Source organism: Strix uralensis, chromosome 1, assembly GCF_047716275.1.
Source record: "Strix uralensis isolate ZFMK-TIS-50842 chromosome 1, bStrUra1, whole genome shotgun sequence".
NCBI classification, from domain to species: Eukaryota; Metazoa; Chordata; class Aves; order Strigiformes; family Strigidae; genus Strix; species Strix uralensis.
Genome location: NC_133972.1, coordinates 39312410 through 39434305, shown reverse-complemented (window position 1 = coordinate 39434305; position 121896 = coordinate 39312410). Strand labels below are relative to the sequence as shown.

Genomic DNA, 121896 nt, shown 5'->3' with positions numbered 1-121896 from the left:
TACATTGTCATCCTTTCTTTGCATTTGAGAGATGAATTTGCTGTTACTCAGTTGAAATGAGACATATCTGCCAATCCATCATTACTAAAAATCACAAATTGTATTTTATATAATAACTGTTGCAATCATGTTTGGCATCCCAATTCATTAAAAAAAAAAAAAAAATCCACGCACTGTTTTCCTTCCAGATAGGAGAAATTGTAATACAGTGAAATCCAGTGTCCCAATTAAGACCCAGTTTGTGTAATTGCAGTAATCAAAGCGGTGCTAAGTAAGCAAACTGCAGTTGTGGTTAGATAGGTCATTATTCACATTCACTTCTTCCGTTGTCACTCTCTGAATTGTTACACAGCTGTGAAGCTTCACCTCAGGGAGAGCTGCATAGCAGTGATAGGCAAAAATAGGGATAATAGGTGCTTATGGTTTGCATAAAGCTGCATATATGTTTCAGCATGATTCTTTGGATGCCAATTTAAATACCTGGATGATAATATAATCCTTTGCTGTCAAAATTTCTGAGAAACCTATATCTGCCTTGGTCTTCAGAGCTTTGTCAGACTCACCAAAGATGACTCCAAAAGCACTGTTCCGTGAAAAAGCCTTTTTTTATACTGTTATGATTTTCTGATATTCTGAGGCAGTGGAAGGTGTTTGTACATATCTTGCAAACATGTTAGGAGACTATAGTCTCCTGCTAGAATTAAAATAAATCTCTGTATTGAACTGTCAAATGCTATATTCACAAAGTCATTCAAAAAGCCATTGTACAACGGAGTCAGTCACAAAGTTATGGCTTCATCCTCATTTAATCCATAATGTGTGCAGGTATGGGATGGATTTTAGCCATCAATGCATTACAGCACAGGAACAATTTCAGTGCAATTTTCAGTTTTGTTTTCCTTTCTTTCTGATCAAAATGTGTTTCTCTAAGCCTCTATTCTCTAAATTTAATGGAGAACCCACTCTACCAAGTAAATACTGGGATTTTGATAGGTATTCAACCCAGGCCAAGAAAGGGTTTTAGGGGTTTGTGGTTTTGTTGTGTAATGAAATGTCAACAGTATATTTCAATAAATGTATTCATACAAAGTCTGCTTTTAATTTCATGAGATCCTAACTCCAGCTTCATCATGCTTATCTTCGTGCCATTGCTGAATCTTTAATTCTTCTTTTGTTAGTCTCTTAAGAGTCCATATAACTTTTAACAGGAATCTGGCTGAGCCAAAAAGGAAATCATCTCAATAATGCTGCATGCCAGTGCTTTGTGTACATCTCATTATCGCAATATGCTAAGTCAGTCAGAGGCTAAGCATGATATTGAAAACACAAGAGGAAGTCCTTATGAAAGTAAAACTGCTCTTCGTAGTAGAAGACTGGTAGTTCAAAACCATCCAGATGTCTCAGGGTTGATCAGAAATGTAACAGCACTAAATACTCGGTTACTTGCAGGACTGCTCTTTATCTCAGTGTCATATCCATCTATTGTAAATATTCTGTCAAGGGTTCTGCATAAGGCTGGGGAGAAAGTTGGGTTACTTTCATCGGTGATAAAGCAAACAATGCAGTCTTACTGTCAAAAGGAGTAAATGTGCCTGTGCTTTCCTCGTCCTTATTTTTTTTAAACCACTAACAATGTCATTCATTAAAAGGACTGTTTATTCAAAAGACCTTCTGAAAACAGCATAGGAAATAGGAAGCCTTGCATTTATACTGGTAATCCCTCAGCTCCTAACAACAGTCATCTGCTAGGGAGAGAGAAGTGTTGTAACATCTGGCTCAGTGTGATGAGTTTTCATCTTCTGTTGGGAGGACTGATGTCATGTAAGGAACAGAGGAGCAGGCTAACTATTGTAAATGAGAGAGGCAGCAGCAGTGGTTATTCTCTGAGCTGGGCTCATGGATCCCTTGAATGGCTGCCTGCAGCCCCCATGTGTTGATTCTGGCCCATTAACCATCCTGTTAATCTTCAAAAAGCTTTAAAGTACGAGTGTTTTGGAGAGTGAATATAGGTGAGAATTTGCAGGTGTCATTCACACAACACAGCCATCTTCCAGCTCTTTTCAACAGACAGCTCTCCTAGTCTATTAAAGCACAGAAGGAAATTCTTTCCACCACCTTTTATCCTGTCTGATATTTCTGAGAGCATCAGGATTTTTAACATTTTGCAAGATGGCAGTGCAAATGTAAAGGAACAGAAAGTCAGTTTACTGTTTTGGAAAATTTATACACTTCATTCAACCCACATCATTTAACTTTCAGTTTTTGAGTGTCACCACAATATATACTGCTGCATGAGTCATCTCAATCCTGTATCAACCAACATTTCAATTCTCTAAATTATTCTGTTCTATTCTTTTGGGAAAGAACAGCATACAAGAACAGGGCAATTTTAGGCAATTCAAAGGTTATACCATGCTTGACACCTGACTTCACTTTAGTAACACCTGCCTGAAGAATAATTAGCAGGCCACTTTTAAAGAAAGAACTTCCATACACCACAGATGGCATTCTTCATACCAGACAGGCAACGATGTATGTTGGAAGTAAGCCAAACTGTCTGCAAAAACTGTGAGAAATTCAAGACAGACATCTGAGTGGAAGGAAAGTTTTACCTTCCTCAACACCCCTACCCCCCTGCAACCATTCTGGAACATCTGTTCAAACCTACCTCTCTATATAATGCGCTTTATTTTTCTTATCTACTAATGCCACAAATTACAGAGGAAGAAAAGCAGCATAGCAAGTTTCTTTTATATTGGTTATGAAACCTACAATTTAATAACATAATGTGATGATTTGCCAGCCATAGAAATCCTGTATTACAAGACTCTTGTTAGAACCAAGAACAAAATTTTCTTAACTGGCTAGTAATATGGGGTCTTCAACTCACATTTCCATAAAGTGGTCCTAATTTTCACTGTGTACTCAAAACTTCATTGAAATCAGGATACCATGTGTCATAACAGAAGCACAAAGTCAACAGTCAGTTGGAAATTATTGGCTAATGTCTTAATCCTGGACTGTTCATTGATTTGTATGAACTTTTGTATGTACTTTGGGCTAAATCCAAATCCCTGTGAAATCAATCGCAATCTTTCCATTGCCATCCATAGGCTTTAGAATGAGGTCCTTCACTTCCTTAGAAGAGTCTTTCCTTCTTTCTTGCAAAAGTATTCTATATGAAAGGAGTCCTGAGAACTCTTCATAATATTGTCATCAGAATCAAATGCCTTATGCAAATATTCTAAAATTAGAAAAGTAACAGCTGTGTTGTACTTAGTATCTCTTACGAACTAAAAAATTGTGCATTTTATTTCCACAGTTCCAGTGAATAAGCATATACATGAGAATTATAGAAATACATATACAAAATTATTTACAATGTGTTGTAATTCCAAACTAGGGCTTTTTTTCTCTACTGGTACTCTCTTAAATGCATTTCTGTGGTGATTGCATAAAATTTTTCTAAGGGCACTTTTCAAGATAAATTTTTAATTTGGGAAAATGCCCATTTCAGTATTTTCTCAGCTGTGCATGTGACTTTCTTGGCAAATAATGTGGTAAGCATTCAGAATAGACATACTTCTAAAAGCCCTGCAGCCCATATGCAAACTTAAGTAACATATACAGTGTATATATATTCATGGTGACACGTAACAATGAGAATCTGTCCCTAAATACTAAACCACTTTTATATATATTCGCCATGTTCATTGCTTCATATGGTTTTGGAGCACACTTTTATAACACAAAACCCATGATATTATCACATGGTTGTAAGACAAGAAAGTTCCTACAAAATTCAATTATTGTGCTGTTTACTTAAAGAATGAGTGAATCTGAAACTTGTTGGCTGCTAATGTAAAATAAAATTTTACAGAGTTTCTCTTAATGGATGCTAAATTTTCAAAGTTTACAAATAAAATCCAAACATTAGCAGAACTTATGGCCAAATTTTTTCTCTCTCTAGAGAGAGAGGATTCTCTCTGTGGACTAGTGATGTTATTTTGTTAGACATCAGAACTGAATATTTAAATTCAAGTATATAATCTTAATAGATATAATGGGTAAAAAATTGGTACACAAAATATGAAACCATTTATGGAAAGAACAGGGATGTGGTGATATGCTTTATTCCAGCCAGTTAGTCCTGTGAACAGAACTAATGCCATTTTAATTATTATTTAATGTCCTGGATCACATTCTTATACCTTATCTCAACTATATCACTTCTGCTTTGAAGCACCACATATTTACTCTTTTTTTTGAGTCAGGGGAAGGAGTCGGGGTCACGAGGGTTGGAAGAGGTTGTCATATAAAACATTCAAGGGCTAAATAAGATAAAAAAAGAACAGAATCAAGTCCTCACAGCACATTTAGTAGGGCACTGAACCTAATCCCAAAAGGCTTACTGGCCCTATGGTACAAGGTGGCCAGTACAAAGTACTTCAGTCCCTCGTCATTTAACCATTAAAAAGGCTATTTCAAAACTTACCTTTCTTTAAAAAATCTTTGAAGTCTGTCTATAGAAAAGCACTGCAAAAAAGGGAACTATGATTATCTCCTACTACAACTACTATTTAACAAGCTTTTAATTTGCAACACTTTTTGAGGTCTTCTCTGCTTGTTGACACTAACCAAGTCTACTGCCCAGGTGATTGTTTTCAACTGAATGAAAGTAAAGTTTCACCAAATTTCTGCAGATAGGAGTCATGACAGTTCAGATGCCAGAAAAAGGACAATGGCCAACAGATCTGCATGCGTGACTTGGACAGAAGTAATAAGTGGCTGAGAAACTTCTAATACATTTGCAGTTTGTACAGATGACTTGTCATAAGCTCTTATTATGCCATATGGAGGCCCTGACTAACAGCCAGCAGCCTTAAATTACATTGAAATTGATTCCTACCTGCAGCTTTCAGCTGTAAATGATGTCAAAAGAGTATGGGCTTAAAATGAAAATTAATAGAAATATATAAAAGCAAATGAGCTCTGGTATGTCCTTATTAATCTGAGGTAATAATGTGCATCATCACTGAAGACCTATGCCAATTATTGCCAGCTATCAGCTACATTGCCTTTTTTAAATTAGTATGGACATCACATTGTGTACAGAATTCTCCCTTTCAATCCACACACATTACCTAAAAATATTAAATTACAGTACATAATTGGTTAAACATTACTCTTTAAAATGTCTTGAATCTTGTAGCCGATCTTAAATACTGCATGTACTCTATTAAATACAAGCTCACCCAAGAGACATAAACTGACTGAAGCCAGGAAATTCTAAATGAAGGCTCAAGCTGACATTTTGTCCCTAACTTATATAACTATGTTTCCTCATAGCTACTAAGAGTTCATGTCCTAATGGTGTTTCTTTCTTTATTTGTACAAGTAATATTATTGCAACAGTCAGAGCCTTCATTTAAGAAAGCAGGATACATAAACTACCTTGAAACTTGGCCTGTGGTGGAAAGACATAGGTATAGAGTCTCTCCTTCTTGTGCTCTTTTTTTTGACTATTTTTGGATCTGATGAAAAGAAAGTCAAAAAAAGATAAGCATTTAATTAAATTCCCAAACTACTTCCAATTTATGGTTTAATAAATTGAGCCAGCTTGCAATGGCGTTATTTTAACCACACCTCTTGAACTACTATTGTCAAGATAAATCTGAAAACAATGAAGTCATAGTAAACAAAAACACAAAATAAAAACTTAACAGTCATAAGGGAAAAGAAAGAAACCCTGCAAATAATATATAGCCTTGTACCCCAGAGACAGCAGAAAAAAGAATTATCATCTGTCATGTTGAAAATTGTTAAACATCAGTTGAAAAACTGTTAAACATCACTGCCTTTTTACAGTCAATTATATTTTCTCTGTATGTTTCCTAAGAGTACATATTTCTCTGTGTGGCTCAGCAATACGCTAACAATAGAACGTCGAAGAGAGGTAGACTCTGGACAGATATGATATTAAAATTACTTTAACCCAAAAAATACATCATTAGTCCTCAGAAGCAGGATTCACTGGCAAGAAGTCATGAAAAGTGATTAGCCACTATTTAATAACAGGAACTAATAAAGATAAATAAACCAAACTAGGTTTCATCATTTCACTCCGCCACCAAGTGCCTGCACAACTTTGGGCAAATCACAATCTTAAAGCTTGATTTTGTCCATCTGTTAAATGGTATAGTCTTAACTATACCATATAGCTAGATTGGTAGGAGAACCCTGTGTTAAGTCTGCAGACAGATATAAGCCAATGAAGATAAAACTTCAAGTTACAGTTCAAAAGCCTTTATCCATAGCTCTTTTCAGCCACAAAATCATGCTAAAGCTTTGATACAAAATCATAATATGTTACAGCAGGTGATTGATCCCGGGGGCTTCCATAAAACAGTTTTTGAGTAACTGGGGTATTCAGAACAAGATGAGACAGCGTCTGCATTAATGAGACCTGCTAACCCACAAAGTGGAGTTAAAGCACAGGGTGTTCGTTGCTTCTAGGTGTGGCTTGAATATGAGCTAGCTGAAATCTGAAAGAAGCATGTCTGTATTTCTGTGGGGCTGTGCTTGTAAATAATTCCTTCAAGACCGTGGTAGGAAGCTCAACGTGCTTAGACTTCATAGCTTCAAGTTCTACCAGTGTGGAACCTCTGCACCATACTGCACTTACCAATGGTGTACCCACAAAAGAGTTGTTTAAAACCACCAGAGGTCTTTAAGTAATCTAAGAGGTTATTACATACAGTTAACACCTTACAGCCAAATTCAAAGTCTGAGCTGCTTTTAAAGCATGGGAGACGATCAGTTTTGTTAGTCTTCTTTTTTTTTGCTGTAATATAAAGTTACATAATTTGGTCTTTGTTTGAAGATTCATTCAATTATCTAAACAAAAATTCTCCTCTTCAACCTGTGCTTTAAGTCTCAACTGATTCAGTTAAATCTAGAAAAATGGAAAAATACTGTCTTTCTCAATAGGAAAAAATTCTTCCCGGTAATGAGATTATTATGGCTCACAGATTGCCATCATCACATATATTGGCGGCTCCCCTACTGCAAGTATCCCAGTCAAATCACAGTGCCGCTAACAGAATAAAGCACTTTTCAAAATGCCTTGGGCTAGGAACACATTGCTGGTGCATTTCAGGTAATGTAAATAAAGCACTTCCATTCGTTTTGTAAAATGTCAGCTCAAACTTGGCCGATCCCTTTTCAGATTCAGTCTTAAACTTCTTGTGGAAGACAACAACAAACAATTCTGAGAAGCTGAAAATGCATTTTTGACAGAGTATTTGAAACACAATAATCTCTCCCCTCTTTACTAGCAAAAGAAGTCACATATTTGACTAAATCTCTGTTGTTAAAAAGTGTTATTTGAAAAGTCAAGGTTTTTCACCTTTTCATCCTAATTTTTCATTTTGAAATTCAACTATATTTTGTTTAAGAGAGAGAAAAAAACAGCCAAGAATAAAAAGCTTTAGTCTGAATCACTGGGGTTTTTTTCCTGTTTTGATAATCACCACCAACACCCAAAAAAACTTTCCCATCCAGCCATGAAATAAAAAATATCAAGTATTCACAAGTAGTTGGCTTACTTCTCTACCCTACTCCCATTCTCAGCAATTTTGTATGACAAAGGCATTTGAGAAAGAACTGAGAGCAAACGCAAAACCCCTTAACTGCTGGAATCAATAAAATGTTCTGAAGTCTTTAAAGAAATTCATTACCCATTCCTTGGATATTTTAAACTAAAATGATCATGACAACAATTAATGTGCAAGAAAGATCAAACCTACAGTGGAAAGGATTTGGAAAACAGACACAGAGTTCTTGATCGCATTTAACTTTTATGATGCCCTAGTGCTGCACATAGCAGAGCTTCAGTGAATGCTCACAAGCATTTACTTGGATATGCACATTTCTTGCTCACTCTTTCTTTCACTCAACTCCTATCACACTACCCAGTCCAATTCATCTCCGGAATTTTTGAGATATTTTGTTTTTTTCTCCTGAACAGCTTTATTGAACAAAGGCATGATAATATAAGTATGCATCTCTTCCTGATATTTATTCCCTTTCATCCATTTCAACAAGGTCCAACAAAATAACCCTTTATATTTGCTCTAAATCTGGAAAAATGGTTGAACAGACTCTTGTTGTTTTTGGCTGAAAACATCATTAGCTGCTAGATGCCTTTTTCCTGCTAAAGGAAAGAGTTTCCCAAATGGATCAAGGTAGAAGGTTTATCCAAGATTAAAAGCCTAAATTTGAAACATAGCTTTCTGTTGTCTACAGACAGACAAAGTTCCGAAAGATCTGAAAAATGCAGAGCTGCTTAGGACTTTTACAAAAAACACTTTAAGTATCCTATGAAATCACTGCAGAGAGACCAGAATTATTTAAAAAGGATTATTTATTAAACATATTTCTTTACAAAGTACAATCAATGGTTTGCATTAAATTTTGGGTTTTGGTATTTGCCTGTATGTACACAAAAGCTTAATACAGAAAATATGTCTTGATTTTACACATGGGACACAATACTGAGTTACCTTCATATTTTGATTTCTACCAACATAAGCAGTCGATAACAACTTTCAGCTTATCTGCTGGGGCTTTTTTAAACTGAAGATGAAGCAACAGCATTTCTGCAGAGTGTCAGTATTTATCAATGTACTCAATTATGACAAAGTAGAAATGAATAATCCTTTGGGAAGTTTCCACTGAGCATGAGTGGAACATGACATTTTTTGGCAGGTTACTGGACTATCCTTATGATCCTAAAAATCATTTTTTGCAGTTATAAGATAAGAAGAATTGAGGAGCTAGGTAAGTTTAATAATACCCTATTAGCAGCAGTTGATAGTAAATGCAACATAAGGTTTGTTTTGTCTGTCATACAAGGACGTGTCCTAGCAGACACTACTGTATTGTTCTCTATTTGAACAAAAGTATCTGCATGTATTGTATGTCTTTGGAAAAACAAAACAAAAATAAAGAGACAAAAAGCCATTTATTGTCATGAGTGACTATTGCCATCAGCTAATATGAATGCATTGCTAAAATTAGTGAAGACAGGAAAATGCTGTAAGGTAAATATATACAGAGTTAAAATACATTTCTTATCCACTAGATAGTGATTTTGTGGCACTGTGGTTTTCAGAATATAACGTCTGTTGAGAGCAATGTAATTTTCAGTGCAAGCTAAAGCAAAAATACCTGCCCGCTGTCATAAACATGACAAACAAATCTGGAATGTTCAAAGTAAGTTCGTCTTCCACTTCTCCACTCTTGAGGCACCTTTAAGACATGGCACTTACTGTAAACCATCTAAAAATCAAGAAAAGCAGACACGATAAGCCTGAATTTTCCATAACAACTTTAAAAATCACTGCCAGAGTCACTTGCATACGTAAACGATGCCTGTGTAAGGCTTGCCAGCAAAGCATCTTTCCTGAGAACGGAGCTGGGACACTCTCTGTGTATCATAAGTGTGCGTGCTCAGAGCTGTGATCGCTGTCGTGGCTGTCGTCGTTCGCTAGTGAGTCCCCTGTGTGCTGGAGACCAGCTGCGCCGATGCCAGAGAGCTCGGAGGGGAGCAGCGTGCCCTTTTTCACATTCACCAGTTCCTTCTCCCGGGCCGCTGCCCCTTGCTGGCCCCCTTTTACCCGCTTCCACTTCATTCGTCTGTTCTGGAACCAAACTTTTACCTTCATGGAAGAAAGACAAAACAAGAAAATAAAGATGGTGTCATTGAAGGTAGTAATGATCTTTCTAGCTGTAGCACAGCACTTGGGTTTTTTTTTCTTTATTTTTTTAATGTGCCTTTCTGTCTGTATGGTAAAAAGCTTAGCAAGCTTTTCCTGAAGAGCAGTCAATCCAGTCTGGACGTGAACCCTGGGCGTATGAGGATAACAACTGCAAAGGAGGGAAAGGGGTTACTGCAAGAAGGCAACTGGGCTATGTGCAGCAGACAGCTCCACAGGAAGATCTGAGAGCCCTTTAGAAAAGATTAAAAAGTTCACCTACTCTTGAAAAACGTATTAATATCATTTCACAGGCAGAGAAGCAGAGTCAACATGGTTCCCATCAAGGGACTGCTTGGAAGAACCTACATTTCATGTAATAGCTCCGTCTGGTGGCAGGGACTGCCACCCCTCGTGCTTATAATGCTTTTAATTATCCTTCAAAGAAGGGTAGTTACTTTGGAAAGGATCTTGCACTGAAAAGTTTGCATTGCTTTCTGCCTGTTTGTTTCTGTAAAGTGGTGGTGAGTTTCAGATGGAACACTTCAAAAGCTCTTTTTTTGTTGTTTTTACTTGCTGAAGTATCTGAAAGAATATTTCTTACCATCAAAACTTATAACTTCCTTGTCTATTTCACTAATGTATTTAAATGATTCTAGTTGACTGAGCCTTGATTTTAGTACATTTAGCCATAGACCCCGGTCAAATTTTTCAAAGAAATACCCCCAAAACCAGAGGGCAAGGCATTTATAAATCTGAGTCAAAATCAGCAAATAATTTCAGATGAGAATGGAAAAGAAATTTGTAGCATGAAAGATTAAAAATGTATCTGTATTTAAGTCACATTAAAACCCAAGATTTTACTCCAGCTGAAACTCATTTTCCCTCCTCCCCTTCTCTGTATAGAAGTATATGGGGGGAAGTAAACCTAAATTATTTGCACAGTTCTAAAGTACCAGCACTGCAAACCACAAGGATTTTTTTTTCAATAGCCAAAAGAAAAGAAAAAAAAAAAAAAGATGTGCATAGCATCTATGAAATATATTAGACCAGATTAAAGGCTGATTTCAGATCAACTTAAAATATTGTCACTGAAAACAGTATAAATAGAAGATTGTAGGGTTTGATCCATTTAGAGTTAATGTTTCTAAAAAATCTTGTGCGTGTGTGTCTGTACAGCTCTTCACATGAAGGTTCTACAGAAAAATAAACAAATGTCTGCAACTTTTGACTTGGAAAGAAAGCAAGAAAGCTTGCAATGCTGGTGTATCCTCTGCTGTGTTCAGCAGAATATGTTTCAGAGCTTTAAAAGAAACAGCAAGGAACAGGCACAGCAGGACATATTGTACAACATGAGTAATAGAGCCACAAAAATGCTGTTTTGCTGAATCTGTCTTACACATCCAGGAAACATCGCAGTGTTTAACCTTTACTATCACTTTGAATTTTACATTAAAATTTTACTACAATTGAACTGATAGTTAACGTCACTATCTGTATGCATGTAAGTGGGAAGGAACAGAGGTATACTTATTTTTTTATACTCTATATTCCTATAAAAGCCAATGTGAGCTGTTAAAGCCAATCACTTGGGAACAGAGCAAAATGATTCCAGGTTAGTTAAAAGCCTCAAAGCACAACACATCCTTTCCTTTAGTCAACTCATCAGAGCCAAAGAATCTGGCTTGTAAAGTGAAATGGGTGTAAAGGGGAAGGTATTTATTACTGGCTGCTGTGATGTTGGGAATTATCATACTCGGGTCATGTATCAGAGGTGCCCATGGAAACAGTGTCTTCAAAAGGGTACAGCATTAGTACAGTATTGGCAGCTTTCTGGGGGAAGTTAAGATATCATTTTGTTTATTTTTGGGTTTTAGGACAATTAAGTTTCTCCTGCAAAAGACACTACTCTACTGGTGCCAGACAGTGCAGTAGATGCAACTGCAGTTGTAATCTAAACATCAAAAATAATACACTTTGGATTCAGCCCAGTATCACATCACTCTTCAGAAATAAGGGCTGAGAGAATTTTATTCAGTAAGAAGAAATGACAGGGTTGAATTGATGTTTAAAAGATCTAAGCAATTCTCCGGATATTTTTATGTCCTTGAACATTCACAGAATAAGTCACAGCATTGAAAGCCTAAAAAAAAAAAAAAATAATGTATACAAAAAGTGTGTTCAAGAAAAATTACAATGATGCATTTGAAGCAGAAATTTCAATGCACAGACTGTATTCAGCCTACTATTGGAACAGGAGAGATCCACCTTCCAGATGCATCCATTTCATTTTTGGATACTTGAGAAACTGAAGCTAATACTTCTACAGTCATTGTCAGAAACTGTTCTGGCTGGGGCAGATGTGAGCAGGATGATTACTGCCTGGCTCCTGATGCAGGTGCTCATTTCTGTTCTCTCACAGACAGAGCTAAACTCCCACATCTGCTGGCCTGACAATTTTTGACTATTTTCTACTGCAATTTAATAAATTATTCTTTGTTGTTTTCCATTTTTTCTTACAATATTTTGTTGCTGCTGCTTTTTATAACTCAGGTCACGTCACAAAATGAGCCAAAACAAGTCTCTCTCCTTGAGCATTAAACTCAAGAGAACTGATCAGCATCAACTTCCAGGTATTGAGTAGCCAAGGACAGGCTGGGGAATACCTCTTTGTTCGGATCACCTACCCTCAGATTAGCTCATCCAACCATGCCCTGAAATGCCTCCACCAGGGATGAGTGTAGGTCAGCGTCCTACACTCACATATTATTGATAGAAATCAGTTAAAGAATGATGATTTCCCTTTTCAAGAACAAGTGCAAGAAACATTTATAAATTCCTCAGCGGATCCAGCATGCAATGCTATGTCTGCACATGACCCACTGTCTGGGAAACACATCATTTAAGAAAAGTAGGGCTGAAAGGACTCCGGCTGCCTTTGCAGCTCTTGAGTGTAGGAGAAAGAGAGTAACCCTGACACTTCCACAGGAGAATATATACTACTGACTGGCATATAGCCTGTCAGGCTTCCCATAAAGAGAAAATGGTAACAATTTGAAAAAGACAAATAAAAGGAAAAGAAAAGCTTTAGGCTTTTTTATTAATGACTTCAAATAATCTGCATCTGATTTACTTAGAGAATATCAAATAAATTTTTTTATTTGGTATGTCAAAGATTATTTTCAAAAGCTAGAAATCAATTATAGTGAAGTTTATCACTGAAAATATTGTGAGCTTATTTTGATGTCATTTGCTCTGTTAATGTACGGCAGGACTCTTATATGAGGGAATACAGTAGGTATTTTTTATATATATTGCTTTATGTCCTCCATAATAAAGTACTGAAATCCACTTTTGACCTGATCCAAAGTGCACTAATCTCAATGTGAGTTTTTCCAAAGAGTTCAATGGACTCTAGATGAAGACTTTAATGCTCATGTGCTAATAATATGAGACAGGTCCTTCACTTGTTATTTCCTCTAGAGATCAAATTCAGATATTGGAATTCTGGACTTCCTTTGAAGCTGAAGACTCAATTATGGAGAGTATAGTTGTTACTGATATGTGATCCATCTATATTTTAGTAATGGGAAGGAAGTGAAGCAACCTTTGTGTGAAGTACTTCAGTGTCAATTTATATAGATTCTTGGAAAACTGTGCTTTTAAAATGCACAACTCATTTGAAACTTACAAGTGTTGCACAAAACATGCATCAGAACAAAACACCCCGAGAAACAAATAGGAAAGCGGAGAAAGAAAGAGGAGAGAGAGAATGAACTAAAGAGAGAAAGAGCAAGAGTTAGAGAAAGAAGAGAATGACTGAAAGAAAAATTAAAAAAAAAAAAAAATAGAAAATAAAGGAGAGAGAAAAAGCCCTTATTGAAATGAACTTGAAAAACTCTCGAACTCTTCCAGTGAAAGAACTAGCTTGTGCCATTTACAACATTTGCAACAATATCCTCTTAAAGTAGTTTAAAGATCTACTATGACAAACCTGATATCATATGTTTTATGAACCTTTTTATGCTGTTTTTCAAATCTAAGTTAGCTCCAGTAGGAGCTGAGAGTGCTCACCACCTCCCAGAATCAGGTCCTGATTGTCTATTATTTATTAAAATGCACTCCCTCTTCTCCACCCTCTGACTAGCACAACTTAACTGTATAGAGCGAGCATGTGTATGTACGGAAAACAAAGGAAGTGGAAGGAAATGAACTACATTAAAGATGAGGGTTGCATTAACAGCTGTTTCTAAATCAGCACTTATGAGCCAGTCTATTGAGCACATCTGCTTACTGGCACGAAAGCACAGTTTCTTTTCCCTTAGTCAACAAGTTGTTTAGCATCTGCATCTCCACATCTGATGATTAGACTGTTACTTAAGATACAAGTAAATGATTTCACATTGTGCATCTCCTGATGTACAAGATAAATGTTTTTGCTGTGACCAATTTATTTTAAGGTCTACTGTGTAGGAATCACAGAAGGAGATTCAAAACAAGGAGGTCGACATTGTTAGTGTCTACATATTCTAAAGTAATCATTATATACTTATGATATATAGGTCCTTAGAAGGCTCAAGGGCCACATTATGTGCTGTCTTGCATGTATATCTTTAATACAACTTCATGATGTGGACATCAACACATCATTTTGGTTCCAAATGAGCATAGCACCTAAACTTCTAATTTAATACTCCTTCATCAGAGCACTTCAGTCACATTAAGAATAACTGACTTCTGCCATGCTCTGTAGAATGCAGATGCTTCCTTTTGACATGGTATTTTAGCATTCTGTACTTACAGAGAGGAGTTAAACAGATACCTTATATGATTAATGAGTATTTCTTAATAAAGACATTCTTGTCTGAAAAATGAAAGCATGACTAAATTCAAACTATCTTAGTTACACTCTCTGCTGCCTGTCTTCTTTTAAGAAAAAAGACATTTCTCTTTAAAAAAAGGTCTTTTCTGAAATGAAAGATTCTTTCCTAAAATTAGGTTTTCTGTTCCAGGTTTTAGTGGCATGAGTCCCAAACAAGATTAAAATTTGAAGCCTGATATCTCACAAACCTTAGAAATTAGAAACAAAAGCACTGTGCCAGTTGAAACTGTTATTTTGCTGTAAGGGATGCATATTTCTAAGTATGAGTCTTTGAAGTCAGTATCCCAAATTCCATGCTTTATTATACCTAAATGATGTGTCAGGAAGACCAAATCACCAAGCCTTTTAAGCATTCTGTCCCTGGTCAGCCATTGTCTATTTTCTTTTATTTTTTAACCTGTCAATTTACTTTCCTCTAATGCAGACAAACATATGGATAACAAAAAATAAACCTGTCTTCTCAAAAATAAAAAAATGAAAAGTTTACTTCTCAACTTTCTTTGGCTCTGAAAACATTCCTGTTATTTTTTAGATAGTACACTTATGCTGCCAAGTTTTAAAGAAAGTCAAAATCCTGAACTTTACAGAAATCGCTGGTGTTATATGGCTGAAACTTACCTTTTTTTTATATATATATAGTATTTTTATGATATTTTATTCAACAAATTTATAAAAGCAAATAGGAATGTAAAACCAAAAAAGTTTCTTTTCCTATTCTAGGAAATAAATATAAGGGTTGGAAGAATCAAATCTGTTAGTTTAAAAATATTTACAGAAATGGTAGTCAGAGTTATCAGTCCACTTCAGTAACTAAAGATAACATGAGATTTTAAATAGTTCAGCTGGATTTCAGTCATGCTGGATACACAGGAGAGTAAGTTAAGGTAGTTTTATTGAATTGAACTTAATTTTCTTCCTTATATTACTTAAAGGAATTTCAACTCCAAAAAAACTCTCTTAAAAATCTTAAATGTATTTTGAGCTTAAAATCAGTTTAAATAAATCTGAGTATTAAATGTCTTCTTAGTTATTATAAAATAGTACCAAAATACATCAATTGGAGAAAATTAACTTTTCTTTGGAAATTGATGAGTGGTACCAGAACCTGCTGATTAAAATTACTTGAGTCACCTCCTCACTGATTTAGAGCAATCTGCTCTGTGTTATGTTAGAGGACTTTGCACTGAATGTGCACAAGTACTTTGCAACAGCTGTTGAGAAAAAGGGGAGGTTTTGGCAGGTGCACAAAGGACAGCTGGAGCTTTTGGCACCCAGGAAGGTGTAGGAGTGAGTTCTGGTTTTTTGTTACATAGAAGTCAGTTGAGGTTTGGGTACTGCTTAGGTGATACATTCTCCTTTCTACCTCCCACGTTTCAACGGGGGATGGAATACACATTATATTTCAGAGGAGAGCAGTGATAGGAGTATTTCAGTTCAGTTTCAGAAGTCTTTGAGAGCACTCAGTTTACCTCCCTCTGCTCCATCCAAAGAACTGCCACCTTCTCCACCAGTGATCTTCAAAATTAATTTCATGATTAAACAGCTAACCCTTCCTATTCAAAACCTCTCTTAATTAGGTTTCAGGGTTAACATACCTTAAGCAAAATAGGACACACTGTTTCAGCTTCTTCCCTCCTGCTGTCTTGTTGTACATAGTCTAAGGGAGTATTTTTTTATAGAATGAGTCTCTCTTTTTTGTCCAGAGGCAAAGAAAGACAATCTGTGGAGCTGTTACTAGAACTCCCTCTATCTTATTCTCCTATAATGTGTCTTTTTAGAGACTACCTTCATCCAATTTCCTTGTATATATATAAAAATCCACAAAAGAAACACATGGTGAAAAACTAATTTGTGGGGAAGATCACCTTTAGCTAAAGGTTGCTTCTTCTTTGCATAGGCATTTACCTGCATGAATTACATGTAGAGCATTTTATTTCACGAGAGAAAAATTCTAACATGCATCATTCTCCACCCATTTTGCACAGGTCAGCTCAGTGTGAAAGTTAAAAGTCGGTGGGTAACCAAGATTGGCTTTTGGCTGAATATGTTGATGCTTTTTTCTGCTACTGCTTGAGTACAAAGAAAGGCAAATGCCAAGAATCGGGACTTGGCAGAAAGAAACCTCTGACTACCAGCCCATGACAATCCTCCAAGGCTCTATGGCTGTGGAAGCCGTCTCTCTGCCCAAGTAAGAAGCACCCTCATTTATATTCACTTAAACTAGTTCCACAATTCATGACTTCTTTCTGCCTTCCAAAATAAACCAGTCCTGAGTCTTCTGATGATAAATTAGCCTCAAAATCAACATCCAGTTTTAAAACTAGTAAGCCTCAAGAAGCTGCAGCTGTTTTCAGAAGGGCATGCCTTGAGGAGAAGAAACTAGTGAAATCAGAAAGAGATTCTACATTTTTCAATGCCCTGCATAAAAAAATATCTCCTTTGTTCTGTATGTTCATTTGTACCTCTCCAGTACCATTTCTTCCTCACTGATCTCTCTGTTTTTTAAAGTGACCGTAAATGACAAACTTAAAAAGCGTTCATCTCCTTAAATAGGTGACAGAAGAAGTCACACCTTTCTCAATTTGTGTCTAAGAAAGGGTAGGGGTAGGGGTAGGGGACAGCAGAGCCTTACTCACTTCGTAAAAGCAGCCATATGAGCTGCTAATATTTCTGTCTATATCACATATGCTGCTTGGCACAGACAGAGGTTTCTCCTCACCCAGAACCTCACGGGGTTTCTCTGCAGGTGTAGGGTCCATTCACAACTAACAGCTTGAGGCACTGGGATCTTTGCACATGGAATTGCTTGTTCAAAGTCAATCAATACTGCAAAAGTAAATATGCTGTTTGAAGTTTTGCCATGTACTTTTTAAAAAAGAATTATTGTACAAATCAAAATTATGCACAAGTTATAATTAAGTTTGCCAGGAGCACGCTTTCCTAAGAAAGAACAGAGTTAGCACAGCAACTCTTACTGTTGGTATTTATATTGCTCAAGACAAATATAAAAGTATTAGTGAGTTTTATTTTATTTTATTTTATTAACAGTGTTACTTTAAATAAAGCAAACAATCCAAAGGATTTCAAGCCACACAGGCTCATTATTATAGTGTGTATAGAGAGTGCTTAACACATGGAAGCTTGGAATGACCAGCTGCCTTTCAGAGAAGAAATGACAGCACAGACAGACATGGTCAAGCTTTTCCTATCAATCCATGGTTTGATTTTGTTTGAAATTATACAGGGGAATAATTTCACCACCTAACCTTAGAAGCCTAGCTTCCTAAAGTGGGAAACTAGTCATGCTGTGTGATGCATGGAGTTACATTTATTCTTGCAGAGGTGGTTCAGAACAAACACCTAACTGAGGAACATTGAACTCCCTGGATTCTCACCAGGGTGACTAAGTGGAGCTACTCTTACCTTACCAGTCAAGTCTAAAAAATGCAGTGATTAGCTTCCCCCGAGCTCTGCGATGCTGAAAAGGACTCTAATGAAGTCACTTGTGATGAAGGACTGAGGTAACTGGGTCTGGAGGATATTTTTCTAATGGAAAACTTGGTTTATTATTTGTATAGTCATAACAATACAGTGCTACAGTGTGGGTTATGATACTATACCAACATTGCCCAAATGCATTTAAATAATAATGCTGCTTGCTTCTCTTTCAGGTAGAAAAAGGCATTACGAAGCTTCTTCCTTCATCACTCATCCCGTGCTGGTACCACATACATGGAAGCCAAACACGGATGCAAAAGCACTCTTCGTTTTGACAAAATTTTATCCTTTGTCTATGCAAAACCAATGGCTTCAGGAATTTTATAAATGATTGGTAGCTTCTGGGCAGGTATTTGAAATAAACCTTCTCATTGCCATCAGCAGAATTTAATCTGACTAGGTGGGATTTTCCGTTTATGTTGGCAAACAGAAGCATTACATATTTGGACTGTTTATTCCGGTAACCTTAGCTAGCCTGCAGAACTGCAACATTACTCTTTTGATTAGCTCCATGCAAAAAGATCTTGCGAGGTGAAAAGATCTCCTACTCTTTCTATATTTGGCAGGACCAACTCCATAAAAATGTCCATTTTGCCACGCCTCTGATACCCCACTGCAGCTGCTTCCTCTCCTCATCCCACAGCGAGATATTAAAAAGTTTGCATATCTTCTCCAAGTTTATCTGGAAATACAAAAAAGCCAAGAATGCTCTTGTCAAGGTTACAAATATCTAGGGAGCTAAGATAGTTTTTAGTCTAACTGGCTCTTCAAAATATAGTAGAGGCCTGCCAGCTGAAAATTATTAACTGCTGTCTGAGCAGAGATTGTGAGTGCACTCTATAGGAGATGAAGAAGGAATTATATATACCTATACTGCTGGATTTCTTACAATACCATAATAGAGCCATCCTACCACCAGATGTGCTTATAATGCTCTCAAAGTGCACTCAATATCTAGGCAATTGAGGCACTTACTTCATTTCATCCTCCTGTCTTGTAACTCAGGTTTCCTTTTTAGGGAGTGATAGGATTAATTCCTTCTTCTCCATATGTTGTGAGGGGTTTTTTTCATTATTATTTGGGTGAAATGGCCTTCCATGAGTCATTTATGTTTGAACTGATCTTGTAAGTTGTTTCAAAATTCAAATGGAGCCTTACTTTGATGACTGTAGAAAACTTTAATACCCTTACATAGCTTTTTAAATATGGTCAGACATATGGCTTTTTCTACAGCTTGTTTAAATGCCAGAAAGGTAATTATGAAGTGTTAGTTGGTCAATGCCTCTTTTAAGCTGTGGCGTATGGTTGAAATTATCACTATAGTCAAGAGGAAGATAGAGCTTTCTTAAGATAATAGGCTCTGTGATTTATCTCCCATCTTGGGAAATAACTGAAAGTTGTAAATTCAGGATGACCCAACAATACTTTCCCCAGATTATTTTTTGTTCTTCTGCCCTCTGAATAATATGATGCTTGTCATTTTTAAAAAACTAGTAAAAAAAATTATGCTAAACAATTCATTCCATCAGGTGTTAGATCTGCTGTCAAACCTATTTTCTGAGCAAATACGTTAGTTCACCGACTGCTGGTTTTTGTCATTGTATGATCTGAAGCAAGTTTCAATTCTCTGTGTGCAAATTCAGTGTTTCATGAGAGATCAAGAGAGCTTCCAACACAAATAGGTCTACAGCCTTGATGAGATTGAAGTTATCACTTATGTGTTCACTTACTTCAGACAAAGGTACCAACTATGAGGTACCATTTTGTGCAATGCAGCCTTTTGGGGAAAAATAATAAAGGAAAACTGTTCCAGAAATAGCAGTTTTCTAAAAATGCTACCTTACTAGAAAATGTTGTGGTTTTTTTTAATTCCAAATATTAATTCCAAATTCAATATATTTTAATTCAGTCCTAATAATTTTAGAGAAGGGATTGTTTTGTTGCATCTGTTTAAGATAGCCATCAAATATGATCTTCTCTGTTGGGATAGCTAGTAAAAGAAAGTCATAACAGTAGTAAGTAAACAAGTAAGTGCTGTTATCCCACTCAAGAATAACCATTCATTCTGGTAATGATGGAAATACAGGTCCTGAATATTTCAGTCTCTTAACTGGAAAAAAAAGAAATATTAGTGTCACACCACGTTCACCCTGGAGTATTTTTTTTTAACTAACTGAAGGAATACTGATGTAAAACAAGTATGCAAGAAGAGTCAAGCCTTTTGGTTTACTGCATTCAGCTTCTGAAGACTGCCATATACCATGGAAACCCACACCCAGTTCCATGCCTATTTACACAATTTTTCCATCAAAACAATATATTTGATTTTAAAAAGAGACATTTCTAACTGACAACATTGGAAGTGACATCGTTGCTTGGCTTGGTATGATTCAGAAACAGAAAAATATTTCCAGAATTTCCTCTCAATTTTCTTTTTGTTTTTAATTAACAGTACAGTTTTTATGATATCAATTATTTTTCTCTCAGACAATTTTTTTTGTGGCAAGATACAGAACTGGACTCTATCAAGCTAAAAATCTCAATGCTTTCCTTTTCTAAGCAAGACTGGCTTGAAGGAGGAAGGCAGGAAGGAAGGCAGGGAAGCAGGAAGGAAGGAAGGAAGGGAGTTATCTCTAGCAGCTCAATTGTCACTCTGTGATAATCTGGGGAAGCAGAGAAGAATTAGTTTACATAATTAGATAGACTAATTATAATCTATAGAAATTATCACAATTATCAGCAGAATGCTTAGAACTGACATTATGTGACAGCTAGAAAACAGCAAGTGCTCCCATGACCTAAATGAATTCTCTACACTTGTGTAGCACAGGCTGCCTTTTCTCCTCCAGAGACAATATTCATCTGTCCCTTTTCAGTATCTTAAATGCTTTTAGTTTAACTATTTCATTTAGGATAGTGAACTGTCACTTCATTTAGTTGCACTACTCAACCTGATCTTTGAAGAAAAGGATAAAGAATTTGTCAGGGAGAATAGTTAAATTCCAGGACAAATTCACCATTATTAAATATGGGAATATGTTTTTTGAATTCAGCTGATGGATTCCCATCAAATTGGCCAGCAGATCTTTTTTTTTAATTTATTTATTGTTGCTCAGTTCCACACCAAGTCTACCTTTGTTACTTAGACAAGAATTTATTCCTCTTCCTCTTTGCAGTCAAAATCAAGTGTGGAAGTTAATCTAATTGTCTCAGCTTACTTTAGTCAGTGGAAATGAAAAAGACAAAATTTTATCAACTGTTTTATACAAAATGGTGTGCTTTACAATTATAATAAACATATTTAAGTAACTGAAAATTACCCCAGTGGAACCTGGCAACATGTTCAAGTCAAACAAGAAATCACTGGCTGCTTCTTCACAAACTGGAAGGGACAGCCATTCTCTAGAAGCCTTCAAAGAAAAAAACTGTTTCATTTGCTTGTATGAGTAAATGTGTGTTCATATGTATAGAAAAGGCTGGATTTTCACTGAGATGTCTGTTTATAGCAGGTGTTAATGAAGCTCAAGAAAATTGCAAAACTTCTCACATCTAGAGTACACAAATCATGGTGCTATTTTGATACTTTCCCTTGAATATATCATCTTACTGATTGTATCTAAAGCAATCCCTCAGTCTAATATTGATTCCTGAAGAAAGGATGGCTGTCTACCAGTGGGGAAAAAGCTTTCCATTTTAATGATAAAACCACAGGTAATATTTCATCAGATTTGGTGTTCTTGAGCCCAGTACTATAAATGTCTTTACTAAACCACATTTTTTAAATGTGTATGTTGATGAAATTATTATTTGAAATGTGTCTTGAGTACCTATTTTGTATGTTGGGATGAGATCCTGAAACACTTCAAGACATGCTTAACATGAATATTTCCATTAGAAACCAACATGACAACATGCATGATGAAACTTGAGCACATGCAGAAGTGCTTCCTGGACCAGGGTTTGGTGAGCAGGAAGCCAATAACAGTGATAAGAAATTCCATCGTCTCCTATAGTGCAGGGTAAGATAAACTGGCTAAAATGCCTGTATTCCTGTTTTGCTGGTGTTCCCATTCTTGCTGCCATCTGGAAACAGCATGTTCAGAAACTCTGGACAAATGGCAACTGCATATATTTAATAGACTAAAACAAGATGCTCGTATTCGTTGCATGCAAGCAAATCAACTGCTTGTGCACGCAGTATTTGGGACCTACCACTCCTTCAGTCACATCAGTGTGGACAGATTAGAAAAGATGTGCACCAGTTTAACAGATATATTACTCATGCTTTTATCTTCCATCTCAGCCTACTAGATTAAACTAATCTGTAGCTGGTACATATAAAAATATAAATTACTTGCATAGCAGAGTGATAATAAATGTATATCATTTTGCTATAAATATTAGGCAAGCATTTAAAGTCCATTATTTTGCATCAGTACCTGTCTTTCAGTGAGGTCAAGGTTTACTGCTATCTCATATCGCCTCAGCCTGGTCAAATAGTTATGATGAGCAAATTCTGCTTCTAGCTCTCTGATTTGCTCCTTGGTGAAAGCTGTCCTTTCCTTCCTGGGTTTACTGTTGACCTCTGATTTGTAGTTTCCTTCTTGAGAATCTGAAAAAAAAAAGATGAAAAAATGGAAGTAATGACAAGTGTATAGCTAAATAGGAAACAAGCCCAAAGATAACAACATGCTTAAGTTACATTCTTCAAACTTCCTTCTTTCGTAAACACACCCTTGCTTTCATACTTATGGATTCTTCACTGTAAATCAGGAAAGCAGCAATAATTCTGACAGACGTGAGCTGCTGCTTCCATTCATGCATGTCAAACTTTAGCTTAAAATCTTGCAGTGGTTTATTTCTTAACAGTTCTCTGTAGCATTTCTGCAAAGCTTCAACTCCTTCCCACTTCTGGCAACTCTCGGTGCATCCAGCCAGTACAGGATGTGTATCATTTGCTTAGTGTCTTGATGAGTAATACTTCAAGAATCTCTCTCTCCTATCATTTTACTAATACCTTAAGCCAAAGCTCTATTTTAAAGAATACACATTAAGCTTTAGTACAGTTAAAGTTTCAGGGAAAGGTTACAAAGAATAGAAAATTCAACACACATCAGAAAGAAATCAGTGAGCACGTCCCATGTGATAATGTGATCTCTTCCTACTCATGACATAGTGCAGGTAGGGAGGTTATGACACAGCTGGTATCAGTATTGGAAATTTGCTACCACTATAGCTCATTACTGAAAGAATATTTTGGCCACAATTGGAGGAGCTTTGCTGAAAGTGTCATTACCACCCTCCCGATTCCCTTTACTTTCAGAAACAGATATATTTGGTCCTTAGCCAAACTACTGAACTCAGTGACAGTCATTCCTTTCCTGTCAGTGAAGTCTGTTTAAATAAATGAAAAAGGATCAAACTGTAAAAAAAAATTTAAAAAAGAAAAAATAGAAAAGAGAGAGAGAGTGGAAAGGGGAAAGAAAAAAAGGACCAGACATTTATAAGTTTGGGTATGATACAACACCTATAAATCCAAAATTAGCAGGAGATCAGTAGGAGTATCATTAGTCAAATTCTGGCCTCGTGAACCATCTTAAAAATGTCACAGATAAATTCACACTTCAGCTGCTGATTTAAATAGAAACCTGCATCAACATCCAAATGAACAGGCCCGCAAGAAATCACTCTCTGGGACTCTGTGTCAGATGAATCATCGACATGCCTGAGACTGTCCAACTGGCCAGTGAGTCTGGTTTCAAAACTACAGTCAACTATCTACATTTTATAAAGGTATAAAAATGTTTTCACTTTTTGTCAGTTATTCTGTTGCTTGGAAGTGAACTTTTTTTTTAATAAGAACTGTTGATGCTTGACTCAGTGCTATAGTCATTAAAATGTTTCAAAGCTAATGGCTTCAAATCACCAAACCTCTTAACTTCTGCTGACATGACAAACAGAACTTTGCTTCAAACGTGCAGTGTACTGCTGGTTGTATGACTGAGGGTATCCACCAAAGTTGTTGAGTGGGTCAGGGAGCTGTTCAGCCACAGCTAGAGTAGGGATTTTCTAGGATAGGACTCCATTAGATGGCACACCCATTGTCTATAGTGTGGGGCCAAGGTCTATTATTCAAACTCAACATAGAAAACTTGACAGATCAAAGCCACTTTAAACCTAGAAGTTCACATTTCTTACTTCACACTGGTTGGCAAACTAGAGTCACTATAACTTCTCTCCACATTTTTTTGTCGCAGGAACATGCACGTTGCTTTTCTTCCTTGAAATTTCCTTGTCTGCCAAATACTATGTAGATGAGCTGAACTTAAATACTTAAACCCCTACATCAGCATTCCAATGAATCACTGAGGAGATCCTAAATCATTTTTCTTAGCATTTGGACTTACCATTCTTATACCGCTAGACATGTTTCATACATGTTTGAAAGCAGGTGGTTGTGCATACTCATCTGCAGTATGACACAGAAATGTATTTCATGCAAGTCATTGCTAAAGTCCTCTTAACTGTCTTGGTAGACCTGTGCCTGTGTGAGGCCATGATCCAAGAAGTCTTCCCATGTCAGTACTTGCTGTAAGAAAGATCCATGTCTCACTAGTTTCCAAACTAAAGGTCGTGACCTTTAATAAAAGTAATGCACCTACAGATGACACTGATACCATATTGAAAATTAAATACTAGAAATGAAGATATAAGCCTGGAAATGCAACAGAAAGTGGGGTCAAGGGTGTTTTAAAACCTTGGTAACTACTGCTATCGTGAATGGTCAAAGGGAAAAACTTCAGGAGTACTCATCCAAACATCTCTCAGGAGGATATTAATCTCTGTAAGTGACTGAGACTTATAACACAAGCAATTTTTCTGCAAGCAGATTGTTCCATGAGGTAAACAGAATTACTGTACAGCCAGTAAAACCATAAAGAGCCAAGTCATCATTTGGGTTAATACTCATGGTTCTGAGTTCCCAATTTACAAATGCAGTTAGCATCTAAATTCCAGGTTTCTGGGATAATGATGTAAGGAAAGGGAAATGTAACTGCATGAGTAGCATTTGTCCTTCATCTTTGCCAGCATAGAGGATTCAGCACTGCTAGCAATGTTAGCCCACACAAATCCTGTGTGAATATAAACATGCTTGGACAACTGGTTATTTAAACATTTCTGCCACTGCTGGATACTACCTTCGAGTGGTTGGATTGTAAGTGCCTGGCAGCCACAGTTTTGTCAGCAGTACAATTTCATCAGTAGGCTGGCAGAGTGGAAAAGATTCCAGTTTTTATTTATTTGTTGTGAATGTCGTTCAATACATTTGTAATAGTCAAGATAGTCTGAAAAAACCCACATGATATATTCAGATATTGCTAAAAGCAAAAGTTGGAGAGGTACACAGAAACCTGAGACAGGTACAGAGAAAGTTGACTCCCTCTCAGTACTGGAGTTCACACAACAAAACAACTGTAATCCTATGAAATCTGTTTCAGCAAAGATCTGGCTAGCAAGACAATGGTATTTTGCTTAATGAATTTGAAATGTTGAAAATATATCTAAAAAGAGACTTAGATGGATGCCAGTTAGGTGAACACCAGATATGAACTCTTGCTGTCATCTGACTCTCTCTGCTGCAGTGTTGCTGTGGTTCATGTACAGATTGCCTTTTATTTCCCATTGACATCATGCTACTTGGAATAGTAATTTTTTAAAATGTTATCTCTATAAGTTTTGGTTGGTTTAATTTCCAAAGTGGTAAATCTAGGTTTTCTGATATTGCTTCTTTTTAACAGTCTCTACATAGCCAGGAGCTCCCATCTCTTTCTGACCTTCAGGTCTCCCTTCATATCACCAGACTAGCTTCTCTTTGGTGGAAAATGGGTGGGAGACTTGGAAGAGATTTTTGGCAGAACTTATGTCAGCCTACATCTGTTTTGCAGCTGCTGAAGCTAAGACAAGAAAAAAATCCCAACAACCTTAGTTTTCTTCTACTGGCTACATCTTATGCCAAATGGTAGGTGTAGAGACAGAGAACAAAGCCTAGGGGGATCTAAGTTACACTCCTTGCCTCTCAAAAGGCACATGTAAAATATATACAGATGGTACAAACCACTTGATGAAAAATACAGCAATCTATATTGTCTGTATTCTGCCTTCTCCCAGACAAATTCTGGCACACTCTCAGAAGATGTAGCCTACATGCAGGTATTAGTACCTTATCAGTCTCTCTTTTGCAAACCTTTGTTCTTTGGATGTCAAGTAACGTAGGCAGTTAAACACTGCTTTGAGGGATGCAGGTCATACCTCTTTCTCAGAACTGTTTTTATCAGTTTTCAAAAATTTCAAACAGCATCTTTAATATCTCCTGGTAGACAAAAATGCTTGTTGGTAACTGATGTAGAAGATACCATTTGGAAAGACATTCAACGTTATAAATGACTGTTCTACAGATTATTTGGAGGCTTAGATTTTTTCCTGGGTTTAATAATAGCTCATTTCTTTTTACAAAAAAAAAAAAAAATCATTACTAATCGCACTATTCCCCACCCTCAAAAATTACTACTATTTTACTCTAAGGAAAGGATTGCTGTTAATCCCAACATTTGTATTGTCCTGCCAGAGCTCGTATTTCTTGCTCTCTACATCACTGAGAGATGAAGCATACCAAGCAAACCCAGAATCTAACTCCTATAAGTAGAATACGAAAAGTGGTCATTTTGATGCTTTTGCTTTTTGTGCATGCCTAGGAAAAAAAAGGACTGCTCACAGAATAGGGAGGAGGGACTGGTCAGAAGACATGTGACATGGAGATCTGCTGCTAACTGGGTAGGGTCAGAATCACAGGCAAAATGTGCAAGAAGCACCTGCTATTTTTTCTTGGATTAGTTCAATAGCTGATGCACTTTCATTTCTCAGACAGAAATGATCTTTCAGTTAATACCTACAATGTAAGATCCCTGACAAGAATTTTAAAAAATAAATCAGATATTGGTAGTGCTCAATTAGCAGTTTCAGATTGTCTTCAGATCCTGAGAGTGAGTAGTGACAATAATTACTAATAATTTGTGACTAAAAAGCCATCGGGATTTCACCCCAATTGTTGAATTGTTATTCAACATCCAGGTTTTCAACTCTGACTCACATCTTTCAACACTTATTCTTAGAAAGCCCCTACCATGAACAACCTATTTCTAAACTTATTTCACTATAAATTTATAGTGAAGTTGGATAAATTAGATGGTTTTAATTGCATATCTTCCTACAAGTGATGTTCAGGTGTTTCCAGAGAACATGGTTATTTACTTTGAAATGAAGCAAACTATACAAAGTAATCAATGAGAAAAGCTTGTTACTTTACTAGTTTAATGTTGTGTGAAAAAGCATTTCTTTCAATCTTAATTCTTATACATTTGTTTAAATCACTAACACGTAAACAAAAGCTTTAGAGCTTCTAAATAGGACACAACAATGATACGTGATGCAAAGCAAAATGTCTTTTTTTTCCCTTCAAGATATTAGCAGTATGAATTAGGGAAAAATACTTTAGTCTCAGGGCAATAATCTAGCAAAATATCATTAATCTGAAATACACATATGAAGAAAATAAGCAACTTTTTGCTATTATAGTTGCAAAGGGATATTACGAAGGAGAGAACAACTTTATTTTTTAATGGTCATAAGTACATACTGGTATACAGCTGAATTACTTAATATAACTGTTTCTGATACTTTATAGTTAATTATATTTTCTGACAAAATGAAGTAGTTCACTGAGACACAAGAAAGGAGCTGTCATAAAGGTCTCCATTTGGTTCCTACTGATTTGCCAGCAACTATATGTGAGAACAAGATCTACCCAGAGGTAGTCACTTTCAAACATTTTTGACATTCAATAGAGAATACTACGCAGTTTTTCCATGACATTTTTTTCTACTTTCATTTCAAGGTTGGTCAGAATTCATGTGTAAATTTACTCTGTGTCCAAAACATGGCCCATTGCTTCGCAGGATCCTAGTTTAAATCCTCACTCCCTGCTTCTGAGTATAATCTTTGTACCAAAAACTTTAGTTCAATTCAGGGCTATATAAAACCACATAGGTACGCTTACTTTGATGCGCCTGCTCTTTATTTGCACCAGTTGAGACTATGCAACCAAATGCTGCAGACTTAATTAATCTATTTTTGTTTCATAATTTTCCTTCTCTTTAAAGTAATTTAAATAATATTCTTAGAAGATTTTGTTCATTTAAAAGTATAGTTCCAAATCACTGAACATATTCAATCTGAGTGACTCTTTTGAGAATGTCATTAAAAGTATTTCTGGAACTGCAATTCAGTAAATGTAATTTAAGAGAACACTTTCTGAAAATTGGAACAAACAGCATCATCATTTCCATAGTTCGGAACTCTGCATGTGCAAATGGGCAAAGCTGCACAACAGCACAAGTACAACATCAGAATTACGTGAATCCTTCTCTTCATTCTAATGAAAGCAAACTTTTGTTTGCTTATTGAGTTAATGCTTTCTAACCCAGTCTCTGACAATTTAAAGCAGCCTTATATCCACTAAAAACCAGCCTTATATCCACTCAAAAAAACCCCCATGAACTGGCACAGCAAAACCTGCGGGTATTCTGAAACACATTATATACTGTCCTAAACCATTACCTAGTAGCTGTTGCTGCCAACTTTTTTTGTTATTAATGCCTCCTGAAAGTACAAGTAGAAATTATACAGCAGTGTTGGAAACACTGATTCATAACACTGATAGCTAATGCTCCAGATTTTTGAAGATACCTATGCTGGAAAAGATGTGTTTCTGCCAGGTCATCTGATCAATCTAACTATATAGCATGTACATGTCACTTCTTTTTCAAACTATGCAAATATGGAAGACAACATATGAATTCTCTCTTATGAATAATTACACTAGTTAGTAGATCTTCATGTGGAAGACTCTACTCTCAGTCCCAAATGTTGTATAATTACAGCTTATGTTAGTAAAGACTTGAAAGACACTTTAAGAAACATCGGAAAATTTGTCTAAAAAGTCAACACAGGATTTCCCTTAAAGAAACCTCACAGGCTGCATTTTAATAGAACTTTATCCAGTGGGATTTCCAATTCCCATTTGGAGTTCTGGAGGTACATCTCTTGCATGCACCACTGAAGAACACACACATGGTGATTGTTTGTGAAGAACATACACGTGGTGATTTTTTACCTATTTACCAAATTTTATAATTTGCTTTCATGTAGAAGAGTTGCATTAAATGAAGGTGAGAGCTGCCAGCACCGTCTCCCCAAATTAGCAGTCAGTCCTCCTGAGTAAGAGTTAACCTACAAAATTAAACCAAGAAATTTTCCAAGCAGAACCCTCTTAGAATAAAGACATGCAAGTGGAGAAAACAGTAGTTGAGATAGGAGCTTATATAATCTTCCTTTTCTTGAGTCTCACATCCTAGACATCTCCCACAGAGGCTCTTTCCTACCCAAAGGAAGCAGAATAGAAATGAAGAGTGACCAAACCCACCCCAAACACTGTGCGTACCTCAGTCATCATCACTGATCTCATGAAAGCCCTTCCCTGGACAGCAGCTGTATCAGAACTCCAAGGAGGCATTAAAATACTCCTTTTGCCCCTACTTTATTGCTTAAAAATACTTAGGAAAACAGATCTTTCCTGCAAAGATGGTACATGAAAGATCTAAAGCACTACAAACTGTAGGGAAGTGACTGCTTAAGAAAAGAAAAGAGCATATGACACACAGAACTTATTTAGATAATCACCTCTGAACAAGTCTTATCTCCCTTAAATGTTGTGTTGTAGTTTTCATTTCAGCTTTGTGAAGCAGCAAGACCCTTGTCCTGCTAAAAATACTAAAGCAGCCAACATAGGCAGTGTTCTGAGACTCAGATTTAATAAAAGGCCATATTTAATTTCTGTCTGAAAAAGAAAAAAACTAAAATAATTAATAATAAAGAATGCACTCTGGATGTTTCAATCCTTTTGGCCAGTGAACTTTTTGAGGAGGTGCTTTCTCACAAGTATATGTATATCTGCCTCTTTGTCATAGTTAAAATACAGTTCATGTTGCTTCACTTTATATGACATAAAATGCTAAATATTTAGCTTAAGACAAAATCAGAGCCAGCAAAACCAGAGATGAGGCTAAGGAATGGAAAAATATGTTGCAGTGACTTGCTGCTAAGAAATATGTAGAGAAGTTATACCAGTATGCAACCTGCATGTGATATCTATAATTTAAATATTGTGAAAATATTTATATTTTATTTTTTCTCTGTAAAGCCAGACCACCACTGTTAATATTAAGAATCCAAAGTACAGAGGGGATGGGAGCATATGTCGAGCAATGCATTTTACAAACCTTGTTTCTAAATTAACTTCTTTATATAAATGGCCATTAGTTTTACGTGTTTTCAAATATACATTCAAAGTCCTTTGCATTTAAAACATCACTACATTCCACTGCAAGACTAGTGATATCTGCTTCCCAAATGGCAGCCAGGTATTGCTAATAATTCTGTTGCTTAGAAAGTTCAGACCTTCTGGATATTATTCTTAGGATCCATGAGTAAAAAACTTTTAATGAGGTGTTACAAACTTGGTTACTCCACATAAAGATCTCAATTATTTAATTTTCAGATATGATTACAATAAATATTCATTGTGAATTTCCAAATATCCTTCTCACAGCTAATCATTGTGTTTTATCCACATGCAAACAGATTTCAGTTTTTTCACACATAGTCACTACAGTCACCTTATCCAAAGTTTGCTGAAAATAAAGTGTAATTTCCAGACTTCAGTGAGTGTATAGCCTTATGCTCTTCCTTCCTTAGACAACATGCTATATATAGACAGTGCTATTGCCCCCACTCTTCAAACACAAGACATTACATTAAAAAAAATTAAAACCAGAATTCATAGTAATTCTTGTAGATCTTGTAACACACCACATCATTGTGCCACAATATGTACCTTCACTAGAGCAAATGGCCTAGAAAGAGTGTGCCATTTGAGCCAGTTTCTAAGGATAGGCCAAGTTCTTCCCCAGATTACAGTGGGCAAGCTGGGACAAGGTCAAGAATTCCAATGGAATGGCTTCTCAGTCACAAGGGTGTCAGAGCCAATTTTGATACCATTATAAGTCCCAGATTACTTTGTGTATGATCATGAGAATTCTTGAGTTGATTAAAGAAAAGTATGTTATTAGGCTTCTACGTATATATTTTCCCAAAATATACATGCAGAACTTACACTCAAAATCTTGCTGACTTCTAGGTTTGCTTTTTAGAAAATTTTATTGCAATTGCATGAGCTCCTGTCTGAACAAAAAAATAAATAGTTTGCACGTAAGCCAAAGAATCCAGGTTTTTAGTTTTCCATACTTAGCAATAAAAGTTGAAACACTTACAGAAGTTTAATACAGTTGGAATTTCCTTAGGGCTCCATATTGCCTTACTCACCCATCTTTCCAAAGCAGGTCTTCAGGATACAGTTACACAAAGGAAAATAAAAATGGCTACCAACAATTCTACTTTAACTCTTTCTAAGAATTATTTTGCTGCTACATGAAACAGGAAGCCATTTCATAGTGCTATTTTTCAGTGTAATTCTTCCACATGCATTACGCTGGCTAATTTTTTTTTTTCCATTCATCATGGAACAGATTTCTTTGGAGCTCCTTAATGATGTAGTGACAATTTTATATATGTTGAACATGTGACAGACAAAAACAGTGTCTGGAGCAAATCTAACATCCAGTATTTCTGCTTAATCCTATGTTAGCACACCCTTTCTCATTTTTTTTTTTTTTTTTTGTCCAATCAGTCTGCCTCAAATGTTTTTACTCTTTCTAAAACCTGTCCTTTTGAAACACTCATAACTGGCCTCTGCAGTGTATGCAGTACCTTGCAGAACTGCAGGATCACAAATCACCTTCCATTTCACAGTCTTGATGAGTGTCAGGGTCCTCACAAGCAATTTCACATGATCATTCCCTGCCTTGGTGGCTGCCCCTGTTGGATGTGGCTCATCTAGTGTGGCATTACAGCTTTCAGCATGAGGCACAAATGTAATCCCTGTCTGGGTCTTTAAGAAATATCATAGATTTCTGTGCAAATGCATATGCCTGCATATGTTTTAGTGACATGTTTTGTAAATCTTATTATCCCTCAGAAAGCATTAAAATGAAGCCAACAGGCCCAGCTGTGCTCATAACATACCTTAGTAGATATCCAGACATTTTTTAAGAACAGAAACACACACACACACACACACACACTCTCCTACCAAACAGGGTTGCTGTTCTGAGTGTATTCTACTATTTCATTCACAGTTTACTTTACAACATTGTGCTGAAGTATAACACTAACTATAAAAATGGAAAAACAGTGGAAAGTACTTTCCCACATGCAATTAAATGGAATTACCTGTCTTTCAGGGGAAACCAAAATAAAAAAGGTTATAAAATAAAATTTTTCAGATGGTTAAACTATTTATACCATTGGATTTCAGACCAACCATGAAAGTTTCATTTTTCATTTAAAACTATTACTATCTGTTAATACTAGATAGAAAACCTCCTAATGACTACTTTAGAAGTCCTGACTATCAGCTATTTTTGACTTACAAGTTCTCCTACTTAGCGGCATGCCACATTTTCCTTTCTTTGTGTTTTCTCAAATGATTATCGTAAATGGCAGAATCCATTCAAAACACCCAAAGGATTTGTCATGTTTGAAGCTAACACAATTTCCTTTTTCAAACTATAGTACAATTGTTAAGGGATGGAAAAATGCTCACATAATTAAACAGAAAACCCAAAATAGTAAAGGAAATAAATCTGTGAAAGAAATAAAATCTAACTAAGAGTGCAGGTTTAAGTTTTCTGCTAAATGTATTTTACTACTAATTTTACAGTCTAGGAGAGCTTTTTGATAAATAATTTTTCTTAATTGCTAACAATCAAACTTGTTGTACAGTTAAAGTTTGTGACTCATAATGGAAAGCTTTGGCAGGGTGCAATAAAAAAAAAAACAACTTTGACTTTGATGTTAGCAAAAAGCCACAACATAATTGTTTGGAGTACTTCCTATTATTTTAAGATTAGAGTGCAAGAAAATATTTACTACATATCTAAGTGCAGATGTCACTTCAACTACGGGTTCAAGTATAGCTTTTGAGACAGCAAACTTTTATGCCATACTTGTATTGCCCTCTTTTATATGTATGATATAGAGAGACTATACTTAAAGTAACTAAGAGGTCTAAGACTCCTTTAAACATCTAAAATGGACTGCTACTTCCAAAGTAGTTGATATTCCTTACATAGTCTTAATTTTTAATTTGGAAAGATAAAGTACTAACAAGGGCCTGATTCTGAAAACATGTCAGTGTGCACATAAAGTTCGGGTCTCAAGTGAGCCCTTTGAGAACAGATATATTTAGAAAAAATGAACGAAAAGAACACCCCAAAACCCAAGAGTGTCCAATAATTAAACCACCAGTCCACAGTATGTTAGTCAAATCAAAAGGTCATTTTGTCCCCAGATTCATTTTCAACTCCTTTTCAGTAATGGAAAGTCTTTCTGTGATCACTATACTAATATAAAAGTAGAAACTTTTATTTTCCCAAATAAGAGAGGCCATTTGGCACGCAAATGTTAAATAATACGGCCTGACTCTTCCATCATTCACCTCACACAACTTGTTGCTTATAAGCTGGAGAATAAAGGCCTTCCTGATAAAGTAATGTGCTAGTGAAATAGTCTGGCAGTGCATGTCAAAGCATAGTAAATCCTATATATGTTTTACAATCCCAGACAGTATTTGTTTTACTCTTTTAAACAAAGCTCATTTTAAATACCTACCTCTACTGGGATAAGAAAATTAGGAAACTTTCTTTACAATTGAAAATACAAGTTGGGTAGGTATAACTTTTTTCTCCATTCTAAAAGTTGTAACACCAAAAACAAATACAGAAGTTACAAATTCTTCTGTAAAACAACCCACATCTGTCCCTACATTCTCTGTTGTGATCAGTTGTCACCTCCAGTAATGGTTGGCAGGCTGGAGGTAAAACATCATCCCCTCTTTTGACTCTAAAAGTGTTGAACTCCAGCTTTCTATGAAAAAAAAATTGCTGGTTTATTTCTTTGCTCTTCTTTCCATCCATATAATCTAGGGTTGGATGCTCTGCAGTAAGAGTAGATGCAATACTTGAGATCATCAGAGCACAGAAACAGGGGAAAAAAGGGCAATAAAATTATGAACACATCTACTGGAGGATGTAGGAGCGTATGCTACAAAGCAGAGACTTGAAGCAACAATGAACACTGCATTTGCCAGTGCTAATGGGGTGAGGAGGGGGAGGTAGAAAAAACCCCCTCTGAACCTCAGAAAATACCTCCTGAACTCTGGTGTCGCAGCTCGGAAAAAGAGTAGGTAGCAGCTCTGAAATGGCACAAATTCAAGAGGTATTTTAAGAAGTGGAATAAAGGTCTGCAGCTTTCCAACAACATGAGTTATAGCAGTTAGACACGAGCTCTGGGGCGTTACTCTTTTCAATATAAAATTTTATTCCATCTAATTTTAAACTACTCAGTCACTGAGTTTCCACCCAATTAAATAAGATGATTGGACATTATACTATTTTTATCCAGGGTCTCTTATTTTAAAATTGAACAGCTTTGAAAAACCTTAATGCCAATAAAGGAGCTTTTCCAATCTTTTTTACCCATTGATAACCACCCTGAATCTGGGCCTCTCACATCCCTGCTCAGGATCTGTAGGCAAAGGGGACACCTACGGACGAGGGACTTTTTGCTTAGCAAACTGTCCCTGCAATATACGGGATGATATTTTCTGTTAATACAAAACAAAACCTGAACCATCCCATCTCAATTATCTGTTGTAAGACAAAGTGTCAAGATGCAGATGTGATTTAATGTATTGAACAACTTCATTCCCTCTGTTACCTGCTCTTCTGCTGAGAGCTCCTTAGAAACACAGCACTTTTAGCATTCATCTGCTTTGCTGCCTTGTTATTTAAAAGGTCCAACTAGCATGGCTTGCATCTCCCTTCCTTTCTGTGGTCCCTAGTGGCTCCAGTCAGTAGACCAAATGTCACTAGGGCTTGGATTTATTGTAAATGCTGGACTGAGCATGCTCTGGTACAGCACAGCCCTATAAAAATGGTACTTGTTGAATAACTGCACTGGGTTGTTTTACATTATTGCAATGTTTTCCAGGGGATTTATAGGCCTCTGGGGCATTGAAAACATGGAGCAATAGCTTCTTTTGCAGATATAAAGATGGGTTTGAGTAAATAGTTAATTTATGCTGGTGTTAGAGCATTTGGCGGATGTTCCTAGTCATAAACAAGCTTTCTCCATCTTTCAAAACAAAAACTAAAACTGGATATTAAGACTCTCTATCATTCAAAACACCAGCTTGCTTCTTAAGCAAAATTGGACCCAGTTCATTTCACAAATCTGAGACAAAATTCAAAAGGAAAGGAGGTTAAAATGTTGGTCTGTTAGGGTTATGACTATGCTGAACTCATATAAAAGATAAAAGAGCATCACATGCTGATATATCTGATGTTTTTATGCAAGACTGCCTTGTTTCCATTAAATAGCGAAAAGACAGCTACTGTTTAACTGAAGAAACTGATGGAAAATCCTCATTACTATATAAACAGTGGTTTAGGCCTAAAAAGTGTTTAGTTTATGCATCTGTGCATTTAGTTGAATGCTAAGCTTTTTCTAAACACAATTTGGTGTCTTCCTACTCCCATATATTTTCACTTTCCTTTTGAAAGAAAGTCTGTGTCTTCTCATGCCTCAAAATGTAACCCCCCCAAAAATTAATTATTTTTATATCATGTGTTTTACCTAACCCAGCAGAGAATCCCAGTACATTGCTTCTAGAGTTGAGTTGTAGTTTTCCTCTAAAGTCTGTCTTTTCTTCCGTTATTTATTTTTTACCTTTTTTCCAAGGGAGACTTTGGTCTACCATCCCCATAAAAGACCTCATTGGTCACATCATCTACTTATTCTATTTTGGGATTTAGACTGCTTGCTTAATTGATGTTCTGTCATTCAGCTGCTTATCCAGACCTAAAGCTGAAGAAAAAAATCTCATAGTCATGCAACTGCAACAGAATGTTCTCTTTTTAATTCCCTTAGCTTTTAATTCACATCAACAAAAATGTATACATAAACCATTTTTCTCAGCGATGGCTTCTATTTGTGGTTCCACACATTTTACCTCTTTCAAGCTGATCTAGTCTCTATTAAAAATCTCTGTATCAACCCCTTTCTTCCTTCATTCATTTTCATGATGTCAGACCTTTGAGGCCTTGACATAATAGAAGCTGTCTTGCAGTAACTTCCGTGCAAGTTAATCTTCAGTTTTGTGGACAAAAGAACACATTGATAAGACAAGGCTGAGAACATCAAAAAATCACCTCCTTCTTGGATTGCAACAATGGTGACCAGATAAGAAGTTCAGGTTAACCATCCTCCTTCAACATATTAATGAGCGTTAATTCACCCATATATTAACACGCAAGTCAAACAGAATTGTGTAGATGGTGTCCTGTATGTAAATAGGACCTGCCCCCAGAAGCTACTGAATAGACCCGCACTTGCTTTTGTGTATCTTAATACATCAAAAATGCCTTTTAGCCAGTTAAGAACTAATTCTGATTTGATTTTATTCAATTTGCTTTAACTTGCACTGAGAGATAATAGCAGCCTATTTATTTCAGATAATTTGCTACTACTTGAAAATATTTATCATTAATTGTCAGAGAAGGGACACTATCAGGACATTAGTGCATGACCCTTCTAAGCCTTAAAGGGAAATAAATAAACAAATACATTTTTATAATACTACTTGGAAAAGACTACAGTTCAATCAAAGACTGAAGAATATCTGCCTCAGCTAGGAAGGTTAGTTCCCTAGCTAGGAGGACATTTGTTTGGTTCAAAAACTGTAGGAAAAGCCCAGAAGCTCTTTCTTTGAATGAAGACATGTATGCACAAACAGAATGAGACAGAGAAACTTCCAAATATATTATTCTTTAGTATTAGTGTAACAGTCTTGCTTAAAGGGCCTCCTTATCATACTGGACACTGCATGCTAACAATTGCAAGTCCACACTCCCAAGAACTGACAATGCATTTATCAGATGCTGCACCTCACTTCATGGTGGTAATAAACAAGTGAAAATGTTGATCACTGCATCCCAGCTATCATCATCATGGGTACTATACCAGAGCCAGTTTTAAGAAAAGACAGGGAAAACATCACAGTTGTGACATCCTTCAACTTAGTCTCCCAATTTGCCTAACTGAAAACAACAGTTCCTATCTTGAACAAGACTTTGATCCTTATTCAAGTGAGGTGTGGCAGTAACTGGCCAAATTTGCATAATTGCATATTGTTTTGCATATAAATAGTATCACATGAAATTCACATTTTAAATAACAGACCTGAGGGAAAAGGGCAAGGAGGAGTCAGATTGTGTATGATCTAGTCAAAGATGGGCAGATAGGGCATAGGATGAATTTCAGGTTACATCTCGCCGAGGTACAACTGCAGAAGCAACAGCAACACAGTCTGTTTCTCTGAGTGGTCTTAAGTGGTGCAATTCTAAAAGTCCTTACAGTATGCTTATGACCAAAAAAAAGAGTATGATTTATCTCAAAGGTTGCGGGAAATTAAAGAATCATAGGAAAAGGTCAAAATATGCAGTGTCCTCAGACTTCTGTTTAGCAAAAGGCTAAACAAAAGAAACATGTTGGGGTCTAAACCAAGAATGAAAGGACAAAAGCAACATGAAAATGCATATATAGTTCTCAGCAAACCTTTGTAGACTTTTGTGAGAAGGTGAGCGAACCTTTCGTGAGAGCTTTATCAACAGATACTCAGGTCCACTGAGCTACATAGACATTCAGATGCTTTAACATCTGAAAGAACCAGTCTTTGTGGGTATAAATCAGCTTATCTTCTACATGACAAATTGGTAATATGCAATGTGGGTATGATCTATTCCTCTTATAAATCAATAATTCAAACAGATGAAGAGATCCCTATACATAGAAATCTGACCTAAAACTCCAGAAATATATTTAGGAAGCAGGAATATAAGCCACAATCATCCAAAAATGGTTTCAAGGTGGAAGCAATTTCTGAAATTACAGAAGCATCATTGCAAATGCAAGATAACCATTTATCAGTAAGAGAGCTATGAAAATCAGACATTTATTTTTAGACAACTCATACATCAAGTTGCCCAGGGGTAAAATCATTTATCAGTATTTAGACTTTCATCTTCCTAAGCATATTTAGAAAACAGCCATTTTGAAACTCCCTTTGCACACAGGAGATGTTTAGGGGAATCAAAATAATTTTTAAAACTTTGTAAAAGAACACACATAGTGTATGAAAGTCATTAGCTCAAATCTAGTTCTGAAAACCTGTTTACAAATCACAGTCTCACGGAGCACTCACACAGGATATGAACAATAAGTTGTTTCACAACTCTCAGCAATGTGTGTGTGAAAAGAAAGAAGTTGTAGAAAGTGCTCAGAAAAGGACAGTGCCTTTTGTACCCCTTTTCCTAAGGAAAATGACCTTCAGTGACCCACAATGCTGTTCCAGATGAGTCATTTCTCTACACCTTCTACTGATGATCATCATCAAATTTATCCCATTTTTAACTGGCTATTACACACAGACTTTCCTCTCAGATCCAGAACCTTGTGAATCATTATGAATATAATGTCCTGGAATATCTATACCATTCCTTTCTCAAAGCATTCAATATTTCTACAAAAGTAGTTAAGAACCAGTCAGGCAATAATGTTGAGATGCCAAAATGATGTTCAGCTCCTCATTTACTCTAAATCAATATTAAGAAAAATGTAGGAGATGGTAACGTTATATCCGGTACCAATCATCACTTGGACAAGGCATAGCTGACTCTAGACAGGACCAAAGTACTTGTCTGAAATGTTTCCTTCTCTGAATACATTCCACCTCACCCCCCCTCCTCCTGATGTTAAGACGTGCAGGCAGATGCCCTTGTCACTGCCTAGCCTCTGTGTATTTGCTCGGATTGATTCTCACTGTGCTTAACTCTCACTCCAGATGATGAAGATTATGTCCCATCCTACCTGAAACAAAGCAGACACCAATGAGCAGAATTTGCTAACTGATGTAATGCATATGCAGGTATTAAGTCACACATCCTGAAAAAATTTTGAGTTGATACATAAACACACAAGTAGTCTGCTTAGCGTGAAGATTCACATGACATACCACTTTCCTTTCCTCCTCTGTGCACTGGCTCCCCCTTGAAGTAAAAAGTCCACCTCGATGTCTCTTTCTAGCTGCTTAAAGAGCCCCCAAAATACCTTGAGCAACCAGGCAGCTTTTTCTCTCCAAGATATGACTTTTCTAAGGCAACTGTGTTCCTCTGAAACAATTACAAAACTTAGGAGTGTGAGAGGCTCCCAAATGCAGAGTCGGGTCTTTTTTCCTACCAAGACAATCTCCATTCCCATAGAGAAGTGTGGCTCCAGAATTCATGGCTTACAGGAGCAGATACAAAGCTCTATTAACGCTCATTCAATAAGTCATGAACATACACACAACACAAACAAAAGCTGCATAGTACTCACAGGAGTTACTTCCTTTCTGCAATATTAATATATAGAATTTATGAACATGACATCTTTGGGTTCTCATAAAGTAGCTAAAAAACTGTTTTTTATTTCAATTCATCACACACTAAAAGTACTTGACCAGCATAAATAAAATCAGTGAACCAGCCTTGAAAAACTGTCTGTAGCTTTTGCTCTGAACAACCCCTGAAATTTTTTGATGCTTACCTGGAGCTTGCCCAATCATTTCAAACCTAGGTTTCTGTGACTGAAGTAAAAACTTTAAAAAGAAGTATCTTTCTGATTGTATTTATAGAGCCTGCATGACACTTTTTTTGGGGTCAATATTTTTGTTGAAAGACAAAGTAAACAGGAAACTCCTAAGCATTTAACTGTTACAAAACTAGCTATCAAACGAAAGACAGAAGTTTAAAAGTTTTGAGTTCCAGGATTATTTAAAATGGCTTGAAGATCCCATTTTAGCACTACCTCATCCTGTATTTTTGATCTGGAAGAAAACTTTCTTCACTGCATTTTTTACAACTTCAGAGATATTAAATGAATTAACAGGGAAAGTGATCCCTTATTTGCTCAGTAGAATATAAAAACATTCTTTACAGTTGTCATATAACTAAAATTCCTTGAAGTTCATGTAATGTAGAGCTAAGTGTTTAGTAGTCCTCAAAGTTTCCTTCTTCCTATGACAAGATGCTTTAGCAGTTACATAAACAAATTATCTAAGGACGTAATCCAAGAACCCTTATGCAGTTTTTATTCACACATCCTTTAAGGTATACCTTATTATTTAATCTTATGGGGTTTTCCCATTTCTTTTATAGATAACCTTGAAAGCAGCAAAACCAGGATTCCCATCTATGCAGAAGTCTACATGCTACCTGACTGATACAAAGATACAGGTGTGAAGATGTTTCTTCATGTGAACAATCATCAGCTTTTATTGTTAATGATGGGCCATAAGTCTCTGGGAAAACCAACAAACAAAGACAAAGATGACAACTGGAGGAGGAAATCTTCTACTTCATATTTCCTAAATTCCCACCAGCTAGATACAGAATATAGCATTTTCAGGAATTTCAACTTTTAAAATCTCTCCTGTTCTCTCCAATTCTTCCCACCATTTCATTCTTCATTTCCAATGACCCCAGATTATGTCTGTGATACATCAGGACTTAAACAGTTGTGTAGTTTCAACAAATGTGTCTTTTCAGGACTTGAAGCTACCAAAATCACATTTGAAAATTCATCTCTAAGCAGTTTTTCAGAGTGTAGATGGATTCATTTCAGGATATTTTGGCAAATGTAATTTGGAATATAATACCAGTTTTATAAACAAGTAGTGTATTTTGTAGGATTTGAGCTGTCATACATATGGCAGACAGATACATGCCTTTCTTTTCCTTACTTTCATTCTGTTATTGACAGAAACACCACTTACGTGGGATTAAATGTGAGTCAGGAAATAGATATCAATAACTGAAGCCTCAAGTTATTTCCAGAAGTTTTCCAAATTAGATCTGGCATCTGGCACCGCAGCAAGTGCCATACTCCTTTTGGTTTAGTTTTATACCATTTTACCATGGGTCTGTTTTTACATCTCCCTGTCACTAGTGCAATCCAGACTCCAGAGAATAAGAAAGAAGGGAAGAAGGGCAGCCCCATCCCACCTTCACATAAGGTCATGTGATGGGGTAAACTCTTGGCTCAGGGCAGGGTGTGGGGAAGCACATCCCTCTGGTTCTGCACAGCACTGTGTTTCTCTCCAGTTTCCTTCAACCCTTCAGTATCTTCCCACCAAGGAAGATAGAGACACTTCAGCACTGTGCTGGGAGCATGCACACACCCAGTCCATGCCAGGAAAAGGACAGATACAAGAATGTCCCCTTAAGTCACTACTGGCAAAAACATGTACATCCTTTTAAAAGTCCATATTAACTTATAAAACACAGTATATACACAAAGCATCAGAGGACGATCTGAATACAGGGGTTAGAATAAGCATTTGGACAGGATACAACTGAAGCCTGTGTTTATGTTTGCAGTAATTACAAGAATAGTTTCTACCTTATCATGAGTTCAAAATGTGAAGTATTAAATTTTCTACCAATAAAAAATAGAGTGGAATGTCAGCACAACTCTGAAAATAAGTCACTTAAAAGGATCTGCCTAAGAACAAATTAAATATTTTATTTATAGGACTAAAGGCAAAAACAAAAATACCGGCTGTGGATCCAAATCCAAGACAGAATTTTTACCGAAAGTGTAATAACACTGTTTTCCAACAAAGAAAAGATGTCATTAGAAATACTGATGTTAAAACTCTTAACAAGCATCAAATGATTTAGAAACAGGCATAAAAAATGGAACGGATAAAGAAATGAAAGGTGTTCCAACACTATTTATAAACTATGCTGTAAAACTGTCCCATTTAAAAATTCTAATTAGCTTTTGCTAGGCCAGGAGTCCACCCCTAATGAAGATTCATTAGATTTTCCTAAAAAAAGTAATCTTTCTTCTATTATTGATTGTTCCTGTCATGAGTTCAGCTTCCATTAGCAGTTTCTTGTAGTTTTCATATTCACAAACATTTGTACAAGTCAAAAGTCAGTTTTTATTAGGAAGAAAGCTTAAAGCTACTTTGTTGAAAATAACTGCAAATTTTTAACAGGAGCATTTTCCTTTAATTTTATGAAGAAGTAAACTATACTAGTTAACCTAAAAATGAGTTACAGAACCTAAACCCAAGATCTTTTTCCCTTCACAGCTATGCTCACCTGTCAGAACCTTAACTTCCACAACCTTTTTCAGCAATGGAAGTAGTTCGGCAGAGAACAACTAGAATGAATTAAGGACTTTACTGGCTTTTCAAGACTCATTTTTCACATTGAGAAGAGGTAAAAGATAAGACTTAAGCCACAGATTGTTGGGAAACAGAGATTGCAATGACATAAATCCCATCTCAAGAGTAAAGAAAAAGCAGATGCAAAGTTACACATGAAAACACTCCATGCTAAAGGCAATCAAGGCACAGAGAGGTAACCTGTAGAATGAAACACCAAGCACAGCAAGCAGAAGACCATCTAGTTCAAAAAGGGAGCCAGAGAAGCGTGGAGGTCAGAAATATGGTGCCAGGCAAACAACAGCTGACTCAATGGATGTCACAGACCTAGAAGAGCTTCCTGGACTCTTTCAAATTTCCTCTGTCCCTGTGAAACTGGCTTTCAAGTAGTTTCTAAGGGCCTGCAATTCATTTCTTGGCTAGGCAAGCTCACTTTCACTGAACACAGTGATCTGAGGTTTGTTTGAATTCCTGCTGTGTGGAAATCTACTGTACTTTCTAGCAGGTGTGAGAACACTGAGGCTCCTTCAGTTGCAGCTCATTTCCACTTACTAACTACTTTATCTCCGTGGATGAAGCAAAAGTGACTTTTGTGTTTCCTGGCAGTCTGCTGCTTCAAAGAACCTAATAGTGATTTGTTTATTTCAGAGGAAATGGAGACCAGTCAGTGATGACAGATTTATTGGTTAAATGGACATCACAAAAAAATTTTCATGCAGTACAGGCTGGCTCTAACCACACTGTGAGAACTCATAGTAAGGGGGTGATGTGCATTCCAGAAATCCAGTCCTATTTAATCCACTCCACTCTAATCTGTACATTTATATATCACCCTTCACACAATTTCCGAGAGCTCTGTACAGAAATGTAATAACAACTGTACTGAAAAATATCCAGGTATATTGATGGCCTACATTTAGTCTTGAAAATACAGCAAAAGCAGCCAGACTGTTGAATATCTCCTGGCAGTAAGTCAGTCAGTGACAGACAAGAAAAAACTGGGTGCCCAATCTCTTCCAATTAAATCTCAGGGTAGAAGAGAAGTTCTTAGTTCTGGAGAGATGATTCACAACATGGCAATAGCTCCTAGTGCTATGGAACAAGATGAAGGAGAATTCTACATGGGAGCAATAAAACATGAAAATTGATATGAAACTTTAGTGGGACCCAATAGAAATTGTACAATATGGCTGGTCAAACTCAGTCCAACAGGAGAAAAAGGCACAGGGTTTTAAGCATGTGGTAGGTTTGCAGTGCATGAAGGTTTACTCAGAGAACTGCATGGTCTCAATGTGAAAAATAAATAATTAAAACATTCTAGAGCAAGATAGTACCAAATTTATGTTGCTATAGTCTTCAAATGCTAACCGGATATGACATTTGCATCTGTCAAAGAAGGTACAACAGATTTATGGATAACATATAGAAACCTGTGTTGAAAGTCCCAGATAACCTGACAGCTGCCCATTTTCTATAAGGGTGAGGAGCATTGATCAAGGCAAACACTGAGATCCAGCCAGTCAGCAGGGCATTACATTTGATCTGGATTCAATTTCAGAAAAATGTCTGGCTGAGGTTGTGCATCAGCCAAATAAACACACCATTTGGAAAGAAGCTGGAATATTTGTTGAGGCAGAGAAATATATCTGTGTATCACCTCTATACATATGGTTGGCTAAAGCACATCTGCATCTGCCAATAATTGGCTCAAAAATCATCAAAATGATAAAAATGCCTCTATTTAAGATGATAAAATAAAAAGTGTTATTCTTTGGAGCCACATACCTGCTCAAAAATCAACTGATTGGTAATTCACCCAGCATTTAGGAATCGGAATTATCATTGCATTTTGATTCTACCTACTTTCCAGTCCATCTTGACATGCTGAGTGGTTTAGTGCTGTTTATACATAAGGAACTATAAGTCCATTTTGCCCATTTTTCAGACTGAAGATCTGAAGTATGAAATAACTACAGAACTGTGTAAAGATTATTGAAATTACTCTGAAGGAAATCAAACTAGTGGGTCTACACAGGGACTCCTGTGGGGAGTATAGTCAGGGTGATTTACCCCAAATAACGTACTTCCTTCTCAGCAGGGGCAGTTTGCCTGGCAAAATCATGATTGAGACGTATATGTGCTGACTTCCAGACCTGGAGACTACTTGGTTGTTTCTGGATGCTTGTTCTAGTAGGCAAATTCATATAAGAAGTCTATGGCAGAGTTGGAAACTCATCTTTTTTTCTCCTTGATTTTTTTCCAGTGTCTTATTTCAAAGCCACCCATCTTCTTTACTTTTGGGGTGCATGGTAGCATGGTAGCATGGTGGGTTATTTGTTAAAAATAAGTCTTCTAAGCCCACTGTTATTCTCCTCCTTTTAGTAATTATATCTAAATTTTAAGAACTCGTAATCCAAGAGTAGCACTTTTGAATCAAATACAACACCTTTTACAGCCCAAAGCACAATAGAAGTTGAAATAGTATTCTTACTGTGTTTGTATTTGTGTGTGAAAGTGTGTATACAGAATTTATGTAAAATAAAGAGCTAATTTTTACTATCCTTTTTTTTAACCATAAGAAGGCATACTAGATGCCTTGTTTGATCTTGATTTAATCCAATCTTGCAGTTACATATATTATGATAATCTGTATATTATGAACCTTAAAGTATAAGCACAACGATTTGCAAGCATTCTATACACCAGCCTCACTCCAGAAATTTTTAGGACTAGGAGCTTACTTTATAGCAGAAAGTGCACAGTTCTGGCAAAATATGTTGCATTTTAAAGGATTGGCAGCCTAAAGCAAACAAAAGCATATGACTGTACTGCATTTTTAAGAGACTCCACACACTGGTTGAACTTGAAAATGTATTACCAGAGCGCTAGATGCAGAGAAGTAGGTCCCCAGTATGAAAGCAACGTGAGGGACACATATTTTTAAAACTCAGGACATGCTGAAGGGGTTGCAGCTCTGCAATATTAACAATAGATCTCTTAACTATAAGCAAATGCTTGAAGGATATAGATGAGGGACAATTCTGGAATAAAATGTTTACAGTTAAAGTTCTACAGCCAGGAAAAGATAGGCTAAAGCCTGAAAGCTGCCTCAACACAAAAGGATCAGCTTTCAAGAAAACTGCACACCCGACTGTTACCATTTAGGCACCTAAATGAAGAACAATGGGGGCTGCTGGGTTCTGAGCTCTTTCAAGCATCTGGTCCAAATTCTTTTCTTCCATATGAATCAAAACAAATGTTTAGGCTACCAACTTTCCATTGCCCTTTCAGTTTAATGGCAGCTTTTCTAGCTTTTAAATTCCTTAGTATAATAAGATGAATAAAACACTAACTTAGCAAAATGCCCAGTTAGGGACTATTTGCAATATTTTCTTTTTTATTAGTAGCAGACATAAAGTTTGTATAAAGTAATTGTTAAAAAATATATCTTTCAAAACATATCTTTTGGAACAAGATTTTTTGGTTTAATACATTTTAAAAAATATGAATCCATCCTACTTGGCTATCAAAAAGTGGTCACAGGTTAACAGATTTGAAGACAGAACAGACTGAAAAACAGCATAAAACAAAACACAGTAGCGAAAATGGTCAGAAAATTACCAAGTAAATTATATAAGAAAACAAAAAGGAGATCACATCATGATGTGGAAGTAGAATTTAAACTGATGTGTGCTGTGCCACACCATGCTAAGGGAAGTTCTGAGGCTATATAATTCCTGCTGCTCAGGACAATTATGTCCATCCTACGATGACATGGAGGCTGATACACGACCTGCAGTGCTCTGCAAGAGCCCAGGATCTATCATTGTGCCTGGACCCTGATATGTCCTAAGACGGTTGAAAGCTGTGCTAAGTAGACATAAGACTTAGTCTTTAAATGTTAGAAGACAACTATCGAGACAAACAGGCAAATGTAACTACATGGTAGTGCCATGCCTCTGCAACTAAAACCAATGACATAGGAAATGCACAGCATTACCTGATACTAATCCTGGGAGAGTAAAAGTCCATTCCTAGTCCTCTTCCCACTATGGGAAAACCCGTTCTGCAAGGATGTGTGAATAGAAACATTTTAAGAAAGTCTCGGTTTAAGAACAGAGAAATTTTGCAGGCTTATCACAGTGAATACTGACACATTCAACACTTTCAAGCAGGTTTATGAATAAGTAGCCTCCACTGGGCAAAAGTAAAGAGCAACTGGATATCTCAGTTGAACAACACACACAGCAGCAAAAGAAACAGCAACTAGTGAAAAAAAGAACCATGGATGGAAATCTGTGGGTTTTTTCTGACTTGAATGAAAGAAAGCTGCTTCAAGAAGCACGTAAACAGAGTTGGCAGGAAACATCTTTACTAATTTACATGAGCTAATTTAATAAAATTTGGGGAATGGAAAGAACCACACAGTCCATTTTCAGCTTTTCCTATACCTAATGAGCATTCTTCTCATCAGTTTTTCTTTTCCAAACTATATTCAGGCTTAATGATTCTCACATAAATTATTTTCTATAAGTGATACTATGCTAAACAGCCCTTATGGCAAATTTATCTCTGATCTTGAGTTGTAGAAAGATTTTTTATTAAGAAAATAAAACGAAAAATTTGGAATTAGTGACTTGAAGATAACAAAACAAAATATTTGGAATGAATAACTTGAAGATAAGAACAAAGACTCATCCCCAAACTAACTAATCCTGTGCATAAGGATGCATGAGAATTGCCTTTTAGAAGGCAATCCAGTTTTAGAGCTGGATGATGAAGAGAAGGGATAAAATATTTAGAACTGTAGTAGAGCATGAGACAAGGTTCAGAAAAAGAAAGTTCAGAGTATTTTAAGATGAGTATCAGGCCAAAATTCCTGCAAGTGAGATTTATTACACCATGGAGTCTGTTTCCTGAGACTGCTAATGAAGGCAAGCTATTTTTTAAAGTCCAAATGAGCATTTAATAAATTAGTACCACACTCATGAACCATATACATAACCCGCTTTGTCATACAGAATTGAAAGAAATCAACCCACACTCAAGCCTTTTAGTCGTCACTACTTCACTGTATCTGCCACTCGTCTAATAAAAAAATATAAATACTGGTTGCTGTTGGGGGGGTGTGCCTTTTTCCCTGTAAATAGGATTTCTCTAGCTAAAATATGTTTGACTTTTTAGCAAGGTTTCCTTTCCTTTTTTTTTTTTTTTATTTTAACCTGTACTGTTTTTTATGTCCTTCCAATCATTCCTAGGTCTACATAGCTAGACAGCAATGTAATTAATTATGTTGTAATTAATTATCTCAGGGGGATTGTTCAGCCACCATCCACTGTCCCATCTGACCATCTTCCACATTCATTACACTGGAAATAACGGATCCCTAATGGACACTGCAGAGTCTGTAGTTCCTCTCCTTTTTGAAGCCAGAGAAAGCTTAGCCTAGCATAGAGTAGCAGAAGAGAGAACAGGAGAGGAAAAGAGAGAGGAAAAGATGGAGAGAAGGGTTGTTTTCTCCTCTTTGTGAAGGTTGGAAGTGAGGTGAGGAGGGTAGTGATGAAAGTTAGTATGATTATGACAAAAAAAGCTTTCAGCTATGACAGTTTTGCAGCATTTCCTGAAGGTGGACAGCCACTTGATCCTTTTTAATATCCTTATTAGTCTCCAGTTCAAGAAGCGTGTGTGAGGACGTTTAACTCCCATTGAAGTCAATAGTTCTTAAGCATATGCTCAAATTTTTTTGCAAATCGGGACTTTAATCTGTTCCTTATGTACATTTAGGATTACAGAGAAGTCTTCTGTTTTTGAAGTTGCTGGAAACATCAGCTTGGTGATGGGAGGTGGGGGAAGGGAGCAGGACTCCATCACTTTCAGAAGTGTGCAACTTTCTTGTTCAATTTTTTTCTAATTTTGACCAGAAAAGTATCTGCTTACCAATTTTTTTAAATCTTCTCAAATACTGACTACTAGATTCTAATGTGCACTCCAGAAATGTAAGTTACTGACACAACACACTCCTAAGCTATTGTTAGCTTTAAAGTCACAAATACTAAGGTTAGCATCTCATTTCTCCCTTCTTCCTCTATAAAATTGATAGAACTCTTACTGAAACCCAAAGAGATTTATTCTTAGCAAGGAGAAAGAAGAGTAGAGACAAAAGCTGTAAAACTGTCTCCGTCCTACACTGCAAATGCACCTCAATTCTGGCATCTAGTGCTTTTGGTTATTTCAGTCCTGGAACAGAATCCTCTTCACTGAGCCTGGAGGTTGTGCCAAACTGTATGGTGATTTTTGTGATATGGAAAAAAGCCCACTGGAGACTAGACGGAATGCAGCCAATCTTGTGATCTGATCCTCATGTGAATTTATGTCTCCAGAGTTCAAATTTAATATCTTCTGTAATTTTACCATGCACTCTATTTGCTGATATTATGCTGGAAAACTCTAGATATTGAAAATAACTGCAAAATTGCCAAGCCCAAGCATACAAAAGTTATCAGCAAAATTCCTGTACCTTTTCTTTCCTCTCCCTGCCTGCAGCTCCCTTGTCCCCCACAAACTGTTTTTAAAACACGTTTAGGAATAAAATGTCACAGTATAACCAAGTGCTGGTCCAGTCAAATCAAGTGGACTATCCCAGGTCCCTATCTGCTGTTATTTGAGATCTGATATGCACATGCACGCACACAGTCACACACATCCCAAATATATATTCATGTATATTATATCAATGAAATGGAATCCTGAAAAAATATTTTCCCTCTTCTTACAGAAAACTAGAGTGAAAGGACAAATTGCAAATGCTTTTTAAAGAGTTTACAGGCTCCTTTAAAATGAGACTTTACTTTCTTTGAAGCACATTCCTTCTGGCACAAGTAATTATTACCTAAAATCTTGGAATTAAAGAGTGCATTTTAAGAAAGTTAATTCATTTATTTTCACCCATGTGGCATAGTTTCAAATACTTCCTTTTTACACAAGGCTCTGCTTAACACTGGGTACATCACTGGTATTAAATATTAACCATCATTGTCATGTCAGGATCATGCTTGATTTCTGCTATAGCTGTTTACAGAATCTGCTCTGCGGTACACACCCTTATGAAGTTAAAACCTCAAGAAGAGAAGACAGCACACGAAACGTCTTTTTTTCTCTGTTTTTTCCTGTTTACTCTCAGCCTTGCACACATAATATTCTTACACACCATAAATGCATAGAAGAGCCATGACTGACCTGCAGTTATCAAAAGTAAGTTCACAGTAAAATAATTGATGGTTTGAGGCCAATGGGGTATTGCTTCTGGGTGTTTCTTATATGTATGTGAGCCGTACTGGAGACAGAGAAGAGTGTGAATGGAAAAAGGAAGAACATACTTAAGGCAGCACAGAGAAAACATTGAGGTAGATAAAAAACAGGATCCAAAACATCGGCTGAGCAGAAGTTGGGCAATGCCTTGCAGGGAAATAACAGTTTAACTGTGAGAGGATAAGCTGGAACCAGAAGAAGGATTCTAGAAAGGGAATTTCAAAAGTGTACAATTGAAAGGTAGGATCATTTCATCAGCTTTGCTTTTGGCAGGGTAAAAATATGAGCCAGGAGAGGGCCAGGGCAGGAAAACAGGAATCAATTTCTACTAAGTGGTGTAAAAATCATTTGGAAAACAGTCTGAAAACATGTTGGAGAGAGAGAAGATTGATAAAAGCAACTTGCAAACTCTGGTGGCAAAATATGATCCATAGTTCTCACCCTGTTCAGAAGTTGGACAGAGTTGTTTGCCCTTGTAAAAAGATGCTTTGTGCTTACCCCCGGGTCTCTTTTGTGAGCACTTTTTTCTTACGTCTGTGCATTCTTGCCCTGGAAGGAAAGGAAATGCTGTCTGCTTTTATAAAGAAACCAGCCTTAACTGCATAAAGCTAGCTCTTAGGCTTTATGGAGAGCAGAGATACAGGAGACAATAAATGATGTGGCCGGGAGGGTGCAAAGGCTGATTATGGAGACTTTTTTGTGCTTGTTATGCAACACGCTACACATGTTCCCTGGACTTGCTTCACTTTCCAAACTTGAAGAAATAATCTTCCAGAGGTATTTAGGGAACACGTACCCCCCGTCAAATAACTTCTGAACTAGTAAGGCTCCGTGTAGGTTCATATGAACTCTTCAGATAAGAGCAGTACTTCTTGCATTTCTAGCTCAGTGTGTATTTCACTTCTGCCTTTTCTAATAAGAGTCTGCTGATAATGTTAACAAGGTCCTTTTAATAATTAGGCCAGAAATAACACGTAGCCAGACTCCACTATGTAGGTAGCGTCAAGCTTTCCACTTTACATAATCAAGTCAACCATATGTTTCAAGGTTAACATGGATGCAGCTTTTAGTTTGTCTGTGTGTGAATTAAGACTATCAATTAGTTGTGGAAACATGCTTGAAAAACACAAAGCAAGCCAGAGCCTCCATAAATAATATTTTTATAGTATCTACCCATATGTTGTGGAACTACAGGCATTTCTTAGCCACACACCATCGAGCTATAGGAATCAATGACAGAGTAGCAACCGACATGCCTGTGCTTAACTTTTTGAATGTTATAAAGTTAAATCTAAGAGAATTATGTAGACTAACCTAAGCTTCAACAGGGTTAGAGCACCAGGAACAGACTGGTAAAGCACTGAGTGACTTTTGCAGGAGGGAAGGAAAAGGCTTTCCCAAGAACTGTGAAGCATTGGGTCATTCTGTAAGTTACTTCAGCAAACATACTTCAAAATGGCTGGATGCATTTAGCCACTGTACTTGAAACGCACAATCTCTATCCAAAAAAAGTGTTTGTTTGGGTGTCATATCTGGCAAAGCTCTGGTGATATGTTTGCAAATACAAAAACATTTAAATCCCTGATATTTCTCATGCCAGCAGACTGCAAACTCGATTGACGCCTTCTCTGCATGCCTAAATTTCAGTTTGAAACCAGTGAAATAAAGATAGCTTTACAGGGTTCGAATACTGTTAGATTTCTGTACATACCCTCATATTAAAGCAGTAAAAAGGAAGCAAACTCATAAAGTTGTAGCAATGTGTCAAAGTGTAAAAAGCAAAGGAGTCAGAATGAGTGGAGAAAAAAAATTAAAATGCAAAGCTAAACCAAACCTACAGGAAAATTTGGCATCATATTTCTTTGCAATTTAAACCAATCAAAAATATTTGTGCTCTTGTCTCCAGCTTTTTCTCCTGTGCTTATTCACACTATTTTTTAAAAATTTATAATTGAAGTTGGTCTATTTACTACTTTTAATAATAATTTACTATTTCATAAAAATAAATAATACAGACAGAATAGTCACTCTTTTAATTGGCCCAATAATAGAATCTATTTGAAAGTCATGTGAATTAAAGTGGTAATGATACAGGAAAAATAATGCTGTGGATTCAAGATGCCTTATGGACATCTGCTAATGAAGCCTCCTATTCTTATCTGACTGTGCTCCACTGATCCATAACTGTTTCATCTTGCATTGTCTAACAGACTAGCGTTACCTAACAGTACTGTTCTATTTAGCCGATTACTGTGGTTCTTAAATTGCTGTAGGCTCGCATCTAATGGAAATGTGATTAAGGTAAAGGGTGGTAATTTTTGTTTTGCAATAAAGGAAAGGTTCATTCTGCAAGGATAAATGGAAACTGAAAGAATATACACGTATACACTCCTTCAGAAATGTACTTGTGTAAAAAAGAAAGAGAGGGAGTGACGGAGAGGGAGCCGGGAGACAGACCATTAGTATGCATTGTTCTAATGTCCTCAGGAACGCAAAGACTTAACACGCAGCTGCGGCTTGAGGTCATTGTGGTACTACCAAAACAAGAATATAGAAATGGAAAAAAAAAAAAGCTTAATACTATCAAATACAATACAATCAAATCAGTAATTCCAAAGTGCAAAGGACTTGCAATGTTCTCAGTTCTTCCTAAGCCCTATGTAAGGCGAGTATGACTTGCGGACTTTTACTAGGTTTCAAAGTCTAGTTCAGAAAATAACAATTTAAAAGTAGTGAACACGTCTTAGCCCTCACTAGACTGGTGTTTTCTTCTGGCAGAAAATACTATCTGGCATTCTAAGCACAAAGCTTTACAAGACATCTTTGAGCAGTCGACGTCGCTGTAGTTGCACGGGCTTCCATTCACACTGTTTTTACCAGCTCAGTGTAGCAAAGCCTCACAAAACATGCCATTGTATGATTTATCAACACATCTGACTTCAGTTCTTTTTCCTTCACTAAACCAACTGAATTTAGGAGACATCTAGTCACTGTTCCTACCATTCTTTTGACAATAACAAGCACATTTTAACAAGTAGGTTTCACTTGTCCACATATCCTATGAGGATGGGGCCTACAATGTTTTGGTATTCTGCACCAGCTGAAAGAAAATGAAAGGCTTGAAAAGCCTCTGAGACCCATGTGCCTGAGGAGCCCCACTCACCTTGCAGAACACCCCCTTCCAAGGAAGCCCATGTGCACAGTCAGGGTACATTGCATTCTTCTGGAATATGCCATTTTTTACTTGGCAGGTAGAAAACCCGATGGTTCATTCAACTCTCTTCAGAGCTGTATTGTCAGTCTACATATGTCCAACAGATTTTTTTAGTATCTATTTTTAGAAGGACCAAAGTGGGAAAGTTTTTTCCGCTTGGTAAATTCAAGTGACTAATGCCCCCAGTTCACCAAAATGTGTAAACATACACTTAACTTCAGGTGTTTTTGTATCAAAGTAACATGACTACTTCTGCTGTGAAGTTCTGGCTCCACTCAATAGTTAGTTTTGACTTCAGCAGACCCAAGATTTCATTCATCTCCCTACATACTGAATTAAATGCATACTGGCATCATCATAGGATCACAGCCTGAGAATCAAAATTCACAAGGGTGGCAGAGGCTACTGAAGTGCATCTAACACAGTTGATATATATATATATGAGGCAGCATTTGTTCGGGTTCACTTGCTAAAAATAAAAAATAGCTATTAGAGATCTGAGAGAATGCAGAAGGGAAGAAGGACTTTTAAAAGCCTGCAGTAATCTGTTTCAGTTTTAGTTTTTCATATCCTATTTGCTATAAAATAATGTTCAATCAACCAATTTTTCTCTAGTCCAAGAAGCAGCTTCATAAAAAAAAAAAAAAAAGAAAGAAAGAAAGAAAAAAGATTACTTGGCTTCCAGTTAGGGTTTCATAATCCACTGGATTTTATTGGTTTAGTAAAACTATGCTCTTCCATCATAAATGAAAGATTTGATTCATTCCTTTGAGACTTGTTTCTTCTGCTGTTTGGTCAATTATTTTGTTTCATTTGTTGAAAAGAAAGATAAAAGGAAACATAGGTTCAAGTACAAAATAACTTTTCTTTCAAATGACCATTAAGTTTTCATGTATGTTTCTTCTATTTATGTATTTTAAGGGCCCCTTTTCCCACTACTGCAAGGTTTATTCAGCACAGGTAATTTTCAAGACAAAGTTCAGACTGCTTTTTTTTTTGTGTTGAGCAAGAAGCTCCAGTGGTTTCAGACTACATAGTATTGAATGATCACATTCATCATTAAACAACAAAACATTCAGTAGCCAATTTCCAAACATGACTTCTGATTTCTCTTTTGATGTATAATCGCATGCCTATTTACACAACTTCCAGTCAAGTAACCTACCCCCAAAGCTATTTGTAAAATTCATAATTCCATATGGAAAATAAACTCAAGTTCTGAATAGGAGGTTACTGTCTTCTGTAGGTCCAAGATCTCAAAATGAAGGACATCCTCCCTAATCTAAAATGGGTATTACATCTTTAATATCACTGCTGTTAAGAAGTAGAATTTTGACAGTCTAAGTTGTCGATTCATAATGTTTAGTAGAAGACTTCAGAAGCAACTTTTCATGCATGACAGTGAACTGTCTACTACCATATCCTATGATATTAATGATTTTTTTTTCCACTTTGCATCACTCAGCAAATGCTAGGATACAGTGATGCATCTCTGCAGTAGTGATATTAGATATATATATATAAAATTATCAGAGATTGAATAACATCACTGTGATTTTAAATTTTTGTCTATTAAAATATTATTTTAAATGGATATCATTTAGGTAAACTTATCAAAGGACACAGATTTTGTAATATATATTAAGAAATAAGAAGGACAACAAACACTAGAAAACTAAGACTGATGGCAGCAGTGTTTTTTTCAAGCAAGCATTCCTTTGCTGTGTTTGCCGCTGGAAGCATGCAAGACGGCGTATCACAGAAAGCATAAGCACTAGCACGGCTAGCTGGTCTATCTCCTTCTCCAAAGCTAAGCTACATTCGTAGTAAGAATGCACGTCTTAAAATCTGGTACTACCAAAAATCAGTGGGAGTTTTGTCATCAATATCATCCAGGTGAAACTCCCCTTCACAGGTATGTTTAGAAACCATTTATTTTAATAACTTTTTTCAGTGATTCAAATACTTCAAATTTAATCATTCAAATACTACAAAACTAGACTGTGTGCATCCAAGACAATTACATCAGACTACTTTTTAATTCAGACTTTCATTAAATACAATAGAAAAGTAGCTATCTGGTCATTGGAGACCTCAGACGCTCACCCCAGAAGTCAAATGACTTCTTGCTGCGCACACCTATGCAGCCACACAAGCTCATGCAAGTAAAGGTGACGTGATTGCCCCGCTGAGGACTGGGAAGGCAGCTTTTTCTGTGGCTGCACACCATCTCGCTCCTACCCTGCCACCAGCAATACTTGAGAAATGGTGATGCAGATCTGCAAGTCTTTAAAGCCTACTGAAAAAAGAGCACGCGCGCGTGCACACACACGCACACAAAGCTTTTCATTAAATAAAAGCTTACGGTACTTTACAAATGGAAGGAAAGCACTGGTATTGCCATTGTATAGGTTGGGGAAACAGACATAAAAGGACAGGGCACAGGCTTGAGACAGATCGTAAGACTGAGTTCAGTGCTCAGCTGTGCACTGATGTAGCAAAGTAGCCTCAAGCACTGTTTATCAAACTTCTCTAACACCACACTATTTCAGTTAGAAACCTTATTAGCGACATATGTAAGGATTTATATTTAAAAAATATAACTTTCCTTTCACGTCCTTTCAAGTTACATTCTTAACCGTATTAGAACAAGGACACAGGATAACATAGCAAAAATAAGGATTGAACTCAACCCCACCACAACTGCATTTTATTGATGGATTTAAACTTTGCTTATTCTAGCAGATGAAACCAGATTTATTTCGCTTGCTTTCCAGAGGCTAGCAAAACTGCTTGGTAGAATACATTTTGCTACTGAAAGAGACATGCTACAGTGACCATTCATGCTGCCGTGTAACATTGTATTTGCTGAAAGCAGTAATCTGGTGGGCAATATCAGATTATTAGCAGACGGCAGCAAAGATAATGTTGTCACCCTCCCTTGAATTTCAAGACACAGAGCTCAGTCCTACTCTTGAGGACTTCAGAGATACAGCATATCGAGTCATCGCATCACTAAAGAATATTTCCAAATGGCAAACTATATGCAGATTAACAGGCTCAATTAAAAAGCACTTATGAAATAATTAGCATGTCTAAAAAGGGCAACAGTGACAAAAAAAAAAAAATCTGCAAGCTGATTACTTACTGTGCAAAATACTTAAGAAGTTATGCTAGATATATTAGGACAAATTTTATCCTAGGATATTAAAACCAATGAAATTAAAATTTGATTTATATATATATAATGCTTTATTGGCAATGCTCAAACAATCAGGCAATCCTAATATTTTATCAATAAATATCTGCAAGAATTATAAAGGATTCTTCTTTTTTCTACCATGCAACAGCAGTTTAAAAATCCTGAAAGGTAACTACAACCATGATTTTTTGAAAAGCTTTAGTGAAAATTTCTTCAGATATTGCCAGAACGTTTGGATCTTTAATCCCCATGTGTCCATATCTCCTTCTGCATTTCATTCTAGTACCACACTTCTTACTCTTCCAGACCCCTCAGTGACTTTGCTTTGAAGACTGGGATTCTTGATAGTACTTAATACCAAATAATAAAAGAATAACCTGCAATTACCTTTCCGTGCCAAAGATTTAAAACAGAGTAACAGAATTAAGCTCCAACGGCTTAAAAAACCTTGAGCACTTCAGTGGTTCCACTAGAGTCAATAGACCTTGCCACAAAAACATTTGTGCTCCAGTGAATGTCTGGATTGGGACCCCAATGTTTCTAAAAGGGTGGGTTGGGGAGGGAGGAAGTGTAAATCCTACTGAATGCTATATATAAACAGACAGAAATACATAATTAGAAGCCATACTTATTTCTGTCCCCAGAATTACTCTTTGGCTATGGGCAAAGAATTCTGAGAATGTATCAGCAAAATAGTGTTTAAAAAATTTACAGTCCTAGAAAAGTTCCTGATTATATTTCCTGAGAGTAAAAGTGAACACACTGTAAATTTTCATCTATTAAACAATCCAGCAAATAGCCCACTAGGTAGCCCAACATTTGCTAAGCAATCAGTCTTAAAAGTTTTCTCCAAGAACTATGATTATTATTCAGCTGATTTTGAACTTGTTTCATTTATGAAATCTACAGAGCTGGGTTTTTTTTGTTGGTGGTGTTTTTTTTAAATGGTAAGTGATGCTTTGATACTGGATACCAAACAAATTAACTCTTTCCAGAAAAACTAGGCTTTATTATGCATTTTTTCTTGCTTCCGTTTACAACCACGCTGAAAAGCACAGACATATTGATGAATCAGTTACACAGTTCTTTTTGACTACAAGTGTGCAGCTCATTTTTCTTGCTGATGTGTTTCAGAAACCAATAAGAAGTCCTCAAAACCCATGATTTCGCAGTATTTAGAATAATTTATCAAAATGACCTGCTTTTTAGAGACCATTTCAAACAAGTACATATGATTTATGATATTTAGATGTGTTTAAAATAAATTCCCTGGAGATGTAACTTTTTACTGCTTGCATGTTGAGAATAGGTAGGTTGTAAAAGATGTTAAAACACTGGAAAAAGAGTATTGTTTTCTTTTCATGTGATTTGTCAATGAACAAAACCCAGCAGAACAGCTATTGAAACACTGAATTCCTGAAATGGTTTTGCAGGTTTAACATCAGCGTTTCTATATGATACTATTGTAAATACAGTCAAAAAAATGTGAATAGTTGTTATTACCTGCTAGCCTGTCCTTGGAAATCTGCGCCATATAAAAACATTTTTCCATGTCAAACTTTAAAAAAAAAGAAAAAAAAAGTCTTCTCAGGCCTGGGGGCATGTGTTTAATTACCTTAGACTTTAACTGGAATCAAATTTACTTATAACATATATTTATCTACCTCAATTAAATGTTTGAATAGCTGTACTGCTTAGAAGAACTCCTTCAACAGTACTCAGATTCCCCCTGGTCTTTTCAGCATAGTACAGATATTTTTTTCGCCATAGAATTTTCGGCTTCCTTAGGGCTACCAGATTCACTTTCTTTTTGTATTTCTCAGTAAACCTACATTAGACTTTCTATATAGGCATTAATATGCTTTTCTCCTGACTGAAGTTTTAAGAAAACTTGGACCTAAATAAGCTAACTTAGACAATCACAGTAGTGATTTTGCATTTGATGTGTTCTGCATTGTCTGAGAATGAAAACCTACTCTATAAAAAGCAGAAGTAAAATGGCCTCAAAAGTCACAAGCAAGTAATAAGAAGAGGAGGCATTAGAAAAATCCAAAATATTCTATATAGAACAACTCGTAACACAAAGCAACAAAGCACTCCAATAATATGTTTTTTATACACTCAGCATGGTTTTCATCCGCACCTCATTAGCACACAGATAATTCTGACCATTAGTGCACTTTAAAATAAGTGATTTTATTTTTAACCTATCCTCAAATTTAGTATCGTCTTTTTACTCCTACATCCTTGACATACGCAGAGCTGAGTTACAAAGGCGAGGATGCAGATGCCATTATTCACTGCAAAACATTAACATCTAAAGATTTGGGTGCATCACTCCTCAACTCGCAGGCTAGTTTACTGACCCACTCCTGGGCCTAGGCAGGTTGAAATGGATGTTCTGAAGATAATGAGAGAGCGACTACAAAACCTGGAGACACTGACAGCTGTAGCATGCAGGGGTCGATGATTAAGTAAGCAGTATTTCCCAGTCCTTTACAACAAGAACTGTTGACAATGTCACCCTGTTCTGTAGCAGCCTATTCAATATCTTCAAAGGGAACTTCCCAAACTGCTTAAAACCTGGGTTAGGGCAAAAGAAAACTGTAAGTCAGACAGTTTATAAAACTACCACAAAAGCACATTTCACCTTGCTTTCTCAATCCCAAACAAAAGCATAACAGAACAGCGCAAAATATTTCCATCCTCCCATTCCCCTGCAATATGTGAACTGCAGAGAAAAAGAGCAAGCACAGGGACAAACACACAGTCCATCATCCAAAATATTTCTCATCCTCTGGATTTTTGCTTATAATTTTAAAAAATTACTCTCCCGCCATCATAACAAATAAGTAAAAAGGGGTATCTCTGCTGGTAAATTTTCAGAATATCTATATGGTTGAGCAACAGTTACTAGTTTGGGAGATAAATGATGAACAAGGAATGTTCACGTTTTACTTACTTTAAACTATCTATAAACTCAGCTTTATGAACCAACATTCCTGATCTTAAACATTCAGAAATAAAAGCAGCGTAGTGCAAGCAAGGTGTAGCCTAAGATTAATTCAGCTCTGAAATGCAGAACAGAATCAGTGCTCAAGAAAACACTGAACATTCTGTGGCTTTAAGTGATACGCTTAAGAAGAGGAAATGTATCTGTAAATAAGCAAGAGCATTAATAATTGTCTCCGAATGCTGGCACTGAAACTTAAACAGTCTCTCTTCACCTCTTAGGTATTTACTATTAGGATTTTATACAAATGCCTACTGAAGTAGTTCCAAGTGTGATGAATATGTCTCCAAAAAGTGGGGAAGGCAGGGATTAAATTCTTTCAAGTACGATAATTTGTTTTTAAAAACTGCTTAATGAGAAATAAAGGGGATGATTTTTAATCAAATGAGGCACAATTATGGATGACAAATACAGAAACACAGTGACTTAAAAACAGTTCTTGCTGCCATACATTAGAAGGCCATTAAATATCTAGCATCAGAGTTCAGGATTAATAAAGGGGTGGGGTTAAATATTTAGTCCAAAACTCAGGCTTTTCCTGAAGAAAATGCAAAGATACAGCAGCTACCCAGTCGTTGTCAAAAGATGCCTTTCTTTCAGTTTGAGAGATACACGATTGTGTGAACGGCCATAATATTTTTTTTTCTTTGGGAAAGGGAGGAGGAAATAGTTACCTGCCTTGATCTTCAGAAGGTCTTAGAAAGTGAGGTTCAGAGTACAGCGCAAGATAAGCGTGACCACGGCTAAAGGCTTGAACCCTTGTCCACTAAATCCAGTGGAAGACTCCAGTCACTTCAGGGTAAGGTTTGGGACATTCCCCACTGGTGGCTTTTGTTTTTGGTTTGCATTGCAAAATGAAATAAACAGAAAGCGATACAGATACTTCTCTGACAGTAAAAGGGACCGATTTCCTTTTTTTCCTTCAGCTTTAAATAGACTGACAAATACAATAAATCCTCACACCGACAGGCATCCATTTATTTCCCCACCAGTGATGGGGGCCCAAATTTTAGTATTGCTCATACACCTCACGAAATCAGAGCATTTCTTTTATCTGATAAAATGTAATGAAGACGCAACAATAGATTTCGCCACCAGTGTTCTAACTAAATACGGCTTTTAATCTTGGAAGAGTTTTCAGCCTGTATACCGTCTACGTAAGACAAAATTCAGTTAAACTCATTCTGAATTATTGTAAAACGTTTCTTAATGTAACGGACAATGAAGAAAATGATGGTATCCTTGAGGGTTATTTTTTAAAACAGTTTCTGTTGCTTACCACTTTACTAAGCTCACAACGTTTTGAATGAAAGAGGTCACAGTTTCAGTTGCGAACTTCATAAATATCTGGAAAAGCCTTTCACTTTCTCTTCCTCGATAACAAACAAATCGCTATGCCTGCTCTTGGGTTTTCAAACTGTTGAGCCCTCTCTTTTTCAAGTGCCTCCTGCCTGTCTCAGTATATTTTTGATGACCTTCTGGTTTATGTGTGCCCTAACGGAAGTGCCATCGGTTGCATTGCCTTCGCCGAGTGGCTTTTGTCAGAGTGGGACTTTGACAGGCTTTGCCGTTTTAAAAAGCAGAGATTATGTCAGTGTTTTGCACGCTCAGTGATGCCAAATCATTGCCCTGGAATGACTGCGGGTCTACATGTTTTTATGCTCGTGTTTAAGTAAGAATCGCAGTGATTTTAAAAGTCAGACAGCTCCTTCCTTCCCTCCGCCCCCGCCACCAGCAAACTGAAGCGATGCAGCTTTCTAAAACTCCCATTCACCCGTTTGCTTTACAGACTCCAAATTTTGCCCCTTCCACGCTGAGGATTTGGTGCAGGCGCACCCAGATCCTACGGGGCAGCGAGGCATCAGCTCCTCTCCCGAATTCCCACTTCCAAGCAGAGTTTCCAAGCGTTGTGCAATCGCCTGGGACACGCAGTCAGCTCCGCGGCGAAGGGGCGGAGGGGAAGGAGCGCGCTATATTCTGAATTTTGAAGCAGAGGTGGCGTATCGGGCAGGGGGGAGGGGGACGCGGGACCAGATGCTAAAATCCTCACCAAAACTACAAACGTTTCTCTCTTTGACTGTAGGAAAGTCTCCCCCCGCCGCCGCCACCACCACCACCTTGATTTCATGCTCTATCACGTGCTGGATTTTCCCTTTTTATTCCGCCCCAACACCCCCCCCCGCCCCCCCCCCCCCCCGGTAGCCCTGACAAAGCTGGCTGTAATGATGGGGATCCCGAGAGCGCGTCTGAGGGAAGAAACGACCCGGCAGCCCGACGGCAGCCGGCGGCAGCCGGCGGCGAGGGCACCGCGGCGGCCGGGGCCGGGCCGGGCCGGAGCCAGCCGAGCCCAGCCGAGCCCAGCCCAGCCGAGCCCAGCCCGGCCGCAGCGGGGGACCCGGGGCCCGGCAGCGCAGCTCCCCCCGGCACCCTCCGCCCGGGGGTCCCGCCCCGCAGGGGGAAGCGTGAGCCGTTACCTGAGCTGTCGCTTTTCCTTTTGCCGGACCTCTTCTCTGTTTCCACCGGGGACAGAGCCTGCCTGCCATAGTCCCCTGGCGCGCACGCTGCCCCCGTGGGGGTGTTAGTGCCCAGGCTGGAAGAGTTTGAACACAGGACGGGGGGGCTGCTGCCCAGCTCCGGGGGTCCTCCTGAGTCGGGCTGAAGGCAGAGGCTGTGCCTGGCCGCGGCGGGAGGAGACGACATCTGAGGAATGTGCCAGTTCGTCTGCAAAGCCTGGTGCTGCTGTTGCTGGTGGTGGTGGTGGTGGTGATGGTGATGGTGGTGGTGCCCCCTATGATGCTGGCTGGCAAACATGCCCTCCTCATTGGGGTATCCCGCTATTATGCAAGAGGAAGAAGAAGAAGACAGATCAGGGTAGGACATGTGGTCAGATCTTCCATGCAGGGCAAGAGAAGACTGGGAGAAAGGGTGCAAGCTCTGCGCGGTGGCATGGGGGCTGCGCAGGCAGCCAAAGAGTGTGTGATCCATGGCATGCAAGTCTCAGGTTCCAGGCAGGAGAGTTTAGGAAAGATCCAACTTCACCACCCTTTGTCAACTTTCACTGTAAACAGATCGGGGTTGGGATTTTTTTTTTCCAAAACGGCAACGACAGACTTTGCAGCAGGCAGCTGAGCTCAGATAATCCAGGTCTTTAGCCCTAGTGGCCAGTCTCCGCTGCATAAACACTCGGACCTAGATGAGCCTTTCTCAGAGCTGCTCAGATGTCAAGAAGTGGGAGAGGTTGAAGCCAATAGAAGGTGGTCCCAGAGAACTGCTCGGAGGGGGAAACGGCTCCGAGAGGTTATAAATACAGTAGTGTGTAATGTGAGCTGGGGGCTGGCTTAGCAACACAGCACTGACCACATGCGAACTCCCTCCAAAACGCCAGCGCCGTCCCCGCGCCCAGCCGCTCCGTCAGCGGGCGGCAGCGCTGCGCGCCCGCGCCCCGGGCGCCCGCGGTAGCGGCGGGGGGGGGCCCGGCTCCGCGGGGGCTAAGTCCGCCTCTCCCTGCCCCCGGGCGGGCCGCGCGGAGCACGCCCCCCCCCCCCCCGCCCCCGCGGCGCCCGGCGGGGCTGCCCCAGGGCCGGCGAGCCCTCCGCTCCCCCCCGCCGCCGTCCCGGGCGGGGCGGGGGAGGGGGGGTGGGGGGGCGAGGCGCCCCCCCCCCCGCAGGGCCATCACCGCCCCGTCGGGGCTGACGGGGCCGCTCGGGGTGCCCCCGCCCCCCGGGGGAGCGGGCAGGGGAGCGCAGTAGAGACGTGAAGAAAAATGCCGGGGGTTTACTCGGGGGTGGGCAGGCGGGGGCGCCCCCCGCCCCTCTCTCCCGAGGGTGGGGGGGGGGACGGCGCTTGGCAGCGGCTCACCTGCGCGCCCAGGTGGGAGGGAGCAGCGACCCGCTGCCGCACCGCGCTCCAGGGCGCGGGGGACGGGGGCGGCTGGTCCCGGCCCGCGCGGAGCGTTCCCCCGCCGACCGCCCCCCCCACTCTCCCCCCGCCCAACTAGCCCCCCGGCTCCCGGGAGGAGCCGCAGCGCGGCCCCGGCGCTCCCAGGTTGGGGGGTGGCTGCACCAAAGCACCGCCGCTCGCTGGGCGACCAAGTCTGCCGGAGAAAGACCACTTGCCCTTCTTGCCCCCTGCCCCTTCATAACAAGAACTCGCACAATTTTTATTCCCCGCACCTTCATTTTCTTCGTTGCGGTCTGTAGCGGCTCAAGAGGGACGACCCAGAGAGTCTGGGCTTGCCTTTTTTTTTTCTTTTTTTTTAACATGCGTGTAGTGGAATTAACAGTAGCCATGAAGGCGGCTGTTAACTGGTTTAAAATAGGATAACGCGTTTATTGATCACTGACCAAAGAGGTGTCCACTGCGGAAACGTTTTGTTTCTTAGCCCTTCCTCCTCGCTCTACCTTCCTCTCCCAAATTAAAATTTAAAAAAAAAAAAAAAAAAAAGGAAAACCATTGCGCTCCTGGAATTTAAGTCTAAATTCTTGGGTCCATGTGCGAAAGATAAATTGAATTTCAATTGCTATTGGAAAAAATCAGGAATTGTATGAGATTTGCAAGAGCTAGTTTCTTAAACGGAAATTGAGTCCTATTTTGTGGGAAATTAGTTTTGCAGACTTTCTAAAAAAAAAAAAATCTAAAACTTTTGTTCAGCAGCTGCTCCACTTTTCCCTGCAGTTTCAGACTGAGCTGGAACCTGCAGCAGTCTTTCGACGGTAAGATTTTCCCCCCTTTTCTGACATCTAATGCTTTTTAAAAATTGTCTTTAGATTTAACTGTAACAACGCGGTCTTTAAAAAGAGAGTGGCGTCCAAAGCAGAAGTTGCTGCCTCTGTGCACTGTTCAAAACTTGATATTTCTTCAGAATAAAGGAAATATACAGTTACAACACTGATGAAATATTTTGTGCTTTTCATTGTGTTTATCGTTTCAATATGTGCTCTAATATTAAAAGAGAGGAGTACAAAGAAAACTCAATGGCCGAACCCCTCTTGGGTTTGCTAACTCGCCGGGCTGCCAGCACAGGGCTGGCGGTGTCCCTCACAAACCGGCACTGCCACCCCAACTGCCAGCGCCTTACCGGCGCGGCGCGGCGGCCCCGGCCCGGCGGCTGCGGGGGGGCGGCGGGGACGGGCGCGGGCGGCCCCAGGTGGGAGCGCCGAGGGGCGTCCCCCCCCCCCGCCACCCCCCCGCGGCCGCTCCGCGCCGCTCCGCGCCGCACCGCGGCTCTCCAACCTGCTGCTGTCGGCCCGCCCGCCCCGGCCGCGGGGGCGAGACGCCGTCGGGGGGCCGGGGCCGGGCCGGGCCGGGGGGGCAGGAACGGCGGGACCCCTCCTGCAAGGGCCGCCGCCGCTGGAGCCCTGACACCGCCACAGCTGCGGAGGGGCCGGGGAAGTCCCAAACCCAAGCCAGTGTAAAAATGCCCTTTTTTTTTTTCTTTTTTTTTTTTTTTTTTTTTTTTTTATTCTAGGGGATGGCCGCACAGGATTTCTCGCACAGGATAAAAAAAGCGAAATAAGTGAAGCACAATGAAGAAAGTGAGATGGTGCGAGGGGGAGGGAGAAAGATTAGGTTTCCAAGAGAAATAAGAGACGGAGCCAAATAGCACTTTTTAGGGAGAGGTAGGAGAGGTTCCAAAAGGTGAAGAAGGAAAAAAAAGAACGCAATAGCAAAGTTATAATGGCACGGCAAAGGGTTTGCCATTAGCTTCGTAATCAAATCTGAATATTCGGCACTGTGCTTCCTTGGGCTCCTGAGTCCCCTATTAAGGACACAAATCCTACATCAACTCTTCTTACCACTTCTTTAATAAGAGCTTTTAAGCATGCGAGAACTGGAAATACAGATCTCTGTAGAGCTTTGTGCTTTCATTTTAAACTATAGAAGGAGAATGCAAATATAGGCAACTAATGTTAAGGCAAATAAACAACTTCAAACGCTTACTGAAACGATTCAGAAAGTTTCTGTGCAGGATTATCAAATAACTATGGCTATATGATACCATCCTTTGTAAAAATTTATAGCTTTTCAGTTAAAGAAAGCTTCAGTGCAAAGCTTCTCAGTGAAATAATTACTGAAGTGTAAGCAGTTATTACCTCTCAATATTAATGATTGAATTCTTGTTCATATTGTATCTTTTCAGAATGTGTGTTTGACCTACATGTGGTACAAAAGCATAACTTAAATCAATGCCAGCAAGTTTGCCCAAAGCTTATAATATCAAGTGAAAAAATAGAATGTTTTAAATATATGAAAACAGTAAACCGTTTAACTTACAAAAACATCTGGAGCCAACACAGTTTGGAACATCATTTATATTTTCATGTATGGGCTAATATTTGCATTCGCTTTGTGTTTTTTGGGTTTGGTGGTGGGGTTTTTTTTTTAACTTACGATTTATGGGGAAAGAGATCATATAAAATTGACCTGAATGAACCAGTGTACAATTCCTCCTCTTCAGGACTTTTGTAGCTTTGCTCACTTTTTTTACGTTGGAGGCTGAAAGAACCATCTTCCTGAGTATTTGTCAGAATGTAAGTAGGATTCTTGAACAGTTCTTTCTAGTGTGCGGTTTGCATATTTGCAATATGCATCTTACAGTAAAATCAGACAGATAGTCATACTTGGGGACCACCGTTTGAGTGGTATAAATAGACATAACTTTGTTGAAGTCAGCAAAAAGATGGCAATTTACGCCATTTAAGAATATTCTCCTTACTGTCAAAGAGAAAGCTTACAAATATTAATTCAGTTTATTTTAGCCAAAGATTTTATTGTACTCAAGAGCCTACCAAAGCAAGAGGACGAGGTTTTATTGTACTGTAATTATGATCAGTTCATATTTTTCCATGGCAATTTGGTGAAGGCAGGCATCATTATTTAACCTTAGAGTCAATCCAGATTCGCAACAGATGTATGTTTATTTTCAGTCTTTTCTTTTTTCCCTAAATTTTGCCTGTTTAACTCCCATAGAAGCAATATAATTTGTTTCTCTTGATACCTGTGCTGCGACGGAAACCTACAGATACAAGCAATAAAACAATCTGGGCATTATGCATCATTTCAGAGATGCTTGATTGCCTTAACTGAAAACTCTTGCACAGAAAATAAATAATCTGTTGACTGGCTTGTCAAAAATACTGAATCCCTGTCTAGTTAAGAATGACAGTAATCACCTCTACCATTCATAAACCTACGGTATACCAGTATCTTCACTATACGTCGCCATAAAAATGGGTTTTTTTGTAAGAAATTACACTACCACAACGTGTACCATAGCTTTACCATTGCATTTCTGTGGTGTACTTCCATTTCACTCTTTAACATTTACATGTGTCACGGTTTAACACTTATCAGACACAATTTTTGCTTTAAAGACTACAACTTATCTACAAAAAACTTAAGCCCGAATCCTGATTTTCAGCTACCTCTCTCGTATACATATGGATTCTGTTCTAATTTTCATGATCTCCAAGTATTACAAATTTTAAAGCTATGCCAGCAATTTAGTATATTACATAAAAGTTGTGCTGAAGTATGAGGCCCTCACTGAAAATGATTTACAAGTTTGCATTACATCATTAAATGTTATTTGAATTGCCAGCCCACTCTAACCAGTAAAATATCTTATGCTTCCTATTTAATTTAAATAAGCCGATGAAATATTAAAATGGTTAATGTACTTGAGGCTTCACACCTGAACTATGATGTTTCAGGAATGCTTTTGGAGTTTAAGCTATGGGAAACTTGCATTCCACATTAGATGTTCAAAAGCCCCAGAATAAGTTCTCTTCAAAACTTTGGTGTGTGTTTGTTTTAAATAGATAATTTATTTGCAAACTGAACCATCTTGCACAATACTATTTGTTTCCCAGTCTGCATGTTATATTGCAATTTAACAATTGTTTCATTCTTTCTAGTATTATCTCCACTTAAGAATGCTGAACTAAAAACCAGCTATGTGAAGCCTTGTAGGGTACTTTAATAATACATATCTTTCATTTGTATTTGGAAATGTATTCAAAGTGCATGTGCAGGCAAATCAATGATGCCTGAAAAATATGTTTTCCATTTTGTTTTCTCTAGATCTTGACAGTTAGACACTACGCTCAGTCCATTCTCCTATTAAAATTACTAATCACAGAGAAAACAAAGGCTTGTATTATTCATTTTATTACTTGATACAATTTGTGTTGTGGATTTTGATCTGTATATGTATTCAAAAGTCATTTTACCAGAGCCCCCATTGAAAATACAGACACAGTTGTGCACGGAAGAAAGGCAAAGTGTATTTTCAGCACTCTGTATTTTTAATAATGTTTGCTTCTTACTGTGCTGCACAGTTAATATTTTGCTGATTATACTTCAAGTTTTAGTCACCCAGGATAAAAAGTGCAGATGATTCAAATCTTTGTCCATCAAATGTTTTACGCTATGACTTATACCCGTTTACGGGGTAAATACACGATATGCTTACATTACAAAGACCAAAATAGAGGAAAAAACCCTACCATTACCTGAAATATTTATTTCCTCTGCCTGACATTTCCAGGCCCTTGCAGAACCAGCAGCAGGGGGCATATTTCATAATTCTGCCTCCATCAGGGGACGTTAGGAGAGTGATAAGTCACTAATCTTCATCACCTCTTTTACACATTAATGAGTAAAATACTACTCACAGTGTGTATTCCTCGTCATTTCTAATTTTCTCTGTTCTGGAGCGAGAAAAAGACACATATGCATATATCTATGCACCAAGAATAAATAAATAGAAAATATCTAGGTTTTAATAGCTGCTGGGATTATGTCACTTACTTTGCAGGTGTGTTTGCTTATGATTTATAGTGTGATGAGCTCTAGAATTGGAGCAGAAACCCCTAAATAGCTAGTATTCGGAACAAAAAGATATTCACTTCCCTGAAGAGCTCAGGCTCTATTCATTTCACTAGTTTCATGTGGGAGTACTCCTGTGTTTTTACAGAATCCTGTTTGTGTTCATGGCGATTTGCTTGACTAGAAGCATTTGCAGGATTGGAACCTTAATTAATAATTGCTGTAGGAAACAAAAAGCTAAAAACTGCATGTACTTTTTTTTATGCATAGCTGCATCATGCTCCTCAAAGTCTAATATCAGATACCGCTGACAACAGATACTGGATAGGAAAAATTAAATACAAAGTAACAATTGTTTGAAACCATCATTTTAGGTTAACCTGGTTTTTTTTAGATGCAGATATTAGGGCTTGAGAAAGAATGAGAAAAGAAAATAATAAGAAAGCTAGATTTCCCTAAAAAATACATGCCAAGAAGAGCTTAATTTGCAGGGACATCACCAAAAGACAAAATCATATCTGTCTCAAAGATTCTGATTTGGGAAAGTAAATTTTAAGTTTGCTAGCGTCAATAACACTACTGATGTTAAAAAAAAAAATGGGCAAGTTCTTAACTATCTTGAAGAAAGGTCCAGGTGGTGTACCTTAAGGAGACTGACACCTTCCAAAACCACATTTGCATAAAATCTTTTTTTTTTTGTTTTATTTCCCCAAAACAGAATGTAGGTTTATTCCTAAATATGTGAAAATATTACACTACTTCTTGAAATTAACCTTTGCAATATATTTGTATTTGTTATGCTTTATTAGACATCACATTTGTATGTCCCTTGATACAATGCAGACAGGTCTCAGGGTGGGTTCAATAAATAATTCCAGTAAGGGACTGTCTTTGAGGCACTTTCACATCATCTATGTATATAAATCGGACTTTGGCACACTGAATCACTCTCAGGAGCCACCTTCCTCTCTTCGTCGATGCCTATCTCATATATTTCCTTTAAATTAGATGACCACAATAAAAGTGTGAAGCTCATTTATTCCTACCCCTTCTTTTCCAAACGAAAAGTGCCTAGCACCGCGGGCTCGGTGAAGCTCAGCTGTACAGCAAAGAAGAGGTATATTATTTGGCATACTTTTCAGCTGACTGAAACACAAATGCAAAATACAGCACATGGGGACACTGTCTGGGTTTGTGCAATTCCCTCACAGGCATTTTGTCCATGAACTTTACGCGTTTGTGCATTTGAGCTGTAGAACGTATCACTTGGGGATTTAGATTTTATTTAATAATCCAAGTATATTTCAATACAAGATGGTAAACTAAAAATATTTTCCATTTAACTGTTTCAAAACGCCATGTGCAAGAGAACACAACAAAATGGGATTAACTCGTAACATATGCAACTCTTATTTGTGCAAGAGCAGTATATGCCCCTAAATCCAGACTGCAGCATCTGGAGGCATAGCATGTCTCTGATGGAAGAGAAAGGCACGAGACATGTCAGCTTCTTGGCTATGATACACTGAAAGCGTGCCTTTTCCTTCATGATACCCAATACAACTCTGAATAAGACTAATAAAACAGACACTGTCCAGGTAAACTGCCTTGGAAGCATTTTGGATTTTTCATCGCATTAGTTGTAGGCAGTAGGATTAAGCTGAAGTAGATATTTACAATGCATTAAAAAAATCTCATCTAAAGCTCTTTCATTTGAAACAATCAAGTCTGAATGAAAACTAATATCCCATGGTATGAATCATGCATTCATACTGCATCCAAACATACAAATTCCCATTTGTAGAAACAAGTTTTGCTGTCACCAAGATATTTGTAGTGCCTCTTTCTTGTTACTGCTTTTTACCTCTAGTAGTATTACAAACAATGTATTCCTCATATACTTTTACTGCTGTGATCAGCTTGGTAGAGACTCTGAAAACATTTTATAGAAACAATTCATCCTTTAAATGTTTTACAACCTGAACTGTCCTCAGACTTGACCTTGAGAACTGCTGAGTCTTTTCCCCATCGACCTCGCAGAATCAACTTCATTGTTAGACTGTAATAGCAATTTTTAAAAGTGCAGCTAAACATAAATACTGTTCCTTGTGGTTACAAAAAAAAACCCCAAACCACTGAAAATTGCATTTTGAAGCAAATATGTATGAAAGAGACCTGGTGGATATATATTTTAATAATGCATTTTTGAAATTTTTATTGCACTAAGATCGTTAAATGATCTGCTATAGAAGTTGAGATGTCTAATTTTAAATTTTCTTTCATTCATTTTTATCAGTTAATCTCCTCTGCTACATTCATAGTAAGCAAGGGAGAAAGTATGCCTGTCTATTGTAGTTATTCTTATTTTCAGAAAATACAAGTAGAAACCGAGAAACTGAATTGCTACAAAGATTTGTTTACTAAACTTCAAAAATCCTATCATGAACAGCATACTGGATGTATAAATACACATATGCATACACTAAAAGGGGTGTTCAACCGTGCAAAAACACGAGTATACCTCCAGGCTCAAATCCTTAATGCACGATTAAAACAAATTAGGTTAGCGCCTGCTTTCTTTTAATAATAGGCAAAGTTCTTAGATGTATTGTACAAAAATACAAAGCCTCACATTAAAGCAAATGAAGGAGCAGAAAAAGCTCTTTGCACAGATTACCAGACAAAATTCTGTCTTCGCTTCCTAGCAGAGTAAAATGTTTGGGAATGTATCTAATCTAACACACCCTATAAAACTGTTGTACAGTAGTCCCTGGTACAACAGTGAGCTGTATGGAAGAAAAGGTCACATCCCAGAGCAAAATTCCAAGATTTCAGCCTGTAATCCAAAACTGCCTGTTTAATTTCTAAATTGTGAAGCTGTGTATCCATTTTGGGAAGTAGGTAGGTAGTCTTCCCTTATACATGTACAGTAATTTAATTATGTATGACCCCCTGCAGCTGTGGTAACAAGGCTTTTTTTAAAACACACCTTGACTTGATGATGAGAATATTTTGCTCTAAAACTAAGTCATATATTTAATTTCTAATATGGCAGGCATGTCATTTATCCAGGGGTGCATGCAGTAAGTTTACCCTGTACAATTTGTAGTCAATCAGACTTTCCCAAATGAAGTCCCATAAATATGAACATACATTGCTTGTTTGTTTTTCTTTTTTTTTTTTTTTTGTTTCCTTTATTGGTATCATAATAGTATGACCCAAATATAAGGAAATAACCATATCATATTAAACACAGGAATACGCTTTCACAGTCGTTTATTGTGCATAGCTAGTAAACATTTCCTGGCAAACAATTTAGAGAGTCCATAAATTCCACCCTAACGCTACTTCCGTAGCTAGATGCAATGCACCATACACGAGGGTATTAGCTCAGTCTCTCTCATCCGGAATGGGTGGATTGGAATTGAAAAATCCCCACCCCCCCATTATAGCACCATATGTCTCGAAAGCCTATCCTCTCTCAGGGCAAACGGCTCCTCTCAGATCCGCCTGATGGATCACAACTAAAATGCTGCTGTCCCTCGCTATTTAATCTAACAGCCTTTCTGAAGTAGCTATCAGGAGAGCACAACGAGCCAAGCATCCCTTTGGCATTAATGGCAGTTCCCCACATAGAGAATGTCAGGGATATGGAATAGGAGAGGGAAAATCTACCATGCCATGCCAATTTGTATGGAAAATTTGATCCTCAAGCTAGGGGTAGGGAAAAGGAGAAAGCCTCTCGCTCCAGAAAACTGAGCAGTGCTCATGATTCCCCAGTTCCTTACGTAACCAGTTAACCGGTGTTAGTAGACCAGCTTTGCAGCATCTTCAGAGGTACTGAGTCTATAAGAATTTCAAACAATTTTTTCTAGATATCTTATTGACGTGTTTATAGATTGAGGGATTATTAGGGGAACAGTTTACCCATAAAGACTTTTGGTGGATTGGATTTCTGCTGAGTCTTTTTCAGTTCTCTTTCTCTGTGTGTGGCAATTTATAATGGGGAAAAAAAAAAAAAAAAACCTTTAAATGACATTCAAACTGTTCGGCGTTTGAAAGAATTTCTGTGAGACGATCATGTTAAGGTAAAGTTCATATCGCTAGTAGAAGAGACTAAGCTGACATATTTTCATCAATTTGTGTCTTTATTACAGGTATACATTAATATCATTCCTGTTACAGGTATTATTTCCAGATTATTTTGGATTGAAAACAAAGAGTTAGCAAAAATCTGGACTTCTTCCAAGTTTCCAAAGACCAGCTCAAAAGCTCAAAGGGTTTCAGTCACCATGTCAATGTTCTGCTTTATGATCTTTAATTTTACAGGATATAATACTAAAACCTCTCCCCTGTACCCCTTGAATCGGAATCTGAGGAAGGGTTGTGTGATAACATAGATGACTAAAGGCAGAAAGATTTTATTTCACTGGTCGTGGAAGTCTTTTTGTTTTTTAACTCCTTGCTTTTAAAATAATCTTTCATTTATTTATATCAAATGGAACCATTATTAAAAAATTAATCCTCTTCCTAATTACCAGCTTCATTATACATATTTGATAACCCATGTATATTATCATAATCTTCCATCAATGTACTCTCCTTTGAAAGATCATTACATGAACAACCAAAGGCTTTGGAGCAAAAAGTGCAATGGATTATTGCACCTTTTGAAACTAATTAAAATGACCAGAACTTCAGGGCTCTAGAATTTTAGATCTTTTTTCCTGTATTCTTTGCCCACTGCTCAACAGAAGACCTTGCACAAGCATCCCTCATTTTCTGGCTACTCCTCTTTGCAGCCTCCCTGTACTTCCTCCTAGTACCTCTAAGGCACCAAGTTCAGTCACGAGTCCTTCAGCAGTACTCTGAAGAGAAGTAGTTTGTGGTCTGCAATTTGCTCAACTTATTGTCTGATGATAAAGCCCCTAATTCCTTTCCTGGACCAGGACTTCTGCCAGCTTCCTTTCATTGTGCACATGGGCAAACAGAGCAAGAAGAAAGATAACGCTCCGCTTGTTCAGCACAACTCCAGCAATCATTTTCTCTTTTATGTTTCCAGTGAACCTGATTGCTGGCAAAAGCTGCCAGAAAAAGACAAGTCTGATCAGAAAGAGCATGAGCAGAGAAAGTCCAGTTTCCCAGATATGTAGCCTCAAGTACTATTTTGTACTGGTGGTAGGGTGTCTTAGTCACTGGGCCTGGTCAACCTTGGCCTCTCCCAAATCAAAATGCTCCGGCTCATGTGAACGTCCCCTAATAACCATTTTGCTGTGAATATTTTTCTGATTGGCACAATACGCTATTTTCTCATATTTAGCATTACGTTCATGCATGGTTATATGGATTTTTTCCCTGACTCTCCTCATATACAGAACACCAATAACAAATTCGATTCATGTGTTTTATGTACATTAAGTAGTAGGAAATACATCTGTGTAAAAAATGTAGCTAGTTCCTGTGCTTGCAGAGTCTCTCTGGATTTATTGTATTGAAGCCAAATCTATTGTTAATCCATTTAATACTGATTGTATTCTCCAAATATGTTTGGTGTTTCCTTTCTGAACTGTCATATTCATTAGTCAGTATTATACGTTCGTAAGATGCTGGCATAAAATCATTGAAAATGGGTAATATATTGTGTTCTTGCTGATAAAATACTTCTAACCTCACCAATTAATTTTAGATGGTGACTGGTTGAATTATCAGTAATATTTTAATGGAGATCTTTGCCCTTTTGCATCAGGTGCTGTGCACTGAACAGGAAATCTTTTCATCTAAATAGACAAGATAAAAGGTAAAAGAAATGAAACCTGATCATTATAAGGCAACTATACCTAAAATTAGAAATGTATACTGTAGACATTCAGGTCAGGTCTGCTGTTAAGAATAGTTTGCTTGGGACACAAATAGAAATGGAGTATTCCTCTTTAAAAATGTTTCTGGGGAATCATGTAGCAAGAATTAGGAGATGCATTCCCGGAAAGCATTCTTATTTAATACCATTTTTAATAGGTCTCACCCTTTTAAAGAATGGGATTAAATCAGGGTGAGGTAATTGGGAGTTATGGTCCAGTTAGTGAACTTTACCATGAAGCTAGTGGCAAGTTAAATCGTTATAATATGGAACAGTGTTTTGTGAAGAAAACTGCTGGAAGTCTAACAGTTTGAGTGCTGCTGACTTCAAAGAGACTGGAATTTCAGACCTGATTTCTAGAATTTTATAATTTGTTATAATTGTAGCTGCATTTTTGGTATGTTATGTATTTCTGCTTAAAGCACTGAATTGAGCAATCTGCATATGATACTGTAAATAAACGGAGGCTACGAGAGAACACTGTGATCCAGGTTCACACTTTACTCCCACCAAAAAAACCCAAATGGCTTCTGTACTTTAAATCTTTCACACCTCTCAGTAACTGAGTCAATATTTTTAAAACCATACTCTGTTATGAAGCAATAATTCAAATTGCAGTTGTATCAGACTGACATTTTATATCTCACTTTTTATGCCTTGTTTGAAAGATTCCCATTGCTGTCACATTTAAATAATCATTTTAAAAGTCTATATTTCTCCCATACAGGTCATGAAATATCTTAGCACGGAAAAAATGCTTACGGGGTATGGAATAATATTAACATGAGCTGGAAACCTTAGAGTATCTATAATAAAATATCAGCTACATTAAACAAATCAAAAATGAAAATTTCCCTAACTGCATCAAACACGGAGGAATTCTCTACTAGGCTTCGGTGTGACAGAGGAATCAGAGAATAAAAAGTTAATTGCTTATGTACACAGAGCTACAACTTAATTATATTTGTTATGAGCAAAAGAATTAAAATCCAGTATTTATATTTGTTGATATAAGTCTTTACAAAGTTGACAGTGAGTGTGAACCAGTTATTTGGAGAAAGTATTAAAGGAAAAAATTGATTGACAAATCTGCTAAATGTACTGTAAAGAAACACCTCAAAAAAGTCACAATTAAGTAAAAACCTCCTACACTTCTGTTGAAAAGAATAAAATGACTTTGTATGTGAAGACAGCTACTAAAAAAACCAAAACAAAACAAAAGGGAGGAGCAGGGGAAAATGTAGCAATTAATGTAAATTTGAAGCTGGGAATTATAGAGCATTTTTAAAGAAAGTCAAAGGTCACAAAGGGAAAACAGAGATAAGAACAATATGAAGACATTTTGAAATTATATTATGAGCAAAAAATCTTAATAATTGCCTTGCTCCATTATTAAATGGAAATTACTAGGACATTTTGTAATAACTTTTTTTTTTTAAAAAAAGGCATTCTCAAATACTTCTGTATTTTGGGAAAAAGTCAAGTGATGTATTCATATCAGATGATTGTGATGAAGCTCTATTTCAGTAGTAGGACAGGAGAACATTAAATAGCAGCTAATAAAACTAGACATTTTTAAAATCAGTAGACCTGAATAATTTGCATGGAGGTATTTTAATACATTTGGCAGAAAACCTGTCTGCACCGTTAGTGAGGATTTTTAGTATGTCTTGGAGAAGTAGGGAGGTTCAAGAGAACTATGCAAAAATTTTTGTGAATAGTTAAAAAGAATAAATGTGATGACCTAAATATCTATAGGCATTTCAACCTCACATTAATCTCAAGTGAAATAAAGAATGGCTTCTAGGAATATTAGTTCATTTTAATCAAAGCAGTGCGAACAGAAGTTTATGGAAAATTATCTTGCCAAAGCTAACTAGATACCATTTAATAAGAGTATATATTTGGTAGGATAAAGCTAATTTTAGTAGTATTAAATATACAGAGGAATATTGGAAAGTCTTTTAGTTTTTAATCATAATATTTTGATGTAGAAAAAAATTATTAAAATCAATATTGTACCGATTAAATAGAGTCAAATCTCAGTCTCAAGCATGTAGTAAGTGGGGAAAAATAATCAGTGGTGTTTAATGGTGACCCACAAGTGCATGGCCTTGTGATATTTTTTTCTATCTCTGACTCTTTTATCAATGATAAGAAAACAAATTTAGAAAGTCTGCATTTGAAATGATTGGAAGATTAGTAAATAAAGAGCGAGACAAGTCACTGTGGAACCCAGATTGCTCAGGAAACTGGCCACAGTTAAACAAACCGTAAACTTCAGTCCAGACAATATAAGACACTGCTCTAATAACAAACACTGTATGTCACTGCTACAAGGTAGGGACCCAGCCTGCAGACTGAAGTCAGTCTGAAAAAGCCTGTAGAGCAGATAATCAGCTGGGAAGTTCTGCGAGTACAAGAGGGTAGGCACGGATCTGATACAACCCATGGGCACATCACCAGAGAAATATACGGTATGGTTGTGTTACCTCTGTCCTTGGCACAGATGCAACCAGTTCTGGAAATACTGTGTCCACAATTCAAGAGAGATTGTTGAAAAACTGGAAAAGGTTCAGAGGAAAGCAATAAGAATGATGAAAGTATTAGAAAACATTCCTTGTAATGAAAGACTCAAGGAGTTCAATCTATTTAGGTTATCAGAAAGACATTTAAAAGGCTACTTGATCACAGCTTATAAATAACTATGTGAGAAACAGAAATTTGATAACACTAGAGTTTTCAGTCCGGTGACAAAGGTATAACAGAAACCAGTGGTAAGAAGATGTAGTTGGAGAAACACACTGGAAGGTTTAAATCAAGATTGAATGCTTTTTTCCATTAAAATCACACACACACAAAAAAGAGTAATTCAGAAAAGTTCTGGTGCCCCTTACACGGGGGGAGGGGGGGGGCAGACTGAGTAGATGACCATAATAGCCTTTTAGTTTTATAGGCCATGAATCTACGGCTTCAGTTGCAGGCTTCTCTGCTCCGTATTTTCTTACGCCATCACTGGGCAGATCCAACCAGTGCGAAGTTAATCGGAACCAGGTGGAGCCTGTTTTTTGCAGCACAAGGGAGCTTCCCCCTGAAACTACATTGGATAAGACCAGGATTTGACTGGACCAAAGCAATTAATACTGTATGAAGAACACATGTCTATCATATTGACACCTATCCTTTCTAATTATTGCAAAATTTATTGATAGTTGAAGTGAGTATTAAAGACTGTCTTGAGGGTTGAAAGATGGTAAATTCTACGGCAAAGTGATTTTAACCCCCACATACACCTTATCAGCTCTAGAGAAGTAAAGGGAAATAGAAAATTACACACAAACACACAGAGCAGTGGTTAAGTGAGGCAGAGTACATGAGAGAGAGCTAACTCATTTTGCCGGATTTTTGTGCTCTTGAGAGTAGCGTAGGTCCGAAAACTTTCCTTCAGCCACAGAAGTTTCTGAATTAACATTGTCGTTAGGAGAGACTGCAGGAGGAGGTGGAGCAACAAAGGAAAGAGAAATGCTAACGGAAAAAACACATATAAACAACATACCATATGTAGGACACTCACCATATGCCAGCCTCACTTTTTTCCTCTCTCTAATGTGGTCCAATAATTCCAGTCATCTAGAGGGTTATTCACACTGTCTACTTTAGGCATCTGATTTAGGTGCTTTGAATTGCAGCTGCCCCCCTTGCCTACAGCCCCCCGGCACCTCTGTCTGTCTGCCAGCTATGCAGGGAAGTACAAACACCTAGGTTTAGTTCTTAAAACTGTGTCTAAGTTAGATATCTAAGTTAGCCTAAAGCTGTTGTATAAATACCACTCTTTCCTATTAAATTAAAAAAAAAATAAAAATCACTGCTATGGAAAAAATTACTTGTTTAAATTACAGGGATATAAAAGTGCAGGAAAGTTTACAAATTCAAGGCCAGCTCCTTAGCTGGTACAGTTCATGTACTGGCATTCAAATAAACAGACTGATTCCCATTTGCCCCAGCAAAAGTGCAGCCTTCAAGTTGGCTTTACAAACCAAGTCGGCCACCTGATTCTGTTGGGTAAAGTACATACGTTTTCATAAAATACAGAAGAGAACATTTTACAATGTAAGTCCATTAAGAAAAACCTCAGAGGGGAGAAAAAAACCTAAAAAGTTGTGTAGGAAATGGCAGCTACTGCAGTCTGCAGAAAGCACTTCTCTTATAAAAGCAGAGAAAAAGTGGTGAGAGATCAGCATCAGGCTCAATAATGATTAAAAATAATGTATTTTTCCGAGGAAGTCTCTTACTTCCCTTCCTAAATAAATTGACATTTTATTTAAAAAACATTCTAAATGCTTTGCTGCTTCATACTAGCTAATAGCTTTACTATATACTTCATTTATATGGTGTGGTACTGCAGCATGCCGAAGCAAAGCGTGCAGATCTCAGCTCAGTACAAAGCTAGAGGTTTCACAACAGCAGGAAGGCAACTTTGTGTAACTATTGCTGAAAGACAGTGAAGAGAGAAGAGGAAACTCTGCATCTTTAATGCAAGGTCTTTAATGCTAATACATATCAAAATGCTCTGTATAGTCCTGGAACCCTTCTGTTACAATGTCTCTAACTCTAGGGACACATTGTATGAGGCAGTTATGCACCATTTAAATGTGAAAAATGCACACTTTACTTGGAAAAAGATGTGTGATGTGAAGTGTTTTTAAGAATAATTGAATGATTTTGTGATTCATTAAATGCTTTTTCCTCAGCAAGCAAGTAATGGCTTTTCCACTAAGCACCCAAAGGGTGAAAAGTCAAACAGTTAGAAGGAGTAAAGCGTCCTTAGGAAGAAGATCGTTTACAGTGCTTTTGTTTTTATTCCTTATCTCTTTCCAGTTTCAAGAGGAATAGAACAAAGGGGGGGGGGGGGGGGGGGGGGGGAGTTAGTAACTGCACATAGGAAATTAAAAAGATTGAATGCTGGGGACAAAAGGATATGTGACAATTGTCTATTCTTTGGTTCAAGAGGAAATAGAGAAAAATTGTGGCACCTAAGTTTTATTGAATATGGCTTCAGGTACATATCCCTGCTGAGACCATAGGATCAGTTCTTTTATGGGAGAAGAAAAAAAAAGAGCTGTTTTCATATACCCAATATATCTTTAAGTTAAAGTGTAAATCTTTGGTTTCTTTCCCTTTCTTTTTTTTTCTTTTCTTTTTTTTCTTTTTTTTTTTTTTTTTTTTTTTTTTTTAAATCTAGGGAAACAATACACACCTTGACTCCTGCAAAAAAGATCTCTGGCAAAATCACAAGACGCCTGCTTAAGTAATACCCAAAAGGTAACTCCGTGCATTCCACTGGCCAGAAATAATTCACAGCACGATGAATCCACAAGAAAGTCAATAGCATATTATAACGCTCTTAGGGGAGCTGTAGCTGTAAGAGCAATGTGAGGCAATGCCTTAGCATGAGCTATCACTTTATATATGTGCTGTATACATGAGCATGAATTATATTACAACATTTGACATGCTATGGCTTTTGATCTACTGTGACTTATGACCTCTGTCCTATTGTGACCTTTATGCCTAAACCTGTAGAGAATAGTTCAAACAATAGCACACACATGATAGATGACACTTAGATAGGATAAAAGTGTATAAGGAATATAAACACTCATGATCAGGGCAATAGCTAGCCAAAAACTGCCAAAGACTAGGAAGATACTTCCCCTGAGATACAATATTATGAATTTTCTTGCACCTTCCTCTGAGGCATCTGGAGCCAAAGATACTAGCCTAGATGGACCACTGGTCTGATTAGGTATGGCAGTTCTTATATTTCTGTGAACATATGCTAGTGTGGAAAAATATATCTTATATGGTTAATAGAAAGTTCTGCATAAGGCAGGAAGGAATCTTTGACCAGTGATCACATCCTTGTGAGCTTTCAGCTGAAGAGCCAGTTGAACTTTGGGTAGATTTTCTTTCCACCCAGATCAACTGTGATTTCCAGCTGATGAAGGAAAATGGCAAAGAAGGCCCATGTACTCTCTTATATGGGGGAGCACTCAGACCCCACAAGCAACTACATTTTATTTTTAATTAAAAAAGATAAATAATCCCTGTAGATCTGGGATCTCTAGATGAGATTTTCCAGGTAACTGGAGTTGGTTACCTTACTTACTTCCCTCCACAGGTGGGAGAATTTGAAGACAGTCTTTTACAGCTCATCTTTATCAGCCTCTGTGGCTGCACTATTTTTCAACAGCTCCTGTTTGGTTAGTCTGTTCCAGCAGCTTCCAGCTGCAATCTTGGACTCCAAAGATTGGTTTTCTGATCATCAGCTACCTGGCTCCACAGAACAGTCCAGGGACCAGGCATTCAAATGCAATTAAATTGTTCTCCAGAAGAAAGCTGGAGAGCAAAAAGTAGTGTTGGCATGCTGCAGAAAAGCAGGAAGACAAAGAATCAACTAACAGTCTACATAGCAAGAGACTTGAGTCTTTGGCTAAAATGTGGAATTATACTGCATCTTGGAAAAAAGTATGGACAAAAAAAGCAGCCATGGAATGAAGGTATCCATAAGGCCTTGGCTGGAAAAGTTTTCAGCATTTTTCAACAGCTGGATATAGGCGCATTATTAAAACTTTGATCATAAATCATATTTTCAATATTATTGTCAGAATCTTAAGACCTGAAACTTACTATCCTTTCATAAAACTTAAAAGCTATAACTTCTCTGTACTAGGTATAAATGTCAATTTATTTAACTAAACTGATCTAAAACCAACCAAAACAGAAAACTTCTCTTGGATAGACTTTGAGTTGTGCTAAAACCAAATTAATTTCAGTACAACCCTCATGGATTAGTTAAAGCAAAACAAGCCACTGAAATTGTAGACAGGCCTCATATACCAGTATTTATATTTGAAAGAAGGCTATTTAAAAATCAAGGAAAGTTATGCTGATGTGGCGAGGTCCTATCACCCCAGTTAGCCCAATTCTCAGTCCTGTGGGAACTCTGCTCTTGCATCTCTCTTTGGAAAGGGTGGAAACCTGTGAGCTCAACAGGCAAAGTCTGCAGCTGACACCTGCGTTACTGCCCACTCGACTGGCTGTAGATTGGGAGGTAGCGCTGGAGAAGTACAAGGAATTTACACTGAAATAAAAGTATGGGACATGTATTAAGCAACTCTTAGAGATTGGCAAACTGCCCTTTCTGGTGGAAAATTTACACATGCACAAGCTATTAGTACTATCTCCTTCATACAACAAAACATACAACCCTCAGCTCAAACAAGCCTCAGGTGGTACCTGCCATCTACACATGCCCTCATACACGGATATTCCTGATGTGCTGTTCCTGATAGGTTGGGGGTGTGATGTGAAATGGTGTTTGAAAGCAAGATGTTGCAAATGACAAGTTGGATGGACTGACTTTTGCCGTCACCCTCTCATGATAACTGCTGTTACGGGGGATAGATACAAAGCTTGCCAACTTCCTCTGTATTAAATCTAGTGAAAGCAATATTATAGAAGCTAGACAAGCTGTAAGTAAAGCTCATTTGAGAATTTATTAAATTTTCCCTGAAATATTTCTGTTCTCAGAAGTAGAACTAGATATCGTTGTGCTGGCTAAGTAATACAGAAGCATTAGTGGTGAAAAGATTACCCATCCTGAACTGAGACATGTCATGTAACTTAAGCCATTTGTAGCCTAAATGACAATATGCAAACTTATAGGTGGAAGAGCAGGTACTTTCAAGCACAACTCATCTGACTTTTTGCAGATATCTAGTTTATGTAAGATTGAGCTACTCCCTAAACTCGGCTGACTAAATCTCCAAACAGCTCTTGGTAGCAGAAGAGAGGCCCGTTAAGAGGCCAGTTGTTTCCACTCTGTTCGAGGAATACTGCTGTCACCAGAGTCCCCAGAAAAGACAACACTTCACTCACTGTTACACTACCATAAAACAAATCTATAAATATGTGGATTGTCATTACATCCCATTGATAATCTAGCTAAGGGATTGAACTGTATTATTATCTAAATATATAAAAAAGCACATGGGTTGTAAAATAATAGGCTGTCAGCAGTACATGCCAATCTATTTAGCATGAATTGAGACAGAGATGCATTACAGAGAGAAAGCTGACACCGCTGGAGTTTCTATTCCCCCTATGACACTGAGCACGAACCTTGCCTCCAGACCCTTTGTCTTCACACTTCTCAGACATTGTTCCTTTCCCTGTGTTCCTTTTGTCTCTCCACTTGTCAATCTGTTCCTCAGACACCTGGGCTTTTTTGGTACATTTCCTACGAAGTGCTTTGGAACTATGCATTTTTGATCTCACAGATGTATGAACCGAGACATTGTATTTAGTTTAAAGAAAAAAATGTCAGAACTTAGTACGTATTCAGAGCAGAATCAAATGTTGTAATCTATTTCCTGGAAAGTAGTTACGCTGTGCAAATAGAGATTTTATTTTTTCAAGAAAAAAGAAAAAAAAAACAGCTGAAAAGCACAATTGATTCTGGTCAAGTCAAAATAATTTTTTTTTGTTTTCTCTTGCCCGATGTGATGCAATGTACACATCATTCCACTGATGCAAAATAGTTTATTTACATGGATATGTAAAAAAAAAAAGGCTGAAGAAACAGCGGGTATGATTCACAAAACTGAAGGAGGACAAGCACTCTTACTTTCACTCAGAATCAGGGCTGCCATTCATGCCAGCTGAGAAGTGTGTTCAATTCCCTTTTCACCATGTTAACAAGGAGTTAAACTTGTATTAGCAGTCTTCAACGCCTTCTCTCAAAAATGCCTTTTTACTGATGGACAAGAAGGCAGCTAATGTGATACCAAATACCTAGAAATAAGAGATCTGTGGAAGTGCAAATCAATAAACTGATTCTGTAGAAAATGAATGAAAGTTATAATAAACAGTAAAATTAGTGGATAAATAAACTGAAATTACATAAGGAATTCCCTAAACACATATAAGGAAAAAGAGAAAGCTTACTTGGTTTTTGACAAGATCTTTCATTAAAACTTCTTAAAAAAACTGAACAGCCTTGTGATATGAGAGAAGGTCTTCAGATCTTAATTGGTTAAAGGGACAAGACAGAATTGAATGGTTAATTTTCAAATTAGAAGGAAGTCCCAGAATAAAGAAGCAGTATGATAAACACCTATGGAATCATGAGTGGTGTGAAAAGGGTAATTAAGAAATTAATTTTTCTTGTCCAGTTTGGGAACTAGTGGGAATCAAATGAAGGTAGTAGGTACCAGCTCCAAAATTATCAGAGAGAGATAGCTCCTCATACAAATGGAACAACAGAAGCTGTGGATGCTGGTCACCAGCTAAACTCATGGCAATAAACAGTGACTATTAAACATGAGATAACACTGTAGATGAAAAAGTTCCTGAGCCACAAACTGTTGAAGACCGAATAGTCTGTGGAAATATCAAATGTATTCTTGTTTGTTTGTTTTTTTCCTTCACTTCTTTAACTTCTATCTGTTGCTGTCCATTTTCAGCAGCGTGTTACTGACTTGCAAAATCTCAGATAGGATGCAGTACCATTTCTCTCAGGGCAGTGCCTAATCTCAGTAGCTTTCCTACCCTGTCTGGTTGACACTTCTGCAATCCATACAGAACACAAAATGTGCTGGAAACTTAACCAAATATGTAACACCAAGGTTAGAAAACAAGAGCAATTAAGAGTTAAGATGTGTTTGGTTTTCCTCTTATTTGTACAAGATAATGAATGGAAGATTCCTGACTGAATTGACTGAGTCTATATATGTCCAAAGTGTCCATAACAGTACACCACTATCTGCAGGCAATTACTTTCTCTGCCATAGACACAGACAGCTCAGGGCTGGCACATTTGGATCCAGAGGAGTAATTAGGTCAGGCAGGTCGCAGGCAAACACTGATATATTACTTGTATGGCTACTTCAAATTCAGAAGCAGTGTTATTCACTTCCATAATGCTGTACCCCCAGGGCTACTCAGACCCAACTCAGATGCCTCAGAGACATATTTCTGTTATGGAGAGTACTCATAAACTATAAAAAACACCTGTATATGTACTGAGTCTAGACCACATTGAGTATAGCTGGCACTGGAGATAAGAGTGACGTAAGACTGAAGGCCTCGAAAGGCGCACCTTCCAAATACCCTGACACTGCACACAGCAAATAATACCCCAGAGCTGGTGCTGCACCCCAGCGTAAGGAGACCCATAGTAGTGCTGCACACTGGAGAGCACCAGCTCTGCAGGAGGCACCTCAGTCACAGGGTTTATTACCATGGCTTGGAGCTGGTCAAGCTGGGCTTGGGTTGTCTTCACAGCTATCCACTCAATCTTGGCTGTAACATGATTCCCAATACATATTTACATAGTTTGTGAATAATTTTTAATATTCCAGCCCTTTTAATCACACATTATAGGAAGTTGTTGATTTAGACTTCTCATTTTTCCTGGTCTAATTTATCTCTGAATGCTGATAATTCAAAACTTGTTACAACACTTCAGAAGTAATTTTACATGTGGAAGAGAGGGGCAAACTCCTCTTCATATAGGTATTTCTAAAAGCAGTTGAGACAGGGTTTTATTCTTTTAAATTTTTAAAAAAGCAGTTCCACTTGTTTGACTAGAGTAGCTGCTCCTAAACTCACATGTGGGCAAAGAGCAGAGTGCCATCAGCATCACATTTTATGCTATGCAAAATGCTCACAAAATGCTCACAAAATGGAGGAAGTGGAAGTGATGAATTAAGTGAGAAGCTTTTGTTATGATTCTTTTAGGTTTTAAAGGTAAAAAATTGAGAATGGATCTCCTTGGAGAGGAAGGAGAGAGAATGGTACATCTAAAGGATGCAATCTATCATCCTTAACATTGGTAAGTGACATTTCCTTAGGCAGCTGATGGCTAAATACGTCTGTTTTTTTCAACTTGTACTGGTAGAAGAAAAAAGGAGTCTTACGCCCTCATTTTCAAAAAGGTTATCCACAATTCAGTGAGCATAATTTGGTACACAAGCTACTGGTAGAGTTGTATTTAGCACATTTAGCTACATAGCATTTTCCTATGTGGATATTTTGGGAGGAAAGGAATTTGTTTGTTTTCATGTGTGTTTTTTATGGTTTTTATTTAAGATGCCTGTGATATGTTAGAAAGCATCATGCATAGAGGAACTGCAGCCCTTCCTGTAACTTCAACAAACTGGTATTTGCTGAAAGCAACCTCTGAATGATTTACCTTTTTCACAAAGAGAGGTGAAGAGGAGAGGAGGGGTGGGAAAACAACAGATTTTTTAAATTATATTAACACTCACTACCTGCAAAAGCATTTGTAGAGAGTTACCCAAATCTCTTGTGGGCATTTCAGCATAAGTCCAACACAGAAATACACCAGAAAGGAATGACTAGTTGATTGGGCTACAGGCCAATCTCAGCTACAACTGTATGGTATCATAAAACACCTTGGCCCCTTCCACAAGAAGAAATAATCAAGTCTCCATGATACTGTATTCCTGAGGAATGTGTTTTTTCCAGATAATTTTCATTTTCTGAGTCACTGTTAATTTTCTTTAGGCCCATGTACAGTTCACATTCCTGTTACACACCTTAAGAAAGTACTGAGATGGTCAGAAAGCAATAGGAAAAGAATGCTAAAAGCAATTACTTCCTCCAAAAGACACCCGCAGTTGCTTGGGTGTTTTAAAAATATGACAGGTTAGATTCAGCCAGGAGGCTCAGGGAGTCAACCGACACTCTCTCCTTGGTTTCCTCTCCAGCATGGAGCCAGAAGATCCCTAGACAAGCCTTGCCAGCAGCTTGCACCACTGCTCTACTCTGTCCTCTTCAAGACTCTGTTCAACTGGGAATGAATATAGTGTCTTGTTACTTAAATTATTGCTTTAAGACTCACCACCATTGACAAGTCAGTAAAAATCCCTCCCTATGACTTATTCTAACCACACAAATTTATCTGAAAAAAACCCCTATGTATTACTATATAAAGTTGTTCCAGCAATTATTTAAATTAAGTGATTAAGAATGGGCACAGTATTATCTTCCACATGTTATTAGAATGTAGAGTAGTAGTCCAATGCTTACAAAGATTTACATTTGTGTTGGAATAATATTCATGAATTGGGAATTAAAAATCTCACTCAAACGTGCCTTCACACAGTGGGCCAAATAAAGCAAAGTTGTTCAACAAGGGACTTCTGTGTTAGAGACCTTGAAAATAATGACTTAACAGTATGCTAACTTGTTGAAAAGAATCTCATCAGAGGTCTGTCCAGCTATGACATGTTATGGATTTACTTTGGACTGAGCCAATGAGCTGAGGTATGCCATTGAGATGAAGGAATACAACTTGAAAGATATATATGTCTGTTTTAAGTAGGAATGTTCATTCATTAGCTCACTGCTTCATTCAGTGAGCTGTGCACAAACTGCTGCACAAATGAATGATTCAATACAGATGCCTTTAATACACCACATAGCAGTAACGAGCAAGGTACTTGCCATCATGACTCTCCTGGTGAGACAAGGAAGCAATTTCTTCATGGCTGCACTGGGAGGCAAAAGCCTTTAAATGGAAGAATACAGGCTATGCTGGGCATAGTATACTTTAACCAAAAGTGATCTATGTATTAATATGCTCACAATCATCCCTCACATCTTCAATGTTATAAATTTATTTTGGGGGAGAAAGGGATAGAAGAGATGAGTCGTTTCAAGGTCCAGGCTGAGCAAAACTGTTCAGAACAGCAGCTCCAGGGGTCACTGAAATAATATACAAGCTTTCAGGGTCCAAAGTATGCTAAAGTGGGTCATACAGTTTATTTACAGATGTTTCCTCCCTCAGAGTATTTTCTGATGATATAGAATGAATCCTTAAAGACTTTCTGTATGAGGCTATATCTGTTTAGAAATGAGCAAAATCTGTGCATAATAATTTACTGGGATGTAAAAACAGAACAAGCAAACAAACAAACAAAATTACGTGGTCCCTGTATTTAGAACTAAAATTACTATATTTTCACTGTTAATAAAATAATTTATCAAAGTTCACAGAAAGCTTTTTTTTTTAACCTTGAAAAGTTTCCAAGCTCAAGAAATACTCTAAATAGAGGAGAAAGCTTAGCAAATACTAAGCACTGGCAGAAGCATAAAGGGAAGCAGAGAAAAGACCAAGCAATGTAAATTATAAAAGCTCTGGGAAAAGAATTGTGAGGTGGCTGCCTATCTGAAGAAGCTTTCAATTTTAACACTATCTTTTTGTTGAAGTCGTAAAGTGTCTGTGACAGGCTGTCAAGAAGTCGTATCGGTAACCAGCCCAAGAAGGACATATATGTTTTAATAAGAAGGTTTGAAATATAAACAGGGGCATATTCTCAAAATGAAGCAGAGCATAAAAACATATATGGTTTTAGTTGCTAAAGAGAAGTCTGCTTGTTACAGTAGAAATTAAGACAGTGCATTAGATAACATTACATACAGACTTGAGCGAACAGAGTTGCATTTTGGCCCATATGTATAGAGCACAAAACATAATGCACATTTGAATCTATTGGCCTTCCCAAAGATTACTAGATGACACTAGAGGACTTATGTTTCTTAAATGAATACACGTGCCATTGCCACTATAAAGCACTTTCTCATCACAGACCTTAACGCTTTCTCTTAGGGAAAAAAAAACCAAATAAAAGAACCCCAAAGTCTTAATGTCTTTAGTTTTTCCTTGCAAAATATTGTAGCCATTAATGCGCCCATTTAACAATGGAGTAGAATGAAGTGCCAGTGGAGAACCTGATTTAAGAAGGACAGAAGACCATAAACACACATGTGATATATTTGTATACTTTTTTCAGTCAGACCCATCTGCACTCCAGCTCTTTTTAGAATAGCTAAAGAAATCTCTCTGTGCCTCCTTGGCACATACAACCACCATATATCAAATCCAGTATTTTTTTCAGTGGTCACTGTATTTGATTTGCATGCTTTAGACTTAATTCAGACTCATCAGTAGAAATCACAAAGCAAATTAGACAAAACTGTACCTAGCAAAAATTACTTGAATTGGACAAAGTAAGGAAGTTAGAGGCAGGCTCACTATCAGAAATATGTGCTTTTAATTGTCAGCTATGCATTAAAAACAGTCATCCTTTTTTCTGTCATTTAACATAATTTTCCCTTTCCACTGTATTTTTTATTGTGATAGTGGTATTTGGAGTACATATGTGCTGTCTTTTTTTTCCACTGTGTACCTTTGTTACTTTTTCCTGACTGATTTTATAACCAGGAGATTAATAACCTTTTGGTCTAACTTGACCTGCTATATAAATTAGAGAACAGGACCCAGCAATTTCTGCATCAGCCATAATATCTGTTCTAGACTGGGTGTCTTTCTGAGAGATATGTTACAGCTCAATTTAAGAACTGCAACAGATGGAAAATCCAGCACATTGCTATGTTGGAATTTGTTCCAAACATTAATTACTATCACTTGATATTTGTGCTCTGTTCCCAGCTCAGAATCATCAAAATTATTTTTTCAGTAGTTCTGTCTTTATTATTAATTGAATAATGATCAAGTAATGACAATAATTAAAAATTATCAATTAATTTTAAAGACTGTATTAGAGAAATAAACAGAACTGGTCAAGAATATCTTTTCCATGAAAGGTTTACAGACTGTGATAAAGTCTCCTTCTAACCTTGAGTAAATCAAGCTTCTTTAGTGTCTCAGTACAAGGCACATTTCCCAGACCTCATATCTGTCTTGCAGCTTTCTTCTGAGCTCATTCCAGTTTGTCAGTGTCCTTCTCGAAGCGTAAATGCTGTAACTGGACAGAGTATTCCAGGAATGTTCTCACTATTGACATACAGAGAGGGAGTATCACCCTCTCCATTCATATTCCTTGCTTAGACATGAAAGGATTGCATCTGACATTTTAATGGTAGCATCATTCTGATAGTTTACTTTCAAATTATTATTTAAGTCTTTTCTAGAGTACATGCTTTAAAGGATTCGGTTCCCAAATCATAAGTGTTATGTAAATTCTTTTTCCTTTGGCCTCAGGTTTAGTTATGCAAAAATATCTTGTTTTAATGAATCTACTGTAATGAGCACTCCAGATTATCCCATTCCCCTTTCATCATCATTAATTTTTCGTCAAATGATTTTGTCATCTGTAAATTTTGCTACTGATAATCTCACATTTTCCAGACTTTCCTAAAGATATTGAATAGCATTGGAGAAAGAACAGATCCTCACAGGACCACACTAGAAATATTTTTCCCTACATAACTATTCTTTACTACCTCCACTTCAGTCAGTCTTTTGAATGATTTTAAACAGATTTTTAATTGAAAATCTCAGCACTAAGTCTTCTGCAATTTCCCCAGCATTCTGTAATTCAAGTGATTACCACACTGAAATAAACTACCTAGCTTGCATCAAGGTTATTATCTGATCCTGCCAATGTGAAAAAAGAAAAGTAATAATATTTGTTCAGCGTTGTTTCTAGCTACTGATGGGCTAGAAAACACTTTTCATTAGCTTCAAGGTAGAAATAGATCTTCCTGTCTTTTTCTAGAAACGGATGTGTATGAACACATCTGCCTTTTGCACATCATGATCCATGTTTTTACTATCTTTGCTGAGTACTGGATTTAAACCATTACTGAGACCTCACTTTTTCTTTATATACCGAAAGTATGTTTTATTATTTTCCTCCGTCCTCTACAGAGTTTTTCAAAGATACTTTCAGCTTCCTGTATCAATTGTCCATATTCCCCCAGAGACAGCTTTAAACTCACTGCTATTACTCTTATTTCTAGTTCTGTGAATTTTTATTGCTGCCTTCATTTTTTCCTCAATCAATAGAATATTTTTAGGCTGAAGATGTCTTTTAAGTATTGTGAAGTAGTGTGTCTTTTGACACAGAATTTATGAAATCTGAATTATATTTAGTATTTTCATGTTTAAATGTTTCCTGCCACATAATTTTGCTCACAGTTTTTCTCAGCCTTGGGAAACCAGTTTTCTAAAAGATGAAAAATATACATTACTAGTAAAATATTGCCAAGGCAGATATTGGCAAACTACATAGATATTTTTGATGGGAAAAAAATAACAATCTTGCTCTTTCCTTCCCCAAGATACACATCAAAATAAGGCTAACTGTAGAAATATTCTGTGTTGCTGCATTTTTTTACTCACCATATCAAATCAATAATGTTTTGTTTGGTTTTAAAACAAACATTTAACAGCTTAATTCATTGCTTGCACTGATTTGTCCTAAGGAAAGATACACAGCAATTCAGAAGTTAACCTGAAATGCAAGATCATTTAATCTACTCTGACCCATGTCCTCTGTGATCTGGAAAAATCCCTTAGTCTCTCTGTGCCTCAATTTCCCATTAAGAAAATGGAAATAACAGTCTTTTAATATAGATAGCTATTATGTACATATGCAGAAAATTATGTGATGACCAGGAAAGTATGCTGAGAAAGGTATATAAGTATCTCTGATTAAAAAACAAAACCACTAAATGGATCCATCATAAGACTAAGTACAGAAACATCATAAAACTGCACCTAGTGTTCTTTTCTTATTTGCATTTTAGAAAGTACAATTTGGAAAGGACAGTTGTGTCTCTGTTCCACTTCTGAAGTTCTGAACTTCTAATTTCAAAATTAAATATTGCATACACATGCATAAAGCCAATAGTACTAAGGATTTTTTAATTTCCTTTTCTTCTGTATGAAGATCTCAAAACATTACGAAGAACCGGATTAACATATTCTAGAGGCTTTTCAAAAGTTGTATTAGTAGCACTGTGATTCATTTAAGCATCTGTGGATTCTTTGAATTTTCTGTGTCACAAAAAGCAAGCTTAGGGTTTGTTGTCTGGATCTTTAATTTAACCGAAGCGTGTGTTAACGAGTCCATATAGATAGACATGTGACAAGTTTGCTAAATAGGCTGAAGAGCGTAACTTATCCCTTCCAAAATCAACAGTGAACTGGGATTAGATTCTCCTAGAATTAATGGCCCAGAAATAATTTATGTGCGTTGAAAAAAAAGACTTATTCACTTGGGGCCAAACCCATACTGTCTCTTTAAGATTCACCAGTGGAACTGGAGAGAAAAGAGAGAGACATGATCTTTACAGAATCCCAGAAAAATGGTGAATGTAAATGTGAAATACTGGCTGCCACAAGCCTTCAAATTCTCAATTTTGTAGCTGATCTGACAAGCAAATTTGTCTTTACATGTTTAATTAAAGTGTACATAGGACAAAGACTAACTGTTTTACCCGGGCCACCAAAGACACTTCTTCTACTGCTGCTTCAGAAGTGACTTGCTAAGATTTAGCTCTTACATCATGGTGTATAACTTTTTTTTTTCCTTTAAAAAGAGAGAACATTTATGGAGACATCTGACAGACAAGCATTTCAGTTTTGAAAGGAAAGATTTTGTCTTATTTCCTACCAATTACCACATATTTCAACTCATCAGAATACATAACATCTACCTCTAAAGTACACAAAGTTCAAACTCCAAACCCAGACTTCTTAGACCTTAGCATCTGATCCAGATTTTGAATGCTGAAGTGCTACCATTTCCATTCCAGCTTGAGGTTCTGTGCAACAAAGAACTGAGAACCTCAGTGGTCACAGGCGGTTTTGCATGTGTGTGTGTGTCTGTACACCTAAGCAGCTTTCACAGGGTTACATAAAAAGAGGTTATAGAATCAGGAACTTGGTTACAAATATCTACACTTCTGAATTTGCCTGTTTGGCTGAAAATACCTTATTAATTTTAGTTCACTAAAACATAACCCAGCTGTAACTTGATCCATTTTGAGTAGCTATACTTAAACTGGTGTTATGTTTTCAGTACTAAAGACTGATAACTTGATAGCTCCCCAGGGTTTGTTGGTTACAGTTTAAGTACAGAGTTGACATTACATGCTATTTTTCTGAAAATCCCAGCAGTAATATTACAGATGAGATACTGCTATTCGGAGATGTATTCAATGATTAAGTTAGAGTGTGGGTATCTTCAAACATACAGCATCATTCGCTAACCTCCAATTTTATTCATTTTCAGGTCCCTTTAATCTTATGAAAATGGAACTGTAAAACCTAGCAAAAACAGCAGTTCAGAAGTATTCTTTGGGCCAAGACAAAACCAGCCTGGATTCTGTCATCCTTACTTATGGTGAATGGTAGGTTATCCTGTAAATAGTCCTCGTTAATTCAATATGAATAAAGGTCACCCAATTTGGTGCTTAGGGATTACATAATAATTTTTCATTTGCATTTTTCAACATTTTTAGAAAGCATGCATAACTCATTCATCCTTGTTTTGCAGTTGGGAAGCTGGTATAAAGTTAGATCAAATGAATTATCCTATCTTTTTCAACAAGACAAAGAGAGCCAAGAACAGAACCTCATTTATTTTTCTGAACAGATTTCAATAGAACAGGGTAACATTCTATTAGCATTTCTTTCTGCTTCTTCACCATTTCCAAAAAGCTACATTTCAAAATAAACAGAGGCCTGCTGTATCTGTTTTTATTACTATCATTTCTTAGCTCATTCTTAGCATCAACAGATGCAAGCTACAATGCTGTTTGATCACAACAAAGTCATATTCCAAATGCAGAAGAAAAAAATTACTATGCATAGCAAATGTATGAATCTGAATGATTTAAGGCTTTCATGCAGATTAATGGAGGGTTTTATTCTATTTCCCAGAATTTATGTGTTTGTTTTCTCATAATAAAGGAAGTTTCGAGCTTCTGGTTGTGAAGATAGCCTTGACAATGTAAACCAACATACTTTCATCTTGTTGAGACCTCATCCTTACCAGCTAAAACAATAGCATCAAGCGAAGTTAACTTCCCCCATTCATCTTACTGGAGTGTCAGCCTTGAAGCATAAACATGCACACTTAAGTACCAACACTGTTAACCAATTCACTGCTTATTATCAGATTAGAAATAACTAGTCAGCACAATTAGACAGTTGCTGAGTGTTTGTGATGTTCTTGACATGCTATCACTTGAAAATGTTGAATACACTATTGATATGAAAATGGAGAGCAATCTACTAAGTTTAAGATCTGTTTTTCTACAAGTATCTGTGTAATGTTGCACACTTACGTTTTGGAATGCTTTTCAAACATCTCCTTCTTCTGCGTATCTAAAAATCTCCCAAACAGTGACACTTAGGATTCCTCACTGACTCCCTACCTCTAATTTTGGTGCTCTGTGACAAATTACTGCCTGACTGCCAGCCTCCTTTGCCCTGACAATGACTTCACTTCATCTATATGTTCAACTTCTTTGAGAGAATGTTAAGGAAAAAGCATTCAAAATTGGCCCCAAACCACATGGATACTCATTTATTCTGAACCAATTGAAAACGACCAAGCAGAAATGATAAAAAACACACTAACACCATCCTTACAGTATTGCAAGGATGAGGGAGGAGACAATGGGACCGCACGAAACCTGCCCTCTGTTCTAAGACATCCCAGATAAAAATAAATAATGCCCAGTTATTATACATCACATTTCCTCTCTCGAAAGAAAAACACTTTACTGATTGCTTCTGCAAAGCTTAGTGCATCCATTTTACAAATGAAGAAACTGAGGCATTAGGCTGAAAAGGTCATTCAGTAGGAGAGCAACATCAGAGACAGGAAAGGATACGAAGTGCCAAGACAGCTCTTGGTTTATTAAATCACTCTGCCTCTGGTCAGGTGGCATGTTAAGCACACGTTGTGGATGCTGTCAACAGCTGCTGGGAAAAAAGCTTATCTGTCCTTTGGCCCCTTACCTTGAATGTCTGAATTATAACATGAACCCAGAGCCACAGCATCAGACACAGAGGCCAAATCCTACCTTTGCTACAAGAACATAAGCAATGCTGCTATCCATGCTTCTCCATGCTACCAGCCTGCCAGAGGACAAGACTGGTGGAGAAAACCAGCCTCTGCAACAAAAACACTTCATAGAGTCCCCAAACAATGCAAATGGACTGTAACAGGAACCAAAAGCATATCATTGATCCCTCTCTCTATATTGTTCAAGTGTACTTTGGTTTGGACCAGGATCTATTGAATACACATAGCAAGTACCTGATTCCTGAAAGTCTATGTTTCCCACTAGGGACTTTCCTTTTCTTCTTACCTGCATTCCTTTGCTGAACATAAGTTTATTAGCAGTTTTTCTCAAACCTTTTTTCTGCCTACATCTTCCTGCCTCCGCCTCTTTCAGATCAACTTTTTTACACTGGAAATGCAGATAAACACCTAAAAACTTTAGAAAAATGCTATGAGGATACCATTTAGAAATGGTATGAGGAAATAGGATGTATTCTTTACATAATGACAGTGAAAACTTGGAGTGGGTATTTTTCAGAAAAAATATCTATTTTCTGACATAGTTCTGAGAGAACACCTATGTCGTGAGTATTGAGCAATACTTGACATGCATTCATTGAACAGCCATCATGATAGCGCTTAATTAAGTCCATGTGGCTTTAAATGATGGGAAGCCTTTAAAAAATACAATTCAAAAACTGTATTTACTTTCCCTGGAAAGTGTTTAGCTATTGCGCAAGGATTCTTTCTAACTATTTTTATTTAGAAAACACTTTTCACTTTCAAAGCAGTTAACAAGGATTCCACTAAGTATCACATGAGTTGCACAATTATTTTGTTAATGCATTTATATTTAGGTACCTAGAGGAGCGCACAGAAGATGCAGTTTGAACGAAGAGCATGAACGAAGGCAGGAGAAGAAGATACCAGACTGGCAGTGATCCCAAGCCGTTCACACGCTGATGTTCAGGACCGCACATGTGGGTGCCACATGAGCAGGTGAAACTGTGATTCTACATGTGTGGAAGGGAGGATAATAATTAAACAATCAGATGTGCTAAGTGTATCCTGCTGGGACATCGCTACATTTCAGATGGGTTGTGAGGTTTGAAACCAAAGGCGGTAACTCAGGAAGGGGCCAAGTTACTACAGCTGTAATCGTAAGGTTTTCTGCGTGGTCCAGGGAGCGTCATGGTGCCAGTCTTGTCCTGACACACTCCCCGGTAGCGTGCCAGACACTTCACAGCCTAAGGCTTGCGTTCGACATCTTTCAGCTGCTAAGACTCTAAGATTTTCATTCTGGCTATACTCCAAGGCTCCTTTCCCTGCATGCCTGTATGTACTGCAGCCCTCCCTAGCCACCAGCTGCAAGATTTCCCACTGCTGCTGGCTCCCAGGGACAGTGTCTTTGCCCCATGCAGCGAGGCCCCGAGCCTGGCAGGCCAGGGTCCAGGTCCGTGTCCTCTGCCGACTGCGCACCGGCCCGGAGCAGCGTGCCCGGTGCTGTGCTGGCACAGCCCCACAGCAGCGGCAATGGAGGGGAGTGGGGAGCCCAGGCAAGGCGTCATTTCATTCCGATGTTAATTGTAGCTGCTGCAGTAGCTCTGAATCCTAATGCAAAGGGTCATCATAAAGCCCAAGGAGTTAAAATCTGCCCCCGCAGGGTTTATGAACCATCAAAAGCTTTCATTGCGCTTCAGTATGGCCTTCTGGATCCTGATTTGTCCTTCCCTCTCCATTTGGGCTGACAATCTTTGCCTGGATGTTTTTTCAACTATAATGTGATAGTTGAATCATTATTATTATTGTTATTATTACTATTATTATTATTAGGTAGAGGCTATACTATCTGGACAACATGGATTTAGTCTTTGCACTGTAACTGAACTATTAACCTGAACTGCATGGAAATGCTACACCAAATAGCCATACATTTGTTCAGCTGGTTCTGGCACTTTTTAAAGCAAAACCGGAGTAGTTTCTCAAGAAGAGATACAGCAGGGGGTCACAAAGGGCACCCGCCCCTCCGCTCCCAGGCCCTGACCTGAGGAGTGCTATGGGGCCCTCTTGTTTCTCCTGCCCAACACACACACAAACCTGCTGGAGGGACCTGTATGGCTGTACAGTCATGTCAATGTGTGGCTGTGCATTTCCATACAGTCTTTCCACGCGTGAGTTTGAAGGGAAAACAAACCAACCCACCTCCTGTGGACTGAAAGTCACAGCTCGCACTGTGGGGTGAGCCTCCTGGGCCTCCTGGTCCCCCAGCCTCTGCCCCGCTCCTCCTCCTACTGCTTCCACTGGCAGTTTTGTGGCTTCCAGAAGTTGCTTCTCTTAAATGTCTGCTTCCCTTTCCGCCAGGTGAGGCAACCGTATTTTAAATTATAAGGTCTTCTGGGTGAGGATGGTGTCTATCTACACACTTGCAGCGTGTTTAGCACAACAGCCCTGATCTCTTGCATTGCTTTTAAGACCTACAGTCATACACCACTAGCAGTAAATGCACATCGTTGAATATTTCCCTCCACTGTCTCCAGCTGAATACAAAGCAACCCAGAGCTTTGCCTCTTATGATAGAAATCTTGCATAGCATGAGCCCAAGCTATTTCACAGACCACCTGCCTTTTCTTAACCATGTGTGGAACTGACTACTAGGAATCCCAATGTGTTTTATATGTTCTTAATAAAGTTAACATTTCTATTAAATACTACTCCCTTTTGGGATTCTCACCCAACCTTGAGCGTAAAAATCAAGAAAAATAGTTTCTGTCACATCATTAAATATTGAGTCGCAACAGTATAGAAGACTCTGGTAGCATAATGCCATGTTGGCGTCTGTCCAGTATGGGAAATTTTTTCCATAGATTTTTTTTTGTTTCAAGTCAATTTATTGCAAAACAGTCGCTTTCTGTAATATCACAGATTTATCCAGAGTTTACAATGCAATCATTGCTCGTTGCTATTGGAAAAGATTTATTTAGCCAGTTTTGGCCTTCATTCCAAAAGGCTGAATGCCAAATCATTACAGTGTATCTGGTGTTCTGTTGTCAGAAAATATGATCTAGCATTAAGATACTACTCAGAGACTCTGAAAGCCAGAGAAAATAATTGTGGTAAATCAAAACCTCATAAATACTTTATAAAGTTGTTTTTAATGTCTGTCCTCACGTGTGACAAAAAAGTACCAGTTTACATGCAATGAGGATACATGAGTTTTGAGGCTTCATTTCCTATACCGTCTGTTTTAAAAAAATATTAAAGTCTATCCTATATAGATGCAAAAGTCAGGCGGTAGTTGTCACGTTATATTTTCTCGTACTACTGCATTTTAATAAGCCAAAAGACAGCAGACCGCTTTTCTAGACTTAACTGCAAATGACGTATATTCTATTTAAAAAAAAAAAAAAGACTCTGAGAGGCTAAGAAACATATATATGGCTCTGAAGCTGAGGCCACAACCGTGTAAGCACATACACACAGGCAATGCTCAATCAGGTTAAAGAAAAGCACATACCAAAGACAGGAGCAGCTGGCCCCAAATTTTGGCCTCAACGCACCATGTGAAATTGAACATATGTGTGCACTAGGTTTGACTCCATTTAGATGCTTCTGAAACACAATAATATCTCACTGGGTAAGAAAGCTGTTCTGTTTTCCAAACTACCTACGCCAATAACTTATTTCTCCACCAAAAAATGCAGAGCAATTTTCCTGTGTAGCACATCAGTGTGACAGATAACAGTGACTGCCAGAAGCTTGGAGATGGTAGTATATCTGGGGTGGATATTAAACTGAGGCATGGGAAGCATGGGGGAGCAACAGGCAGAATAATAAACTTGAGCAAAGATCATGTCCAGATCTTACTCTGTAAATATTCCATTTACTTGGTTTTGGAGCACCAGAAATCTATCAATAATTTACCTTTTAAGGTTATTAAATTACGTAACTTGTGGGCCAGGCAATCTGCTACTTCACATCATATTACATACAAATCCAGAAGCAGCTAACCAATGCAGTATGGAGAGGTGCTTTTTGCAAAGAGGAAACCACAAAAGCCAGGAGGGAACACTGGGTTAAGAAAAGAGGCTGAGCTTGGAGGTAGCATTCAGCCTGATCTGACTCAGTTGCCTCTGAGCAGTTTAAACTGTGGCCATATTCCAAAGGAGGACAGAGCTTATTTAATCACTATTATGCATCAGTGGTGGAAGAAACTGAAGGCAGTGAAATCCTGCCAAGCTCTGATGTTCATGGTAAAGCTACAGAAGTAACAGCAGTTTTGCCCAGCTGGTTTTTTTTTTTTTTGCGCTAGTGGGGAAGGAAACTGATCTATATGTTCTGAGGTGACCAATAATTTTATGGGTCTGGCTCAAAGGAAACAGATTTTCATAAAAGAGGTGTTGAGCACTTTCTGAGTATTAGTCAACTTTAACAATGTTTCATGTTGAATACTCAGAACCTGACAATATTCAGAGCCTTTAATCAATTTTGAAAATTCTGGCTGTCATATGGACCTGTTTCTGGTAAGAGTAGAGAGGGCACCTCACCAAGAAACCCAAACAGAGGAAGAAGTAATCTGGGGAGCACCATATACAATGTGTCTACTTATACCCTCCCATCAGAGTTTTTAATCCATCCTAATTCCTATTACATCAGTGTGCTTTCTGAATAAGTCAGCCCTTCTGCTGACCCTGCAATGACAGCCTCATGTTTAAAAATCTCCCACAGGTAGTAAGCCTTAAGAAATCTGGAATCAAAAACCAAAGTTCTAGAAGAGCTTCGTTTTGAGCTGGATATTCCAGTTTAGCAGACTGCAAGTGTAATTATAAGTGGATTAGTCTCAATTTACTAGGACTGTTGAATAAGAACTCTTCACTTGGACACTGTCTTCAACAGTACTTAAATGCCCTCATAGTTTGATGATAAGGCTGAAGTATAAAAGGAAACTCACCAACAGTGAAAAAGGTAAAACATGCAACATAGAAGAAACAGTTTACTCCAGTTAGATTCAGCTTCTAAGAAATATAAAGCTTTGTACCAACCACAATTATTTTTTACTGAGATATCCTAGTCAACATACTACTTACATGCACTTAAATATATCCTTACAGTGAAAGCACCCAAGTTTCATAGCAAAGTAGTCAAAATACACAACTTCTAATACTGCTGCCTGAGCAATGTTAATTCAGTCCCCTTAAACATATACATGACAATTACCACCTTGCACCAGGTGAATCCATACTGTATTAGGGTCTTTTATCATTGGGGGTATTCTTAGTAAGAATCTAGTAAATATTCCATTTTATCTATGTAATTCAAGGCGTGACTTCATGTCACATTTTGGTACACAGCTCAGTCTTACTCTGAAGAAAGAATCTGTTGAATTTCTCAGATTTCATGATGGCATTGATTTGCATTGTGTTTCAATCAGCTACAAATTATGATAATAACCCTGTAAATTCAGGGGAAATCACCATCCACATTCTTACTCAGAAGTAACAGAAATACAGCTCTATAGCTAGAACTGGCAGACCAATTTCACACATGTAGGACTTATTTTTTTTTTAAAAAAATCTATCATAGCAAGTATTCTACAGCTTTTAAAATCATGGTTCCCCATTCGGTTTCACTACAATTGTGAGTGTTGAGTAGTTCTGCAGCTTGGTCCTCCATAGCCTCTGCCATCTGACACCCAGAAAGCAAATAGCACACAGTTCCTGACTGCCTTTGAGAAGCCAGTTTTAATAGAGTTGCTTGGCACCACCTCCCAAGAAGCAGAGGTAGGAAGAGAATGCAGATCATTGGGGCACCATGGAGCTGCTGTACATGCAAGATGGTCTTTCTATTTTCTGCAGTTCCTGACTCCAGCACATCTCCCAGCCTCTGCAATGAGCAAGAATGACTCCCATTGCTACAAAATCCTGATTCACTCCTTAATAAGTTCACCCTGTACGCTGACATTTTCTCCTGCTAAAATAATAGATAAACATTTAAGCAAAGCCTTTTATAATTAGAGATGTCAGAAGAATTCAGGTTATCTCTTTGTGTTCCATAGGAAATTCTGCAGTTAAGAAATTTTGAACATGCCCCTCAAATCTACAAAAAAAGAAAGCTCTCTGAAGCTGATCTGCTTTTTTGATTTCAACTTTTAAAACTGTTTGTAGTTTTTAATATTGTGTATAATTCAAAATAAGAAACAAGATGACAAGAAATATCAAAGCAGTTTGTTCTGAAAATGGAGAAGCAAAATCATGCAGCAGCATCAAAGCACCTTTTCCTCCCCTGCCACCAAAGGAAACCTTTGAAATCAGCAGATGTTACTATAAATTATCTGCAGCTTCAGTTCTGGTACAACCAAAATTTTGAAAAGTTCAGAACTGCAAAAATATTATTTTATGTTGCTTGTGTGTATGTTATTTTCTCTTAAAAATTCAAACCAGAAAATTGGAAGAAAATCTGTTGGTATCACATTATTAAACTTGTGATTAAAAAGAGAGTTGGAACACTGAGATCTTTTGCAGACTTTAGCCACTGGGAGTTACTGGAGGAGCTAACAGGCACAGGAGGATTTGTGTTAAGGTTTTGTTTGCTGTCAGAGAAGAAATGGCGACACCCAGGAACTCAAGACTCATTTAAGACCCTGGAAGAAAGCATTCTCTCACAAAAAAACCCTTCCTTTTCCTTAAGGCTTCATTGCTTCATCTTGTTGCTTTGTCATGCTGCTCCATTTCTTCATCTGAGTCCTCTTCCTGACTTTGAAGTACCTCTGGCATCCTACAAATTTATAGTGGAAGATAGACAGTAGTCTTATGTATGAGCACAACGTCTGTGACCACTGTTCTTGATGGTGAGCAGAAATTCAGTATTATTCCTAAACACACCCCACTCTGCTGTCTCCACCAAAAGCAGACCTTGTGTCAAGTGTAGCTCAGTATTTACACTGATACATTTTCAGAGGGTAAATAGTGAAAATATAGTTTAATTTAGTCAAGTTTAGTGTTGTTAATAGTGTTTACACTAACAATATTCTTAACATCCCCATCACAATAGCTACTAAAACTGAAATATTAGCAAAATAAATGAGATTTCCCATTTTACTTTCCAGGAACCCAGGTTAGTTTTGAACAACATGAATTCCTAGAACCTAAAGATGATACCATCCTACAGGTCTAGATCCAAGCAGCAAAGTTTTCACAACATCTGCATAACGATCAAAATATATTTTCATAACCTCTATCTCTAACTTTTAGAAACTATGAGCAAAATTCATTTATTATTCTCCTTTTCCTCCTCTTTCATCTCCTCCGGTCAATGAGAAATCCTAGGATGAGACTTTCACATTATTGGAGTCTGCAGTTTCATGATTTTGGGTCATGGTTTCTTGCTGGTGTCTTTAGAACATGTAATTTCCTTGTGACTGTCCCTTAAAATATTATTTGACTTAAGAACTGTTTTGTGTTTCTCAAGAATTAAGATCAAGTTCAATAAACCCACTACAGACTTAGTATTTGCAACTATATGTGAAGTTTTACTCCACTGTACACTTTCTGACACAGCACACCAACAGCAACTGGACTCCAAGAGTAAAAGGCAAATCTGTCTTTCACATCCACTGTGAAAAAAATCCATTATTTATAAATACATTGATCAGTTGTCAATGTCAAAGATATTTTTTCTAAAGCTGTGAAAGCTTCTCAGTTTTGAAAATCTCTTTCCATGCTAAAATTCTACGTGCTAAACCTTAGAAAACAATTATAATCTTGTCAATCTGCATACAAAATTCACAATTATATCATTCAGATTTTAGCTGTGAGGAAGCCTATATTTGCCCACAGAAATATCTGCTGTTCTATAAACCACAGTCCTGTCTAGGGCAAAAGACAATAGTCAACAAACACACTGTGCAAAACTATCTTTATTTTCTGCCCTGAACTTGTACAATGAGAAGTTTCATGTGGGCAGAATAGTATCAGGACTGATTACACTTTGTTTCTACTTTAACTGCTTTTCATCCAAGTTTCAGGTTTAAAACTGTCTTTCATGACAAATGTCTGTGGTCAGTGAATAATTTCTTCTCTGACAGCAAGAATATTAGAGGAAACAAGAAAAAAACAACCCACCTTCCCTAAACAAGAATTGCCATGACGCATTGTAATAGTAATTTAACACTTGGGGGGGCAGTAAGGAGAATATACACACTACTGAGACAACACACAATAATAGTGCTTCACTTGCCACAGTGCACCTGGCCCAAGGTTTTCAGGCAGCCCCATTTAATGCCTGCACCCCTCCCTGCTATGCCAAAGAGGTATGTATGGTGTAACCAGGTATTTGAGCCCACAGAAGGGAATGGAGACACAAGAAATCATGACATTTGTCAATTAAATAATGCAAAACAGATTACACTGTAACATTTTAATTGCCCTACACTGCAGAAGGAAATAATAAGATAAGGACCAAATTACAAATTCCCAGCTGAGGGAATTCCCTGTTTCTGTTGCAGTCGTACTTTTTGAGTTTTGAGTGTTTTACAAAAGCTTACAGGAAATGCTGATGAAGATAAAAAATGCTTTTAGTTGTTACTTATCAGTGAATATTTCACAGAGGGGGTGGATAGACACAGAATGAAGAGAGAATAAAAAAAATGGAAACACATTTTCAATTAACTCTAACAGTTTTCTGATTTCAGCTGTCAATATTTGAACCACTGATGTATTTTTATGCAAGATGTGAGAGGATTATTATTAAGATGCTTTGAAATACTTAGTTTTGGTCAGGTTCTTAATTTTTAACCTCAGAAAAAAACCAGCAACACCCTTCCAAACACAATGCTCTCAATCCAGAAGAAAAATGAGTACTAACACAGTAGGTGGTCTTCCCACTGAATCACTATCAATGCCTGCACCATCTGGGTTTTCCTTGGAGGCCTCCTATCCAAGAACTGACAAGACCCAACCTTACTTAATTTATGAGACAACATCATAGCCAACGATGATATGAATGCAAGCATGTATAGTAACATTTGTGAGGTTTACAAATATTGTATGAAACAACTAGTGTATAAGTGGGCTTTTAGGGTCATTGTAATACCTTTATGGAATTCTGTGTCAGTGAACTTTCATGGTCTATTCAGTTTACACACTATTTGTCTAGGAAAAGTACCCAGTAAAGAAAATAAGATTTCATTTTTGTTGGAAAAACCACAAAAACTTTATTTACTACACATGGATTATGTTTTGAAACTCCAGTATGTGCCCATTTTTTTTTGCCCTGCGGAACATCCAAAAACGGTAGTCAACTGGTAGTATAGTTGCCTACAAAAATTGAGTTAAAGAATAAAAAAGAGTTTATGCAGAAATCAAACAAAAATTTGTGTCTAAAAATTTTATTTTAATAACTTTTTACTGCAATATAATTTTATCCTGGATTGAATTTAACAGAGAAAAGTGTCTATCCATGTTTAAAGGACTCTAAAGTAGAAATTTTTTTTTTAAACCCTGAAACAATACATATAGAAGAATTTAAATTACAAAGAGAAGTATAGAGGTATAAAGAACTATAAATGATAAGTGAGAGCAGCAAGCTTTTAAAATCTCTGAACAGTACAGCTGAGTCACCAATATCCCATATAGCTCAGAAAGAAACTGATACATTTCATGATTAATAATTTCTTACCAATATCCGAAACTAGAAAGGTAGTGGAAAATCAAGTTCAGAAGTTCATATCCAGGTTTAATATAAACTGAGATGAATTACAAGTCACTGTAGTTCTGACCTCCTACTCACTCATGAATTTTTCATGGTACCGAAAGTTTTTCTTCCAACTGGTTTATAGTTAGTAATTTGGCTACTTTCCCAAAGAAGCATTTTTCTACTAACCTAAATATTACTCACCAGTTTCTTTTTTTCTTCTTTGTTATTTTGTCATTTTAATTATTTTGATTTCTTTTTCTGTCTTTTTTAATAAAAAGATCCACTATGCAGACTTTCACAGTTCCCTAGAATATGCAATAAAGAGACAAGAGATGAAACTTTGCAGCCAATATCCAGCAACAATGGGTTAGTTTTCACTTAATTTCCTCTTAAAATCAGAAATACATCTGGCTTGTCTAGACAAAGACACAGGATAAAGACTTCAGGCACCCAACTTAGGAGCACTAGCTCTGCATAAAGAGAGGATAGCAGTAAGGTTCTCTAGTATCTACAACTTCATGGTGAGAAGAATTCCCTACAGCTGAACCAGGCCTCAAGCTGTGAGAAACTGCTGTAACACGTACTAATTCAGTGGTGCTAGGGATGATGTTGAACATTGGACTTAAGAACTGGGAATTTCCATGAGCAACACTGCCAGTTGGTCCTGGGCAGCTACTCAAGCATGCCTTCTGGAGAGCAGCTGCCCAGTCAGCATGGGTTTATGAAAGGCAGGTCCTTGTTGACTAACCTGATCTCCTTCTATGACAAGGTGACCCACTTAGTGGATGAGAGCAAGGCTGTGGATGTTGTTTACCTAGACTTTAGTAATGTCTTTGATACCGTTTCCCACAGCATTCTCCTGAAGAAACTGGCTGCTCATGGCTTGGACAAGTGTACTCTTGACTGGGTAAAAAACTGGCTGGATGGCCGCGCCCAAAGACTTGTAGAGAATGGAGTTAAATCCAGCTGGTGGCTGGTCACAAGTGGTGTTCCTCAGGGCTCATATTGGGGCCAGTTCTGGTTAATATCTTTATCAATGATCTGGATGAGGGGATTAAGTCTGTAGATGACATCAAGTTGGGCGGGAGTGTTGATCTGCCTGAGGGCAGAAAGGCTGTACAGAGGGATCTGGACAGGCTGGATTGATGGGCTGAGGTCAACTATATGAGATTCAGCAAGGCCGCATGCCAGATCCTGCACTTGGGTCACAATGATCCCATGCAACACTACAGGCTTAGGGAAGAGTGGCTGGAAAGCTGCCCAGTGGAAAAGGACCTGGGGACATTGGTTGACAGCTGGTTGAATATGACCCAGCAGTGTGTCCAGGTGGCCAAGAAGGCCAATAGTGTCCTGGCTTGTATCAGAAATAGTGTGGCCAGCAGGACTAGAGAAGTGATCATCCCTTTGTAGTTGGCACTGGTGAAGACGCACCTCGAATACTGTGTTCAGTTTTGGGCCCCTCCCTACAAGAAAGACATTGAGGTGCTGGAGCGTGTCCAAAGAAGAGCAACAAAGCTGGTGAAGGGTCTAGTGCGCAAGTCTTATGAAGAGTGGCTGAGGGAACTGGGGTTGTTTAATCTGGAGAAAAGGAGTCTGAGGGGAGACTTTATTGCTCTCTACAACTACGTGAAAGGAGGTTGTAGCAAAGTGTGTGTCAGTCTCTTGTCCCAAGTAACAAGTGATAGGACAAGAGGAAATGGCCTCAAGTTGTGCCAGAGAAGTTTAGATTGGATATTATGAAAAATTTCTTCACTGGAAGGGTTATCAAGCACTGGATCAGGCTGCCCAGGGAAGTGGTTGAGTCACCATCCCTGGGAAGTATTTAAAAGATGTGTAGATGTGGCACTTCGGGACATAGTTTAGTGGTGGACTTGGCAATACTAGATTAATGATTGGACTCCATGATCTTAAAGGTCTTTTCCAACCTAAATGATTCTATGATTCTATGATTCTTTATATCTCAAGCTGGACTCTACATCCTGAAGTCAGCAGATCTTATTACACTATTGAAGACTCTCAGTTTAACTCAGGCGTTTCACTCAGTTGTGAAAGCACAATTCTTACCTGCCTGCAGTATACAGGGACAGTTCTACTGACTGCAAGAGACAAGAACAATTTTTACACTACAGTTATACAGTACTTGGGATCTACAATAGCCTTCCAAGACTGTTAATTGCCTTCCCTTCTCCACGGCAAGAAAAACCCAGCAAAACAGATGACGCCTTCCTGCAAGCAACTGATTTCCCATAGGTGAAACCCTGCAGAACAGAACAGATGTCTACAGGAAGATGACAACATGAGTCATGGACTCATCAGTCATTCTGGGCCCAACTCAGCCACAGATGCCCTCTCAACATATCTCATGTTTTGCAAGGTCTGCTTTGTGTGTCTGAACCATTTAAATCTGAGCTCATACAGGAATCTTTGTCCAGATCTAACTCATCCACTTTTCCTTGTTACCACCACACATATTTTCCTTTCCTGTTACATGTTCAGTTATTTACAAAACTGTTTTCAATGATTTGGATTATCCAGTTTCAAATCCAGCAGTCTATTACAAAACCTGAGCAGCCTTTTTTAGTTCTTAAAAGATTATTAAGAATTCAGGTGCTTACTGGTTCAGGTAAGGGGGCAGAAAAGTACATATGGAGTCCCAAGCAAGCAAAAGTCTGTGTGCTCATTGCTAGCAGATGTCACTGGACATTTTGTTTCTGACACAGGCACTGCACAAAATACAAGTTCAACTTAAGAGTCAAGTTAATGGTAATAGTATAGGTGAAATAATATTTAAAAGAAATAAATAAAACACTGTTCAAGCTAGAACACCCTGTACTTTAAACTAAACTTATAGAAATAAAATCCATCTTTAAAATATTATTTCTCCCTGTATTCATACAAGAAAGGAGATAAGTGCTCCAACTGAAGTTATGTCTTCTTACAAAGGTACCATGACCTGTATTATTTAAAAGTCATTGGGCTAGAAAGAAAAGCTCTGTTTCCCTCAGATATTTCTTTTGCTAAGAATTTATAATCAAATGTAAATTGTCTAGCCATTCTGAAGTGAATGAAACTTGAAAACACACAGCTAAATATCATACAAATTTAATCATACATTTTCAGGAAGAGATCTGAGCAGGAAGGCCGTTCTGTCATTCAGAGAGGAAAACAACAGATAAATATGGTGTTCACCTTTCCATCTGCAGGTACATAACAGGGGAAGAATAGCGCATTTTGAAAAACACAGGGTGGTTTTAACATGAAAGTCAAATGCAGCTCCCATTACTGAAAATACATCGATGCATTATGGGTATCATATTTATGTTGCAGAGAGAGTTGTATTATGTAAATGCATATTCCTTCCTTTTGCTTCAGGCCCAGACTGATTCAGACATATGGTTTGCAGAATGCTTGCAACTGTCTCATTTTTGGCACTTCAAATACAGGAAGCAATACGTTATTTGTATATTCTGTTAGGGACTAATACAATACAAAGCCCACTGAAACAGCTCAACTTTGGATCGTACCCTTCAATTCTCTCCTGACCAGTCTACATTGTTTCCTGAAAAGGCATCACTTAGATTTTTTTTTTAAAGGTAGCTGACAGCTGGTCTACTGGTTATTACTAGTCTTAAGGCTTTTCCTGCGTTGTTCTGTGTTTACCCTGAAATTTTTTTCCATCGCCTCTGTGTTAGGCTTCAGACCTGATCTCAGTGAAGACGACAGGAATCTTTCCATTACTTCACGACAAACGGTTTAGATTGGAAACCAAGTCTGCCCTCCAGGGTGAGAAGTGAATTGCATGACTTTCAACTAGAGAGGCTCCAGTCTGCATCAGGACACTTGGCTACCCCACCACACCCTAGTTTCTGAGTACTTGTAGGAAAGCTACAGATTTGCTGTGTCAGCATGTTAGGCAGCAGTGCTTGTAAAGACAAGACACAAAATATGTTTCCCTGATTCAGTGTCAACAATAGTTATATGTCATTTCCAGTTACATTTTGTTCTAATATGGCTTGAATTAGTGTCATTTAATCACAATTTTATTTTTACTCTCCTTGCGTTTCAGTCTCAGTGAAGTTGTCTTTTTAAAAATCTGATCACAGAGAGTACAACGATAGTAAATATTACACCTTACTCTTTTTAAGCAGTACACATAGTGATTAATTTACCCTTTGTAAAAGGACAATTTTTTTCAATTCTGTCTTCCAAGATCTACAGTAAGGTCTTTTCTTCTAGGAAGAAAACAGGTTAATAAATAATCCAAAGTCTGAGGTTTATTGGCCTTTTTTGTCATTCACCTCCAGTGGGAATTATAGCAAGGAACAGTTGCCCTTGTTAACCTGCAAACATTTTTCACTCAGTTAGGTCATTGCCTCTGGCTCAAGGGTCCAATTTTCCTTTCATTCATTAAGCACATTGGGAAGCGGAGTTCCTAACCCTTTCCAGTCTAAATGTGGAACAATCACATCCCCTCACAATCAAGTGCCAATGTGCTGGGACCTTTACGTTTCACTGTGATCTCTCAGTGACGCAAGTTTTTAACAATTGAAGGATATTAAGTCAAAAAGTTGTTTTCTAATTGGAGGAGCTCAGGGGATTTCAAATAATGAGCTCTTATAAACTGGAAGCTGGTACATGTGCCTTTCCAATTATTTTTGTTTAAAATCAGGCAAGAGGGCACTGCTAATCTCAGAAAGCAGATTCCAGAAGTTCTGCCTAGGAATTAAGGCCATGAGGCATAACAGTTGAGCAGACATAAACCATTAATGCTTTGGGGTGGTGAAGTCACATAGTCTTGTATGTCATTTTACTGGATGGTGTAATAGCTAAAGAACAATGTAATTCCAGTTTTAAAAAGTGTATTTGGTATAACTAATTCATTTATTCCTTCTGGAGCATTCATAAAGAAAGAAGGGAGAATGACTGTTTTCTACTGGTAAAAGATTTTGCTACAGGGAGTCTCTAGATGCAGAGATGGATGAATGATTGATGCAGTTTGGTAATTACGAGCTGAACACTTGAGTTCTATATAAATAGACCTCTCTATGCACACCATTGGCTGTGCCAAAATATAATAAAAATCTTATCTCTGTAATAAGTTAGCAGCAGTGTTTAAACAGAGACAACTCTATAAGATAAGAAGAAAAATCACTAATCCTTTACAGCAGTACAATTGGAGATTTTGTGAAGTAGAATACTTTAAAATAGGACCAAAATCATTAAAAGGGTAACATCTCTAAAATTGCTCAGAAGAGGCTTAAGGATATGGCAAAGGAGAAGACAACTGAGTGAGAGGAAAAGAAGAGTTTGAATTTCACATCTTCATCTGATTTCTACTCCTGAGTGGTCAGGAAAAAGTACAGGCAGGATTTCTCAGGAGCTACATGTAATGATTTCATGGCATAGTGTGGAGGGGTAAACTGGAAAAGAAGTGTAGTTAGGCCATGAGATAAGCACAGTATGAACTAGAATCTTGGCAATGTAGGACGAAGGGAAAGGGATGCAGACTGAAGACTGAGCAGAGGGAAACAATACACAAGGGTCTGTATGTGTGGGATGCATGTAAATAACAGCTGCAGATGGAGGAGGAGAAAGGTTGACATTAACACTGGCGTTACGCAGAAAAAAGAAAAGACCTGATGGTCAGAGGCTGGTAGAAGAAAAGCTGCTGTGGATTTTCATCTTGAAAATATTGAGCTTATTGTGGTCTGTATAAAGATTCCCAGAAAAGTTAGCAGACATGTCAGGGGAAGCAGGATATTGTTCAATGGGGAGAGATGGAAAGGGAAATTTGGGAATTATGTCTTGGCCAATTGTTGAAGAAATTGGAACTAAGTCAAATTTTCAGGGAGGTTCCCAAAGAGAGGGAAAAGCAAAACTGGTGCTTTTCAAAAACACACACATCCAGCTTCCTTGTTACTTGTACAACTTATGTGTCAAATGTCAACATTTTGTTATTTCTAAAAAAGGAGGGAAGAAACATGTTTTGTTTGAACCATGTGACTGCCTACATGCAGATAGCAGAAGTGAAGACTTCAGCTAGAAGAGTGTAGGGTTAAACACACACATTTTGGGGTCTTTCCTGAATAAGTTACCAGTGCAGGCAGGCTGTTTAGCACTTCTTGCACTCTCAAAGGCTCAGAGCTAAGTTAGGCAAGAGATCGGTCAGCAAGAGAGTAAGTCACAAAAAATCAGAAGCAATTTTTTTCTTCAATTGGGATTTGTCAAACAAATTCTCAAAGTTTATATGCATAAATACATTTAAGTATATATGCAGAGAGAGAGAGATGGAGAGAGATCTATAATGGTACAGTTATAGAGATATAATTCCCATCTGTCAGTTTTGTGCCAGATACCAGCTAGATTCTGGAGCAGGTCCTGGTCTCCAGCTCAGCTGTGTTTGCATCCAGCCCACCAGGATCACCCCCAGGTGAAACAGGAGCCAGAAGGAGTAGCTGGAGGATCCTCACTCCCACACTCCCTGTCTCATAGGGTCCAGGGCAGGCAGCCTTCCCTGTGAGATGGAGCTTCCTCAGGCTTCCAGACTACTACTGACTCCAAAACAATTTCTTTTTTTTTTTTTTTTCCTTCTTTTTTTTTTTTTTTTTTTTTTTTAATGAAACATGAAAGTCTTTTCCATACTGGAATGAAAACAAAGCTTCTCAAATTTGTATGTGTGTGGCAGATTTATGCTGGAGGAATTCAACTGTCTCTCACATGGTGGTTGTTACAAAAGCCTGGGACATCAGAGGTTCAAATTCTTGCTCTGATATAAAGAACAGTTCTTCATCCATGTAACAACAAAAAAGCCGAGTGGGACCCATCTCTTTTTTCCAACCTGGACCACAGATATTTTTTCTCTTATCTGTTGCCCCCCAAAATCTACTGAACAAACCTGAGCAAAACCTAAAAGCTTCCATTTTTTCACAAAACACCGTATTCTTTGGAAACTCCACTGCAGTGAAGCTTTTTTGACTACTCTACTCAAAGCTCTTTGGAGTGTTTGAAGGACACCATGAGGCCAATGCCATTTTCCAAAGTGCTCCCTCTGAGTATGGACTTCAAATAAAACTGTCTGAAGACAAGCACACTATTTCAAAGAGAATGTCTACATTTAGTTTTGCGTGAATGACACTAAATTTAGAGATATCCAAATACTTTGTGAAATGGGATTGCTGCTTTCTGCCCAGTTCTAGTCATGTACACAGGTGTTACTGGAAGCTCAAGGGTCCTGGCTAGAGGATAAACTGAATGATAGAGAAAAAAAGATGTTGCAATCAGCTCTCATCCCAAAACCTGTAGTGCTGTTGCTGCAGATTACACTTTCAGTGTCAGCACTTAGTACAATTTTACTGCAGGTCTACTGTTTGGTGGTGTTCCTAAAAGTCCAACTTCTGGAATCTTGTAAAGACACATGTATTTAAGTGCAATTTTCCCCTTTAAAATAGATTTAGATTTGGATTGGCTGCAGAAGAAAGTTTTAAATTATGAGTCAAAATGCTCAACCATCAAAAGAGCAGATGGAAAGACCCTTCTCTTCAATACATTTTTTTTAAAGTTCATGAAATTTAAAGCAGTTTGCTGAATTTCTGGAGCCCAATTCATAATGTTTGAGTGCTCAGGTTTGGCAATACTTTATTTTTTCTTTGCCCACACACAAGCTGATGCAAGCAAATCATGAAAAAGGGCTGAATACATCTAATTATAAGGCTCTGCCAAACCTTTGTTTGCTGACAAGAGAAGCATTTTGGAAAGGCCTGAGAAGCACTGAAAATCTTTTTGCCAGCTTTAAAAAAAAAATCCAAGTTACACCTCTGTATTCCAGGCCACACAGACTGAAATAATTTCTGAAATGGAGATTACACATGAAAGAATGTCCTTATATACATTTGTTAAAGCACTGAAATCCAAATGCAGTACTGATTCTTTACATTATAAGTCAATGTTACAAGACAAACTTCAATTCTGTGAGTGTATATAACAACAGATTGTACTAGTCTGCTCAGGAAGAAACACTTGTAGGTTAACTTCTTGATCGCATTGAGAAATTATTTAAGAAACACTGTAAAAGCTGTTTACACTTTTCATGTATTATACATAAATATTTGTTTATGGTGCAACTGTGTGGTACTTTGCCTTTGTCAGCAACTGGAAATTGTTACTAATAACGACATTTAGGGTTATAAATGCCATAACCCCTATCTGACTCCATTCAGTACTTTCCAAGAAATTGCAAAGTGAGAACTCTGGCCTGGGCTTCAAGGAAAATTTATGCTGAGATACACAAAAGTGTTCTGTGAGAAACTTGTTAAGAGATTTCCATACTTCCCATTACCCCCAACTCCACAGCCATGTAGAGAAGACACTGCAGCCTTACACAAAGGTGTGTTTACAACATCAGTTAGCCAGAAGTTTGAGCCCATTCTTAAAATCAGACCTAATCCCTACCATACACTATAATATCACATCATTCTTCTCTGTCATCCAGTCCAAACTTCTCCCTTCACTAAGGACCTAAGTCCTGGAGCTAGCCAGCTCTGTAGTCACTACTGTCATATAAATACTCTTACTAGCCCGAACTTTATCCTCCTCTTACATTTCCATGTTTGACTCTCAGTTCACTGCATTGGAATGTTTAACTCCAATTAATATGTGTCACACAACAAAGAGCAGAAAGTCCAAAGTGTGTATTTGAGACATGTTAGCAATCAGTTTAAAGATTTAAGGGTGAGCCAAAATGGAGCATAAACAGAAAAATTCCTTTCTTGTATTCCAGATAACAGTATCAGACTTTGGCTAGCTATTTGGGCACTAACAGAAAGGTCTAATGAATTAGCATTTTGTACAGTTTTAAGACATCAGGTCTTACAACATTACCTTGCCAGGTGAAACACCAGTGGTATAAAGAAACCTTATGCAGCAGGATAGACAAATAAGCTCAGGAAAGCATTCTGGGCATTCTGTTGTATGGTAAGGCTCTGCTATCCTCCTTCAATGAGCATGACTCCCAGATTCCAAAAGTTATCCCAGAGAAATTAGTAAGCTATTTGGCCCATTGTTAGCATACTATGCTTAGCAATCTCTAGCATAGAACAATACCCAGTGGATTTTGTGGGTTCAGCTTTCTACAAAACTATTTCTTTCCTTCGTACAAAAAAGGACAAAAAAGAAGAAAACACGCAGGCATGGGAAAGTAAGTTAGGCAGGAAATAAGTCTGTATTCACATTTGTTATCCAGAAGAAAAGTACATTTAAAAAAAAATATATACATATTTAAAAAGCTGAACATTTTAGCTTAATTTTAATTAGTATTTATTCAGAGTCCTGTGGGAAAGAAGAATGAATGCGGTATAACATATCTGATGTTGAAAAGCCCTGACTATCCTCAAACTCCTGTTGATTAAAGTAGGAGCTGAAAATATGAACTGAAGGTCCTGTTCTACTTTTTTATTTATAAGTGTAATCTAGGCCACAATTTGGTAACAGATAAGAAGAGCATTAGGGAATTTGTATTATGTAGGAATCTTAGAAGAATCCTGTGGAAAGAGTAATGTTCAAGGCTCTGGAAGAGATGAACCTCACTTGCTTTAACTTATTGTATGTGTGGTCAGTATGCTTAAAGTCATCTCTTTTATACCAGTTTTGTTGTAAGTTTTTTCTAGTTCACATCTATGGGACCAATAAATGCAAATGCAGGGATTATAGTAGATATGTCTCAGTTTATCTTACCTGTCATTAGAAAAACAGTTTCAGAGTAGTCCTGTGTTAAATTATATCACTGAGAAATTCAAGAAACAAAAGGCAGTTCATAGAGTTTGAGTGCAAAGTAACTCAATCCACTGATGTTCATTTCGTACTTATTATTCTTCTGGGAACCAAGAGTAGTCTGATGAAGTCCTCATAAATCAATAAAAAAAACAGATGACATATGAACCGACTATATATGAGAATAATGTAAAAAATCACTACTGTTAGACTCATCCGTATTTCTTATTACTTTCTTATTAGTAGGCGGTTCTCAGTTTCTTAGTAGGTACATCAAGTCCTAGAACTTTAGAAAGTTCTCTAATGACAAATCATTCAGGCTTTTCCTCTCCACCATATAATTGCCCAAAAGTCTTCTCACTCTAATTTCAGAAATCCCACCTGCTGGCCACTATCATCAAAGAAAAGGTGAAAAAATCCTTCATGGTCACTCCTTCCCTATGTTCTGAAGGCTTCCCTTCAGAACAGAGGTTATTGGCAAAACCCTCCCACTATTAAAATCTTACTTGCAACACCACATGTCACATTTCTTTTAAGAATGATCACTGTCATCCCTCAAAACCCTTTTTTTCTTTACATTGCACCACATGGGACCAGAGTGCCCAGTGCTGCCTGTGGTTTGGGGAATCAGTACCACACACTGGAGCTCTGGCTTCAATTTCCAGAATTCAGTCTGGTCTATAAAGTCAGGTGCTGACAATGTACAAAACAGTCTCTGTTCTTTTTGCACAATCCAAAGTGTGCAAAGAGATTAAATACTATGACTTGATCTAATAAAGTGGAGGAATAGTGCTATGCACACACACTCCAAACACATCATTATGTTTCTGAACAGTCTACGTAGTAGACTCTCTGGCTGTGAGAGGTTACAGCACAGATCCTACTACACTATTCATGAAAAGACCGCAACTAAGAAAAACAGCTTTCTCTGCATATGTATCTGAATATATCAGCATACATCTGAAAAGAAAGGAAGAACAGTTTCAGTGAAGATCTGCTTAATGATACCATAGCAGTGCTGACAAGATGTCACTAAAACAGTGTGTTTGGTTCTATGAGCACTGGCAATTATTGATGCTTAGTTGGAAATTTTTTTTTTCTACTATGGGTTTGTCAGTAGGAGGGTGGAACTATAAAGTTCAAAATATTTCCTGAAACACTTTAAAGTTTTTAAAAATGAAAGGCATTTTCAGTGAGTAGGAAACTATTTGATACATATTTCCATTAAAACAGACTTCAGCTTTGAAAACAACATAATTTCCAGCCTACAGGCCCATTCACCAAACCTTTATCAGAGTGAAAGGGTAGAGATAGTGAGTTTATTTTTCTTGTTGCTTAAAATTAAGTTCTCCACCTAATTCTGGACAAGTGGGAGAGAAGAATTTTGCAAATCCAACTTCCTTCAGGTAGGAAAAAAAAATGCGTAGTTCCAAACCTCTTTTTATGTGTGACCCACCAAACCCTAAATAAATCATACTAACCATTATGCTAGCTCTCAGATATTTTCTGTTTCAGAGAGAAGATGCATCCCTCATTTAAATCTGTCTAACTCGCAGTGAGCATGCTGTGTGAATAGCAAAATCATCTTTATCCTATCCTGGACAGGATAACTCCTAACTTTCGAATACTTTCTGAACTCACCTAGAATGCACACTGAGGACAAGCCTCCAGATGCCTATCTGTATTACCTTGAAAGGTAATTAGGTTTTGAATTCACACAAACTGTATACTTACCAGGTTTTTCAATATCAGCTGCTTCAGGATTCCTCTCAAGAAAATTTTTTTATTGCTTTGATTCATATCATTCCAAAGGTCTGCATTTTTCCTTATCCTATTTTCTTTCCAGCAGCTGTTAGCTACCTTTGATCTGGGAACATAACTTGATAGACTAGGTTGCTGTGTTCTGGTTCCTCTCTCCTGGTACCAGAGGGGTCAACTATCCACATGTGCTTACTTTTTAAATGCCCAAAGGTAAATAGCCATAACTTTGACAGTCTCTCGTGTTACCTTGCAGCTCTTCAACCATTGGTAAAGCTTTTAGATAATATTCTTAAAATCAGGGATCATTTTCCCATTGATGTAACAATGCCCAGAAATATCTAAATTACTATCACTGTATTTCATACTAAATGTCCAGACCTTCTTGAACACAGGAGAAAAAGACAATTTTTAAGGTCAAACTCTAATTTGTGAGTATAGTTTTATATCTACTGTCATGTGTGACCACAAATTTACAGATGTGAGAAAAGAGCACGAGTGTCAAACTTCAGTGTGACAATCTTACAATGCTGTCCTTTGGGATCAATCAATCAATCCCAACTGTGAAACACCTGAAGAACAGGTGCTTAGTTTCTGCTCTTTGGAGCCTTCCTGTCCTGATCACAGCTCCCTTTTTCTTTCCTTTCTTTGTTAGGCAAAAACTGAAGTTACTCTCTCTCATTCCTATCCAGTTGCCTTTTGTACAATATATTTATTTCTTGTCTTTTGTGTTTGCATAAGAATCTTGTAGCACTCAAGTACACACACTGAAAAATAAAGATTAATCACATAAACTGAAAACTGGGAAGAAAAGAATCAACTGAGCTGAAAATGTTTAAAGTCCTGCAAGGGTTTAAAAGGTTACAAACTGAAAGGACAAGGGTTTCTGGAAGCAGACTTATGAGTAAACAACCTCACCATGACCTCGTGCTCATATAAGGAGTGAAGAGGAGGAGATGGACCCATTAGGCAGGAAGTTACAAGAAATCTGCTGAGCTAAAAAACAGCAGAGAAAATAATATATGAAGGTCTGCAGTTGAATCTGAAGAGGAGGAATCTCTAAGGACTAACTGGAGAGAAGAAACTACATTACAACATTTTCCTGGCCTATAAGCTTAAGTTAGGAAGTAAGCAAAGCCCAGATCCAATGCCAGATCACCGGGATTCACTGAAGCTTACTGCGTGCCAGAACATCCTCCAAATTGAACAAGAGGGAACAGAGACAACAATGACCCTTTTTTCATAATCTTTCTTAACTAGGAGCTGTAAAGCAGCAAGACCTAGGGACTGACCTGGAGATGGTCCACATGAATCTGCTGAGCTGTCCACAGGAAGAAAACTCCCAGAACAATGCACAAGAGGGCTGAGACAAAAGGGATTTGGATGGCTATCTAAATGTAGAGAAAGAGGTTCATCTCTCCTACCAGACAGGATACTCAGTAATGTTTGAAAGGAATTTCTGCAAACTGACCTTATTATTTTCCTAGCGTGAGAAAACATGCCAGGTACCTAACAAGCAAAGAGACAATACCAGTTCAAAGATCATCTGACCTTAATATAACATGACACCAGAAGCAATGACTACAGAGAGAAATGATTGGAATGGCAATCTGTACCTATTTATATTGAACTTAACTGGAAAAGGGGGACAAAGAAATACTGAGGAAATGTGGTTAATGGAGAAAGTACTATGCTAAAGTCAAAAGGAAGTATGAGAGCCAGGTTAAGAAAGAATAGGAGCTAGAAGTGAGTAAAAAGCCTACAAGGAAAAAAAAATTTGTTGCAAGAAACCAAAAGGTGTTTATTTTAGAGAAAAAGCAAGGATCCAGGGAATGAAGATCTAGTAATAAATCCAGTTTGTGGTTTAGGATGCAAAGAGTCCCATGATGTATGAACTTATAAATAATTAATATAAATAAATAAACTCAGCCTCCTCAGAGTAATGGATTGTTTTCATATGGTGATCTAGACACGTAAAGGTAGCTGTACCATGTTCTGCCCAGAGTAGTGCACGGGTTCAAGTCATCCATTCCTTCACAGTTTCAGACAATTGTACAGCAGGTATTATACTAGAGGGGGCTCATCCAAAATGCATGAAATGCCATAAACGTCTGTGTTTTCCAAGCTGAAAAAACCTCCACTTTGCTACATCTTCATATAATTTAAACTTGTGGAAACCCCCCCCCCCGAAACTGGCAGAAGATAGTGTGGATCATACAGGTATTTCACCCCACACACCTTACCCTACCGATTTAGGATTCTGTCTTCCTCCCTGCTAATATCACTGTGAGTAGACAGGGGCAGGCAGTTGTCAGGCAGTTTTTCAGAAGTGGTATCTAGATGAGTTTGTATCCTCCACTGAGTACATGTAGGGAGTTTGGAAAGGCTAGTCTTCCAGGATGAGTGCCCAAAGTCAGACAGTGTGGCTTTCCCCAAACAATCCCTTATCCCTGTGGTTCAGAGATTAAGGTAAAATGAGGCTTCAGGAGTCAACTCTCTATATAAACTCCTCCAACTCTAGTCTGTAGTTTATAGTATAAGTCTGAGGAAGTTTCCTATACATAGAGACAACATAAGGTCAGCATTTATGTCCTGCAAATGAGTCCCTTAAAAATTCTCCAGTGCTCTTGAATCAGTTTATAGAAATATTTGTTCCACATGAACATTTGCCTCACCACACTTGTCCCAGCTTGTTATATATTTCTTTGTTCAAAGGCTTGGCTTCTCATTTCACAGCAATCATTAATATAAAATATAAATATAAAAGCTACAGGGTGTATGATGTATAATTGCTTCCCATTCTTTAACTGCCAGGTTCCTCCCCCCACACATAGTCATGGCACTCATTTAACAAAGAGATAAAGAGAGAAATCATCTTCCTGGAACATTGTAAATGTCACTGAAGCCAGTCAGCGAGACAGAAGGGCTGGTATGAGATAAGGGTGGAAATAATAACCTCACAGAGGTGGAGCACATAGAAGTTGAATGATGGACTTTCACAGGAGCAAGTTCAGTGAAGCTAACAAGGGTGTGAGTGGGTGAGCAGGTAGGTACAGCATATAAAGGCAGTAGTGTGTGTGTGTACACATGCACATGTGTTTGTTTGTTGTAGATGAAGGAACAGAATTAATTCAAAGCTCTATAACTCAAAATAAAATGAGCTGAATTCATAACAAGTATTTGTGTGGCAGCCTTTACTGCACATGTCATATCTGCAATAATCTGGGGTCCAGATGGCTGGATAACGAGAGCCCACTGGCCTGTCCTGGATGAGGTTCCCAAGTCTCTTCTCACACGTGTTGACTCAGGGAGCCGCAGCTGCTGTGCCAGTAGGCACAGCACAGCGCAGGCTAGATGCATACATGCTTGAAACAAGTGAGAGCTCTGTAAATTAATCCATCTAGGGCGGGTAGGACTGGAATAACACAGACTGGAGTAACCTTCCTGACAGTGACATTAAGAGGAGGGACTCTTCTAAAGGAAGTGTTTCACTGTTAGACTCAGAAAATTGTGATACAGCTCACAAGAGAACTGCAATACGAATTTCCATCATTTGTTCTCTGTGAATTACCAATAGTTGACTGCTCAGCAGTCAAAACTATGGGGAACAGCCATAAAACCAGCATATCAGTACTTGGGTACTTTAACCCCATTCATTCTTTTTTAAAAGTGCTGTCAGGCTGTTGGCTCTGCTACAAAAATAGTATGAGCTAAGGAAAGACATGTGAACTCAAGCCTGAAGCAGCATTTAAAGGGAAACAGACTATACAAAGTATTAAGGCTTGTGGTGGTGATGGAGACACATACGCACAAATGCCGTCCATTGGCTAGGCACAGAGAAGGGATTTTCTGTAGGCGAAATAAACTCCAGTCCTGTTATTAATATTATTAATTCATTCTGGATCATCCTTTGTGCCAGCTCCACCTATCATTCACACTTCATGGGTAGTTCAATTAAAAACACTAACAACTGCCAGCTTTATAATGTTAAAAGAAAACAGTTGTTATTAAAATAGAAAATAGCAGCAACCCATATCATCAGACCACCATAACATTGCACAGCTTGGCACAAGTCTTGAAGTCTCTGCTCTACTGAGGCCCTATCCAGACCACACACAGAGCCTGAAATAGAATATAAATCATTTTTTAAAAAAATGGTAAAAATAAGACTGTATGTCTTAACCAGAATTTGCAACATAACCATCTGCTTTGCCTAACCTGTAAGTGTCACAGATGATCAAAAACGAACTTTCCACCCCAGGGGAAAGTCTGATATTCTGGTACTTATTTTTATAACTAACTGAGAAAAGAGTTAAAATTTTTTCTTTATTCTTTTTCAGCTTTTTAGCAGAATTATTTCAATATCCCTTAATCAATGTATTTTATCTGATCTGTCAAATCCAAACTGAAATAAAAGGATCTATTCTCTCTGCTAGTGTGGATCCCCAGGGACTGACTGCCATGCAGTATGGAAAACATAGTCCAGATGCACAGCATCTTTTCTATTGGGAAGAAAAGCATGAAAGATCCAAAGCAAAAATTTCTGTATGTCATTGCTAAGCTTATGCTGAGGCAGAAATTAAACACCGATAGACCTGAAATATTTCCATCTCCTGTGGAATCTTCAGAAAAGAAAAAAAAAAAAAAAAGGGATGCTTTCCTATAAAAATTTCTATTTTTCGTAAAGCCACGTTTACTGACATGGGGAATCCTGTTGAAATTTAATTACCTCACATGTTAAAATTACTGTCAATTCTATACGAACATAAAGAATAGCCACTTCCAAATGTGTACAGGTATACCTTACAACAAAATCAAAAAAACTAGAAGAAAATACCCACTCTGGAAGTTTCAACATCACTCATGCAACAATTAAGAAATCTATAAATTAAGAATTCCTTTTCAACCGTACTACGGTTCTCTTGTGCTTGTACATTATGATACAATCTTTAATTACACAAAACGCATACTATTTTTTCCACAGACACTCCCCTCACCCCATTTCATTCCCTGCACAGAGTGAAAGGTGATGCAGAAATGAATCAGTGTTCTGCAGTGAATAAGCCCATTGTCCGTTGGTCCCTCGCCTCGCTTGCTGCACAGCTTAGAAGGTGTCCGGTAAATGAGGCAAAGGGCTGCAAGAAGAGGATTGTTCATCCTGTGCTCTGCGTGCCTCCTAAAAGTGCCATCTACAATGATGCCATTAAACATACTAATTGCAGTTCTCATGCACAAGGAGACCAAGCTGATGTTATCTATAAAAACATAATAATCATTTTATAACTTTTGAAGAGGTGAATTTGCAATGTTCTTTTATATACAGATCAGTAGGACTTCTGCACTTGATATCAGACTTCAGCTGGCTCAAGCTTTCTGAAGGAAAAGAGACCATTCACTGACAAACTTTAATTCACAGACACACACACAAGTGGGGAGAGGGTTTGAAATAAATTCCTGTAATACTTGAACAAAAGTTACTCAGCCATTAAAGAAAGTGAAATCCAGTTTATACCACTGCTGCTAAGAGGGCAACCTTTCATTTTGGTATCAGAAAGCTTGTTATGTTGTGTCAAGCTGATGTTGCTGAAGACTACTGAAGTGCTGATATGTGAACCTAATTTGGAGGATTTGCAAGCTGTGGAACTAGTAAGATCACAGATAACAAGGGGATGGATCTATTACACACTTTCTCTGGTTTCATCATGACATAATGCTCCAAAAATCAGAAAGTAAAATACAGAGTTGGCTCCAAGCCAAGCATCCCAATAAGTTAACTACAAAGTTGGATTTGTGGATGCAGTATCCAATTAGTTTCTTTTTTTAAAAATAAATTACTTAAAAAAAAAAAAACAAACCATAATCAACAGTACTGAAGGCTAGAAGTCCTCATTAAACACACAAAGCAGGCTTCTTCCTAGGGGTAGTCTGCAATGGAAACTTAGGAGGGCTATAGTGTTCTCTCTTTCCTTTTCCCCTCCACTTAGCATCACTTAGCACACCACAAACTCTGGGTCACATACAGTCATATGGTTTGCAGAGCTCCACTCCTTCCCCTCTCTGCACCACAACTGTGCTTTAGCCCCTGCCTTCTGCTGCAACATACCTCTGGCCTGAACAGAACAGATAATTTCTACAATCAAGCAGGATATTCTGGCTCAAAGACCATTCAGGCTTTGGCTGCTTTAGTAAAACTGTCAAAAATTAATGGAAATGTGTTGCATTTACTGTAATGATTTTTGTGCTGTAAACACCTGGTCTTGATGGCTCAGATATTTTGTATAGGCTATATAATGATGATTTAGATCGCTGCTGGCTTTGAACATGTTACTAACAGACTATTGAAGGATCTATCTTAGAAGCTGGGTGAGAAAGGATATTTTCATAGCAAAAAAAAAATTAACTTTGTGATGATTTTCCTATGTAGTGTCTGGATGAAACAGACAACTTTTAGAGTATTTTGAGAGAAAACAGCAAGAGAGTGTCACCAGAATAACCAGTATCCCTAGATGATACAAAAGAACCAGGCTCAAATCACCATCCTGAATCGATGCAACACAGACTGAGCCTCTTCTCCCCAAACTGAAGGTAAGCACCCCAACCATTTAGCCATCATCACACGCAGTGATTTTGGGTTGGGTTTC

At 37.8% G+C, this 121896-nt stretch overlaps 1 protein-coding gene across 1 annotated transcript; it reads right to left on the bottom strand.

The window, feature by feature from the left end:
- Positions 1-8407: 8407 nt before the first annotated feature.
- Positions 8408-62726, bottom strand: MEOX2 (mesenchyme homeobox 2). Its single transcript, XM_074892172.1, has 3 exons — positions 61915-62726; positions 22578-22750; positions 8408-9722 (listed from the first exon to the last, which is right to left on the bottom strand). Exons 1-3 carry the CDS (start codon positions 62423-62425, stop codon positions 9498-9500), a joined length of 909 nt encoding a protein of 302 aa, XP_074748273.1. The 5' UTR covers positions 62426-62726; the 3' UTR covers positions 8408-9497.
- Between the last annotated feature and the right edge of the window lie 59170 nt (positions 62727-121896).

Bases quoted from the DNA above. Each gene is read 5' to 3' on its own strand.
- MEOX2 (XM_074892172.1), bottom strand. From the start codon at position 62,425: ATGGATCACACACTCTTTGGCTGCCTGCGCAGCCCCCATGCCACCGCG. The intron at 22,751-61,914 runs GTAACGGCTCAC...TTTTTTTTTCAG, and splicing joins AAGGAAAAGCGACAGCTCAG to ATTCTCAAGAAGGAAACTAC. The intron at 9,723-22,577 runs GTACTGATGCAA...TCTTCCATGAAG, and splicing joins TTGACCTCACTGAAAGACAG to GTAAAAGTTTGGTTCCAGAA.